Here is a 140,206-nt window from a genome sequence, read left to right as displayed (position 1 = left end):
TCAGAAACAGGAGATAAAGGTGAGCTCTGGCCACCTCCCAGGTCCACTGCTCTTGTGCCTCTTTGTAAAGCTGGAATGGCTGTGTGTGAGCTCAGCAGCTAGCACAGTACCCAAAGTGAGAGCTTTGCATGTCCCCACAGCGCCTCATACACAGTCAAATTCTCAAGCTGCCCTAGACCAATGTGTTATGCTCCATGAGACATGTGGGCTCCAGAGACCATTAAAAAGCAGAAGGACTTCCAGTGGTTTGCATTCAAACCAGTTCTGTTTTTTGGGTGGCCTTCTCTCTCCCCCCTCCCCCTCCCCCCCATGTGTTTTTATTTGTTTTTCATTTATATATTTCCCCCCCTGAATAAAATGCTGAGTTTTCCAGCCTCATGTATTTGCAGCTGAGCACTTCTCCAGCTTCTACAGAAAGGTTTTCTGCCATCTGGTGTGCATTAACCTTTGCACTCCTTAAAAAAGCAGGCTTTTCTAGCCATGTGATCAGGTGCAGCCAGTGAAAAGAGAAAACCAGCAGGCTAAGGTTGTTCCCCCCCCCCCCCCCCCCATTACACTGACAGAGCCTTTTGTTTCTACAGCAAAGCAGAATTAGAATAAACCTTTATTAGAATAAACCAAACCAGGTTGGAAGAGACCTTCAAGATCATCGTGTCCAGCCCATCAACCAATCCAACCCACCCAAACTGCTAACCCATGGCACCAAGCACCCCAGCAAGTCTCCTCCTGAACACCTCCAATGTCGGCGACTCCACCACCTCCCCGGGCAGCCCATTCCAATGGGCAATCACTCTTTCTGTATAGAACTTCTTCCTAACATCCAACCTGAACCTCCCCTGGCACAGCCTGAGGCTGTGTCCTCTTGTTCTGGTGCTGGCTGCCTGGGTGAAGAGACCATCATCCGCCTGTCTACAACCTCCCTTCAGGTAGTTGTAGAAAGTGATAAGGTCACCCCTGAGTCTCCTCTTCTCCAGGCTGAGCAACCCCAGCTCCCTCAGTCTTTCCTCATAGGGCTGTGCTCCAAACCCCTCACCAACTTTGTTGCTCTTCTCTGGACTCGTTCCAGCAAGTCAACCTCCTTCCTAAACTGAGGGGCCCAGAACTGGACACAGGACTCGAGGTGTGGCCTAAGCAGTGCAGTGTACAGGGGCAGAATGACCTCCCTGCTCCTGCTGGCCACACTGTTCCTGATGTCAGGTTTGTAACCCAAATAATACTGCTCTGTCATGGCACAGCTTCATCTTACTGCTGCTGCAGTAACTTCCTGCCTGTGAGCCTGATCTCCCACCAAAATGTTGTACCGTTAACACACAAACCAAATGTTCTAGGAGGAAGCTGCTCTGAAGAGACATCTATAGATCTAGCTCAGAGAAAAACAAAGGACATGCATACTTCTAATTATTTAAGTGATTATTTATTAAATATTAATTTGCATTAATTGCAGAATTCATTTAAGCTTATGGTGACAAAGTGCACTTTTTTTCCCCTCCCCCTCTCCTCCCTGCAGAGAGATGGGTGGAAATCTCCTTCTGCAAATTCCTACCATCAACAAGGCACCTATCCTTACCTGCCAGTGTGAAAGCTGAAACTGGTAAGCAGGATTCTGTGTGCATAGTTTCAGAGTCAAAGATTGCATTGAGTTGGAAAGGACCCTCAAAAAGGTCATCTTGTCCAACCCCTGTGCAGCCATCACGGACACCTTCAACTAGAGCAGGCTGCTCAGGGACACATTGAGTCTGATTTTGAATGTATTGAGTCTGTTTTTGAATGTTCTCCCAGGCAGCCAGTGCCAGAACAAGAGGACACAGTCTCAGGCTGCGCCAGGGGAGGTTCAGGTTGGATGTTAGGAAGAAGTTCTACACAGAGAGAGTGATTGCCCATTGGAATGGGCTGCCCGGGGAGGTGGTGGAGTCGCTGTCATTGGAGGTGTTCAGGAGGAGACTTGCTGGGGTGCTTGGTGCCATGGGTTAGCTGTTTGGGTGGGTTGGATTGGTTGATGGGTTGGACTTGATGATCTTGAAGGTCTCTTCCAACCTGGATTGGTTTATTCTAAATAAAGGTTTATTCTTTTATTCTAAGTATCCAGGGATGGGACCTCAACCACATCTGTGGGCAGCCTATGCCAGTGTCTCACTGCTCTCACTGTGAAGAATTCTTCCTGATCTCCAACCTCAATCTCCCCTGCCCCAATTTCAAACCATTGCCCTCATCCTGTTGCTACAGGCCTAGTTTTAGTCTCAAGTTTTCATTTGGTGATCTTACTGTCTAGCCATACAGGTGTTCAATTCCTATTTCAAGAGAAATCAGCAACTCTCAGCAATTGTTTTATCTCTTTAAGTAAGGCACAAGGACCACGTGCCTGGTCAAGTCCTAGTGCAGAATGAACAGCTGTGACCAGGGAAAGGTTGGATCAAAATGCAGTTGCATTATCACTCACTGAATGTTTGCTGACTGTTTGAGAGTCTTGAGAACTTCACCCCTGATTTATATTCAGTGTTTGTTAGCTTTTATTTGGAAGACACATTTGTGGCAGTAAGACAATTCCACAGAGTTAAATTAATCCAGAAAAAACAATCAAAGTTATGCCCCATTCTGTTCTTTAATTGTCTCTGTCCTCTTAAGCACCATACACCTTGTCAAGAGTCAGGGATGTGTTCTTCACAAGCTGGATCGCAATGTGATTGACTGGGAGCAGTGTTGCATCCGTTATCTGATCAATTACTTTCTTCATCCTTGCCCCCCGTTGCTGCAAGGACTAGTCAGAGCTGGGGGAGGCAGCAGAGTCCACATCTTCTGTGTCGTGGTCGTGTGGGGACACTGCTTGCCCACCTTTAACACGTTTCCACTTCATCCTTCTGTTTTGAAACCATACTTTGACCTGGGTGGCAAAAAGGAAATAGTTACTTACTGCCTCCATCTGAGCTGCACAATCAGACCTATGCATATATGTGTGTGCATTAGCAGACAGATCTTTTGTGGAGGTCTAGAAGAAAAGGTGAAAGGAACCTCACAAGTTTAAGCAGTCCACCTCTCTAACAAAGGCAGAAACAACTCTTTCCAAACTGTTCCAGGCAGGTGTTTCTCTGAGACCCATAATGGTAGTGCAAGTGAGAGTGGTGAGACCCTGGAATGGGTTGTCCAGGGAGGTGGTCGAGGCCCCGTCCCTGGAGGTGTTTAAGAGCAGGCTGGATGAGGCTCTGTCCAGCCTGATCTAGTGTGGGGTGTCCCTGCCCATGGCAGGGGGGCTGGAACTAGCTGATCCTTGTGGTCCCTTCCAACCCTGAATGAAACTATGAAACTATGAAACTAAGTCCTTTGCTTAGAGTCTGGCTTTATGTCATAGAATCATAGAATTGTTAGGGTTGTAAGGCACCTAAAGGATCATCCAGTTCCAACCCCCCCTGCCATGGGCAGAGACAGCTCACACTAGATCAGGTTGCCCAGAGCCACATCCAGCCTGGCCTTAAAAATCTCCAGGGATGTCAGCTAAGCATGCCAATTCGATGGGCACAGTGCCTCGAACGTCTTTTATCAGCTTGTCCATCCAATCTAATGCTTCAGGAACTGTGATTTGCTTCACTTAATTTAACAATTGCTCTGCTGTCCACTAAACTTTGAGAATGAAACCCTGGTAGATCACGAGAGGACAAAAATAGGTATTTTTCTTTGGCAGAACTCTGCATTTTTGCCTTCCCTTATCACCTCGAGATGCTACCTGACCCAGGAGGAATGCGTGCGTCAAGCATGCATAATTCCATTGATTTCCTGATAATTGCAGTCTAAGATGATATCCATGAATCATCTGTAAGCCTTGACATACCAGTATGTAGCAATCAGTGATGGTAAACAAGAGCTCAGTAGATAATCAGTTGTTCTCAAACACAGTTACCTTTATTTTAACAGAAATGTGCAACAAATGTGTGTTAAAAGAGTATGGAGGCGTTGTATTGGCCTCTGTGACTGCAAAAGTGCACCCTCGAGTATCACATTTAGGGAGAAGTTGTGGGGGAGAAAGAAGAAGCTGGGGAGGCAGGGATTCGGGAGGTACTTGTCTCTCAGTGAGATCCAGGTTCACAGCTATCTCGTATCTCCTGAGCCTTGTCAGGTAGTTATGATGGGCAAATTCGGCTTCCAGCTCACGCAGCTGCTCCTTTGTGAAGGCTGTCCTTTCCTTCCGTGATTTGCTGCTTGTTTCTGCCTTGCTGCTTGAGTTGGGGTTTTCTAAGAGGCAAGGAACACATTGTGTAATTTGCAGTTACATTGATCTGTGGGAACTTGCATATTGCAGAGGTCTGATGTAAACTACTCATTGAAGGGGAAATTTGAAGGCTGTGTTATGCCACCTCAAGATCGGCATGGCTTATCAGTGCTGTCAGCCTGGGTTACCACGGAGCCAAAGGTGGGACAGCTTAGAGTCAAGAAGGGGAGTGTGCTGTCAAAACTGCATTAGCACAGGCTGCAAGGTCAGAAAAGGCACCTCTAGGAAGGAAGGTCATTGTGCCCCTGGACTCTGCACTGGTTAGGCCACACCTTGAGTCCTGTGTCCAGTTCTGGGCCCCTCAGTTTAAGAAGGACATCGAAACAATTGAAGGTGTCCAGAGAAGGGCAACAAGGCTGGGGAGAGGCCTTGAACACAAGCCCTATGAGGAGAGGCTGAGGGAGCTGGGATTGTTTAGCCTGGAGAAGAGGAGGCTCAGGGGTGACCTCATTGCCCTCTACAACTACCTGAAAGGTGGTTGTAGCCAGGAAGGGGTTGGCCTCTTCTCCCAGGCAACCAGCACCAGAACAAGAGGACACAGTCTCAAGCTGTGCCAGGGGAGGTTTAGACTGGAGGTGAGGAGGAAGTTCTTCACCGAGCGAGTCATTCGTCATTGGAACGGGTTGCCCAGGGAGGTGGTGGAGTCATCGACCCTGGAGGCGTTCAAGGGGAGATTGGACGTGGCACTTGGTGCCATGGTCTAGGCATGGGGTCTGTGTTGATAGGTTGGACTCGATGATCCTCGAGGTCCTTTCCCACCTAAGCGATACTGTGATACTGTGAAGCTCTCATTCCTTGCTGCCATTGCATTGATCCAGTTTCCTTCCCAACATCTTTACTTCCGTTCCTTGTGTGCATCTTACCACTGTGCCCTGATCTCCCATTCAACAGGCAGCAAAGCTCATGCTTTGTGCACGTGATGATGTGTAATGTGTCACGAGTGCATGGTGATGGGTGCAAGGTAAAGTCACTGAGTGAGCACCCTGAGCTGCATATGGCCTGGAATTGCTGGGGGTGTGTGTGTGTAGGAGCACGGTAGAACAAGCAATGCCAGAGAACCAGAGTGCTTTGCACTGGCACACAATACTCCAGACTTGAGGCTTCTCATAATCCTTGCTAACTGAAAACCACAAGGAGATCTGGTATCTGTGTGCATGCTTGTCCTCTGTACCATCCTGGCTGCTGTGCTGCCTTGGAAAACTTTTTTGCTATTTGTGCACTTGGCTGCAGTATGGTCAAGAGTCATAGATCAAAGCCAAATTCCAAGCCACAGCCCAAGGGATACTGCAACACATGCTAAAATGCAAACACACACTGACTTTTCCTTTCCCCTTTTTTGGTGCCCTTCCCTTTCCTCCTAGGTTTTTAAAGGGGTTGCTTGTGAAGAATCTCCAAACAGTGCAAAGAAAACTTCACTTGTTTCAGTGAACAAAGCCCAAACTCCCAGTCTCTCAGGGAGTCAGCCTTACAAGTACTTTGACTCTTTCTCCCTTCTTGCTCATGGGGCTGGCTAGGTTTCCTGAATTACAGTATCACAGTATCACAGTATCGCTTAGGTTGGAGAGGACCTCGAGGATCATCGAGTCCAACCTATCAACACAGACCCCATGACTAGACCATGGCACCAAGTGCCACGTCCAATCTCCTCTTGAATGCCTCCAGGGTCGATGACTCAACCACCTCCCTGGGCAGCCGGTTCCAATGACGAATGACTCGCTCGCTGAAGAACTTCCTCCTCACCTCCAGTCTAAACCTCCCCTGGCACAGCTTGAGACTGTGTCCCCTTGTTCTGGTGCTGGTTGCCTGGGAGAAGAGGCCAACCTCTTCCTGGCTACAACCACCTTTCAGGTAGTTGTAGAGGGCAATGAGGTCACCCCTGAGCCTCCTCTTCTCCAGGCTAAACAATCCCAGCTCCCTCAGCCTCTCCTCATAGGGCTTGTGTTCAAGGCCTCTCCCCAGCCTTGTTGCCTTTCTCTGGACACGTTCAAGTGTTTTGATGTCCTTCTTAAACTGAGGAGCCCAGAACTGGACACAGGACTCAAGGTGTGGCCTAACCAGAGCAGAGTCCAGGGGCACTATGACCTCCCTGCTCCTGCTGGCCACACTATTCCTAATGCAGGCCAGGATGCTATTGGCCCTCCTGGCCACCTGGGCACACTGTTGGCTCATATTCAGGTGGCTGTCGATCAGCACCCCCAGGTCCCTCTCTGTTTGGGAGCTCTCCAGCCACTCCGACCCCAGCCTGTAGCTCTGCATGGGATTGCTGTAGCCAAAGTGCAGCACTCAGCACTTGGACTTGTTGAATGCCATCCCATTGGCCTCTGCCCATCTGTCCAGTCTGTCGAGGTCCCTCCGCAGAGCCTTTCCACCCTCTAACTGACTAACATCTGCCCCTAACTTGGTGTCATCTGCAAACTTGCTGATGACTGACTCTACCCCCTCATCCAGATCATCAATGAAGGTGCTGGTAGTTTTGTTTGGGTGTTTGTTTGTTTGTTCCACCCCCCCACCCCGAGGATTAATTAACTTGTGTCTGCAACCAGTGTGCAATGAGGTTCCATCTCTCCTAGCACAGTATTTCTACATAGACATTATGTACATAAACGGTAGCAATGAGCACAACACACAGCATCATCTCACAGTATCACAGTATCACAGTATCACTTAGGTGGGAAAGGACCTCGAGGATGTGTCCTTTTGGTTGCCAAAATGATAAAGCTGTAAAAATCTGTCAGATGTGACTGTGGTCTTCATGACTGATCTGATTGTAATGTATGTCCACCGGAAACAGTGTAAGCAAATGTAGCTCCTAGTAGTGATCATGTGGGCAGGGACCAGCAGACCACATGCTGCAACCGTCCTGCTCTCTGTTTCAAGGAAATTAGTCTTATTTCCAGCAACATCATTCCCAAATAAAGTAGGGGAAAGTATAAAAACAATCCCAGAAGTCTCTCCCCACACCTTTGCTCATAGTTGTGCATTCCCTGTTTAAGATTCAGGGAGGCCAAACAGAATTTATATCTAAAGGGAGCCTTTGCATCTTGTGCTTCTTATAAACTGAGAAGTCAAAATCCCAGTACAACCCTTCTAGCTAGCTCAGGCAGCTCAAGATAAGGGAAATTTTCTTTCTGACCCCCATTCTTATAGTTTCATAGTTTCATAGTTTCATTCAGGGTTGGAAGGGACCACAAGGATCAGCTAGTTCCAACACCCCTGCCATGGGCAGGGACACCCTACCCTAGATCAGGCTGGACTGAGCCTCATCCAGCCTGCTCTTAAACACCCCCAGGGACGGGGCCTCGACCACCTCCCTGGACAACACATTCCAGGGTTTCACCACTCTCATGGTGAAAAACCTCCTCCTCACATCTAGCCTGAATCTCCCCACCTCCAGCTTCATTCCATTCCCCCTAGTCCTATCACTACCTGAGATCCTGAGAAGTCTTTCCCCAGCCTTCCTGTAGCCCCCCTTCAGATACTGGAAGGCCACAATGAGGTCACCTCGGAGCCTTCTCTTCTGCAGACTGAACAGCCCCAACTCCTTCAGTCTGTCCTCACAGGAGAGGTGCTCCAGCCCTCTGCTCATCCTTGTGGCCCTTCTCTGGACACCTTCCAGCACCTCCACATCCCTCTTGGAATAGGGGCTCCAGAACTGGACACAGTACTCCAGATGGGGTCTCACCAGGGCTGAGTAGAGGGGGAGGATCACCTCCCTCGACCTGCTAGCCACACTTCTCCTGCTGCAGCCCAGGATCTGATTGGCTTTGCGGGCTGCAAGTGCACACTGAGAGCTCCTGTTGAGCTTTTTGTCCACCAGCACCCCCAAGTCTCTCTCCTCAGGGCTGCTTTCCAGCCAGTCACTGCCCAGCCTGTATTTGTGCCTGGGATTGCCTCGACCCACCCAGATGCAGGACCCTTCTCTTAGGCTTAGACAAACATACAGCTGTGTGCAAAAATATAGCTCAACATTCTAGGGCTTTCAACTCAGTGTGTAGGTGCCATGTGATTCCCTGTTTCGTGTACAGCAAACGTGCATTGTGCCGGTGAGTAAAACGCCTGGTTCAGTAAGTAAGATCAGTGGGGGTGAAATACAAACACCAGAGGTCATCTATTTAGTTTCAGTGTTGTTCTTGTCTAAGTTTCTGCAGTCAAGAGTTACAGAATGCCTGGTTCAGTAAGCAAGATCAGTGGGGGTGAAATACAAACACCAGAGGTCATGGAACAATCATCTATTTAGTTTTCAGTGTTGTTATTGTCTAAGTTTCTGCAGGCAAGAATTACAGAAGGTTCTCCTCATCAGCTTTAGTTCTTAATTCCTAATCTTACAAGCACTCCCATTCTACAAGCCTGTACTGTGCCAAACCCCTGATTTCATGTCACCTACCTGAGTTCTCCTTTTTGCCTTTGGATGACTTTTTCTCAGTCTCAGTTGCGGTATTTACTGGCACCCTCAGCATCTTCATTTACGGCCTGCTGCCGCACTGCCCAGATTTGGGCTGCTGCCTTCTGACTCCCCAGGACCCAAGGCCAGTCCTGGGTTTAGTTGTCTTCCAGCCCTCAGTCGCTGCAAAATGCCAGTCAGAGTGTTGGGAGGAAGGGATGCTGCTCCACAAATTCCTGCTCCTCACGTGGGAAGCTGTGGCAAGCAGTCCCCAGGCAGGAGGTTGAAAAATCCGAATAAGTAGAAAAAATCTGATTTTGGATGGAAGGAGAATGGTGATGGTGTGTAGTGGGTTCAGCCCTGCAGCTGCGGTGACACTCCGCATGAGCGCTCCGCAGACACCCCCAAAGACCGGGCAGGAGGCTGTGGGCTCCGCATGCAGCTGCTGCTGGGTAGGATCCATTTGCTTCCAGTCCTGTCCCGCGCTCCAGTATGCGTGACTGGCTATAGCTCAGAGACTTCAAAAACACAAGAGGAGCAGAGGGGATATCTTCCAAATTTTACAGAGCAGATTTCCTCCCCCTAAACAGCAAGCCTGTGTGTGGGGTTTCAGCTGCTGCAGGTGGTTACTTTGGGAAGTTTCCTAAACATCTTCATGATCCCAATTGGAGAATGATAAGCAGACTAATGCAGATTGCCCTGAGCTGCTTCCCAAGGCCTGAAGCTGCTTCCTTGTGAAGTGCTGGGCACGAGTGAAACACTTTTTTAAATGCTGTGCTGGGGTGAGGTGAGAGTGACAAGGTTTGTGAAGTGAAATGTGAGAGAAGGGAGGGAGAGGTTAACATGCATACCCTCAGTCCCTCCAACCAAAGCAAAGCAGGCAACTATTAATCATCCGAAACCTTATATGCACATCTAATGGGATTTGCAGATGGAGGTCTCTTAAAGAAACAATGTCTGGGGTTTGGTGTTGCTGGTGTGGGGGTTTTAGTTTTTTATTATTTCTTTTTTAAGGGAAGGATCAGCACAGAAAGTGGCTTTAATGCTTCCCTGTAACACCTATGAAGTCTTTCTTCTTTTATTTTCTTTTTTCTTTTCTTTTCTTTTCTTTTCTTTTCTTTTCTTTTCTTTTCTTTTCTTTTCTTTTCTCTTTCTTCTTTTCTTTTCTTTTCTTTTTCTTTTCTTTTCTTTTCTTTTCTTTTCTTTTCTTTTCTTTTCTTTTCTTTTCTTTTCTTTATTCTTTTCTTTTCTTTTCTTTTCTTCTCTTTCTTCTCTTCTCTTCTCTTCTCTTCTCTTCTCTTCTCTTCTCTTCTCTTCTCTTCTCTTCCTCTTCTCTTCTCTTCTCTTCTCTTCTCTTCTCTTTTACTCTTCTCTCTCTTCTCTTCTCTTCTCTTCTCCTCTCTTCTCCTCTCTTCTCCTCTCTTCTCCTCTCCTCTCCTCTCCTCTCCTCTCCTCTCTCCTCTCCTCTCCTCTCCTCTCCTCTCTCCTCTCCTCTCCTCTCCTCTCCTCTCCTCTCCTCTCCTCTCCTCTCCTCTCCTCTCCTCTCCTCTCCTCTCCTCTCACTCTCCCTCTCCTCTCCCTCCTCCTCTCCCTCTCCTCTCCCTCTCCTCTCCCTCTCCTCTCCCTCTCCTCTCCCTCTCCTCCTCCCTCTCCTCTCCCTCTCCTCTCCCTCTCCTCTCCCTCTCCTCTCCCTCTCCTCTCCCTCTCCTCTCCCTCTCCTCTCCCTCTCCTCTCCCTCTCCTCTCCCTCTCCTCTCCCTCTCCTCTCCCTCTCCTCTCCCTCTCCCTCTTCTCTCCCTCTTCTCTCCCTCTTCTCTCCCTCCTCCTCTCCCTCTTCTGAAAAATCCCTAATACAAAATTCAACAGGTGCCAAATTTCAAGAACTAAAGTGGGAAATAGAACTAAAGGGAGGACTCCATAGATTATTATATGTAATCTAAGTCCCAGTCAGAAGTTTAAAAGCATTACTAAACCTGGCACACACAAAATGTGGAGTGCCATTTGTTTTGCTAGCTTTGTAAGGAGAGTTTTTGTGGCGAGCTGGGGTTTGCTGCCAGTGCAGTTGTTCTTTCTGTATTCTGCTTTCCAGGGAATTTTCAGTGTGACAGTCCTTCCTGCAAGGAAGTCTCCTGCTTTAATGCCAATGGAAGACACGGTTTTAATTTTCTGTTGAAAGTTTTTCCTCACAGAAAGCAGATACCTAGACCCTAGAGCAGAATTGAAAGGACATTAACAGGGAACCTGTTCATCAATCCCTTTTTTCATAGAAGTCTGGCAGCTGGGAATACCCAAAGCCCAGTTATGCCAGGATTACTGCAACTCCTCTTGAGGTTGTTCTCCACATGTTTCCTCTTGAGTTTTCTCTCGCAGATTATGTGCCCATAATCTGTTTGCAACTGTTCCAATGCTTACTTCCCTAGGCCCTGCTATCTGCTGTGTGTACAACCACCATTTGTGCTGGGTTTTGTGCTCTCTCATAGACACAGAGATTTATGAGATGAGCACGGACCATTCATTTGTCGCAGAGGCTTCTGTTTAATTCAGAATTGTAACTATATATTGGTTTAGCCTTTTCCAGTGGGTTTAGTACAGATCTTTCTGAGCACAAACATAATATTCTGGTTTATCACATGAATCCTGACTTTCTTGGAAAATGCTAAATATCTGGTGGCTAATTCATTCTCTAGGAAGGACTCTCCTCAGTATTTCTATCTGCTGCTGTGCTGTATTAGAGAATAAATATTACAATAAGTTTCTTACTCATTGGCAGGAGGAAAACCCCTAAAGTGCTCTTTTCCTCAAGTTCCAGGTTATAATGAATTTGTGAACCCTTCAAATGTTCCAGGCACTCCTAGAATCTAAGTCAGAGTCCAGAACGTTTTGCCAACACAAAATGTTTAACTGACGTGCTCTGTGTGTGCTGTCACGTGTGTCACACTCACTCACTCCAGTCACACAGGTCACTAAGGGTTTGTATGAATCCAAGCCTACATCTGTTGTTTTTCAGTCCTGCTTTCTGTCTGCAAAGTGATCTAGCTCATTATGGAAACATTTATGTCTTTGCACATAAAACTGGGGGAGCAGGCCGGAAGGGAGGATCTCTGTAAGTCTAGCATTCACTTCACTGCTTTAGACCCTTGTTCATGAATCCCAGTGAGTCTGTCTGTAGGGCATGACTCCATTTCTGCACATTGCAGTCTGAATTAAACTGCTTGGACCCTGTTTTCCCAGTGGACCTCTTGCTGTTATTCCTCTAGCTTCAGATGTGGGAAAAGGAGCTGGCATACCCTTCCCAAATGTGAGAACACTCGGGTCCCGCATGGCTCCAGCACCCTCTACAGCTGGTGCTGTCACTCAGCTGCCCAGCAGGAGCCTGTTTGGCCTCTACATCTTCCTGACACTTCAGCACTGGAAGAAGAAAGAACAACAACCCTCCCCTCTTGATAAATCCCATTTGTTGGTTAAGGCAGCCACCTTTAACCTTTATAAAGTCAACATCTCTTCGGCAGTGCTTGTGTAGGGTGGAAAAAAAAAAGGGCATGGATGGAAGGCAGTTTTTGTAATGAATGCTCCCATAATGACCTGAAGGCTGGGAAGTGGGGAACTCTCTGATGGTCTCTCTGACCCCCCTCCCCCCAGCTGATCTGCTGTGTTACTCTATGTAAATATTTTTTATAGTGCTTCTATGTTCTGTATCTTCATTTCTCCTTTGGGTATATTTATTCCTGCAACAAAAATGGGTGCTGTATTTTTCAGTGGACTAGTGTGACACCAATGCTTTATTAAATGCCAAAAGTTAGAACAAAGGATGCTGATGTGAAGTTAGTAAGAGGAAGACTTAATAACCAGTAGGACATATGTTCAACCCCGTGTTACAATCAGTTTCTGTGCTCTGGAAAGCCTGATTTTAGCTACCCTAAATGTTAAAGTATGTATGTGCCTTGAGCAAATGGTGGATGGTCACTTGATAGCCTGAGAAAACTGAGCCACTCTGATCCTTGACTCTTTTTCTATCTGTTAATAAACTATTACTTGATCATGAGAATTACAATTACAAAACCCAGACAACAATTTATAGATCAGGCAAATGAACGTGCCAAACAAGAATGTCATTGTAAACTGAGAGCTTACCAGCTAGAGACAATAAAAGGGACAGAGCAGGGGAACAGGATCTGAGTATGTAAGCTTATTCTAAGATAGTCATGAATCCAAGTTAGGGGCAGATGTTAGTCAGTTAGAGGGTAGAAAGGCTCTGCAGAGGGACCTTGACCGACTGGACAGATGGGCAGAGGCCAATGGGATGGCATTCAACAAGTCCAAGTGCCGAGTGCTGCACTTTTGCTACGGCAATCCCATGCAGAGCTACAGGCTGGGGTCGGAGTGGCTGGAGAGCTCCCAAACAGAGAGGGACCTGAGAGTGCTGATCTACAGCCACCTGAATATGAGCCAGCAGTGTGCCCAGGTGGCCAGGAGGGCCAATGGCATCCTGGCCTGCATTAGGATAGTGTGGCCAGCAGGAGCAGGGAGGTCATAGTGCCCCTGGACTCTGCTTTGGTTAGGCCACACCTTGAGTCCTGTGTCCAGTTCTGGGACCCCTCAGTTTAAGAAGGACATCGAAACACTTGAGCGTGTCCAGAGAAGGGCAACAAGGCTGGGGAGAGGCCTTGAGCACAAGCTCTATGAGGAGAGGCTGAGGGAGCTGGGATTGTTTAGCCTGGAGAAGAGGAGGCTCAGGGGTGACCTCATTGCCCTCTACAACTACCTGAAGGGTGGTTGTGGCCGGGAAGGGGTTGGTCTGTTCTCCCAGGCAACCAGCACCAGAACAAGGGGACACAGTCTCAAGTTGTGCCAGAGGAGGTTTAGACTCGAGGTGAGGAGGAAGTTCTTCACCGAGCGAGTCATTCGTCATTGGAACGGGTTGCCCAGGGAGGTGGTGGAGTCATTGTCCCTGGAGGCGTTCAAGAGGAGATTGGACGTGGCACTTGGTGCCATGGTCTAGTCATGGGGTCTGTGTTGATAGGTTGGACTCGATGATCCTCGAGGTCCTTTCCAACCTAAGTGATACTGTGATACTGTGATACTGAGTTGTTCAGCATATGGTTATGAAAAATCATATAATGCCATAATTGCAGAGGGTTATTCAGGCTCTGATTGTAAGTACTTTTTAAAAGCATAAATGCTTAAGTGACTCAAGCTGAGGGTTTGGGCCTTGTTTTCTGTATTACGTTAGAAAGAAGTGTCCTAAACACTTAAAAAAGCCCCAAAAAACAACCACAAAACAAACCCAAAGCCCCAAACAACACACCAACAAAAAAACCTTCCAATCAATGAAACAATTAAAAGACAAGAATCCTTTAAACCTGGCATCAGAAAGCTATTCATGTTGTGCAGGACATGGATCAATGTATAGAGAAAAAAAGAAACAGAGGGTACCATGCTTGTGTTATATGATGCACTGTTGTGTGTACATATAGAATAAACTTTATTTAGAATAAACCAAACCAGGTTGGAAGAGACCTTCAAGATCATCGTGTCCAAACCCATCAACCAATCCAACCCACCCAAACAGCTGACCCATGGCACCAAGCACCCCAGCAAGTCTCCTCCTGAACACCTCCAATGATGGCAACTCCACCACCTCCCTGGGCAGCCGATTCCAATGGGCAATCACTCTCTCTGTATAGAACTTCTTCCTAACATCCAACCTGAACCTCCCCTGGTGCAGCCTGAGACTGTGTCCTCTTGTTCTAGTACTGCTTGCCTGGGAGAAGAGACCACCATCCGCCTGTCTACAACCTCCCTTCAGGTAGTTGGAGAGAGTGATAAGGTCACCCCTGAGTCTCCTCTTCTCCAGGCTGAGCAACCCCAGCTCCCTCAGTCTTTCCTCACAGGGCTGTGTTCCAAACCCCTCACCAACTTTGTTGCTCTTCTCTGGACTCGTTCCAGCAAGTCAACCTCCTTCCTAAACTGAGGAGCCCAGAACTGGACACAGGACTCGAGTTGTGGTCTAACCAGTGCAGTGTACAGGGGCAGAATGACCTCCCTGCTCCTGCTGGCCACACTGTTCCTGATGCAGGCCAGGACATATACATGATCAATTTTCCATAACCCCGTAAGCACTCTGCCGACAATCACAGCTGTCCTTGGAAAATAATTTGCAAAGCTGAGTTTAAAACGCTGCTCTTGTATAAAGCACAGAGCACTGGTTTTGTAAATCAGGGGTCGCGAGTTCGATCCTCGCTGGGGCCTCCATTTTTGTCCAGTTCTGGGCCCCTCAGTTTAGGAAGGAGGTTGACTTGCTGGAACGAGTCCAGAGAAGAGCAACAAAGTTGGTGAGGGGCTTGGAACACAAGCCCTATGAGGAAAGACTGAGGGAGCTGGGGTTGCTCAGCTTGGAGAAGAGGAGACTCAGGGGTGACCTTATCACTTTCTACAACTACCTGAAGGGAGGTTGTAGACAGGCTGATGATGGTCTCTTCTCCCAGGCAGCCAGCACCAGAACAAGAGGACACAGTCTCAGGCTGCGCCAGGGGAGGTTCAGGTTGGATGTTAGGATGAAGTTCTATCCAGAAAGAGTGATTGCCCATTGGAATGGGCTGCCCAGGGAGGTGGTGGAGTCGCTGTCATTGGAGGTGTTCAGGAGGAGACTTGCTGGGGTGCTTGGTGCCATGGGTTAGCTGTTTGGGTGGGTTGGATTGGCTGATGGGTTGGACGCGATGATCTTGAAGGTCTCTTCCAACCTGGTTTGGTTTATTCTAAATAAAGATTTATTGTATTCTAAAACAGCGTTTCGCGATTTTCCTAATGACACTTCAACCTCGGACCACAAGGGGGAGACATCTGCCTGCAGCTCTTGATAGAATCATCGTTAACTGTCAAGTTGTAGCGAAGGTCCAAATAAAATGCTACCTCCCCCCTCTCCCTTCCTTCCATTTAAATAAATAAAATCAAGCATAATTTGAAGTGCAGCTGGCTCATCGAGAAGCTCTATTATTATTCTTCTGTTTTGCATTCTGAAGCATTGAACTGTAGCAACTGTGCAGCACTGCTGGGTGGATGTGAGCACCTTCATGTAACTTTGCAGCGCTCACTCCACAGAGCCGCTGGTAAGATTTGATTCCATAGCCTCCGAGCTGTAATTGAGAACCTGAGAGCATGTTTTCAAGCTGAGTGGTAAGGAAAAATGGTGAGGAGCTCCTTTTGTGTGAAGCAAGCTCACACCTAAGCATATGAGGTAGATAAAAGAATTTCATGTGGGACCAATTCATTCAGGAAAGATCAATGCTGCGACCGTTTGAGGCGGTGCCTTTAACAAAGGGATACTATGGCCAAATGTTTGTAAACGAAAGATGGATCTAAACGAATTTCATTGGTGGAGAGGCAGAAGCACTGCCTTAAATTTGATTCCCAGTGGGACTAGTCTCAGTTGTTCTTCTTCTTCTTCCTTGCAGCAGCTCACAGCTTTCTGGGCTTTCAGCCAAACTGACCTTGAAACTGATAAACTGCAAGGCCTGTATTAACTGCTTTCAACTGCTATTTTTTTTTCCCCTCTCTCTTTCTAACCCTCTCTGGGGAAAAGGGGGAGAAAATTGGCTTGGAGGGGGAGGAACTGGCTTGATGGCCGCACCCAAAGAGTGGCTGTCAATGGCTCCATGTCCCAGGGGAGGCCAGTGACAAGAGGAGTCCCTCAGGGATCAGTCCTGGGACCTGTCTTATTCAACATCTTTGTGGGTGCCATGGACAGTGGCATTGAGTGCACCCTCAGCAAGTTTGCTGATGACACCAAGCTGTGTGGTGCAGCAGACACACTGGAGGGAAGGGAGGCCATCCAGAGGGACCTTGACAGGCTGGAGAGGTGGGCACAAGCCAAACTCATGAAGTTCAATAAGAGCAAGTGCAGGGTCCTGCAGCTGGGTCGAGGCAATCCCAGGCACAAATCCAGGCTGGGCAGTGACTGGCTGGAAAGTAGCCCTGAGGAAAGAGACTTGGGGGTGCTGGTGGACAAAAAGCTCATCAGGAGCTCTCAGTGTGCACTTGCAGCCCGCAAAGCCAATCAGATCCTGGGCTGCATCAGGAGAAGTGTGGCCAGCAGGTCGAGGGAGGTGATCCTCCCCCTCTACGCAGCCCTGGTGAGACCCCACCTGGAGTACTGTGTCCAGTTCTGGAGCCCCTATTGCAAGAGGGATGTGGAGGTGCTGGAACATGTCCAGAGAAGGGCCACAAGGATGAGCAGAGGGCTGGAGCACCTCTCCTATGAGGACAGACTGAAGGAGTTGGGGCTGTTCAGTCTGCAGAAGAGAAGGCTCCCAGGTGACCTCATTGTGGCCTTCCAGGATCTGAAGGGGGCCTACAGGAAGGCTGGGGAAGGACTTCTCAGGCTCTCAGGTAGTGATAGGACTAGGGGGAATGGAATGAAGCTGGAGGTGGGGAGATTCAGGCTAGATGTGAGGAGGAGGTTCTTCCCCATGAGCGTGGTGAAACCCTGGAATGGGTTGTCCAGGGAGGTGGTCGAGGCCCCGTCCCTGGGGGTGTTTAAGAGCAGGCTGGCTGAGGCTCTGTCCAGCCTGATGTAGTGTGGGGTGTCCCTGCCCATGGCAGGGGGGCTGGAACTAGATGATCCTTGTGGTCCCTTCCAACCCTGAATGAAACTATGAAACTATGAAAAGGGCGTACAGGGGTGGGGACCCCCCCCTCAGCAGAGGAGGGAACTCTCATTTCTGTGCTACTGTGTTGTATATGTCTGTATATATTGTAAATACTGTAAATTCTGTACATAAACCTGCATTTCCTAAACTGCTTTGTAAATATAGCACACACTCCTTTGCTAATCTGGCTGTGCATTTTTTTTTTTCCTTTCAATTTTCTTCCCTCTACTCACAGGGATGGGGAAAGGGCCCAGCCTTTCCCCCAGCCCTACGACAAATGCCTTAGTTTTCAGTTAGCAAAAGCAAACAGGTTCAGACACCTGACCCCACAGCTAATGGCAAATTCACTACTTTAGACAGGGCAGTTGTTCTGGATTACTCAAAAGAGAATAGTGGGGTCTTGTTTTTGCAGCAGGAAAACAAGGTCAAGCTCAGGAGCTAGTGTACTTTCAGGCCCCTTGCGTTGTGTGTGATCACTGGGTCCAGGGGTAGGGTTCTCCACGGCTCTGCAGAATTTGTGCTCCCTTCTTCCCAGTTACAACCTTTGCCTTGTGTATTCTCCTTTGGTTTTGTTGTATGTTTGTAACTTACTCCAATGCCTTTCAGCAAACTGTAAGTGTGTTGGCTGGATTGTTGTCTGGCAGTAAAGGGAAGGAGGTATTTTTCCCTCATCGTTGGACTGTTGCTGTTGTGGGATTTATGTGGCTGAGGGACAAAAATCCTTTGCTAGGAGGTGGTCGCAACAATCACTCCTGTGGTTCATTGCTTTAAGCCAGTGAGGCACCACAGTTCCTGCTGTGACTCAGAATGCAAAAGTTTGGGCTTATAGGAAAAAAATGATTTCCCCATTTTCTTGTCTTGCTCTTTTCAGTTCTATGTATGAAAGGAAGGAGAGAAGTTTCTGGTGGATGCCTTGTTTTTTAAAGTGTCAAGCAACTGTCTCCCCCCCTTCCCCCTCAAACATTTTAGGGTCAGGGAAACTGAAATGACATTTGTTAACACATGCACTGACTGCTTACATACACAAGGTGATATGCTGAAGAAGCAGAAGTGCATAGGAGAATGATGCTACAGTCTAGTTGAGAACAGAGAATCTGTGTTACACCAGAGTATGGCTAATCAATTGCAGAAGATGGGCTGGAGCAAAGAATGGCCAAGCAATGGTGTGTGGCAGTCAGCAGCAGCAGGTGCTAAGAAAGGCTTGTCTAAGCAGGAGGGTATCATTTCTGGATGGGTAGGGACTGGATCTTTGTTCAGTCTTTCCTGTTAGTTGCATCTCTCTGCATCCAGGTTTGTCTTTGAGGAAACTCTTATCCTTTGCAGCTGGGGTTGTTTTATATGTTTGGTTTTACTTATAGAAAATTTACCAGCAGTTATCATGCAAAGCTCCCACTTTTTGACTCCTTCCTCACCCTTGCTCTGCAGTCTCCTCCACAGAACCGTAGCTCAGTAGCAGGGATTCCCAGCCGGCACGCTCCCTCCTAATCGCCAAGGCAGTTTGTTGGAATGGCCTCTGTGGTTGCCATGACAGTGGCTAGCAGGATCATAACACAAAGGTGAGGAGCCTGTAACTTGAAGGAGGCCTCATGTAGGGTTTGATTGATAGAAGAAGTGATTTTTAGCTTGGTAAGAAAGAGTGTGAGCAGCTCCTGCACTTGCCCCTCACTGAGTTCCCAGGGCCCTAAGCCCTCTTGCAAATAAGGAGGCATTTGCCCAGAAGCTTATTGGAAAAAAAAAAGACCAAGAAATTCTTCAGTTTCTCTCTGAAGAATTCCAGTTTGCAAAAGAAGAGCTAAAAATGGGGCAGAGAGGAGCTATTGATCCATCCATTCCAAAATACAGATTTACTGTGACTGTTTCTGGCAGGTTTAAACATCCTGATGCTTGCTTTCTCCTGTATAGTTGGATAAGCTTAGAAGTCTGAGAGCTCTCTTATTTTTGTAAAGAGCAGCATGCTCTTATAGTAAATATTTTAGACTATACAGAGGACAAACTTTAGGGACAGGATTTGACAAGGTTTTTTGTCTTTTGGCCAGTCTTGCAGTCAATATTCCTCTTTATGAAGGGCTACAGGATTCCAGGTGGCCACAAAGAGCTGTTTGTTCCAATTCCCACAGTTTCCTCTTGGTCATTTACTCTTTAAGGGACTCATAAGATATAAAGCTACTGCTACGGTACCTGCTGCAAATCACAAACCTTCTGTTCCTCGCTGGTAATCAGTAGACTGCGAAAGAATGATCACAGTCTCACAGTATCACAGTATCACTTAGGTTGGAAAGGGCCTCGAAGATCATTGAGTCCAACTTATCAACACAGACCCCATGGACTAGACCATGGCACCAAGTGCCACGTCCAATCTCCTCTTGAACACCTCCAGGGACGGTGACTCAACAACTTCCTGGGCAACCCGTTCCAATGACGAATGACTCGCTCGGTGAAGAACTTCCTCCTCACCTCCAGTCTAAACCTCCCCTGGCACAGCTTGAGACTGTGTCCTCTTGTTCTGGTGCTGGTTGCCTGGGAGAAGAGACCAACCCCTTCCCAGCTACAACCACCCTTCAGGTAGTTGTAGAGGGCAATGAGGTCACCCCTGAGCCTCCTCTTCTCCAGGCTAAACAATCCCAGCTCCCTCAGCCTCTCCTCATAGGGCTTGTGTTCAAGGCCTCTCCCCAGCCTTGTTGCCCTTCTCTGGACATGCTCAAGTGTTTCAATGTCCTTCTTAAACTGAGGGGCCCAGAACTGGACACAGGACTCAAGGTGCGGCCTAACCAAAGCAGAGTACAGGGCACAATGACCTCCCTGCTTCTGCTGGCCACACTATTCCTAATGCAGGCCAGGATGCCATTGGCCCTCCTGGCCACCTGGGCACACTGCTGGCTCATATTCAGGTGGCAGTCGATCAGCACCCCCAGGTCCCTCTCTGTTTGGCAGCTCTCCAGCCACTCCGACCCCAGCCTGTAGCTCTGCATGGGATTGCCGTAGCCAAAGTGCAGCACTCGGCACTTGGACTTGTTGAATGCCATCCCATTGGCCTCTGCCCATCTGTCCAGTCGGTCGAGGTCCCTCTGCAGAGCCTTTCTACCCTCTGACTAACATCTGCCCCTAACTTGGAATGATGAGTTTCACCAGACATGAAAAATCTTTCACTGTGTTTTCATGGCCTGAATAGTCCAAGTCTCAAATCGGCTCTAACACACCATTCCTGTTATCAACTAGTGAAGTTCCTAGAGAGAAGAAAGGAAGGGAAAATGTCAGAAACACTTTCATAATGCTTTCTTCATTCTTGCTAGTGTTGTTTCAGGCCTGCAAGAGTATGTCAGGTATTTAGGTCAGTAGACTGGGGGGAAAAAACCCGTGGAAAATATGCTTGCACTGTGCCTGTGTTAAATGTTGGATATACAGTTGTGGTTAGCTTATCAGTATGGCATAATGATAATTCTTCTTTTTACTTGGTGCCAGCCATGTTTCTAGCCATCAATTACCCAAGCAGTAAAATACAACATGTTTAAGGAAGGAGTGTGGTTTCATTAGGAAAGGTGAAGAACAGGGGCCTTAAAGCCAAAAGTATGTTTCCATATGGTGATTCAGTTACCACACAGCTGTAGGCAATTCATTTTGAGCCACATGTTCTGTGTGTTGGACCTACAGCTGGAAGCAGATCTTCAAAGGAACACAACATTCAACACACAGCTACAGGTTGCTTTATCAAGTCCTCTATTTCACCAGGGGTCTATGCCACTAGAATCTAATAGCAGTAGAAAACTTGGAGGACTTAGAGACTTCTGTTTAGTTCTGTGCTGCACTGTCAGCCTAATGTGAGTAGGAAATGGCCAACACTGAACACAAATTGACATCAAATTCATACTTTCAAATAGCTCCCATTTCAGAATACTCTGAGATAGGTCGAATTAGCAATTACCCCTTAATTATTGTGAACAACTAGAATTCTAATTAGGCTGATTTGAGCCTCAGCTACCCCCTCAGATTGGATGGGCAATTAAGGTGCTAACTTGTACTAGTAATTATGGTTTACCATGAAATTACCCTCCCTTCTCTCCTCTCCCCCTCCCCAAAGCATCGAATTATCCATGAGTGGAATTATATTTATCACAGGACTCTGTGCAGTAGAGACTTTGCAAACAAGTGCAAGCAATTAGAAAACCACTAAGAAGGCTGTGCCAGCACAGTAATTAGGGTCTGAAGAGACACAAATTTTTGCTGATGACAAATTTGCTGGATTGTCATGCAAGAGGAGCTGCAAGTGCATGACTTCAATCTTTGTATTCTGTGTGCTGATTTTTAGAAGGCAGTAGCAGGTATAGGTAAGAGGTTGTCAAAGAATGATTGTGATCAGTCTATTTTAACTAACATTGATTGGAAAATTAGAACTTACTCAAATTCAGAACATAAAGCTTCAAGAGCTCACGTTAACAAGATTGGAACCATGTTCATTTTCCTGGAGAGATAGGCATGAGAAGAGGGTTTCATAGTTACATAGTTACATTCAGGGTTGGAAGGGACCACAAGGATCATCTAGTTCCAACCCCCCTGCCCACACTAGATCAGCCTGGCCACAGCCTCATCCAGCCTGGCCTTAAACGCCTCCAGGGACGGGGCCTCGACCACCTCCCTGGGCAACCCATTCCAGGGCTTCACCACTCTCATGGTGAAGAACCTCCTCCTCACATCTAGCCTGAATCTCCCCACCTCCAGCTTCATTCCATTCCCCCTAGTCCTATCACTACCTGAGATCCTGAGCAGTCCCTCCCCAGCCTTCCTGGAGCCCCCTTCAGATCCTGGAAGGCCACAATGAGGTCAGCTGGGAGCCTTCTCTTCTGCAGACTGAACAGCCCCAACTCCTTCAGTCTGTCCTCATAGGAGAGGTGCTCCAGCCCTCTGCTCATCCTTGTGGCCCTTCTCTGGACACCTTCCAGCACCTCCACATTACTATAGAATTTTTTATGTCTCCAGAAGTAGCATGTTTAAAAAAAAAGAAGTTGAAAATTGTTTAGTTAGCTTTGAGGTTTTGGGTGCCAGGTTGGACTTGATGATCTCTGAGGTCTTTTCCAACCTTATTAATTCTATGATTCTGATTCTATGATTCTAAGTGCCTCCAGCAAGCATCCCTGAGGATGAACATCCTGTCACTGGCTTCCATGGTGCCTTTGCAGATGCAGCAGAAGGAACAATGCAGAGGGATGGCATTCAACAAGTCCAAGTGCCAAGTGCTGCACTTTGGCTACGGCAATCCCATGCAGAGCTACAGGCTGGGGTCAGAGTGGCTGAGAGCTCCCAAACAGAGAGGGACCTGGGGGTGCTGATTGACAGCCACCTGAATATGAGCCAGCAGTGTGCCCAGGTGGCCAAGAGGGCCAATGGCATCCTGGCCTGCATTAGGAATAGTGTGGCCAGCAGGAGCAGGGAGGTCATTGTGCCCCTGGACTCTGCTTTGGTTAGGCTGCACCTTGAGTCCTGTGTCCAGTTCTGGGCCCCTCAGTTTAAGAAGGACATCGAAACACTTGAAGGTGTCCAGAGAAGGGCAACAAGGCTGGGGAGAGGCCTTGAACACAAGCCCTATGAGGAGAGGCTGAGGGAGCTGGGATTGTTTAGCCTGGAGAAGAGGAGGCTCAGGGGTGACCTCATTGCCCTCTACAACTACATGAAAGGTGGTTGTGGCCGGGAAGGGGTTGGTCTCTTCTCCCAGGCAACCAGCACCAGAACAAGGGGACACAGTCTCAAGCTGCGCCAGGGGAGGTTTAGACTGGAGGTGAGGAGGAAGTTCTTCACCGAGCGAGTCATTCGGCATTGGAACGGGTTGCCCAGGGGGGTGATGGAGTCATCGACCCTGGAGGCGTTCAAGAGGGGATTGGACGTGGCACTTGGTGCCATGGTCTAGTCGTGGGGTCTGTGTTGATAGGTTGGACTCGATGATCCTTGAGGTCCTTTCCAACCTAAGTTATACTGTGATACTGTGAGTAGCACGTTCTCCCACTATGATCCTACAGTAAGGGAGAGAGTTTGTGAATTCACCTGTGTTTTCCAAGATGTTATGGTGACTGCAGGGAATAACAGGCAGAACGCCCAACAGTCAGACCAATGGAAGGCTGATGCAGCGTATTTTGGCAGACAGAATGTGCACAAGAGGATAGCAAGCACAAACTAAACCTGAACTGTTTTCACTTGCCCAGGGAATGAAAACCAAACTTCCTGTGCTAATATTTGAATTCTTGTCCTTATAGTTGCAGTCTGTTCTGTTTCAGAGAGAATTTTGTGTATCATTGGGGGGCAGGGGTGGGGAGTCTTGGACTAAATATTGTTGTGGATACATTTTAAGAGTTTCTTTCATTTTTTAGTTTTCCTTTTAATGAAGTAGCTTTGCCCCACCCAATGTCCAGAAATGTTCAAAATGTTATTTTCCAACTCTTTCAACCATCCAAATAAGCATAAACCTATTGAGTTTCCTGTAGAACACTGAAAGTTTACTCTGGAGTCAGTGCAAAGTTGCTTTTGAGCAAGCAGAGGAAGAAATATTTGATTTACAAACTGTCACATCTTAGTCATCTTTAGAGCAATGTTTGACTTCCTCTCAAAGAAGACCATCTTATCACCAAAGCAGGCCTTCAAATACATGTGGCTTTTCATCAATTAGGATCCATCATGGTATATTTCCCAGTCTCCTCTGTTTCCAACACAGTTAATGCTGCACCAGTTCTTTCCCTTACAAATTTCCCTCAGACTCTCTGGTATTATTTCTGCCTAGGCAATTAGCACATCTGAAAACTTGTCTCCCTTTGGAGGCCAGGCTGTTCTGCATTACTCCAGGGCAGATTTCCCATTTCAGTAGCAATCTAGGATGCAGACAGCACAGAATAGAACATTTGTATCATAGTAATTCAAACTACCTGTTTAAGTCAGACAAATGAAAAAAATAGACTCCAGCCCACACATTGTGGCCTGGCACAGAATGGCATCCAAAGATGAATGCAGCTGATGAGATTAATTTGTTGGGCCCTTACTTATCACCTACAGACTGAGGCTTCATATATTATGAGATCATTTCCTGATGCATGCACAACATGCTATTTCAGCTTGGCTCCATCTAAACAGGGCAATTTACTGTGGCCAGAAGGGGCCAGAATTATCACCAGATTGCATTATTATTATTACATTACTTAGTCCAGCCATTTGACTCCTGAGTAGTAGGTCTACCACGGTCTTCTAAGGATGGCACATGAAAAGTCTCTTTTCGGTCAGCCTGTCCCTTTCTTTTTCTCTGGCATTTTAAGTATGGGAAATTCACAAGCTCTGGTGCAGATTTCTCTTATTTGCACTTATCTGTATGCTGGAGTCTGTTTGATCTTTGCTGCATAAGGTTTTAGTGTAATCTACAGTCTGTCTGTGAGAAAAAGGTGTTCTCCAATGCTGCCCAAACTGTCCTGCGTGTAGGGTCATCCCCACATGAAGGCAGTACAAGGAACACAGCTAGGACACTCAGTATGGTCAAGCTCCCATATGCCACAATTTGCTTAACTATTTTTCTGAGGAAAGTGAAAGTATGGCCTGGATTGTGTCAGTGGCTTTAACAAGTACCTTACTGAGTAGCAGACTCTTTTAAAGGCAGCCAGCATTCTCCTTTTGGAAAGAACATTCTGGCAGTCCTTGCAGGAACCTCCAGCACGTCCTGCTGATAAAAACCTTTATTAGAATAAACCAAACCAGGTTGGAAGAGACCTTCAAGATCATTGTGTCCAACCCATCAACCAATCCAACCCACCCAAACAGCTAACCCATGGCACCAAGCACCCCAGCAAGTCTCCTTCTGAACACCTTCAATGACGGCGACTCCACCACCTCCCCGGGCAACCCATTCCAATGGGCAATCACTCTTTCTGGATAGAACTTCTACCTAACATCCAACCTGAACCTCCCCTGGCGCAGCCTGAGACTGTGTCCTCTTGTTCTGGTACTGGCTGCCTGGGAGAAGAGACCATCATCTGCCTGTCTACAACCTCCCTTCAGGTAGTTGGAGAGAGTGATAAGGTCACCCCTGAGTCTCCTCTTCTCCAGGCTGAGCAAGCCCAGCTCCCTCAGTCTTTCCTCATAGGGCTTGTGTTCCAAACCCCTCACCAACTTTGTTGCTCTTCTCTGGACTCATTCCAGCAAGTCAGCCTCCTTCCTAAACTGAGGGGCCCAGAACTGGACACAGGACTCGAGGTGTGGCCTAAGCAGTGCAGTGTACAGGGGCAGAATGACCTCCCTGCTCCTGCTGGCCACACCGTTCTTGATGCAGGCCAGGTTGCCATTGGCCCTCTTGGCTGCCTGGGCACACTGCAGGCTCATGTTCAGCCTATCATCAACCAGTACCCCCAGGTCCCTCTCTGCCTGGCTGCTCTCCAGCCACTCTGCCCCCAGCCTGTAGCACTGCCTGGGGTTGTTGTGGCCAATGTGCAGAACCTGGCACTTGGATGTGTTCAATCTCATGCCGTTGGATTCTGCCCATCTGTCCAGCCTGTCGAGGTCCCTCTGCAATATCCTCAATAGCCAGAGTCAGTCAGACGTACCTGCAAAGCCTGCTTCATCATTTGCCTACAGCAGGCACAGGAAGCTCTATCTGCATCTATTAATTAGCAGGAAAAATTCTTGCAATTAACAGTTCAGTTTATTGTTTTTGACTTAAAGGGTAAGCTCTGTGGGGCTCCTGGCACACCGTGCCTCTGAAGACAGAGCAGCATCTCTAATGAACAGTTTATTTACCACAAGTGGATTGCGTTTGGAAGTGCATTACTCACAGTACTGCTCTAGCTATGTCCACCTTCTCTTTCCAGGTGCAGTTCATCTTTCCTGTAAAATGCTACGAGGAATCAAGGCATTTGCAGAGAGAAAGTTTTTCTTCATGACTGTTAGGATCAAGATTGTGTCTAGTATCCAGAGAGCCCTTCTGAGTATTCTTAAGGCACATTCGGAATGGTACTCTGATTTCAAAGAAAGATGAGCACTTTGCACTTAAATACTCCTTGGTATTTAGCTATGAATAGAAGATATTGCACTAATTATGGTTGAAGTTGGTGAAAAGTATTGGATTGATGTAATTGTCTGACTGCAGCATATTCCCAATACCCCAAGGACCCATTTCTAGGCATGTCTTTGCTCGTGAAACATTTTTCTCTGATAATACATTTCAAACCTAGCAGCAAATGTTTTCTTGTGAACTCAGTAACTGAACTCTCTGCAACAATATTAACTGAGGCTGATTATCCACCAGTCTTACATGTGCATGTGCTTTTGGTTTACCTTATATAAATAGCTGCCTGGCCCTGAGAGCGAGATAAGATGCAAGTCTTTGAACTGCAGGAAGGACAGCAGGAGTGACTGACAGCAGCAAACCCGTGAGACTGGGTGAGACAACTTTAATTTATTTGCAGAGCATGCATATGGAAGGGTCCTCACCTCCTGTTTTGGTAATGATAAATGACAAGATGTCGACAGTTATTAATTAAAGTGCCCGACACAGCAATGTACGCGATGATAAGACCTAAGAAATGTGTAGCATTCCTTCTACCCCATCATGAGAATGAGGCCCCTCCACTGTTCTCTGGCACCGCAGAGATTACACTAAAACATCAATATTCCAGTGCAAGCTGGCTACCTAGTAACTGCCTGAACACAGGACCCTAAAAATTGAAATCCCCTCACTTGTGATGTGCAGTAATTAAACCTCAGCATTCTTTCTGCTGCAAATGTTTCTCCTGTGTTGTTCCCACAGATTGTGCTACAACAACATTTTTAGCCCCATTGAACGATTAACCAATCATAAAGGGATTTTCTCAGCCTGCTTTAACTATGGGTCAAAGGCAAACGTGTTTCTTTTTCTTGCCAGATATTGTAATTTAGGGCACAAAACACCAAGTGTACCAAGGCAAGTCAGTCAAACAGAATGGGCTTGGGGTAGGGGCGTTACTCATAACCCCTTGCAGCTTTTCTCATTTGACATGCCGGTATTCCAGCTGCCCCACGTTTTCACTTCCCTGCAACTGCAGTGCATTTAATTCTATTCTACTTTAATTTCTGTCTTTCATATTGATATTCTTTATACATGTGCTACTTGGAGCGAATTATTGTCTAGATGCTGCTTAATTACTCGGAATTTAATCTATACCACATTCTCATCAGATTACTTGCCTAATGAAGGCTTAGTTTTCTTTTTAGAGTACCTTTTGAATTTTATGTTGTGTAAGAATAGCCTGCTGAGGTTCTCAGGAGGAGACTGGATGGGGTGCTTGGTGCCATGGGTTAGTTGTTTAGGTGGGTTGGATTGGTTGAAGGGTTGGACGCGATGATCTTGAAGGTCTCTTCCAACCTGGTCTATTCTATTCCTATTCTATTCTATTCTATTCTATTCTATTCTATTCTATTCTATTCTATTCTATTCTATTCTATTCTATTCTATTCTATTCTATTCTATTCTATTCCATTCCATTCCATTCCATTCCATTCCATTCCATTCCATTCCATTCCATTCCATTCCATTCCAGTTGGCTAATACAGATTGTGATTCTTGGTTGTAATTCTGATATGAAGGGGTTGACAATGTAAGCCAGGATGGAGAAGGTTAGACATAAGCTGTAATAGTGTCTCAGTCCGGAGAGGGAAAGAGACTCAAGTTCTTTTAGAACACTCCAGTGTTGTGAAATTAGAGGCACAAATGAGGCCAAAGTATCAACAGCTAGACTATTCATTACATAAATAAAGTGGACATAAGAAGGGGAGAGGGAGAAAATAGAGAGGGAGAGAGAGAAGAGTGAGAGAAGAGGAAAGGAATTATATTACCACACCCCTCATCCCCCCCAAGACAGTTAAAGTCTGTGGAGGAAAGGTGCTGCAGGAGATGTTTGGTTTGTAGAGAAACGGTGCTGAGGCTTTTGCTGGAGAACAGCTGTGGTCCTCTGGGGAGATGTTGGGTTGGTACAGGAATGGTGCTGAGGCTCCTCTGGGCAGCCTGGGTCTGTAGAGAAAGGGTGCTGAGGCGATGGCTGGAGAAGAGCTGTGGTCCTCTGGGCAGCTTCTTTTCTCCGGAGCAGCATTGTTGCAGCTTTCTCTTCTCAGCGGCCTGGCCCGTCTCCTGTGTTTTCCTTCATCTCCGTTTTTCTCCCCATTTTTCTCCTCTGTTTCTCTCTCCAAACCAGTAGTTGCTCAAGTCTTTTATACAGTTTTTAGTCCTTAGGTATGTATTCAAATATTGTCCCTCAGGAATTCCAGGGGCAGGAAATAATCCTTAGGTTCTGTGTATTGCTGTGTGTTTGGGCAAGATTTTGGATGGAGCGGGGGAAATCTCCGTCTCCCCCGTCTCCATCCAGACAAGGCCCCCCACATTCCTTACACATCAGGAAACAGGTGGTAAAAACCACTGTGTCACCCTGCCCAGGGTACTTGATGGGTGGAGATTATCTTGCCCTAAGATGGCTGGGTCCTTGGGTCCATTGGTGTAGTCCCGTGTTATCACGATGCAATCACAAGCTGATTTGCATCCAGGATTGGTAGACAGGATTCTTTCCACCTTCTTTCCAGTGGCTCTGCTATCAGTTTATCTTTGTTGACTCACACCAAGAGAGACAAACTTATTAGTCTCTCACAAATAGGAATCTTTTGTATACCTGCCATTGCCCCAGAACCCCCCCCCCCCTAAACTTCCTGTAATAAATTAGATGGTTTTGCACAAATGCCCTTAGGCTCATGTCATTTTCACTGCTCGTGGGCCTTCTGCTTGCCTTCTACATAGCAGAGCATTCTATATATGTCTAGGATTTAATTTCACTGTTTGCAGAGAAATACAAGTAAATTCAAAATCATGGGTTATAATCTCTGTGTGTAACATGTACTTCAAAATGATAGTGCTGTATTTCAGTAACTAGAGGGTGACTACTACTTCTGTGACTGCTGGCCAATGCAGAATTATATATTTGAGAGCTGTGTAAATGGGATGTGAACTGAGCTTATTGCTCATATGTAGATTGCCCAGCCTGTGCTGTAAATCATTGCATACACATTTGATGGCCACTTTGAGGTTTAAAGCATCCTAAAATAATGAAAAACAAACTAAAATCCTGACATTCTAGCCAGGCAACATTTCCAGCTATAAGCAAGGGACATGTGTGAGCATACAGCCCTTAAATTCTGAAACTGAGCCAATTTTTCAGTAAGGATATCCTAGTCACTAATTCTTGTCACCAAACTATCTGCCATTGAGCGCTGGCATTTGTCAACACTTTTCACTCCCCAAAGTATCATAGTATCATAGTATCATAGTATCATTCAGGGTTGGAAGGGACCACAAGGATCATCGAGTGCCAACCCCCCTGCCATGGGCAGGGACACTCCACACTAGATCAGGCTGGCCAGAGCCTCATCCAGCCTGGGCTTAAACACCCCCAGGGACGGGGCCTCGACCACCTCCCTGGACAACCCATTCCAGGGTTTCACCACTCTCATGGGGAAGAACCTCCTCCTCACATCTAGCCTGAATCTCCCCACCTCCAGCTTCATTCCATTCCCCCTAGTCCTATCACTACCTGAGAGCCTGAGAAGTCCTTCCCCAGCCTTCCTGTAGGCCCCCTTCAGATACTGGAAGGCCACAATGAGGTCACCTTGGAGCCTTCTCTTCTGCAGACTGAACAGCCCCAACTCCTTCAGTCTGTCCTCACAGGAGAGGTGCTCCAGCCCTCTGCTCATCCTTGTGGCCCTTCTCTGGACACGTTCCAGCACCTCCACATCCCTCTTGTAATAGGGGCTCCAGAAATGGACGCAGCACACCAGGTGGGGTCTCACCAAAAGTACCACTGCTCTGTTCTTCTTGAGAGTACAGCTCCAAGGAATAATCCTTATGAGTAACTGTTAGCTCTAGGCTAACAAGGGGATCCCAGACACCTCTGATTTGAAGATTCATTTATTCAGAGACCCATATTAACTGATGACCAGGCTGAAATTCCATATGCGTTTTATCAGTCCACTGGAATTCGGTATCACAGTATCACAGTATCACCCAGGTTGGAAAGGACCTCGAGGATCATCGAGTCCAACCTGACACCGCAGACCCCATGACTAGACCATGGCACCAAGTGCCACGTCCAATCTCCCCTTGAACGCCTCCAGGGTCGATGACTCAACCACCTCCCTGGGCAACCCATTCCAATGCCGAATGACTCGCTCGGTGAAGAACTTCCTCCTCACCTCGAGTCTGAACCTCCCCTGGCGCAGCTTGAGACTGTGTCCCCTTGTTCTGGTGCTGGTTGCCTGGGAGAAGAGGCCAACTCCCTCCTGGCTACAACCACCCTTCAGGTAGTTGTAGAGGGCAATAAGGTCACCCCTGAGCCTCCTCTTCTCCAGGCTAAACAATCCCAGCTCCCTCAGCCTCTCCTCATAGGGCTTGTGTTCAAGGCCTCTCACCAGCCTTGTTGCCCTTCTCTGGACACGCTCAAGTGTCTCAATGTCCTTCTTAAACTGAGGGGCCCAGAACTGGACACAGTACTCAAGGTGCGGCCTAACCAGAGCAGAGTACAGGGGCACTATGACCTCCCTGCTCCTGCTGGCCACACTATTCCTAATGCAGGCCAGAATGCTATTGGCCCTCCTGGCCACCTGAGCACACTGCTGGCTCATATTCAGGTGGCTGTCGATCAGCACACCCAGGTCCCTCTCTGTCTGGGAGCTCTCCAGCCACTCCGACCCCAGCCTATAGCTCTGCATGGGATTGCCATAGCCAAAGTGCAGCACTCGGCACTTGGACTTGTTGAAAGCCATCCCATTGGACTCTGCCCATCTTTCCAGTCGGTCGAGGTCCCTCTGCAGAGCCTTTCTACCCTCTAATTGACTAACATCTGCCCCTAACTTTGTGTCATCTGCAAACTTGCTGATGACTGACTCTACCCCTTCATCCAGATCATCAACGAATATGTTGAAGAGGACAGGGCCCAGCACTGATCCCTGGGGCACACCACTGGTGACTGGCCTCCAGCTGGATGCGGCACCGTTCACGACCACTCTCTGGGCCCGGCCCTCCAGCCAGTTCCTAACCCAGCACAGAGTGTAGTGGTCCAATCCACAGGCTGACAGCTTAGTCAGCAGTTTGCTGTGGGGGACGGTGTCAAAGGCCTTGCTGAAGTCTAGGTAGACCACATCCACAGGCCTCCCCACATCCACCAGGCGGGTCACCTGATCATAGAAAGAGATCAGGTTGGAGAGGCAGGATCTGCCCTTCCTGAATCCATGTTGGCTGGACCTGAGCCCTTGGCCATCCTTCAGGTGCGCAGTTATTGCTGCAGGAATGCTGCAGTGAAGTTGTCTGTCCTCTCTCTCTCTCTCCTAAATAATGACTTCCTGATAATGATACTTTTCTTTCTAGACATGCAGAAATTAATCACAGAATCAAAGAATTGCCAGGCTGGAAAAAAAAATATTAAGATCTTTGAGTCCAACCATGACCCAACACATCCCTTTAAACAACTGCATGGGTGGCAACCCCCCCGTTTCCATGGTCAGCCCCTTCCAGAGCCCAGTGACCCTTTGGGTGAAGAAATGTTTCCTAATAGCCCATCTAAACCCCCCCCCCCGGCATACTTAAGGGCATTTCCTCTCATCCTGTCACTTGTTACCTGGGGAAATGAGTGAAAAGTTTCGGGTTCTTAGCACCACTCTTAATCTGAAGAGCAATTTTAGAAGAAAATGATCACTTTTAAAACTATCTTCTCGTGCTAATTTGACTAGAAGAAAATAAGGTCCTGCAAATAGCAAAACCCTCCAAATGGGACAGCAATTACCTTAAATTAAGCCTTATTTCTGGTTATAAAAAGACCCAACACACAACAGCCACCACCCAATTCTAAAAGCATGTTGTGCAGACTGGAAACATTAGAGTTAAATACTGTCCATATTATAGTGAAAGGGAAGGAAATAGGCAGGAGGAAGGAAGGAAGAAGAGATTAGAGAATCTGGCAGATGTAAATAGCCTCAGAGGAGCCACTGTGTCCCAAGCCCTCTCCTAAGGGGAGTTTTTACACCAAAGAATCTGGTAGCTTGAATGAAGAATGACATAAGTTATTTATCTAGCCAGAACTGAGCTGTTTGCTTAAGACATTGAAATAACTTCATGCCACAAGCATTAAGTTGTTGGTGAAGTGATAAAGATGTCTGTTTAATTTAGGGGCTTGGTAACCACAAAATAAATACACTTTTATTTCTCAGTTTGAGAGTATATTTAAATTGCCTGGAAAGCTGTGAACAAGAAAGGTTGAGTCTGAATGTAGGAGTCTTCAGTAGGAAGATGCAGGACTTTGGGCTTTTAACTCAAGAGTCAGAGCTGCTACCCTTTGAGATGAAATGAACCTATTGCACTTATGAACACCAAGCACAGACCACATCTTGGATGTGTGGGACAATTTACATCTGAAGTACTAATGCTGAAGTACTGCTACAGCCCCACTAATGTTGGTTGGAATCTGAGTGCCAAAAATATGGCAAAAAAGTGATTCACACACACACACTGACCTGCCTGTGATGGCTAAAATGGATCTTCATGGCATGGGCATGAACTAGCCAGCCCTTGGTAGCCCTTCAGAGAGAAGTAGGCCTGAAATATACTACAAGCTTGGATACCAAAGTGTGCAATGACATCAACCTGCATGGTGTAGTTGATGCTCTACGGGGAAGGGATGCCGACCAGCGTGACCTTGACAGGCTAGAGAGGTAAGGCCAAATGCAAGGTCTTGCACCTGGGTTGAGGCAATTCCAAACACTGGTGTATAGGTTAGGCAATGACTGGATTGCCAGCAGCCCTGCAGAGAAAGACTTGAGGGTACTAGTGGACAAAAAGAAAAAAAAGTGCACTAGCAGTCCAGAAAGCCAACCATGTTCTGGGCTGCATCAAAAGAAGTGTGGCCAGCAGGTTGAAGCAGGGAATTCTCCTCCTCTACTCTGCTCTTGTGAGACCCTCACCTGCAGTACTAAGTTATCTCTGAGGACCCCTGTGTAAGACACACATGGACCTGCTTGAATGGGTCCAGAGGAGGGACTCAAAGATGATCAGGGGGCTGGAACACCTCTGCTATGAGGACAAGCTGAGAGAGCTGGGGTTGTTTAGCCTAGAGAAGAAAAGTTGTGGGAAGACCTTACAGCTTGTCAGTACTTACTGGGGGTCCGCAGAAAACATGGGGAGGGTTTCTCAGGGACTGTAGTGATAGGATGAAGGTTGATGGTTTTAAGTGGAAGGAGGGTAGGCTTAGGTTACTTGAACGTGTCCAGAGAAGGGCAACAAGGCTGGGGAGAGGCCTTGAACACAAGCCCTATGAGGAGAGGCTGAGGGAGCTGGGATTGTTTAGCCTGGAGAAGAGGAGGCTCAGGGGAGACCTCATTGCCCTCTACAACTACCTGAGGGGTGGTTGTGGCCGGGAAGGGGTTGGTCTCTTCTCCCAGGTAACCAGCACCAGAACAAGAGGACACAGTCTCAAGCTGTGCCAGGGGAGGTTTAGACTCAAGGTGAGGAGGAAGTTCTTCACTGAGCGAGTCATTCGTCATTGGAACGGGTTGCCCAGGGAGGTGGTGGAGTCCCCATCCCTGGAGGCGTTCAAGAGGGGATTGGATGTGGCACTTGGTGCCATGGTTTAGTCATGGGGTCTGTGTTGACAGGTTGGACTCGATGATCCTCGAGGTCCTTTCCAACCTAAGTTATACTGTGATACTGTGATAGGTTAGATATTAAGAAGAAATTCTTTACTGTGAGAGTGATGAGACAGTAGAACAGGTTGCCCAGAGCAGCTGTGGATGCCCCATCCCTAAAACTGTTCAACTTAGCCATACATTGTGACATGGTAGAGGTGAAATAATGTTTTCAGGGTTGTTTTTGTGTTCCTTATACTTTTATCTCAGAATTGTCAGGGCTTGTGCTGATAAGTTTTACCTCTACTGACATTTTACTGATTAGTTTTATTACCCTGGAAACACTCCTGTGTGGACTCCCCTAGGTGATCCTGCTTTTGGCAGCAGGGTTGGACTCGATGACTCTGGAGGTCCCTTCCAGCTGCTAATATTCTGTGATTCTGTGGTCCTATTTTCACAAGAGTAACTTATCCCCATAATAGAGGGAGTGAGAATATTTAGGGTTTCATGGTCCAGTATCAGGAATGGTTAACAGAGACAGAAGAAAACAACAGTCCTTCACTTCAATCTCCAGGCACAGGAAGAACAAAATTCATTTTGGCATCAGAACAATTCAGAAAAGCACTGTATGCCTAATTCAGTGGAAAGAGAAGATGACATCGTGGCCCTTGTCCATGAAACACTGCAGCCTGACTTTACACCTGTGACTGTTTGAGGCTGTCCCCTTAAGAAAGGGAATATGGTGGTCGGATGTTTGTAAACGAAAAGACGGATCTAAACTAATTTCATTGGTAGATTGGGAGGAAGCACCTTCTGAACTGGGAGTGTAGCAGAGTGTCATGGGCATTCCTGCACTTTTCTGGTCAGTCTTACTTTTCCCCCTCTTTTGGTGGCAGCAGCTCGCTGGCTCTGGGCTTTCGGCCAAGGCTTGACCTTGAAACTGATAAGCTGCAAGGCCTGTATTAACCGCTTTCCAATTAACACGTAACTGCTTCTAACCCTTTTTTCTCTTTCTCTCTCTTTCTAACCCACTCTCTGGGGAAAGGGGGAGAGAAGGGGGAGCAGAGGTGGGGAACCCCCTCAGCAGAGGGGGGGGGAAACTCTCATTTCTGTGCTACTTTATTGTATATTTTTGTATATATTGTAAATATTGTAAATTCTGTAAATTCCCCTGCATAGCCTATATTGCTTTGTAAATATACAGCACCCATTGCTTTGCTAATGCAGCTGTGAGGTTTTTTTTTCCCTTTTCAACTTTCTTTCCCTTTACTTTACAGGGGGGAGGGAGGAGGCTTTTTGGCCTTACCCTTCCAACCCTACGACAACACCTCTCTAACAGCCAGGGTAAAAGCTGTTCTCACAGTTCTGGGAACAGAAATGTCCAGCCCCTTGTATGTGACTGGAAAAAAAACCTTTGTGCAGGATTGTTCTCTGATGGCTTTGAGACCAAAAGTTGCCCTGCTTTGTGTCACTGGGTAACACCAGTTGCATTTGCAGGTGCTGCAGCTTGTACTGCCTTTGTTTTAACCTGTGAGTTATTTTAAAGGTGGGCTTCCATTACTCGCCTATGGAGGAGAGTTTCAATGTGTTCAAATTTCAGGTTACAGCTGCACAGTATGTTCGATCCAAACTCGAGCTGCATATAAACATGTCCTATCTTAAGACCTTTGAGCCTGTTTACTATAGAAAAGTTGTTCTCCATGCCCATATACTGCACTAATTTGAGTGAAGCGAGCTAATTATAAGTTGATGTCATATGGCTAAAAAAATACATGTTTATTCCTTCTGTCTTTCACAATGCTGATTTTCTCAACCACATTTGCAGAGCACATGCATAATGTGTTTTCTGTGCCTAGGACCTCACTGGATGAAGTGAAGCTCTTTATTGTGCAACTTGTAATCAAAAAGTTGGACCTCACGCAAAATCTTTGGGACCTGGTGGATGCCAGCAGACTGTTTGTGCTGCCTGTGAATGTATCTTTCCCTGAGTGATAGCAGAATTGTGTTTTTGCCAGAAAAGGAAATAAAGCAGGCTGACTATTTATAGTAGGTTGTGGAGAGAATACAGTATGGTTTGTCACCTACACGAGTTGGAGGTAAAAAGAGGGGACAAATGAATGTTCAAAGCTGATTTGGGGAAATCGTGAATACTGTCTGAAAAAGCCCAACTTGATTGTTTTTCCTGTGGACTACCCATTATGACAGTTGTTCAGCTGCTGGCAGGCAGCTGTCTCCAGCCATGTGAAGGTAAATTTAGTTCAGCAACACCTAAATTACATACCATTATGGCATTTTATTGCAAAAATTACAATGAGGAAATTCTCTCTTGCCTGAAAAATTCATAGTCCTGAAGAAAAGCTGTTTAATGTGTCTGTAAAAGGATTTTCAGAGCAGGCCTCTGCCCATTACAAAGCCCCACTGGAGAATTTGTCACTCTTAAAAAGCCTGTCCCATGTATGTCTTGTGCCCAGCAATGTTTCATTGATGAAAGGAGCATTGAAGGTCGCTGTGGTTTCAGTGCTTTCCTCTCGGTACTGGATCAAGGGTTTTTTCTCTTGAAAGAATTGCAAGTGTATAGGTTTGGTGTGAAAGAGACTTGAATTTCCTGTGGATGCTCATCCTCAACCCCCCCAGCCAGAGATGGCATCTCCTCTGCACAGCATGTCCCTTAAGTCATGATTAATGCTTTCAGCCAGCACTGCCATAGATCAGCAAGTCGCTCTCTAAACATTTGTTTTGCCCTGGAGCCCTGCTAACAGCTGGAAGCGATGTGTACTAATGTGTACTGAGGCTAAAACCATGTGCACTTTCATGAGAGATTTTTGGTTTTTTAGAAGATAGAGAGCTTAAAGTTAAATGAATAAATAACCTTTATTTATTTAGAATAAACCAAAGCAGGTTGGAAGAGACCTTCAAGATCATCGTGTCCAACCCATCAACCAATCCAACCCACCCAAACAGCTAACCCATGGCACCAAGCACCCCAGCAAGTCTCCTCCTGAACACCTCCAATGATGGTGACTCCACCACCTCCCTGGGCAGCCCATTCCAATGGGCAATCACTCTTTCTGGATAGAACTTCTTCCTAACATCCAACCTGAACCTCCCCTGGCGCAGCCTGAGACTGTGTCCTCTTGTTCTGGTGCTGGCTGCCTGGGAGAAGAGACCATCATCAGCCTGTCTACAACCTCCCTTCAGGTAGTTGTAGAGAGTGATAAGGTCACCCCTGAGTCTCCTCTTCTCCAGGCTGAGCAACCCCAGCTCCCTCAGTCTTTCCTCACAGGGCTGTGTTCCAAACCCCTCACCAACTTTGTTGCTCTTCTCTGGACTTGTTCCAGCAAGTCAACCTCCTTCCTAAACTGAGGGGCCCAGAACTGTGTGGGGAGTGTAGTCATCCACTTCTGTGAAACATCCCACAGTCTGGTTTTCCAGCTGTTTGCAGAACATTATGATTTCCTGTTCCTCTCCTGACAACATACATTGCAAAAGAGGTGATTGGAGGGGACTGCTTCAGGAGTAAGATTACCAAAACCCAAGCGTATCTGCAGGCTGATCCTCTCATCCACTTCTCACCTGTGGTAGGAAAACAGTGTGAAGAAACCATAAACAGGATGGGTGTTGAGAGGAAACCGAGCAGTGTAAGTGCCTCAGGTCTCCATGTATTCTTCTGAAAGCTTTTATAACATGCAAAGAACCAATCACTACATTGTAAGGCAGAAAAGTGAAAGATCCTGAATGGCAGCAGGAAAGTTCTGCACTTTTGGTGCGAGAGAGCTTTGTGGGACCACTGGGTTTGGTTGCTAGGTGTTTGTTTGTTTTGTTTGGTTTTATTTAGAAGGGGACATCTTTAAGGTGAACCACTTGGGAGAAAGATACTACTGGCTCACCAGAGGTCCTATACTTTGCCTGGAACCCAGCATGAAGTCTTAGATAAAGTGAAGTCTCTTTTACTGACTTGTCAGAGTCAACGTTTTAAAAGCAATGGGCCAGTAATTTTAGATGCCAGTGAGACTGAGGAATAGCTTTTGGAGGAACTTTTTGTAAGCAGCACTTGCAGGTGTTCATGCTAATTCCTGAAAATTAAATGCCAGGTTCATGAAGTCAAGGGTAAATCTGGAAAATGTTGCCACAAGTGTGAGACCCCACCTGGAGTACTGTGTCCAGTTCTGGAGCCCCTATTACAAGAGGGATGTGGAGGGGCTGGAACGTGTCCAGAGAAGGGCCACAAGGATGAGCAGAGGGCTGGAGCACCTCTCCTATGAGGACAGACTGAAGGAGTTGGGGCTGTTCAGTCTGCAGAAGAGAAGGCTCCAAGGTGACCTCATTGTGGCCTTCCAGGATCTGAAGGGGGCCTACAGGAAGGCTGGGGAAGGACTTCTGAGGATCTCAGGTAGTGATAGGACTAGGGGGAATGGAATGAAGCTGGAGGTGGGGAGATTCAGGCTGGAGGGGAGGAGGAAGTTCTTCCCCATGAGAGTGGTGAAACCCTGAAATGGGTTGTCCAGGGAGGTGGTCGAGGCCCCGTCCCTGGAGGTGTTTAAGCCCAGGCTGGCTGAGGCTCTGGGCAGGCTGATCTAGTGTGGGGTGTCCCTGCCCATGGCAGGGGGGTTGGAACTAGATGATCCTTGTGGTCCCTTCCAACTCTGAATGATACTATGATACTAAGTATGACAACTCTCTGTATTAGTTTTTATAAGGGGTAGCAAATAATGGTAGTGAAAGGCTGCCTTATCTACTCTGTGTTTTGAAAAAGCTGTCTTTACAGCTGTGTTCAAAGATCTGCATGGTGTGTGCACACTCCAGGCTCTGTTTTCCCTGACTTCCCTGGAAAATGGCTTTGTTTCTTGAATAACACGGCCTTCTAAATCAAAGTGGGCATAGGTCTACACTATCAAATTGTTAGGAAGTTTAAGTGGTGCTTGGCAGCACTTGCAAGCCATCAGAGCTCAATCCAGAAATGTTGACTGACATTCACAGACTGCTTTGGTGGCTTAATCAGTTTGTAAGAACGTGAATCAGGAAATGTCACTGCAGGTAGGAGAGAAAATTAAATCACCTGAGTTTTTCTTCCCCAGGAGAAGTAGGAATGACCATGTAAAAATAGTTCTGAGCTCCACTTCTTCCCAGGAAAAAAATTTTCCATGAGAAAAGTCATGCATTGAAGCAAGAAGTTAAAGGAGTTTCTTTAGATATATGTGGGGCTACTGATTGGGAATTAAGGGCCCTGATGCTGTCACAGAAATGGGAGTCAAGACCCTGACTGATTGGTAATTCATTGTCTTTGCAGCAAATCAGCTTCATACTACAGAATCACAGAATTAACCAAGTTGGAAAAGACCTTCAAGATCATCAAGTCCAACCTATCACCTAACACCACCTAATCAACTAAACCATGGCACTAAGTGCCTCATCTAGTCTTATTCTAAACACTTCCAGGGATGGTGACTCTGCCAACTCCCTGGCAGTTCATTCCAATGGACAGTCTCTCTTTCTGTGAAGAATTTCTTCCTAACATCCAGCCTAAACTGCAAAATTGTTGTAGAATCATAGAATTGTTGGGGTTGGAGGGGACCTCAAGGAGCATCCAGTTCCAACCCCCCTGCCCTGGGCAGGGACACCTCACACTAGATCAGGTTGCCCAGAGCTACAGCCAGCCTGGCCTTAAAAACTTCCAGGGACGAGGCTTCTACCACCTCCTTGGGCAAACTCTTCCAGTGTCTCACCACCCTCATGGGGAAGAAGTTCTTCCTAACATCCAATCTGAATCTACCCATTTCTGATTTTTGTTCCATTCCCCTTAGTCCTATCATTACCTGACACCCTTTAAGTCCCTCACCTGCCCCTTTTTCCCCTCAAATCCCAGAGCACCTGGGCTCTGTTGGAGTCTCCTCCCACTCCAGGTGTGGCCACTTTGTCCTCCCCACCTACTCCCCCTTTTAATCCTCCCCCCAGTAAAGGCAGAAGCCCTAAGCTGAGCCCATCTGGGCTGAGGGATCCTTCTCTCATCACTGGTGAGTCCCCATGGTGCACACTGGGTGGTGGTGACAAAGGCTGGGGGGCCTCGTGGCCCCCCAGTTAGGTAAAAATAGTATTGATGGCTCCTCCGGTATCATCCATGGGTGCTGTCTAGGCCTCCTTACTGGGGCTGTGTGGTGTCTTGGCTGGTGAGGGTCTCGTCCCTGGCTCTGGGATGGGTGCAATAATGGTGGTGGTGGAGCAGGAGCTGTTTAGTCAGATGATAGTATGTTAATAGTATGTGGCTAGCAGGGGCAGGGAGGTCATAGTGCCCCTGGACTCTGCTTTGGTTAGGCCACACCTTGAGTCCTGTGTCCAGTTCTGGGCCCCTCAGTTTAAGAAGGACATCGAAACACTTGAACATATCCAGAGAAGGGCAACAAGGCTGGGGAGAGGCCTTGAACACAAGCCCTGTGAGGAGAGGCTGAGGGAGCTGGGATTGTTTAGCCTGGAGAAGAGGAGGCTCAGGGGTGACCTCATTGCCCTCTACAACTACCTGAAGGGTGGTTGTAGCCGGGAAGGGGTTGGCCTCTTCTCCCAGGCAACCAGCACCAGAACAAGGGGACACAGTCTCAAGCTGTGCCAGAGGAGGTTCAGACTCGAGGTGAGGAGGAAGTTCTTCACCAAGCAAGTCATTCGTCATTGGAACGGGTTGCCCAGGGAGGTGGTGGAGTCATCGTCCCTGGAAGCGTTCAAGAGGAGATTGGACGTGGCACTTAGTGCCATGGTCTAGTCATGGGGTCTGTGTTGGGTTGGCCTCGATGATCCTCGAGGTCCTTTCCAACCTGAGTGATACTGTGAGACTGTGATAATGACACTATCTTTACCTAGAGGCCCCTTGAGTCTGCTCTCATCATCCAATAAATCTCTGCTGTTGTGCCTCGTGACTGAGAAAATCAATGAGTCTTCCTACAGTTAGTCATAGTTTCTACTTTATTCACAATATAGTTAAAAACAACAGGCTAGTGTTTTTAAGCAGTGTCGCTTTCAGTTCTCTATGCAGAAAAACATTGCATAAATAATTTCTGAGGAAATAAATAAATAGGTAATTTGCTCTCCAAAACACCTTTTTTGTGTTTTTTTTTTTTCCTTTAAGATGCTGGTCCCACATAAAATAGCTGCAAAATCTATCAGCAATGCAAATCTCTGTGGTTTATGTGATCTCTGCATGACACAGAAAATAGGAGCGTTAAGGAAGTGTTTTCGTTTCAAACTGTGCTCGTCTGCTAGGAGGCTCAGCGCTTCTACAGGACATACACAGCGTGTGGTGACCCTCTTCCTACTAATATTCTTTAACATAACTACACAAATATTAGTCTGAATGTTGAGAAGCTGCCTAAAGGAAAGTTGCTGTCAAACTAATGACTTAACCAAAGTTGTACATGCCAAAGACTTTTCTAGAGGAATTAATGACTTTGAAATTAGCAGAGGCTCACTTTTAATGCGGGGCCAGCGCTTTGCTCCCAGAGCTTGGCTCGCACAGCCTGTAGTGCTATGAAGTGTGTGGCCAGATAATTCAAACTCTACAGGATAGGAAATGTAAATTCAGACATCTAAACTGATACTGAAGTCAATTATGTTCTAGGAGATAAAGAGTGATCGGTGTCTTTGACGTTAGATTTGCAGGACAAACATCAGTGAGGTTATCTGGTTTGAGAGAAGCATCCCTTTCATAAATCTCCTCCTCTTGGTAGAATGTAAGTGTTCCTAAAGAAAGTCATTGTCCTTAAACATGGCTTCAGCTGGGAAAATCTGCTTTGACTCTGATCTTACAGTCTTTTAATTCAAAATATGAAAAAGGCTTGTCACACTTCTGGTTTGAGGGCACAATTGGCACGTTTGGATTCTTACACTCTAGGGCGTGAGGGCATCTGACAGGCGGTTAGGTTCCCAACCGTTTGGATCTCTAACTGTGAAATCCCTCCTATCACTGTCTTCCTCCAACTCCTTCAGAGAGCAGTAGCTCTCCTGGTGCTTCCCTAATCACATGCTTGTCATGCATCATGGCACTTGTAAAAGTGGGAAAGAGATCTCAGTTTTCTCCTCACCTAAAGTGAGTAGAATGGCTTGTAACAAAGTATGACTGCCACCATAACAGCTTTGCTTTCCTCTGCCTTCCTAATTGTACAAAGCACATGATCTCGAGTGAATATCCAAGTTCTACCTCTCCTCTCATACTGAATTTAGGTGTTGCAACCTCCACCTCAGTCTATCTCATTCTCTTATCAGACCATAACTGCTATAATCTGACAGATTTTTTGACTATGTGAGACTTTGACCCAGTTTAGCAGAAGGAAGTGGAACCTGCTGCGGTCAGAACATCGTGCTGTGGCCTTTGAGTGCCATTTGATGTTTAGTAAAATAGCCAGAGCTGCGAGGCTGTATCTCTCAGAGCTGCCTTCTAGTATGAATTTTCTAACTCGTGCTGGTTAGATTTGCTGCTCCTGGCTCTGGAGAGACGGGGCTTCTTGTTCTTCTGAGGCCTGACAGTTTCCTTTCCAAAGTCCTTCAGCTCAGACTGGTTGTGGTAGCGAGTGTAGCGCTTGCATTTACAGGATGTGACAGCTCGGAATTTGTAAGTCCGAGTCTCTTCCTCGGGACAAGTCATCTGGATGCGCTGCGTGCGAGTGTGAGCCGGAATGCAGCGGAAATCCGGTGCGTTCTGCCGCCACCACTTCCCTCTTCCAATCGAATTCGGAAGGAGGTGTGAGGGGACACACTGACCAGAGCAAACCAGTTCCTTGACAGGCTTGATGCTGCGGCAAGGCCCTTCTGTGATGTAGCGGGTGGTTCGCATCTCTCTGCAGCTGAACTCAGAGGCATCTGCAAACAAGAAACACGTTAATTACTGACTCCTGAATATGAGCCAGCAGTGTGCCCAGGTGGCCAAGAGGGCCAATGGCATCCTGGCCTGCATTAGAAATAGTGTGGCCAGCAGGAGCAGGGAAGTCATTGTGCCCCTGTACTACATTGGTTAGGCTGCACCTTGAGTCCTGTGTCCAGTTCTGGGCCCCTCAGTTTAAGAAGGACATCGAGACACTTGAAGGTGTCCAGAGAAGGGCAACAAGGCTGAGGAGAGGCCCTGAACACAAGCCCTGTGAGGAGAGGCTGAGGGAGCTGGGATTGTTTAGCCTGGAGAAGAGGAGGCTCAGGGGTGACCTCATTGCCCTCTACAACTACCTGAGGGGTGGTTGTGGCCAGGAAGGGGTTGGTCTCTTCTCCCAGGCAACCAGCACCAGAACAAGGGGACACAGTCTCAAGTTGCGCCAGGGGAGGTTTAGACTCGAGGTGAGGAGGAAGTTCTCCACCAAGCGAGTCATTGGAACGGGTTGCCCAGGGAGGTGGTTGAGTCATCGTCCCTGGAGGCATTCAAGAGGAGTTGGATGTGGCACTTGGTGCCATTGTCTAGTCATGGGGTCTGTGTTGATAGGTTGGACTCGATGATCCTCGAGATCGTTTCCAACCTAAGTTATACTGTGACTCTTTTCTTCCTTATCCTTCAAAACACACTTTTTATTTTGGTTTTGCCTTTTTGTAGCTGATACCTAGCTCTGAGCTAGGTAGAATAGAATACGTAGAATAAACCAGGTTGGAAGAGACTTTCAAGATACAAGCCAGATGTCTGGAATGGCAGCCTTTGGGAAAAGTATCTGCAAAGGCTCACTCGTGCAGCTTCTGAATTTGGCTGCTCTAGTTGTGAGGCCCTTGAATAGCAATGTACGCACTGAGGAATAAAATCCTTCTCGTGCTGCTACCTACATTTCCATATAAGGGTTTTGCAGATGGGCAGTAGGGCTTCTGAAGTTTAGAATACCTTTATTTAGAATAAACCAAACCAGGTTGGAAGAGACCTTCAAGATCGTGTCCAACCCATCAACCAATCCAACCCACCCAAACAGCTAACCCATGGCACCAAGCACCCCATCAAGTCTCCTCCTGAACACCTCCAATGACAGTGACTCCACCACCTCCTTGGGCAGCCCATTCCAATGGGCAATCACTCTCTCTGTGTAGAACTTCTTCCTGATATCCAACCTGAACCTCCCCTGGCACAGCCTGAGACTGTGTCCTCTTGTTCTGGTACTGGCTGCCTGGGAGAAGAGGCCATCATCCGCCTGTCTACAACCTCCCTTCAGGTAGTTGTAGAGAGTGATGAGGTCACCCCTGAGTCTCCTCTTCTCCCCAGTGTAACCCCAGAAGTAGTGGTTACTTCAGGGGAAATTTTGATGGGATTTTCCTGCCTTCATTTACTTGTGGGCAAACCCCTCCCCCCATTTTTCATGCCTGGTGCAATGTCATCTGTCCTGGGAAGGTCTAGCCACTTTGGAGGTTCATTTTGATTCCTTGTGTTAAACTTATCAAAAACGAGCATTGCAGATCTTGAGTAACTGTCCAAACTTCTGCACTCTCCTAGGTCCTATGCACTCCAAAACATATGCATGCATCAGTGGGCCTAATTCCCCTTAGTTGATATCAGAGTAGTAAGAGGCTAAAAGAATGAGGTGTTCAGATATAACAACAAAACCAACCTGCCTTGGCCTGGTGATTGGTGAGGCTGCCTGTGAGAAGCAAAGCACTTCCCTTTTAAGGGATTTAAAAGCCTTATAAACTTACACTCTCAGAACCTTCATAGTTTTCTTGTAACATACTGTTAATGCTATGGTTTTAATCAACTTAACCAGTAGCTGCAGCAGAAAAACACAATTCCCTTGCAGTTGTTCCCAGAAAAAGGCTACCTCAGATCTGCAATGTACAATAGAAACTGATTCTAACATTACACACCTCTGCAGAAACAAAATCCCTTCCAATTCATCTGGACACGTATTCCCCTTGGCATTGCTTCAGCTGTTCATACCAGCTCTTTGGGCTGCTGGAATCTGGCTGGAAAGCTGTTTGCTGGCAAAGCACGGTGCAGCACACCTTTCTCACCTAGCTGCATGCACCCTCCATGTCCAACTGTTACAGTAGGACCCTTTCTAAATACTAAGAATTGATATTATCTCCACTGCCAACCCAGTGCTGCATGCTAACATCAAAGAGAGGAAGATGACTTGTGATACTTCCTCACAGTGCTTGTAAGCACAAGACAGAGAAACTGAAGTCGTATCTTCTACAGATTTAATGTCTTGGACTTTGGTCAGCAGAGAGCAGCTGCACAGAATAGGATGCATGTCATAGCACCTCAGGATTACTAAACAGATCACAGTTTTCATCAGTAGACTCTGGTCTATCCCTTCTCACACTTACATTGATACTTTCTTCCACAGCAGATGTAAATCCTTATCTCTTACAGCACTAAGTCCACACCTAAAAGTTTTAATCAACAAACATATACCCTATGTTTTTGGGTTTATATATATATGTACTAAAACAAATGATCTGTTAGGGTCCAAGATAGTGATAATCATGCTGCTTTTCTTACCATTAGGGTCTGGAGCTTGTTGTATGTGTCTTCCTCCATGCTTTGCCTGGTTCATGGTATTGTTGCTGAAGGTCTGCTCCATCGGTGGTTCTGTGTTTTCAGTGACCTCAGGAATGATTTCTGTAGCATCATTTTTAAACATCTGCCACCCTTCCACAGATTGAAAGGCAATTTGTAGTAAGACACAGAGAGAGCACACAGCCCAAGAGACCTGCATGGTGGCAGCTCACAGTTCAGCTTTTCAGCACCCTGACAGTCTCAGATCCCAGGCAAAGGCACATTATTCCCCTTTTTAAAATCCCTTTTAGAACCAAGCCAGCCAATGGCTGTGCAAGGTGGGAAGGGCCAAACAACTCATTCATCTTGGCTTCTGTCAGAGTGAGTGGGGGTGGGATGGTGACGAGATTCTACAGTTTCTGAGTAGAAACTTCTCATATCTGCTTCATTTTTGCCTGGTAACACTGGTGATTGACAAGACCAGGATTAATTGCAACCTGACAAGTCTCTCTGCTTCTGCCTCTCTTGTTGAATCTTTTGCTATTGCCTTTTACAAGGGTTTCTCAGACTTTTTATTTGTAGGGATGTTCTTCCTCTACCCCCTTCTTCCTCCCCCTTCCTCTCAGGTATAAAATAACCAATCTATAAACTGTAGCTCAGTAGTTATGTTTTTCTCAGACTCTGCAGGCAAGTGGTGGGGGGAAGGGGAGGGAGGAGCTGGAGTGGTAGCTTTTTTTTTGCCTTTACAAAACAAGGAGCTCTACATTTTGTTTCACAAGTATACCTGAAGGAACAAGAAAGAGCTTCTCTTCAAAATGAGCAGTCGGTTCACTTAACTTTCACCCCAAAATAGGCTATTTGGAAGGTGTTAAGTTAAACAGCCAGGATGTTGTATGTCCTGCTTTTTTGATGTGCCCTTTCTCAGCCTCGTATCACTCAATAAAAATCCCCCCCCAAAAAATACTGACATGTACTTTAAATCCTCCTGCTGATGTTCTGCACAGCTGTTGGATATAGGGCACATTCTCATTTTCAGCAGAATGTGACCAGACTGATTTCCATTCTTCCAACAAGCAGTGACAATTAATGACCTGTCCCTGGGGGTGTTTAAGCCCAGGCTGGCTGAGGCTCTGGCCAGGCTGATCTAGTGTGGGGTGTCCCTGCCCATGGCAGAGGGGTTGGAACGAGATGATCCTTGTGGTCCCTTCCAACCCTGAATGATACTATGATACTATGACCTCGTGTCTAGGACATTTATGCCCAAAATGTATTCATAGGTTATGTTTTAAAAAGCTCTTCCATGATATTCTTCTGTGTAAAAACAAGATGGTAGTGGTGACAGCTGCTTCATTTTTTTTTTGTCTCAAGACCATGCACTCTTTGAAGTTATTTGTGGATGATGCCAGGCTAAATACATTAACTGGAAAGCATCTCAGCTTTTAGTCAGGTCATATATTACACATCACAGCTAATGAAAGCAAAGCTTAAAGCAAGAGAGGGACACCCACATGTGTAACTGCAAAGTTTTTTCATGTCCATCCTCATGAAAATATTTAATTCAGCAGAGTCTGAACTGGTTTATTGCCTGACTTTTTCCTTGCTACTGTAAGCCTCATTACCTAAAGCTTGCATTCTGTTCTGACAGTTCCCCTGACCTGGCACAGTGCCTGGTGCTTTCTGTGCAACTGCCTCGGTCCACACGTAGGCTGTGAGTGTCCTGTTGGGTATCCAGACCCTAAAGACACATGTGCAGCTCAAGCTTATCTGTGGACAGCAGCTTGTAATTTACAAGCTGCCCAGAGATTCAGTTTCTGATGTGTTCAAGAAGAATTTGTGTGCTTCTCAAATGGTTCTATTCCTAAGATGCTGCTAAGCTCCCCCCGTGCCCAAGCACCTTTCGTCTGTCTCCTAAGAATTTTGCTGATTCACATACTGCCTTGAGGATATATCAGTGTGAATGCTATGATGTAGTCAGGAATAAATGGCATCTTAGTCCTTTCCCACCAGAGAGCAGCAAATGCTCTGATAAAACAGCCTAGTGGCTGCCATTTTCAGTGATGAGAATACATGAGATTCACACAATAGCATTGTTCAGGAACGGAATGACAACTCTCTGGTGAAGAATTATAAGCCTGCAGCTCCATCTGGTGAATCAGCTGGCCAGCAACCTGGGCATACTGGAATTGAAATGTAAGGGAAAAAACCCTCGACAATGGATTTCCAGGGTTTATTTGCAAGATAGACAAATTGAATAGGACACTAATTCTCCCAAACAGACCCTTACAAGACTCAGTGTGTGCCACAAAGGGACCTAACACTGGGGGAAAGGTGATTTAGAATGTGAATAATGTGAGTTGCATGTTGCAGAACTTTGGCTACGGCAATCCCATGCAGAGCTACAGGCTGGGGTCGGAGTGGCTGAGAGCTCCCAAACAGAGAGGGACCTGGGGGTGCTGATCGACAGCCACCTGAATATGAGCCAGCAGTGTGCCCAGGTGGCCAAGAGGGCCAATGGCATCCTGGCCTGCATTAGGAATAGTGTGGCCAGCAGGAGCAGGGAGGTCATTGTGCCCCTGTACTCTGCTTTGGTTAGGCCACACCTTGAGTCCTGTGTCCAGTTCTGGGCCCCTCAGTTTAAGAAGGACATCGAAACACTTGAGCATGTCCAGAGAAGGGCAACAAGGCTGGGGAGAGGCCTTGAGCACAGCCCTATGAGGAGAGGCTGAGGGAGCTGGGATTGTTTAGCCTGGAGAAGAGGAGGCTCAGGGGTGACCTCATTGCCCTCTACAACTACCTGAAGGGTGGTTGTAGCCAGGAAGGGGTTGGCCTCTTCTCCCAGGCAACCAGCACCAGAACAAGGGGACACAGTCTCAAGCTGTGCCAGGGGAGGTTTAGACTCGAGGTGAGGAGGAAGTTCTTCACCGAGCGAGTCATTCGGCATTGGAACGGGTTGCCCAGGGAGGTGGTGGAGTCATCGACCCTGGAGGCGTTCAAGGGGAGATTGGACGTGGCACTTGGTGCCATGGTCTAGTCATGGGGTCTGTGTTGATAGGTTGGACTCGATGATCCTCGAGGTCCTTTCCAACCTAAGTGATACTGTGAAGAACAACACAGACTGATGAAGTTTTGCAAGGATCAAGAACGACACAGTGGTTGAGACCATCTGAAGCTGGTGTCCAAGAACAGAATATCCTGCTTCTCCTGTCTTGAATATTCCCAAATGACATCTGCAGGAGCAGGAAATAAAACAACTTTAAGAGAGGACTGAGACATTGATATAAGTCTCTATATGTTGGAGTATTGAGATAGTTTAAGTATGTAGATCAGGTTGTGAATGTAAGCAAGGAATTTTTTTTGGTGTAAGAATCAAATGAGATAGTTAAATGTATTGAAATGTGTAGAACCTGAGCTTGATGCAAATGGTATGGAATAAGGGGTGGAGATTGTATTGGGCTGAACTGAGGTGGAGTTAATTCTCCTCACAGCATCGTTCTAGTGCTGTGGGTTTTTTTTGCAGCAGCAGTTGATAACACAGCAGTGTTTTGGCTACGGCTGAATTCGGTATCCGAGCTGTGTCCTTTCAACATTTCCCTGCCCCAGGAGTACATTGAGGGGTGGGCAGGATCTTGGGAGGGGACACAACTGAGCCAGCTGACTCAGACTGGCCAAAGAGGTATTCCATACCATATGACGTCAGCTCAGGTATAAGAAGGACATGAAAGAAGGATCTCAGGTAGTGATAGGACTAGGGGTCCTTTCCAACCTAAGTTATACTGTGATACTTTTCAGCAGTAACATCCCGCAGCATTCTGTCTCAAAGTACTTGATGTCAGTACCCATGGGTCAGAGTTAGCATGCTAGATGGAACACTTGTCAACCTTGCAGTTCTAGTTGCAGGGATGAAAATCACTCAGGAGTTGTTATTTTTGCTTTGAAACGTAATTTTGAGTTACAGATGTCTCTCCTCTGCTTATACAGTGGCTGGGAAAGATAGTGCATAAGACCCTTAATGGGAAGGTCGTGAGTTCAAGCCTGCAGTGGGCAGTAGTGTCCTCCCTACTCTAGTCATGAGGTCTGTGGTGACAGGTTGGACTCGACGATCTTTGAGGTCTCTTCCAACCTTAGTGATACTGAATACACGTTCAAGTGTTTTGATGTCCTTCTTAAACTGAGGGGCCTAGAACTGGACACAGGACTCAAGGTGTGGCCTAACCAAAGCAGAGTCCAGGGGCACAATGACCTCCCTGCTCCTGCTGGCCACACTATTCCTAATGCAGGCCAGGATGCCATTGGCCCTCTTGGCCACCTGGGCACACTGCTGGCTCATATTCAGGTGGCTGTCGATCAGCACTCCCAGGTCCCTCTCTGTTTGGGAGCTCTCAGCCACTCCGACCCCAGTCTGTAGCTCTGCATGGGATTGCCATAGCCAAAGTGCAGCACTCGGCACTTGGACTGGTTGAATCCCTCCTCCAGAGTGCTACCTATGCAGGAAGTGCTCCGTCGCTGTTCATGACCAACATACTCACCTGAAATCCAGATCACACTATTTTAGACACAATTAAGAGGCTTCAACTCAAAAAATGTAGTGTTGCTAGTTGCAGTAAGGAATGACTCTAGTCCTGAGGCCTGTGTTTGATAGGTTGGACTCGATGATCCTCGAGGTCACTTCCAACCTTAGTGATACTTCCCCAATTAGCCTGCTTGTAGGCAACACCTCACAGCAAAGGGCAAGCACGCAGTAAATTCAGAACAACAAAGATTTCTTCCACTACCTTCTCAATTTTCTGTTACATGGCAAGAAGCTCTCATTCCTGTTTTTATAAAGCCTTTCCTTCCCCAGCAAAAAAAAGTAGTAATTGAAAGTATACAGCATGTAATTAACAGTGAGAAGCACAGCAGCTCTCCTTGGCCAGTTGAAATAGGCAGAGGAATTTGTAATGTCACTGTACTGAAACAGCAAGGGAAGCCTGAAAGACGAAGGATAGGATCCAGGACTGGAGCTGTGTTCTCACATTCTAACTATTTTTAGCCTGCTCTAAAAGCAGAGCTAAAAATGGTTTCCACCCTGAGTCACCTATCATTGACTGGTAACAGGAGATACCATCCTAAGAGTTCAATTCAAAAACTCCATTGAGAGCGTTGCCCTGTTTAGTCCTCTTCACTTTTCTGTTATAAAGTATTTGTTGAATCACTTTTTTACACTAAGATAAACAGGTCTGAGTGCCACTGAAGCAAGCAGTGTCCTAGGAGTTAAAAGGCTATCTTGAATGCAGGAACAAATTCATGGTATCATAATATCATTCAGGGTTGGAAGGGACCACAAGGATCATCTAGTTCCAACCCCCCTGCCATGGGCAGGGACACTCCACACTAGATCAGCCTGGCAGGAGCCTCATCCTGCCTGGGCTTAAACACCCCCAGGGACGGGGCCTCGACCACCTCCCTGGACAACCCATTCCAGGGCTTCACCACTCTCATGGTGAAGAACCTCCTCCTCACATCTAGCCTGAATCTCCCCACCTCCAGCTTCATTCCATTCCCCCTAGTCCTATCACTACCTGAGATCCTCAGAAGTCCTTTCCCAGCCTTCCTGTAGGCCCCCTTCAGATACTGGAAGGCCACAATGAGGTCACCTGGGAGCCTTCTCTTCTGCAGACTGAACAGCCCCAACTCCTTCAGTCTGTCCTCACAGGAGAGGTGCTCCAGCCCTCTGATCATCCTTGTGGCCCTTCTCTGGACACCTTCCAGCACCTCCACATCCCTCTTGTAATAGGGGCTCCAGAACTGGACACAGTACTCCAGGTGGGGTCTCACCAGGGCTGAGTAGAGGGGGAGGATCACCTCCCTTGACCTGCTGGCCACACTTCTCCTGATGCAGCCCAGGACCTGATTGGCTTTGCGGGCTGCAAGTGCACACTGAGAGCTCCTGTTGAGCTTTTTGTCCACCAGCACCCCCAAGTCTCTCTCCTCAGGGCTGCTTTCCAGCCAGTTACTGCCCAGCCTGTATTTGTCCCTGGGATTGCCTCGACTCAGATGCAGGACCCTGTATCTCTTGACTGCCTACTGTTTCTGGAGACTGACAAATGCAAAACTGTCACTGTCAGGTAATCAGACTCAATGCTAATAAACCCTCCTGGGTTTAGTCTGCCAACTGCTACCCTTCTCACAATCTTGGGAAGAGTAACAGGAAAATCTAATGGTCACTGGTTTCTTAGATCTTTAATGAACTGGAATTTTTTGCTTGCTTTGGCTGTTCCCATCCTGTGCAAGGAAACAGAAGTAAGCCTTGTCCTCACCTGCAATGGTCACCTCTGGAATTTAACTTGAAGAAAGTTCTCTAGCTAGACAGGACTTCCTCGTGCCACTTGCACCCCACTGAATCACAAAATGTACACCCTTTATGATTTCTGGTTAGTGCAGAGAATACAACAAACTAGTTCCAGGCTTACACATTTTCCTAATCCAACAGTGCTTCTGCTGAAAATAATGTTAAGCTTTTCAATCTAGAAGTACATGAAGGAAGAGCTGAAAAGGGAACACACACATCTCAGGTTCTGATAACCAGCCATTTCAAGTTTGCAGGGGAAGATCCTTTGTGTTAATACATTGTTGTAACTCCCAAGTACACATTTAAACACTCAGGCATGCTGTAAGCAAAGCTCCTCCCAACGTTGGCAGTGAGTAATTTAATCTGCATGTCAAACAGAATCAATACATTATTTATTTTAATGGAAAGGAAATGCTTCCTGCTCCGTGTGGTAGGTAACGACGTTCCTTTCTCTTCAATGACACCATGCAAGCAATCCAAGAAGAGCATACTTCTGCAAAATGCATTGTTAAGCATCCCTGTGCTGCCCTTCTGAAGTAACCTCCATGTGCTCATTCCACTCTGCTCACAAACAGGGAGAGTAAAGAAGGGTGAGGCAGTGCAAGTCAGAACAGGCCTCAGAAGTCGCCGTGTTCTGATACTTAGGACTTTATCACCCATCCAGTACAAGCACTCCTAAAACCAGACATTATTTCTTCCCTGATACTATTTTTTTGCCTCAACATTTTTTTTTTTTCCTGGTATGATTTCCAAACAAAGGTAAAAGAGTATTTAATGTCAAGAGTGTTTCATACCAATTACAACAGCCAGGGGTACAAATATTCCTGGAACTAGCGTGCGCTGAGACTGGGAGCTGAGAGGCTTTAGCCACACGCTGCATGGCCTAAATCTGCACTAAACACAACGCTGCAGTGTTATGTGTGAATGCATCTGTGCATTTCTACTGATGTTCCTCTACTCCTTGAAGCTCAAACACTTGGACTTTAGGCACCTGTGTGCATGGAAAAGAAGCTGTAGAAAATACAGTACTTCAGTTACGAGTGATGTGAAGCGGGTCTCAGCAAGTGATGCTCTGGCAGGATACAAGACAAGGCTTAAATGAATCACACTTCATGCCAATGCAAACCACATATGCTGGGGAGTCTGCAGGGAGCGCTGAGACATGTGAAGACAGCTGCTCTCCCTGGAGTTATGCCCCCTAAAAACACCTCTTTATTGCAGCAGCTCTAAACAGCGACACAATTTTGTGCCACCTTGAAAGGAAGCTACAGAGTTTGAGGAAGATAACTTTCACTAGACAAAAGAAGGAACTCTGTCTCAATTACATATGTGATTTAGCTTGGTTGGGGTTCAGGAATCTAAAACCTCCTAAGATGTCCTCTGGTGGTGTGAGCAACTTGAAAAAATAACAGTGGTGCTCTGTTCTAGGGCTTCAGTTTGCCCTCCTTCACTAATTGCTCATTGAGCTGGCAAAGCTGCCTTAGAAAGCCGTCATTGGGGCCGATCTCTCGCTTCTGCCGGACAGCGCTCAGCGCAGTCTTGACGTCCATCTTCTGGCGAAGCATGAGGTAGGCGATGACCAGGGTGGGCGAGCGGCTGTAGCCCTCACGGCAATGCACGAACACTTGTCCTGCAGGGAAGACAGGTCGTACTTTGGGTTACACCGGGGCGTGATGGAAAAGCAACACCCAACAGTCAGTGGGCTGGATTAATTTAGAATAGAATAGAATAAACCAGGTTGGAAGAGACCTTCAAGATCAGCACGTCCAACCTATCATCCAACACCACCTAATCAACTAAGCCATGTAACCAAGCACTCTGTCAAGTCTCCTCCTGAACACCTCCAGCGACGGCGACTCCACCACCTCCCCTGGCAGTCCATTCCAATGGGCAATCACTCTCTCTGTGTAAAACTTCCTCCTGAACTTCCCCTGGCGCAGCCTGAGACTGTGTCCTCTTGTTCTGGTGCTGGCTGCCTGGGAGAAGAGACCAACCTCTGCCTGTTTACAACCCCCCTTCAGGTAGTTGTAGAGAGCAATAAGGTCTCCCCTGAGTCTCCTCCTCTCCAGGCTAAGCAGCCCCAGCTCCCTCAGTCTCTCCTCACAGGGCTTGTGTTACAAGCCCCTCACTAACAGCTGGGATAGGAAGGCTACTTCTGAATGCTACGCAAGGCGTCTAGTACTCAGCAGAGAGCTGCTGCCGCTCTGTGAGCAGCTATGCAGTTTGTCACCAAGGGTAATGCAGGAAAGAAAAGGTTGGGTGTCAAAAATCCACACTGAACCACATTTGCTACTGCATTACAAGCCCTGTGAGGAGAGGCTGAGGGAGCTGGGGCTGCTTAGCCTGGAGAAGAGGAGACTCAGGGGAGACCTTCTTGCTCTCTACAACTACCTGAAGGGAGGTTGTAAACAGGCAGAGGTTGGTCTCTTCTCCCAGGCAGCCAGCACCAGAACAAGAGGACACAGTCTCAGGCTGTGCCAGGGGAAGTTCAGGCTGGAGGTCAGGAGGAAGTTTTACACAGAGGGAGTGATTGCCCATTGGAATGGGCTGCCTGGGGAGGTGGTGGAGTCGCCGTCACTGGAGGTGTTTAGGAGGAGACTTGACAGGGTGCTTGGTGCCATGGGTTAGTTGATTAGGTGGTGTTGGATGATAGGTTGGACGCGATGATCTTGAAGGTCTCTTCCAACCTGGTCTATTCTATTCTATTCTATCCTATCCTATCCTATCCTATCCTATCCTATCCTATCCTATCCTATCCTATCCTATCCTATCCTATCCTATCCTATCCTATCCTATCCTATCCTATCCTATCTTATCTCCAGTCTCTCGTGATTTAGAGTAAGCCTTGCCCCTAAAGGCAACCAGCACCAAAGAGCACAAATAAATGCTGAAAAGTTTAAAATAGAAGACAGAGAAATAGGCTGGATGTCACCCACTGCATCTCTTCAAAGATACCCCATCTTTTTGCTGCACCTTGCTGGCAGTTCCTATGCTGACTCCATGTTGGATCATACCTGCCTACTTCTCTGGCTATTTATGAAGCCATACTACCATCTGACTATGCAATGAGAACCAGAAATGTCTCATCACACCTATGCCAGCACAAATAACATGCTTCCAGCTAACTGATCAGGGAATTCATTCTGTGCTCTCCCTGGGTCATACTGAGTTTGTGTGGCAAAGTACAGCGATGGCTTATGTGAGATGCCAGAAGCTTCCCTAGTGTCTGTTGTTGCCAGTGCCAGATAGCTTCAGGATCATAGTATCATTCAGGGTTGGAAGGGACCACAAGGATCATCTAGTTCCAACCCCCCTGCCATGGGCAGGGACACCCCACACTAGATCAGCCTGGCCAGAGCCTCAGCCAGCCTGGCCTTAAACACCTCCAGGGACAGGGCCTCAACCACCTCCCTGGACAACCCATTCCAGGGTTTCACCACTCTCATGGGGAAGAACCTCCTCCTCACATCTAGCCTGAATCTCCCCACCTCCAGCTTCATTCCATTCCCCCTAGTCCTATCACTACCTGAGATCCTCAGAAGTCCTTCCCCAGCCTTCCTGTAGGCCCCCTTCAGATATTGGAAGGCCACAATGAGGTCACCTTGGAGCCTTCTCTTCTGCAGACTGAACTCCTTCAGTCTGTCCTCATAGGAGAGGTGCTCCAGCCCTCCGCTCATCCTTGTGGCCCTTCTCTGGACACGTTCCAGCCACTGGCCAAACCTGAACCCACCAGCAGCAGTGGTAGCCTCTATGCCAACATAATTTCCCCAAGTTGAGTCTCTCTTGCCTACAACGATAACTAGTGAGTGACCTCATCTTTATCTTGACCCACAAGCCTTTTACTGGTTTTTCCTCCCCATGTCCAGCTGAAGAGGGGGAGTGTTAGAGCAGTTTGGTGGGCGCATGGCAAGCAGCCTGGGTTAACCCACCACATGGGTAAAACCAACAACAGTAAAGCAGGCCACTGCTCCCTGTGAGAAATCTAACTCAATTTTATTGCTTCCTAGTTGCTTCCTCTTTGACCTGCTTCACCAGACACAAAAATTTTCCTCCTCCCAAATGCAGAGGGAGAAATGGCCCCAGGCTACTCTCCCGGGACAAGAGAGCAGATGAACCATGCACACACATTTTCATCATAACCACAACTTGCTTGGAGCCATAGCAACAGAAAGCCCATAACCACATTGCCCTCAGCTGCAGAGGCTTCTCAGTTCAAGGCAAATGTCTTAAAAGAGCTAAAACAATTAGTTTTCAACATCTGGAGAGCCCGTAGCCATAAATTAGCAATATTTAGAGAGTCTTAATCATACATATGGAAGAAAATCGACTTGCCCTCTGCAAATGATCAGAGGCAAAAGGGTCTCTACCCTTCCTCTGTGAAAAGCAATCTGAAGGGCTGTCTTCCAGACCTTTGGCATACTGGACCTGCCTTCCAGAATTTCATGCAACTACAACACTGAAATGGAATTGAAGGAAAACACTGCTGCATCCCTCTTTGCTGTCTTTACTCTGTACTTCGGTGTCCAGCAGAATGATCAAATTAACTGCAAGTTAATCTTAAAACTGGCTCCAGCATCACCCAGCTCCTCTTTGTTTAGAATAGAATAGAATAGAATAGAATAGAATAGAATAGAATAGAATAGAATAGAATAGAATAGAATAGAATAAACCAGGTTGGAGAAGACCTTCAAGATCATGGCATCTAACCTATCATCCAACACCACCTAATCAGCTAACCCATGGCACCAAGCACCCTGTCAAGTCTCCTCCTGAACACCTCCAGTGATGGTGATTCCACCACCTCCCCAGGCAGTCCATTCCAATGGGCAATCACTCTCTCTGTGTAAAACTTCCTCCTGACCTCCAGCCTGAACTTCCGCTGGCGCAGCCTGAGACTGTGTCCTCTTGTTCTGGTGCTGGCTGCCTGGGAGAAGAGACCAACCTCTGCCTGTTTACAACCCCCCTTCAGGTAGTTGTAGAGAGCAATAAGGTCTCCCCTGAGTCTCCTCCTCTCCAGGCTAAGCAGCCCCAGCTCCCTCAGCCTCTCCACACAGGGCTGTGTTCCAAGCCCCTCACCAACTTCGTTGCCCTTCTCTGGACTCGTTCCAGCAAGTCAACCTCCTTCCTAAACTGAGGGGCCCAGAACTGGACACAGTACTCGAGGTGTGGCCTAAGCAGTGCAGTGTACAGGGGCAGAATGACCTCCCTGCTCCTGCTGGCCACACTGTTCTTAATGCAGGCCAGGATGCCATTGGCCCTCCTGGCCACCTGGGCACACTGCAGGCTCACAGTAAGACGACAGTGCCAGGCATAGTAGACAACTGCTGAGGCTGAAAGAAGCAGCAAATAGAGCTGTTACTTTGAACTGAGAATGGCTATGCAGCTGATTAGGGACAGCCATGGCACAGCTGGCACTGTTACCCTCTTCTTTCCTACTGCAAGCAAGTTGTTAAGAAACAGATGCAGTGCACAGTGGGGTCGGAGTGGCTGGAGAGGTCCCAAACAGAGAGGGACCTGGGGGTGCTGATCGACAGCCACCTGAATATGAGCCAGCAGTGTGCCCAGGTGGCCAGGAGGGCCAATAGCATCCTGGCCTGCATTAGGAATAGTGTGGCCAGCAGGAGCAGGGAGGTCATTCTGCCCCTGTACTCTGCTTTGGTTAGGCTGCACCTTGACTCCTGTGTCCAGTTCTGGGCCCCTCAGTTTAAGAAGGACATCGAAACACTTGAAGGTGTCCAGAGAAGGGCAACAAGGCTGGGGAGAGGCCTTGAGCACAGCCCTGTGAGGAGAGGCTGAGGGAGCTGGGATTGTTTAGCCTGGAGAAGAGGAGGCTGAGGGGTGACCTCATTGCCCTCTACAACTACCTGAAAGGTGGTTGTAGCCAGGAAGGGGTTGGCCTCTTCTCCCAGGCAACCAGCACCAGAACAAGGGGACACAGTCTCAGGCTGTGCCAGGGGAGGTTTAGACTCGAGGTGAGGAGGAAGTTCTTCACTGAGCGAGTCGTTCATCATTGGAATGTGCTGCCCAGGGAGGTGGTTGAGTCACCGTCCCTGGAGGCGTTCAAGAGGAGATTGGACGTGGCACTTGGTGCCATGGTCTAGGCATGGGGTCTGTGTTGATAGGTTGGACTCGATGATCCTCGAGGTCCTTTCCAACCTAAGTTATACTGTGAGACTGTGAAAATATGCTAGCAGGATATTTCGGTTGGCCTTACCATCCTTCTGCGCAAGAGCTTTCTCAATAAAGTCAGCTGCCTCCTCAAAGTAGCGACTGAGGTTAAATTCTGGTGTGTCATTAGCCTTAATGCCATGGTATCTGATGCCTGTGCCTTCGTAGAACTCTGCATTAGTGTTCACGTGCATGAATGACTTGCCCTCTGCTGCATTCAGAACATGGGTTATCCCCAGCCGCTGCAGCCGCATAATGTTCTTGGCTATGAACCTGCATGGTAGAAAAGAGTCAAGAAAGCAATCAGAACTTGGTGAATCATCTAGGTATCTATGATGTCCACAGTAAACCAAACCCTTTGATTCTTCCTTTAAGAGATGCTAAGATACTGCACCCACGAGTGAATAAACTATAGGTCAAAAACTCACAGAACTATTTAAGAGCCGTGGCTGCTATGTGGGCATGACAGCACGCTACTCTCTGGGCTGACAACTGAACAGAGCACACATGAAACTTCATCTGCTGGACCCTGTTATGGCAGAAAACTGTAACTCTTTCTGAATATAAAATACTGGAGATAACAACAAGCCCAGTTGCTTCTAAGGTTAACTGTTAACAAGTCCAAGTGCCGAGTGCTGCACTTCGGCTACGGCAATCCCATGCAGAGCTACAGGCTGGGGTTGGAGTGGCTGGAGAGCTCCCAAACAGAGAGGGACCTGGGGGTGCTGATTGACAGCTGCCTGAATATGAGCCAGCAGTGTGCCCAGGTGGCCAAGAGGGCCAATGGCATCCTGGCCTGCATTAGGAATAGTGTGGCCAGCAGGAGCAGGGAGGTCATTGTGCCCTGTGCTCTGCATTGGTTAGGCTGCACCTTGAGTCCTGTGTCCAGTTCTGGGCCCCTCAGTTTAAGAAGGACATCGAAACACTTGAAGGTGTCCAGAGAAGGGCAACAAGGCTGGGGAGAGGCCTCGAACACAAGCCCTATGAGGAGAGGCTGAGGGAGCTGGGATTGTTTAGCCTGGAGAAGAGGAGGCTCAGGGGTGACCTCATTGCCCTCTACAACTACCTGAAGGGTGGTTGTAGCCAGGAAGGGGTTGGCCTCTTCTCCCAGGCAACCAGCACCAGAACAAGGGGACACAGTCTGAAGCTGCGCCAGGGGAGGTTTAGACTTGAGGTGAGGAGGAAGTTCTTCACCGAGCGAGTCGTTCGTCATTGGAACGGGTTGCCCAGGGAGGTGGTGGAGTCATCGACCCTGGAGGGGTTCAAGGGGAGATTGGACGTGGCACCTGGTGCCATGGTCTAGTCATGGGGTCTGTGTTGATAGGTTGGACTCGATGATCCTCGAGGTCTCTTCCAACCTTAATTATACTGTGAGACTGTGATACTGTGTTATCTACATAGGATGATTTAAACCCCAGTTATAAAAAGTCTCTACCTCAGCCACCAGTGTGGCAAGGCTATGTAAGCAGCACTCGTGACTTGAGTGGACAGTTCAGAGCAATAGGTATTTCAGGGGGCAAATTTAACCACTCTGAAACAGCACTGTTTAAGAGCAGGCTGGCTGAGGCTCTGGCCAGGCTGATCTAGTGTGGGGTGTCCCTGCCCATGGCAGGGGGGTTGGAACTAGATGATCCTTGTGGTCCCTTCCAACCCTGACTGATACTATGATACTATGATTCTCACGCCACAGGAAGATGGGAAGTAACTGTGAGTAAATGTTCCTGCATCTTCAAAGGTCTCATGTGAAAACTCCTCTGTGTCTCTGTGTTATTTGACATCTGTGAAGTCACAGAAGGATCTGGCAAGGCTATCTAAAGGCCAGCAATGCAGTGATACAATTCAGCCTTTGCTATTCACTGCTTCCATCTCAAGAGTTGTAACTTTTACTGTCTTAGTTGAAATCAGGATCCGAATGGAAAAGACTCCAGATGAGAGGTGTTTAGGATGCTTAAGGAAGCATTTAAGAAAGCATTTAGTTCTTTTAGGGCAGCTCCATCCTTTCCAGTTCCTCAGTTGTTATCAAATAACTGCAGCTCACAATTTCCACATCATTCAAGACTATATGAACATCTAGAGCATTCCTTTTCTCCTAATGGCTATTCACCCCTCAAACTGTAGTGTAAGCTGATGAATCCTTACGAAGCCTCCACATTTGCTGATGTCTGTGCCAAGCCACTATGTCAATGAGCCAAATATTTGTAAAGACTTCATTACCCAAACAAATGTTGACAGATTTTCCATTTGGCAGGACATCATCTGTGCCAGGGGACAAGTAGCAGTGCCTGGGGAATTCTGCTTGCAACACAGAAGTAAATCCTACAGTGCAAGGCCAAAACAAAACAAATGTCAATTCAGCTGTGAGTTCCTGTGCTTAGTGGGGTGAGGGTATGGTTTATGTAATAGTATATAGACAAGTGTGCATCTGATAGTGGTCAGGATCAACCTGGTTGCCTTCTATGAGCAGGTGACAAAATTAATAGATGAGGGGAGAGCAACTGATGTCGTTTACCTGGACCTGAGCAAAGCCTTCGACACTGTCCTGCACCACATCCTGGTCTCCAAACTGGTGACACATGGGTGTGATGGGTGGACCACTAGATGGATAAGGAACTGGCTTGATGGCCACACCCAAAGAGTGGCTGTCAATGGCTCCATGTCCCAGGGGAGGCCAGTGACAAGCGGAGTCCCTCAGGGATCAGTCCTGGGACCTGTCTTGTTCAACATCTTTGTGGGTGACATGGACAGTGGCATTGAGTGCACCCTCAGCAAGTTTGCTGCTGACACCAAGCTGTGTGGTGCAGCAGACATGCTGGAGGGAAGGGAGGCCATCCAGAGGGACCTTGACAGGCTGGAGAGGTGGGCACAAGCCAACCTCAGGAAGTTCAATAAGAGCAAGGGCAGGGTCCTGCAGCTGGGTCGAGGCAATCCCAGGCACAAATACAGGCTGGGCAGTGACTGGCTGGAAAGTAGCCCTGAGGTGAGAGACTTGGGGGTGCTGGTGGACAAAAAGCTCAACAGGAGCTCTCAATGTGCACTTGCAGCCTGCAAAGCCAATCAGATCCTGGGCTGCATCAGGAGAAGTGTGGCCAGCAGGTCGAGGGAGGTGATCCTCCCCCTCTACTCAGCCCTGGGGAGACCCCACCTGGAGTACTGTGTCCAGTTCTGGAGCCCCTATTACAAGAGGGATGTGGAGGTGCTGGAACATGTCCAGAGAAGGGCCACAAGGATGATCAGAGGGCTGGAGCACCTCTCCTGTGAGGACAGACTGAAGGAGTTGGGGCTGTTCAGTCTGCAGAAGAGAAGGCTCCCAGGTGACCTCATTGTGGCCTTCCAGTATCTGAAGGGGGCCTACAGGAAGGCTGGGGAGGGACTGCTCAGGATCTCAGGTAGTGACAGGACTAGGGGGAATGGAATGAAGCTGGAGGTGGGGAGATTCAGGCTAGATGTGGGGAGGAGGTTCTTCCCCATGAGAGTGGTGAAACCCTGGAATGGGTTGTCCAGGGAGGTGGTTGAGGCCCCGCCCCTGGGGGTGTTTAAGCCCAGGCTGGCTGAGGCTCTGTCCAGCCTGATCTAGTGTGGGGTGTCCCTGCCCATGGCAGGGGGGTTGGAACTAGATGATCCTTGTGGTCCCTTCCAACCCTGAATGAAACTATGAAACTATGAAACAGCAACTTGTGTTCTGGAACTGTGTTTGAATCTGGCAACACAGACTGCCCCCCCTTGGAAGCACACTCATTCCAGTGGAGGATTTTTGCAGATTTTACAGATGGATTTCTTATATAGCTAGAGGTGAGAGAGAGAGTAGTTGTATGCCATTTTTTATCCCTCTCCAAACAGCCCTTGGATCTCTCCCATTCATAACATTTCATTGCAGCTGTATCACATTTAGCATTGAAATGCTAGCTCCTGCTCCACTTCCTTCATAGACTTCCCTGTAGCCCAGTGCAAAGCGCTTAACAATGTTTCATAGTTTCATAGTTTCATTCAGGGTTGGAAGGGACCACAAGGATCATCTAGTTCCAACCCCCCTGCCATGGGCAGGGACACCCCACATTAGATCAGGCTGGACAGAGCCTCATCCAGCCTGCTCTTAAACACCCCCAGGGACGGGGCCTCGACCACCTCCCTGGAAAACCCATTCCAGGGTTTCACCACTCTCATGGGGAAGAACCTCCTCCTCACATCCAGCCTGAATCTCCCCACCCACTGAGTTATGAAGTGAGAGCCAGCCAAGTGCACTGCACCAAGACAGCTTCAAATATGAGACATATTCCACCATCTGCATAGATGCTAGAACAAGACAGGTTTAGACTCGAGGTGAGGAGGAAGTTCTTCACCGAGCGAGTCATTCGTCATTGGAACGGGTTGCCCAGGGAGGTGGTGGAGTCATCGACCCTGGAGGTGTTCAAGAGGAGATTGGACGTGGCACTTGGTGCCATGGTCTAGTCATGGGGTCTGTGTTGATAGGTTGGACTCGATGATCCTCGAGGTCCTTTCCAACCTAAGTTATACTGTGATACTGTGAAATACAGGTCCTAAGCAAGGCTTTGGCTTATTTCCTGCACATGGTAGTAAAAGCTTTACTGAGGCCTTGCATACTGTCAGACCCGCTTATGCATAAAGCCAGACAGGCTGAGTGCAAAAGAGGTTCACTTACTTACACAGTTTGTAGGAGAAGGAGTCAAGTCAGAAAAAGGTATTTCCTTTCAGCCTTATCTTTACACAAGGGAAGTACAAAAGAGGGACTTGCAGCTGGAAATGGCATGGGACAAGATCTGCAAAATTCCCCATTCTTCCAGAATGGTAACTGACACAGCAAACGCTACTTACAGTGCAGCATCACCACAACCCCACTTGATAAACAGCATGACCAAAAGAGAAATCCACCTAAGAATTAGTATTATTTCATAGTATCATAGTATCATTCAGGGTTGGAAGGGACCACAAGGATCATCTAGTTCCAACCCCCCTGCCATGGGCAGGGACACCCCACACTAGATCAGCCTGGCCAGAGCCTCATCCAGCCTGGCCTTAAACACCAGTTTGTGAATATCAAAGATATTATTGCCTACTAAGTCTTGACAAATTAAGTTTTCTGTTCCCACTCGGAAAGGTGCTTTTTCAGCACACAAAGTTGTTTCTTAGCTCTACAGCTGTCCTTCACAGATTTTCAGTCACCTCTTGGCAACACTGGCAGTAGAACTGCACTTTGTCTGTTAGTACAGCTAAGGTAAACTGTTCTTATGCTACAAACAGGGTTTCACCACTCTCAAGGAGGTTCTTCACCATGAGAGTGGTGAAGCCCTGGAATGGGTTGTCCAGGGAGGTGGTCGAGGCCCCGTCCCTGGGGGTGTTTAAGAGCAGGCTGGCTGCGGCTCTGTCCAGGCTGATCTAGTGTGGGGTGTCCCTGCCCATGGCAGGGGGGTTGGAACTAGATGATCCTTGTGGTCCCTTCCAACCCTGAATGAAACTATGAAACTGCACTGGTGCTCCAGATATTGCCAGTTGTCCATTATCATATAAAAGGCACTTCTCAGTGGCAAAGCTCTCCCACAAGACAGGTATTTTCCATCCTGCAGTCCCTACATGCACTCTCTGTTCCTAGACAACCCTGCATGTGAAGTCCATATTGTATAATTAAAGTCAACTACTGAACAATGAAAGCTGTTCTGTGCCAGTTGTCTTCACATAACTATTGACTGCACAAATCACTTCTCAGGCTATCATGTAATTTCTTCCAGGTAACTGATAAAACTATGAAGGAAGAAGTAGCTGTTAGATGTCAGACTGGCCACTGAGATAACTTCAGTGTTATCTCTAGATGGGAATGCCTTGCATCCACTGGCAGTGACACCCATCATTTGGCCTGGGTTAGGGGAAAGGTAATGAAAAACCTGTGGGCTTGACTTACATTGCTTTAGAACAACAAGCTTCAGCTAAGAACAGCACACTCCATATGTATCAAAAAGTCCTGGATTTCACAGATAAAAAGTGCACAAAGGTCGATAAAAAAGGGGATAGGAATCAGAAGGGATTGGAATGGGTAATGTAGCTCATAATCTTGGTGCAAGGAATAAATGTCATGCATCTGAGAGCACAAGTCCTATTGGTGAACCCTGAACCCTCTACCCCATTTAAGGGCTTTTATCCTAGCCATATGCCTACCACCCTGCCTCCCATCATGTGTATAAATACTTAGGATGAATAATTTGGATGAGGTCTTTCAGTGCAAGCAGGAGTGGTGACTTCTGTTTAAGCCTTGCTGTCCTTAGGTCATTTTGCACGTGATTAAACTGAGATTTAATACCTGGATTGCTACTTCTTCATGCTCCAGCTCATTCCACCCATCTGACACACAGTTATTACAGCAGTGCTGTGATCAGGCTCCTGCAGGTGATATTGTACATACGCTTCATGGCATCTTGTCTCTCCTCCCTCTTCTGTGTGGATGACCTTAACTTGTCAGCAAGAAATAGCAGGAGAAAGAAAAACCCCCAGCGCTGACACAGTAACTGAGAGCAGGCGAGTTTCATTCTTAAGCAACTTAGTTTCAACCTTGTTTCTACTCTGTTTTAGCTTAGGTTTGGGACTCGCACAAGCTGCTGGATATTTGAGCTGTCGTTTATGTCGTCATTTGCCGTGTTAGGCACCAGCAGAGGCCGCAGGCTGCCTGTTTGCCAGGCCCGGGCGCCACAGGCCGCCCGGCTGACAGCTCGAGGCCTTCGGGCAGCACAGCCCGGGCCGCGCTCCGCGCAGGGCCTCCCGGGGCCCACACGGCTCCAGCCTGACTTCCTCCGGCTCAAACTCCCGCTCGAGCGGACTGCCCAGTGAACGCCCTGCGCTGACGGCCTGCTCGAGCCTTTGCGATCGAGCGCCCGCAGGCTGCCGAGAAGAGACCCTCCTCCCCCGCGGCCGCACCGCTCGGCCCCGCGGCCGCACCTCTCGGCCCCGCCGCGGCGCACTCACGCGTTCCCCACGTGGATGCGCGGCACCACCTCGTTGCTGTGCGCGCTCGGCAGGCTGTAGCAGCCGCTCCCGTTAGCCAGGAGGTCGTTCAGCTCCTCCACCGAGATCTCGTACTCGGACATGGCCGGGCGCTCGCCAATCCCCGCCGGCCAGCCAGAAGCCCCTTGGCACAGCAGCTCGGTCCTGCCCCGCTCCCGCTCCCGCCCCGCCCCGTCCGGCACCGGCCGCCGCCTGCTGGGCGGAGCAGCGTCAGCTGGTGCTGGCGGCGGCGGCCGGCAGCCTCGGGGTGGCGGCGGCGGGGAAAGGAGCTTGCGGTTATTTTCGGGCTGCCTCTGCCGCGCTCTGTTTCCGCGGCGCAGGGGATGGACGCTGCAGGCCTCACCCTGAAGCTGCTTTTAGTCGGGGACAGCGCCGTGGGGAAGTCCAGGTGCGGGCTGCGCGGGCCGGGCCGGGCGGGCCGGGCGCTCTCGACACTCAGCTGAGGTTTCGGTTTCTTTCCCCCACAGCCTGCTGCTGAGATTCACTGACGGTGCCTTTGAGCCGTGTCTGAAACCCACCATCGGTGAGCCCGGAATCCGTCCGTCCCCGAGCCGGGAACATTTTCGCTTGTTTTCGTCTGGGTCCCGTCGGCGAGAGGCAGCGGCGGGGAACGGGACCGGGACCGAGCCGTCGCTTGGTGGGAGGGGGAGGGGGGGGGGGGGCGGCTGCCAATCCCTTCTGACGAGCTTCCTCTTTTTCTGACTTCTTAGGTGTTGATTTTAAAGTGAAGAAAATGGTGGTAGGAGGTCACGCAGTGCAGCTTGCAATATGGGTAGGTTTTATTTCGGGCAGATAGGGGTAGCGTTGTTGCCGACAGATGCGAAGCCTTGCAGGAAAGGCATTTCATTCCCCTATCACCCAAAAGCACTCCCAGGACAGCACTCCAGCAACCTGCAGAAAAGTGAAGCTCTGTGTGAGGAGCTGCACGATTTCTTTTAGGGGTTATGTGTATAGGCTACCAGAAACAGCCCATGTCCTTTATTCTGGCTAAAACCATGGGGAGAAAAAAATAATAGACTTGATCCACAACAACTGAAAAGTTGCTTTAGATTTACTGGCAGACTAGAGTGTTTGTCCTGAACTTCTTGATGTTCTATTTCCACCGCTTGCACCCCGGGGAATCACATTGCAACTGTCTGATCAGGATTATTTGCAATATTAAATCACCACGTGTATCATTCTAAATAGAATGAAAGAGCCCTAGAAGGCAGAGAGTTTTCATCTGTAGTAACAGGTATTGAGAAAGAACATGCCATTGCTGTTTAAGTAATTGGGAATGTTGGAAGGAGAGCACATATGTAATATATGTAATATAAATGCTGAAACTTGAATTGTTTTCTTGGTTTTGTTTACACTTTGTGTACAGAACGTAGAGCAAGAGGCTCTAGGCAGCACTGCCCTAGCCAGCGAGGAGTATTTATTGGCTGTATTGTGAGCATGCCGGGCTCCAGCAGAAGCTGTGCTCACAATAACCAAGATACCTTTGTCTTAATAATTGCGTGGGGTGTGTCTCCTTGCTGTGAAATCAAAAGCAAGGCCAGAGCTTAGACAAGTTGTGTGTCTGGAAAAGGCACCAGGGCAGCACTCTGTAAAATACCGCCAGGAGAAACTGCTGATTGTGATGGGAGAAACAGCGCAGTCGTACAACGCTAAGCACGAACTTTAATGCCCGTAAGGTGCATCGGGGTCAAAAAGAGGCTTCTCCTGCAGTGTCAATGTGTGCATAGATGCCTAGGAGTACACTTGCCTCGGCAATGATGACCTGAATGAAGGAAATAGTGTCGATTTTAGCTGCTTGTAACACAGAAGAAATAAATCACAATGTAGCTGTTGCTCTCTCGAGTGTAGCCTGTACATAAATGTAAGTATATTTTATTGGTGCAATTCGTTTGCTTCTTCAGTGTCTGTTCTGAGGGGTTTTGAATTTCATGTTGCTCTCAGGAGAAGACTCTTGAGAATGTGTGACACATACTGCTGAAATGTTAAATGCCTTATCTGCTTGGAGTCCTAGCAAACTTAAAGTAGTTCTTTGTAACTGGATTCTCCTTTCCTGCCATGGAGGAGCAAATGAACATTTTGGGGAGCACTGTGTCTCATTTCCTGCAGAGTCTCTCACTGGAAAACCAGTTAATTTTCTCCCTCTGATTATTAAGCCTAGCTGGTTGGATTGCAGCCCTTCATGTGTTTCTCTTGAGTCTGGTTGACTTTCTTGCAGTCTCACTTAGGTTACAACTATCTGCACATATCACTTGGACCTTCAGTCAAGTCTTCTCCGTGCTTTCCTGCCCCTTCTTACGTTGTTTGCTGCTGCTAGTGTTTTCTGTCTGTTCTGCTGTTGGTTTCACATATCTTTCCTGGCCCTGTGTAGTTTAGAATACCTTGTTTTGTTCTGAACATATTTGATTTTGGGGTGGGGGGGTGGGGGGTGGGGTGTGGTTTGTTTTTGTTTGTTTGTCTTGTTTTGTTTTCTCCTCTGTAGGACACAGCAGGACAGGAGCGCTTTAGAACGCTGACTCCCAGTTATTACCGAGGAGCACAGGGGGTTGTTTTAGGTAGGAGGTATATGGTGGAAAAAATGTTACAAAAAAGTGTGGTTTTCATTACTACTGAATGCACATGTCATTACAAAAGGAGGTTGCCTGAGAAAAATCACAGGTGCAAGTATAGTTTTTCCAACATTACTCATCATTAGCTCAAATGCTGAGCACACAAAACCAGTGGCAGGACATAATGCTTCTTCCAGTTACTTTAAATTAAAGATGCAAGTTGTCACACTGCAAGCTGTTGAGTGGCTGAATTGTTAGCTTTGTAGTTATTCATGTGGTGAGCTGTTGGTAATAAGGCAGATCAGGGTCTTTTTTCCTCCCCAGAAACTCTTGCTGTAGGATTTCAGCCCCTTCTACTTGCTCCACCTCCTTTCTGCAAGCATGCCACTAAAGACAAGCCAGAGTTTGGGAGCCTAATCCAAAACTTGCTTTTCCACTGCCTTTCAGGAGTCTGAGTTTGCAGTCTAGAGGAGAGTAACACAAGCTGAGGTGCAAATCCCCCATGACTGACCTAATTGTGGCCTTCCAATATCTGAAGGGGGCCTACAGGAAGGCTGGGGAAGGACTTCTCAGGATCTCAGGTAGTGATAGGACTAGGGGGAATGGAATGAAGCTGGAGGTGGGGAGATTCAGGCTGGATGTGAGGAGGAGGTTCTTCACCATGAGAGTGGTGAAGCCCTGGAATGGGTTGTCCAGGGAGGTGGTTGAGGCCCCAGCCCTGGGGGTGTTTAAGCCCAGGCTGGATGAGGCTCTGGCCAGGCTGATCTAGTGTAGGGTGTCCCTGCCCATGGCAGGGGGGTTGGAACTAGATGATCCTTGTGGTCCCTTCCAACCCTGAATGAAACTATGAAACTACTGTAAGACATGAAGTTTGTATCCCAGGTAGTGGGTGGCTGTTCACTTTCTGCCTGACAGCTCCAGTTAGAAGAAGGGATTCTTACTCTTAGGGGTTGCAAAGGCTAAACGCCTTGCTGTACACAATGTTCTTTCTGTGATGTGAGCTTTTTAACCTTAGCAATTAAGTGAATGCAGTTACAAAGTTATCAGTCACCCAGTCGCATTTTGCTCGGAACAGGTGTTTGCAGCAGCAGCTCCTGTGCCTACTTACATATTCAGTGAGGTGACAAACATTTTTTGTCATCCAATTCCAAACTAGTAACAGGTGTAAGACAGGTAAGTATGATTTTTCTCTCGCAGATCTATTGCAGAGATGTTTGTGTTGCATTGTCCTTAGTGACTCTAGGTGAGCACAGCCAATGTGTTCCAGCTCTGGGAAGAGGATATGGTTGATTCATCTCTCTGAAATGCCCTAATACTGCTCTTTACTTTTGGGGGTGGGAGTGTGCATGTGTGTCAGCTAGTGAGGACCAAGTTCTGCCATAATGAAGTAACCATTGTTCAAGACTCTACAGCAGTGTGCCCAGGTGGCCAGGAGGGCCAATAGCATCCTGGCCTGCATTAGGAATAGTGTGGCCAGCAGGAGCAGGGAGGTCATTGTGCCCCTGTACTCTGCTTTGGTTAGGCTGCACCTTGAGTCCTGTGTTCAGTTCTGGGCCCCTCAGTTTAAGAAGGACATCGAAACACTTGAGCGTGTCCAGAGAAGGGCAACAAGGCTGGGGAGAGGCCTTGAACACAGCCCTGTGAGGAGAGGCTGAGGGAGCTGGGATTGTTTAGCCTGGAGAAGAGGAGGCTCAGGGGTGACCTCATTGCCCTCTACAACTACCTGAAAGGTGGTTGTAGCCAGGAAGGGGTTGGCCTCTTCTGCCAGGCAACCAGCACCAGAACAAGGGGACACAGTCTCAAGCTGCACCAGGGGAGGTTTAGACTCGAGGTGAGGAGGAAGTTCTTCACCAAGCGAGTCATTCGTCATTGGAACGGGTTGCCCAGGGAGGTGGTGGAGTCATCGACCCTGGAGGCATTCAAGGGGAGATTGGACGTGGCACTTGGTGCCATGGTCTAGTCGTGGGGTCTGTGTTGATAGGTTGGACTTGATGATCCTCGAGGTCCTTTCCAACCTAAGTGATACTGTGAGACTGTGATACAGATGTTAAGCACCTTTTCCTCTGTTACCAGTGTATGATGTTACAAGGAAAGACACGTTCGCTGGACTAGAGAGCTGGCTAAACGAGCTGGAAATGTATACCACCAAAAGCAACACTGTGAAGATGTTAGTTGGCAATAAAACTGACAAGGTCAGTTTGAAAAATGCATTCTTTGGTACTCTTTGACAGGTAGGTTGGTCATGATAGAGTATAAATGTGAAGTAAGTGCTGAAACAAACACAACTGTAGTGTGGGGAGGCATTATGTTCCGTCCCTGAGCAACCTAGGCTGGGCAGCTGCTGCTCCCTAGGTCATTTTAGCAGCAGATCTTGTTAAAGATTTTAATGGAAGTTTTCTGGAGAGATGCAACTGCTTGGACATTCTCTTTAGGTAGTGTGAAGTTCTGCCTAAAAACTGCTATGTACAATTGAAGCTCGGTGCAGTGCAACAGCACAGCTTGCTTTTTGGCCAGACTGTGGCCAGTCTGTGTGGCTGCTAGATGCAGTCATGGATATGTATGTTTCTGGGATGTTTTGACATATCTTAGATGTATGTTGCAGAGTGAGATACTTCACTCTTGCTCTGCTACAAGATGTTTGCCACGTGGGGCTATTCTGAACTAGGTTCTCTTCTGCCCTTTTCCCATTCTGTCAATTTTCAGATCCTTTGATGACTGTATACTGCCCCTGTACACTGCACTGGTTAGGCCACACCTCGAGTACTGTGTCCAGTTCTGGGCCCCTCAGTTTAGGAAGGAGGTTGACTTGCTGGAACGAGTCCAGAGAAGAGCAACAAAGTTGGTGAGGGGTTTGGAACACAGCCCTGTGAGGAAAGACTGAGGGAGCTGGGGTTGCTCAGCCTGGAGAAGAGGAGACTCAGGGGTGACCTTATCACTCTCTCCAACTACCTGAAGGGAGGTTGTAGACAGGTGGATGATGGTCTCTTCTCCCAGGCAGCCAGTACCAGAACAAGAGGACACAGTCTCAGGCTGTGCCAGGGGAAGTTCAGGTTGGATGTTAGGAAGAAGTTCTATACAGAAAGAGTGATTGCCCATTGGAATGGGCTGCCCAGGGAGGTGGTGGAGTCGCCATCATTGGAGGTGTTCAGGAGGAGACTTGCTGGGGTGCTTGGTGCCATGGGTTAGCTGTTTGGGTGGGTTGGATTGGTTGATGGGTTGGACATGATGATCTTGAAGGTCTCTTCCAACCTGGTTTGGTTTATTCTAATAAAGGTTTATTCTAATAAAGGTTTTCAGCTTATTGACTACCAGAACTGCCCTTCTGGCATGCATCTTGGTCCTAGTTGATTCAGAAGATAGCAACACATTAATTTCCTACTGATTTGATGTTGCTGCTGTTCAGTTTGGCCCCCTAACAACCTGCCTAGCAGGGACCTATCTGTAGAGCTGGAAGATCCAGTTGCTGATGACTACATAGTTTGATAGACTTTCTTTCAGCAGGATGCCAGTGCTTTTCCAGGGACTTCCTTAAAGTGGAAAGTGTAACTTATTTTAGTCATGTTCTTCACGTTCTACAACTATCTGAAGGGAGGTTGTAGCCAGGTGGGGGTTGGTCTCTTCTCCCAGGCAAGCAGCAGCAGAACAAGAGGACACAGTCTCAAGCTGTGCCAGGGGAGGTTTAGGCTGGAGGTGAGGAGAAAGTTCTTCACAGAAGGAGTAATTGGCCAGTGGAATGTGCTGCCCAGGGAGGTGGTGTAGTCCCTGTTGGTGTTCAGAAAAGGACTGGATGTGGCACTTGGAGCCATGGTTTAGTTGTCAGGAGGTGCTAGAGATTAGGAATAGGTTGGACTTGATGATCTTGGGGCTGCTCAGTCTGCAGAAGAGAAGGCTCCAAGGTGACCTAATTGTGGCCTTCCAGTATCTGAAGGGGGCCTACAGGAAGGCTGGGGAAGGACTTCTCAGGATCTCAGGACTAGGGGGAATGGAATGAAGCTGGAGGTGGGGAGATTCAGGCTGGATGTGAGGAGGAGGTTCTTCACCATGAGAGTGGTGAAGCCCTGGAATGGGTTGTCCAGGGAGGTGGTCGAGGCCCTGTCCCTGGAGGTGTTTAAGGCCAGGCTGGCTGAGGCTCTGTCCAGGCTGATCTAGTGTGGGGTGTCCCTGCCCATGGCAGGGGGGTTGGAACTAGATGATCCTTGTGGTCCCTTCCAACCCTGAATGATACTATGATACTATGATCTCTCGGTTCTTTTTCCAGCCTGGTTGATTCTATTCTATGATTCATTCATCTCTGCAGCCCGATCGTGAGGTGGAGAGAACAGAAGGACTCCAGTTTGCTAGGAAACGCTCTCTGCTTTTCATAGGTATGTCACCCTTGTGCCAAAAGCTCCCAGCTCATTAGCACCAGCTCCTTTGGCTGCATTAGTTCATCAGCATGGCTGTAGGTTTTGTTTTTCAGAGCTGCTCTGCACTGGCTGCAATTGGAGGTACCTTTCTCTGAAACCCAGCCATTTACTTCCTATGATGTGTAGGCATGGATTTTATATTCTTTTGAAACTAGCAGGATGGTTTTTCAATTCAGAGCCCCTAAGATTGGCATTTTTTTTCTCCTGACTGATGTCAGCAAGGACCTTGGGGCATCTTGTTTCATTTCCAAGCTGCTGCTGCAGCCACACGAGACAGTATTGTCAGACCAATCGGGTGTGCAGTACGAAGGTACAAAGATGGTGCACAAATGGTGTGGGAGCTTTGTTTGGTTGGATTTTTTTTCTTCAATAGGAAGTGGAGCTCCCTGAGGAGATTTTCAGAAGGAACCAAGAGAAATACATAGTGAAAACCACGCAATTCCCTCTGCATTCTTTGCTTCCCAGCTGAGTTGTCGTTGTAGTGTAAATTTGTTGTCATTGTAGTGTAAATTTGTTGTCGTTGTAGTGTAAATTTGCTGTCACAACCTGGGAACCATTTCTGTTTCTCCCTTACAGGGAGAAGGGGCAGTTGTGGAAATTTCTGAGGTGGAAAAATTAGGTGCTTCAGACTGGGGCACATTTCTGTTTGTCAGAGTTAACTTAAGTATGCCTTTAAGGGAGAATGGAGAAGGAGGTGGATTCATTCAAAACAATGAAAAGCATCTTCTCTCTGGTCCCAAAGAATGTATTACAAAGTGGGATAGTCCCTGCAAATCAGATAAAATTCTTCCCTTCCCTTTCTTCCCCCTCCACCAGAGACCAGTGCCAAGACCCAGGATGGAGTGCAACATGCCTTTGAGGAGCTAGTCCTGAAGATCTTACAGACACCAGGTCTTTGGGAGCAAAGCGCAGAGAAGCGCAGAGTCCAGCTGATGACATCTTCGGCACAGCAGGATGGAAGCTCATGTGGTGCATACTGTCCACTTTCTTAAATCTACAGGTGGCTGTTCTGCAGGAACTTTTAAAAAGGGGGGTGGGCTTCCCAGGAACCAGTCTGTGCCTTGCAGTGTGTTATCATTGCTTGCACTTACTTAATCACGGCAGCTGTTCTGTCGCTACTTTCTGTCCTCAGAGTTACACTTTTACATCTTGAGCCAAGAGATGGCTTTACCTAGGTGGTAGTGCCTGTTAGTGCTGTGAAAGAATCATCGAGGTAGGCACAAGTTTGACTCAAGACAGGACTACCTTAAGTCATACTTAAGGGAAAGGGTGTGGCCAGAAGCTCTGATAAAGGTACATCCCTTAACGTGCTCTTAGGGAAACGCTGACCAAAGCCAATGTCTGCTTGCAGTATTCACCAAAAGGCGGTGGAGGGGATCTGTGTGTATGGGGAAGGGGGAAGACAGCACAAATTTATGTAGCTCAGGCATTTGCAAGTATATATGTACCTGTGCCTTACACATACAAAATGTCAGTAGCCACAAAAGGTGTTCATTCTGTTCATAGAGCAGAGGCAAGCAGAACAGCAAAAACGATGTTGGGAAACCAAGGTATGTCTGAGGAGGCTTGTGGACTGAAAACCTACCTAAGAGCCAAAGAATTCTGAGAGTGGTTGGAAAGAGTGGAAAAAACACAACTATTAGGAAGTTGTAAAAGGGAGCATGGGAAGCATTTTCTAGAAGAAAATGAAGTTAGAAGTCTGGGTTGAAGGGCTAACCCTGTGGCCTTAATGCTGGTGGCTGCTTTGCTGAACTTGCATTTTGTTGCTGCTCTGTTCTGATGTTCTCACTAAATATTGCCAACATTTTAGCCTAAAGAAAATCCAAGACAATCTAAGCAGAAACACTCATTTCAGTTAGGGCACAACAATAAACCTCAATGTTCTGTTTCTCAGTAAGACTACCAGGAGAACCAGCTTGCTTTTACATTACGGAAGTGGAACCTGATTTCAGGAGGTCTCTACCAACTTTTCACTGCACGTTTTGGAAGCCACTGAAATCCTAGGCAGGCTTTTCTGCTGTCTAGGAATTTAAGATGTTCACAGGCTTTACTGTTTGTAATTGTACCCTTTTTTCCCCCCCTCTGAGACATAGCTTCTTGTGGGTTGTACTTAGCAGAAACAGCTGAACGAGGAAAGCATCTTTGTATGTCTGCTCCTCCTTAAGCTCTCAATACTGTCTGAAAGGGCAAAATAAAGTAGTGTTTGTCGTAGTTTGGGCTGGGTGCCCTCTGCTACAGGGGTGTTTCCTGTGTCCAGAAGTCCAGCCCAGTGGGTGGACACAGGAAATTAGGTTATTTCCTACCATAATCCCTTGCACCACTATAAGTTTCACGGCGGGGTCTGGCACTTCCTCTTTCCTTCCTCTCCGCCACCTGGTAACTGGGGGAGAGATCTCCCCCACGGGGGGATGGGCAGTCTCAGATCTGGCCAGCTGAGACTAGCGGGAAGGAGGAGCCCTGGGGGTTTTGGGTGCACCCTCAGGTGGGGATGGGATCTCTCTGGGTCTGTTTTGGGATTTCTTCTTGTCACTGTGTCTCTAGGTCTCTGCACGCACTCACTGTTCTCTATGTAAACTTTCCATCACTTTTGCAATCTGTTTTGTCTGAGTCATTATTCCTGCCCGTGGTGGGGAGGGGGTTTGCCCCAACCCATTACAGGGTTTTAGCACACTCTTAAAACATGGCTATCTGTTTGGAGGAAGCAGCCAACAATGGGCATGTTTTAAACTTGACACACTTTCTATCCCATTCCAGAGAAATTAAGGTGTTTATTACAACACAACCCAAACACACAACCCCTGACTGATCATGCACGTACTATATAGATTAAAAACACCTAAGTACCACCAAGCTAACCCAGAGAAAGGTGATGCAGGTAACTGTCCTACACAACTGTTTGTGCTTCAGTTAATGTAGACTCAGTGACACTTGTATATAAGAAATGTGCTTTCACTATGCAGTATTGTTACTTTTGCTAAATGCCTTGCAAAAAGAGTAATATCCTCCTCTTAACACCATGAAGACTGGTGCCCCAAAAGGGAGAGTTTAACAGGCAGAGTACATAGGAAAGATTTGATCTCAGCAGGCAGTGGCAGACAAAATGCTGTAAGCTAACCTGCACCTGTACACTACAACTTTTTTTTCCATAGGCACTTCCAGAATCATCCCTCTGCACTTTCTTACTGACACCCAACTGAAAACATCCTCTATATTCAACCCCTGAAATACACACACATTGTTCTGATAGTCAAGATTCCTGCAGGACAATGTGGCCCTAGCAGATGCCCTGGAAACTTTCACCTGATTTGGAAAAAGTAGTCATAGCTGCTGGCAGGATGATGATAAGGGCCACAAGGATGAGCAGAGGGCTGGAGCACCTCTCCTATGAGGACAGACTGAAGGAGTTGGGGCTGTTCAGTCTGCAGAAGAGAAGGCTCTGAGGTCACCTAATTGTGGTCTTCCAGGATCTGAAGGGGGCCTACAGGAAGGCTGGGGAAGGACTTCTCAGGATCTCAGGGAGTGATAGGACTAGGGGGAATGGAATGAAGCTGGAGGTGGGGAGATTCAGGCTGGAGGTGAGGAGGAGGTTCTTCCCCATGAGAGTGGTGAAACCCTGGAATGGGTTGTCCAGGGAGGTGGTCGAGGCCCTGTCCCTGGAGGTGTTTAAGGCCAGGCTGGCTGAGGCTCTGGCCAGGCTGATGTAGTGTGGGGTGTCCCTGCCCATGGCAGGGGGGCCGGAACTAGATGATCCTTGTGGTCCCTTCCAACCCTGAATGATACTATGACACTATGATATGACCTTTGGGCTCAGCTACTTAGTACTTCAGCCTCCTTTCAGCAGGAGGAGTTATTGTCAGGCAGACTAAAAAAGTCTCCTGCTCACAGGGTAACATTTGTCCTGCATCAGGAGGAAGAGATTAGGAAAGTGAGCGCAAGCTCTGGCTGATTAGCATGATAGCTGCGCAAGACATCTTGGCAGTGTTGGGAAGTGTGGGGACAAACAAGAAGAGAACTGTATCTCAGCCACCAAGAGACCTACAGCTTACACTGGCCTAGTTTTAGGGTCTAACTGTAAAGGATTTGCAACTGAAGATCCTGAGTGAAGGGATCTGTTCTGCTGGCCTGACAGCCAGTTGAACTTTTGAGGAACTGAGGTGGAGTAAGCACCCTTCCAAGGTCATCCTTCCCACCTAGCTGAAGCAGCTTATTCTGCAGGCATACTGGTTTCTAAAAAGTACCTTTTTTGGCTGCCTCAACTCTCTAGCTACGAAAGTTGGGGTGAAAGGATGAAAATCCCAGCTGGTTAGTGCTCTAGCACTACTTCAAACGCTTTGGAATGTAGGCCCTCTGTGACCCTTCCCTGTGCAACATGCACTACTTACAGTCTAAAAGTTACTCCAGTATTTTACTGGTCTGTTTATTCTGAGTGTTCACTTTGAAGTGACAGCTGCTCATTTAAGATTTTCATTCAGGAAGGTCAGGTCACATTTTGACTGTGTTGTTTTCCTTTTCAGTCTTTATTACCTTCTAGATAGACCAGCAATTTGGAAGAGAATTTGTCATATATATACACACACACACACACAAGATATTTTTATACACTCTTTCCCTTAAACAGATAGGCTATGACCTCACCCAGTTGACTGGCACCCAAAATGCATCCTTGTTTAGTTTCTCTAACACAGATTTCAGCTGATTGCATGCACTCTGAAGATCTTCTTTCACCAGCACAGTGTCAATTAAATGACCGTATTGCTCTTCAATGAAAGCTGCTGAATGAATAATTTCCTGCTGTTCTTCATCCTGCTGATCAATGCAAGAAGATGGCATGAAATTTACAGCATCTGTTTTAAAGTTACTAGCACTTTATTAGCACAGTAAGGAATTAACTTTGAAAGGAGAGCTGATACCCCTAAGAAAAGGTAGGGAAGAGATTACAACTGGTGACGCTGCATGCTGCCTAAGCTAACACTTGGAAGTCACTCCAAAATTGACAATGAATGCTGGAACCACTGTCCTCAAGCTCACTAATTTTAAGGGCCTGCATGAAAACTTACCAAATGAACAAAGCTCTGTTAAATACACATTTCAGTTCAGCTTAATGACATGATGCACTCCTGCTATTTCTCTTTGCACTTACACAGCGCCAGTTTGCAGCTGGTCTAGGTTTGGGCCTCATAAGACATCCACGTGCTGTCTGTTGTATGTACCTGAGCGGGTGTTAACTCTGAAGGCATCAGGAAAAGGTGGCCATAAAATGGCCTTACCATTTGGTGGGGTTGCTCATCAGAAATGTAAAACAATTAAGTTTGTCTGAGCTCAGCAGCAGCTTCCTCAGGCTGCGCCAAGGGAAGTTCAGGCTGGAGGTCAGGAGGAAGTTTTACACAGAGAGAGTGATTGCCCATTGGAATGGGCTGCCTGGGGAGGTGGTGGAGTCACCATCGCTGGAGGTGTTCAGGAGGAGACTTGATGGGGTGCTTGGTGCCATGGTTTAGTTGGTTGGGTGGTGTTGGATGATAGGTTGGACTTGATGATCTTGAAGGTCTCTTCCAACCTGGTCCTGTCCTGTCCTGTCCTGTCCTGTCCTGTCCTGTCCTGTCCTATTCTTCTCTTCTCTTCTCTTCTCTTCTCTTCTCTTCTCTTCTCTTCTCTTCTCTTCTCTTCTCTTCTCTTCTCTTCTCTTCTCTTCTCTTCTCTTCTCTTCTCTTCTCTTCTCTTCTCTTCTCTTCTCTTCTCTTCTCTTCTCTTCTCTTCTCTTCTCTTCTCTTCTCTTCTCTTCTCTTCTCTTCTCTTCTCTTCTCTTCTCTCCTATCCTATCCTATCCTATCCTATCCTATCCTATCCTATCCTATCCTATCCTATCCTATCCTATCCTATCCTATCCTATCCTATCCTATCCCTCTGCTGCAGCCTCTGAATGATGTACAGCGAGGAGACACGCACTTTGCTTTGTATTACAGAGTGGTGTTTTAGGAGTCAGAGAGCCTTAATCTGCAGTTCCAGCTAAAGTTCCTTTCACTCTATGTGCACAGGACCCGCTTAGAGCCACACACTGACCCTTGCTAGCATGGGAAAAGAGCTCTTCCATATTGCAGAAATGCCACTCCAAACACTTCCTTCATATCTAAACAGACATTAAGGTTAGAATACTTACAAGGGGGGCTGAGATTTCTTCTGACACGGGAGACTTTAAGACCTGTTTTTTCTTTTCTGGAATGAGAGGCTTCACAAAGATAACATAAGGCTTAAACTCAGGAGTCCTCAAGTGCTTCACTGCCTGTGAACAGATGATTATTTTGCTTTTTTTCCTGGTTATACATCAATGATCTACTCAAGCTGGGTTCAACAGTTTCACTAGTGTGCACTCTGGTGTAAAGTCCTGTGCAATAATATACATCTGACCACGTCAACTTTTTGCTTTCAAAAGGAAATCTTTTTTCCTAGTCCACCCACAAAATAGGAAGGAAAAAATTCAAAGATAAACTCACAGTATGGAGAGATTAAGAGTGGATATACTGGCACGAGTTACAACACTTCCTTTTGCTTCAGAAGCAATAGGAAGAAATAAGAATGAAACCCTGGGGGTGTTTAAGGCCAGGCTGGCTGAGGCTCTGGCCAGGCTGATCTAGTGTGGGGTGTCCCTGCCCATGGCAGGGGGGTTGGAACTAGATAATCCTTGTGCTCTCTTCCAACCCTGAATGATACTATGATACTCTGATACTATACTATGCTTTAGGCACCCAGGAACTGCAAACACTGCTGTGCTTCCTGAAGATGCCATTCCACTTAGCCAGCAATAAAACTGTCTGCTAGAAACAGTGGAGGCCAGTGACAAGTGGAGTCCCTCAGGGATCAGTCCTGGGACCTGTCTTGTTCAACATCTTTGTGGGTGACATGGACAGTGGCACTGAGTGCACCCTCAGCAAGTTTGCTGATGACACCAAGCTGTGTGGTGCAGCAGACACGCTGGAGGGAAGGGAGGCCATTCAGAGGGACCTTGACAGGCTGGAGAGGTGGGCACAAGCCAACCTCATGAAGTTCAATAAGAGCAAGGGCAGGGTCCTGCATCTGGGTCGAGGCAATCCCAGGCACAAATCCAGGCTGGGCAGTAACTGGCTGGAAAGCAGCCCTGAGGAGAGAGACTTGGGGGTGCTGGGGGACAAAAAGCTCAACAGGAGCTCTCAGTGTGCACTTGCAGCCCAGAAAGCCAATCAGATCCTGGGCTGCATCAGGAGAAGTGTGGCCAGCAGGTCGAGGGAGGTGATCCTCCCCCTCTACTCAGCCCTGGTGAGACCCCACCTGGAGTACTGTGTCCAGTTCTGGAGCCCCTATTACAAGAGGGATGTGGAGGTGCTGGAAGGTGTCCAGAGAAGGGCCACAAGGATGATCAGAGGGCTGGAGCACCTCTCCTGTGAGGACAGACTGAAGGAGTTGGGGTAGTTCAGTCTGCAGAAGAGAAGGCTCCGAGGTGACCTCATTGTGGCCTTCCAGTATCTGAAGGGGGCCTACAGGAAGGCTGGGGAAGGACTTCTGAGGATCTCAGGTAGTGGTAGGACTAGGGGGAATGGAATGAAGCTGGAGGTGGGGAGATTCAGGCTAGATGTGAGGAGGAGGTTCTTCACCATGAGAGTGGTGAGACCCTGGAATGTGTTGTCCAGGGAGGTGGTCGAGGCCCCATCCCTGGGGGTGTTTAAGAGCAGGCTGGCTGAGGCTCTGGCCAGGCTGATCTAATGTGGGGTTTCCCTGCCCATGGCAGGGGGGTTGGAACTAGATGATCCTTGTGGTCCCTTCCAACCCTGAATGAAACTATGATACTATGAAACACAGGTTCTGAGAGCATCACTGTTCTTTGCAAGGCAAGTGACCACAAACAGTGAACAACATCAGCTACTTAGGCTGGTAACCTGGTGAAGAAATATTTGCTTGCTTTAAAAGCGGCAGAACTTACTTCAGGTACCACATCCACCAAACAAACCTTCTTTTTAGCCATCACAGACCGGATTGCCTCAAGGCTTGTACCATATAGGTTTTCTTTGTATTCTCCATGTTCCACAAATCTAAAAAGTCAATATAAACACCATCCATAAAGAACATAGAACTAAAAAGTCTTCCTGCAATCACAGTAGTCAAATGGAGGGAAGGGGAGGGAAGAGGAGGGAAGAGGGCATTCTTTTTCCTGCTTATTTCCCCCCCCTCCCCTTCTTGGTTATTTAGTGGCAATGCCACTAACAGCCCTTCAGCACTACTGACCAAGAGGGGAAGAAGCTGCATTGATTCAGCTGAGTGATGTTTAAGCCTAATAGAAGACATAGGAGGTTTTTCTCTGAGACTAGAACAAAGCTGGCAAGGAGATGGATGCAAATGCTTTCTTCTTCTGGGAAACTAGCCAAAAAAAACCCATCAATCTATGCTTTCAGGAAACACATTCAATATTAAAGCCCTTCAGATCCATTGATTCAGTCTCCAACCCACTGAGAGTGGACTTATGAATAAAACTGGTTACTCATCATATTAAATGATGATTAAATAGGCCCAGCTAGATATGTTGCTTTCACTAGGTTCAATTCTGACTAATCACACTGCTAAATTTTAGCTTGTGATCCTACCAGTTCTGTGTTGTTTCTAAACTGTTTGTTACTAAATTTGAGTGAATGCTAACAGCCCAAAGAGGTTTTTAACCTAAAAAGTCAAACCCTTCTGACACAGCTAGCATTGAGTGCACCCTCAGCAAGTTTGCTGATGACACCAAGCTGTGTGGTGCAGCAGACAGGCTGGAGGGAAGGGAGGCCATCCAGAGGGACCTTGACAGGCTGGAGAGGTGGGCACAGGCCAACCTCATGAAGTTCAATAGGAGCAAGTGCAGGGTCCTGCATCTGGGTCGAGGCAATCCCAGGCACAAATCCAGGCTGGGCAGTGACTGGCTGGAAAGCAGCCCTGAGGAGAGAGACTTGGGGGTGCTGGTGGACAAAAAGCTCAACAGGAGCTCTCAGTGTGCACTTGCAGCCCGCAAAGCCAATCAGATCCTGGGCTGCATCAGGAGAAGTGTGGCCAGCAGGTCAAGGGAGGTGATCCTCCCCCTCTACTCAGCCCTGGTGAGGCCCCACCTAGAGTACTGTGTCCAGTTCTGGAGCCCCTATTACAAGAGGGATGTGGAGGTGCTGGAAGGTGTCCAGAGAAGGGCCACAAGGATGATCAGAGGGCTGGAGCACCTCTCCTATGAGGACAGACTGAAGGAGTTGGGGCTGTTCAGTCTGCAGAAGAGAAGGCTCCAAGGTGACCTCATTGTGGCCTTCCAGTATCTGAAGGGGACCTACAGGAAGGCTGGGGAAGGACTTCTCAGGATCTCAGGTAGTGATAGGACTAGGGGGAATGGAATGAAGCTGGAGGTGGGGAGATTCAGGCTAGATGTGAGGAGGAGGTTCTTCACCATGAGAGTGGTGAAACCCTGGAATGGAATGGGTTATCCAGGGAGGTGGTCAAGGCCCTGTCCCTGGAGGTGTTTAAGCCCAGGCTGGCTGAGGCTCTGTCCAGGCTGATCTAGTGTGGGGTGTCCCTGCCCATGGCAGGGGGGTTGGAACTAGATGACCCTTGTGGTCCCTTCCAACCCTGACTGATACTATGATACTATGATACACCATAACTAGCAGTATTTTTGAAATACAGTCAAGCATGCCAGGAGTTTAAAATCAACTCACTTGTTTTGCTGCACATCTGTCTCAAATGACTGCTTAGAGACAAAGTTGTATTCTACTCCCTCTTTCTCATGACTTTTCTTTGACCTGGTTGTATCTAGAAAAAAGTGCACATGTGCCAAGTTATGTGGTGATCTATTCTGCTACTAAGGGCAAATACAGGGTAGGAAAACAAAAACCAATCTCAAGTACTTCTGAGATGTGCATATAAACAATAACCAGATGACCATCCATCAGTGCAGCTAGCAACACACTCAGCATTTATGGAATACATTTGCAGCATGCAGAAGTCAGTAAATTTTACTCACGTGGAACGGCAACACCATACTCCTGTGGGTTCTCTGACACAACCTTCTGCTTGAGCTCACTTAATTTGGCCCCCAAACAACCTGATGAAACAAAACTGACTGACAGATTTCTCTGTGGAATGAAATACTGCACAGGGAATTTCACACAAGCATCCGTTTCACACAAACTATGGCACAGAAGTGTGCTTAAAGACACTTGCACATAAAGAGACCTTATAACCTGCCAGGTGCTTGAGCAACACCATCAGAGAAGAAGCCTGAGTCCCTGAGCAGCCTACAAACCTGTGTCAGCACCAAGCCAGAAAGTCTGTGATGGTAGCAGGCAGTTTTATGAGCTATCCTTGAGACATCCTGGGACACTGCCTTAACACAAACCTGCTAAGCATACTGAGTTGAAGTTGCATGCAAAACTTTGTTAGGTATTTCTAACTACCTTTTCACTACTTACTCTGACAGTGTAAGCATGCATGTGCGTGAGAACCAATGGGAAACAGAACACTGAGGAGTCCTACATGACCTGGCTCACCGGTGAGGTCCCAGGTGACTGGGAACTGACCAAGGTGGTCCCCATCCATAAGAAAGGTCAGATGGAGGAACCTGGAAACTCCAGGCCAGACAGCCTGACCTCAGTGCCAGGGAAAGTGACGGAGCAGATTATCCTGGCGGCAATCACTGCGCACCTGAAGGATGGCCAAGGGCTCAGGTCCAGCCAGCATGGATTTAGGAAGGGCAGGTCCTGCCTGTCCAACCTGATCTCCTTCTATGATCAGGTGACCCGTCTGGTGGACGTGGGGAGGCTGTGGATGTGGTCTGCCTGGACTTCAGCAAGGCCTTTGACACCGTCCCCCACAGCAAACTGCTGGCTAAGCTGTCAGCTCGTGGATGGGACCACTACACTCTGTGCTGGGTTAGGAACTGGCTGGAGGGCTGGGCCCAGAGAGTGGTGGTGAATGGTGCCACATCCAGCTGGCGGCCAGTGACCAGTGGTGTCCCCCAGGGATCAGTTCTTGGCCCTGTCCTCTTCAACATATTCATTGATGATCTGGATGAGGGGGTCGAGTCAGTCATCAGCAAGTTTGCAGATGACACCAAGTTAGGAGCAGATGTTAGTCAGTTAGAGGGTAGAAAGGCTCTGCAGAGGGACCTCGACCGACTGGGCAGATGGGCAGAGGCCAATGGGATGGCATTCAACAAGTCCCAGTGCCGAGTGCTGCACTTTGGCTACGGCAATCCCATGCAGAGCTACAGGCTGGGGTCGGAGTGGCTGAGAGCTCCCAAACAGAGAGGGACCTGGGGATGCTGATCGACAGCCACCTGAATATGAGCCAGCAGTGTGCCCAGGTGGCCAGGAGGGCCAATAGCATCCTGGCCTGCATTAGGAATAGTGTGGCCAGCAGGAGCAGGGAAGTCATAGTGCCCCTGTACTCCGCTTTGTTTAGGCTGCACCTTGAGTCCTGTGTCCAGTTCTGGGCCCCTCAGTTTAAGAAGGACATTGAAACACTTGAACATGTCCAGAGAAGGGCGACAAGGCTGGGGAGAGGCCTTGAACACAGCCCTGTGAGGAGAGGCTGAGGGAGCTGGGATTGTTTAGCCTGGAGGAGGCTCAGGGGTGACCTCATTGCCCTCTACAACTACCTGAAAGGTGGTTGTAGCCAGGAAGGGGTTGGTCTCTTCTCCCAGGCAACCAGCACCAGAACAAGGGGACACAGTCTCAAGCTGCGCCAGGGGAGGTTTAGACTCGAGGTGAGGAGGAAGTTCTTCACCGAGCGAGTCATTCGTCATTGGAACGGGTTGCCCAGGGAGGTGGTGGAGTCATCGACCCTGGAGGCGTTCAAGGGGAGATTGGACGTGGCACTTGGTGCCATGGTCTAGTCATGGGGTCTGTGTTGATAGGCTGGACTCGATGATCCTCGAGGTCCTTTCCAACCTAAGTTACACTGTGATACTGTGATATGACTAGTTTTACAAGGATTTGGTCAGTTAGTTTGGTTTGGTTTTGTTGTTGTTAATCAAATGGAAAACCGGGTTTGTTTTTTTTTTTTAAACAAGCAAACAAAACCAATCAAACAAAACAACCAAACATGAACAAAAAACCCCCCAAAGGCACCAGAAGGAGAAAAACAACTCCAAACTAAACATCAGTGGAACACCTCCCAGAGTGCGAGCGATGAGGGAAAAGTGAGAGATGTGAAACGTACTGAACCTATCGCGTAGCTTACCGATCAAAACCACCAGCCTCTGCTGTTCACCAGGCTGTTGCTGGTATTTTGTGACTTCTTCATACGTTAGGAACTCTGCTGCATCTGCCTGCTCGGCTTGCTTTCCTTCATTCAGATTGTTCTTCTCTTTACGGCTTAATCTAAAGCTCCTTCGTAAGCCAGCTGCAGATTGAAACCAAAAGATGCTAAACCCTCTTCCCTTGTCTGAAGTTTTCAAGCTTGTTCAGTTTTTAGTCACTGTGGTTTTGAATAGGATTTACATGCAGTTTTTCCAAATAATCAAATCAGTGCCCACATGCTGAGGGGAGCACAGTTAGCTCAGTTGGTAGAGCATGGGACCCTTAGTCTCAGGGTCATGGGTTCAAGTCTGCAGTGTGCAGCAGTGTCCTTTATAGGTGGGTTGGATTAGTTGATAGGTTGGACGTGTGATGATCTTGTTGAAGGTCTCTTCCAACCTGGTTTATTCTATTTATTCTATCTTAGAGATGAAAACTTTGCATCTCACATAGAAAGCCAAGCACCCTTCCTGCCACCCTGACCTGCCAAGCGTTGGCCATGCCAAAGTCCGGTTGCACTTCAGCATAGAGGTAATGTAGTTAACATTCATCTAATTAATGTAAACAAGCTGTTTTGGTTTTTAAACTGAGAGTGCTTTTTTTTAAGTGTGTGAGGTTTTGGTTTTGTTTTCTCCACCCACCCCCACCCAGGGAGGTATTAGGGAATAAGACAGGGATTTTTGTTTCTCACCTATGTACTGTCCATTGAAGTATCCTTCACAGTCACAATCTTCTGTAAATGAGAAGCAGAGTTGGGGGGGAAGGTGAGGCAGGAAGGAAGGGCACAGGGGAAAGGGCAAGGAGAGGAGAGGAAGGAGGTATCTTAAACTCTGCCTGCACTACCAGTCTGGCTCACCAGGGGGAAAAGGGGAAAATTTATATCCTGTATTAATGACACACAACTTATGTGCCTTGCTAGCAGTGTTTTTAATGACTTCTGAGTGGGTATGATCGTGTAAGCATCTCTTCTGAGATTTCAATACCATTCAGTCTTGAAAGAAGGGGATCAGACATGACTGAAATAGGATTTCTAAATACTATCATTTTGACTAACTTATTGCTTATTAATCCTTTATTAGAAAGGTAAGGATCTGGTGCTTCTGTTGTATGCATGTTTAGAAAATAACACACAAATCTATGTTAAACAAAGGAACCCACCTCCTCAATCTGCCTGTTAAAATGTAGGCACCTGTGCCATGCCCTGCAATAACCAAAGAACTCTACTCATTTTAAGAAGTGGATGGCTCTGGGACAAGCCTAACCCCAGACAAAAATACATAATGCAGCTTAAATCTTTCAACAAAATGTAGCAATCCAGAGAAAGAGCTTTGTTTAATGAACAGTTTCATGAAGGTATGTAATCAAGCAATGTTAATGTATACTCATCAAACATTGTGCCTACATTAACAGAAGATACTAGCAGCAATACACACCTATCCATAGCTAAGGTCAGAGCTGTTCTCTGTGGTTGAAAGGTAGGCTTTAGTTTCACACTTGTACTTGGATAGGGCATACCAGCCACAGTCAGCTAATTACAGAGTAGGATGAGTACTTTCACTGAAGCTGATGGAACACTGGGACTTGGAATATTATTCCCAAGAATTATGTCTAATGTGGAAAAAAAAAGTTAACAGCATGCAGAATGGAAGAGAAAATACATGATATGTGCAAAGGCTTGTGGTACCAGTCACAAGCTGCAGGAGCTCACCCTTGCTCATAATGCAAGTCACACATGAATCGATCCAAGTAACAGTGAAGGAAAATAAACTTGGATCGATACAGGTGCCCTGAAATGTTAAGCCCCCATATTTCTGTATTGAAAGCAAGCAGAAGAACAAAGAAAACACAAAGACTACATTTAACTTGCAACTTTTTAAATGTATAGAAGATGTCCATGCATATCAGAAGCCAATCTTTTCTCTTGAACCGGGAGTAAATTTGCCATGTATTACCTCTGTCAACAGTTCAAATTAGATTAGATTAAATAATAAGTGGGGAAGAAACTGCTGCAGGAGCAAGCTACATCTGCTATTCCTTTGGCTTGTGGGCTTAGCAAGGAAATGCATTGTTTGTTTATATTCAGAGAGAAAATTTGTTAGGAGGGTACCTACCTTTATCAGAAGACTGATCATCTGTAGTTAGCATGAAAGGCAGAGTTGGTGTGATGTTAAAAGACTGGCAAATGATACAGTACAATTAGAGGGAATGGAAAGAAACGTTCTACCGGGCTGATTGGCTTAACAGGCTTTTCTGGCTTAAGACAATATACAGTAACGTACCCTTATCAATCAAATAAAGACTTTCTTGCTGAAGTTCAGTATTTTAACCAGTTATCAGCCCAACTGTCTTCAGAACATCTGAGAAAATGCCTCAGTAGCAATCCTAATTATCTGCCTCCTAACACTGAATGTAATGGAACCTACTTAGGAAAAGCTTCGTTCGCATTAGCAATGCTGTCTTCCCCCCTCTTTGCAGCAGCGTAAGAACACCTGAACCTTTTCATGAGATGTGGAATGCACTACAGGTCAGAAGCTCACTGATAGCAGGACAGAATGTCTTCCAGACAGCTGGCCTCCAGAGCTGGCAGATGGAGCCAGGGAGTAGCATAGTTCCCTGTGTTCCAGGAGGAGGTAGTTAGAGATCACCTCAGCCGCTTGGATCCCCACAAGTCCATGGGACCAGATGGGATCTATCCTAGGGTGCTGAGAGAGCTGGCAGATAAACTGGCCAAGCCACTCTCCATTTTTCAGCAGTCCTGGCTCACCAGAGAGGCCCCAGATGACTGAAAGCTGCCAACATGGTGCCCATCCACAAGAAGGGCCGGTTGGATGAACCAGGGAATTCCAGGCCTGTCAGCCTGACCTCAGTGCCAGGCAAAATTATGGAACAGGTCATATTGAGTGCAATCACACAGCACTTACAGGATGGCCAAGGGATCAGGCCCAGCCAGCATAGATTTAGGAAGGGCAGGTCCTGCCTGACCAACCTGATCTCCTTCTATGCCCAGGTGACTGCCTGGTGGATGTGGGGAAGCCTGTGGATGTAGTCTACCTGGACTTCAGCAAGGCCTTTGACACTGTCCCCCACAGCAAACTGCTGGCCAAGCTGTCAGCCCATGGCTTGGATGGGAGCACACTGCAATGGGTTAGGAACTGGCTGGAGGGCCGAGCCCAGAGAGTGGTGGTGAATGGTGCCACAGCCAGCTGGCAGCCAGTCACTAGTGGTGTGCCCCAAGGATCAGTGCTAGGCCCTGTGCCCTTTAACATCTTTACTGATGATCTGGATGAGGGCATTGAGTCCATCAGCAGTAAATTTGCAGTGACATCAAGCTGGGGGCAGGAGTTGATCTCCTGGAGGGTAGAGAGGCTCTGCAGAGGGACCTTGACAGGCTGGACAGATGGGCAGAATCCAACGGTACAAGATTGAACACATCCAAGTGCCAGGTTCTGCACATTGGCCACAGCAACCCCAGGCAGTGCTACAGGCTGGGTGCAGAGTGGCTGGAGAGCGGCCAGGCAGAGAGGGAACTGGGGGTGCTGGCTGATGGTAGGCTGAACATGAGCCTGCAGTGTGCCCAGGCAGCCAAGAGGGCCAGTGGCATCCTGGCCTGCATCAGGAACAGTGTGGCCAGCAGGAACAGTAAAGTAAGGAGAGGGACAGTCATGTTTTTTTAAAGAGCATTAAGCACTAGCATCACTTGATAAAGTTCCAAACCAAATCCTCTCATGCGGCAGCTTGCATCCACACAAATCAATCAGTGGCACACGACACACAAGCATATTCAAGCACATTATTGAAGTAACAGAAAGATACTGAGAGAGTGGCATCAACTAAGACATCACACCAAGACAGCACTGGAGGAACAGAGCAGACTTACACAACGGCTTTGTCACAGTCCTGGGCTGCGGCAGAGTGCCCACTGTCCTTCTGTAGGTCAATCGTCTACACAGAAAGTAATTACATGTTAGCCACATAAACTCTGAGCTTTGAAGAATTTGGAGCATGTAACAGCATTGAAAATGCTCTCCCTTAAACTACAGAATAGAATAAACTTTATTTAGAATAGAATAGAATAAACCAAACCAGGTTGGAAGAGACCTTCAAGATCATCGCGTCCAACCCATCAACCAATCCAACCCACCCAAACAGCTAATCCATGGCACCAAGCACCCCAGCAAGTCTCCTCCTGAACACCTCCAATGACTCCAATGAATCTCTGATGCAGCATTTCAAAATACGTTCTTTGAAGCTATGACCATCCCAGATTGTTCCTGATAAGCCACTAAGATGGCTTTGATCCATCACAGCACAGAAGTCAGTAACACGTTACTTTTATCAGTCTCTTCCCCCCCCCCCTCCAATTTCCTTTTCCTCATCCTACCTTTTTTCTCCCCACAAAATTAAGAAAGCAACAACCATTCCACTCTACTCTGTTCTAAGTCTGCTGAGAATCCAGTTTTTATTTGCCATTTTTACAAAAGACAGGCAAAATTCCTGTCTGCCACAATCCTAAAACTAATCTCAATAAGAACTCAGAAGTAGATAACCTTTGTCCAAAATGATCATTGCAACTATGCAGATTGAAAAATTATCCACTGAATTCCAGATCATTCTGAAGTTCTCTGTTGCTTACTGCTAAACAAATGAATTGACACGGCTTCTGAAGTGCTAAAATCACGGACCAGAGCTCAAATCTTAACCTCCTGGGTGGCTTACATTTGCTCAAAACCCCTCCCTGGCTCTGCCTGAAGAACACACCACCAAAAAAAGCCCCAACCACCCAGCACAAAATCCAGACACCAAACACACCTCACTGCTGGCAAAGGAAACTACATTTTCTTCCCAGGTGCGTTTACCACCCGCCCCCTCCTACCCCGCTTTTTTCATCCTCCAACGTTTGTAACAGAATAAAAGAGATGCTCAGCCATTTACACAGTCACTCAGGGGAAACAAGACACTGAAACAATTTCTGTATTCTTGCCTACATTGAAATATAGTTTGCAAACTGAAAAAGGAACAAAAGATAAACAGGCCTGCAGTACAGAAGGATCTGTTGGTACGCACATGATGCGTGCGCAGGAGGAAGGATACAGCTGTTCAGGCAGGGTTTTCCAAGTATTGCAAAGAAACACTCATTTAGTGGAGTAAGTCCATGCAATCCCATGCAGAGCTACAGGCTGGGGTCGGAGTGGCTGCAGAGCTCCCAAACAGAGAGGGACCTGGGGGTGCTGATCGACAGCCACCTGAATATGAGCCAACAGTGTGCCCAGGTGGCCAGGAGGGCCAATAGCATCCTGGCCTGCATTAGGAATAGTGTGGCCAGCAGGAGCAGGGAGGTCATAGTGCCCCTGGACTCTGCTTTGGTTAGGCCGCACCTTGAGTCCTGTGTCCAGTTCTGGGCCCCTCAGTTTAAGAAGGACATCAAAACACTTGAACGTGTCCAGAGAAGGGCAACAAGGCTGGGGAGAGGCCTTGAACACAAGCCCTATGAGGAGAGGCTGAGGGAGCTGGGATTGTTTAGCCTGGAGAAGAGGAGGCTCAGGGGTGACCTCATTGCCCTCTACAACTACCTGAAAGGTGGTTGTAGCCAGGAAGGGGTTGGCCTCTTCTCCCAGGCAACCAGCACCAGAACAAGGGGACACAGTCTCAAGCTGCACCAGGGGAGGTTTAGACTCGAGGTGAGGAGGAAGTTCTTCACTGAGCGAGTCATTCGTCATTGGAACGGGTTGCCCAGGGAGGTGGTGGAGTCATCGACCCTGGAGGCGTTCAAGGGGAGATTGGACGTGGCACTTGGTGCCATGGTCTAGTCATGGGGTCTGTGTTGATAGGTTGGACTTGATGATCCTCGAGGTCCTTTCCAACCTAAGCGATACTGTGATACTGTGATACACATATTGGAGGTGAGCAACAGAATCAGAGCTGTATAATTCTTAGGTACCCCACCTTCAACACCTACAATCCTATAAAGGCACATCCAGTAATCTGGAGGGAGAAGCGCATGAGACTGCTTGCCTAATTTAGATTCCTTCTTAAAGTTTCTCTACTGTCAGTATAAGAATACTTGAGAGATACTTTTGCTTTATAATATACACTTAGGAAAAAACAGAGGAACTTCAGGCTCCAGAGGGTATCCAGGCCCAAGGTAACTACTCTCAGGAGCCATAAGCAAGATCCGATACGCTTTTTCACTACTACTACTACATGTATCAATTGAAAGTTGTTCACATAAAGCAGCATTCCCTCTCATACAATGGAAGTACAAGCCTGCAAAATACAGTGTCTCCACAAACCAGGAGGGTCAAGAGACTGACATTTCACTTCATATGTGTTTGTTTAAGCCATGGCTTCTGTCCTCATTCTACAAGGTATTAATTCAGTGGCAATCTATCCAAGGAAAGCTACGAGGTTTATTATCTAGTTTGAGAAGATGCAGCTTTTTAGCACCCTCCCCTAAGCACCTGGTTTTCACCCTGGCATGATCCTGCCCTTCATTTCCCGTGGGGGAAAAAAAAAAGCAGCATAAAATCATTGTGACACTGTGTGTGAAAAACACCCCAAAATCTGTAATCTCCATTGACAAACCTCTCTTGGAACTGTTTTGAGGGGATGAGTCCTGCTCTGAGGTTGGTATCTCCGACACGCTTCGCTTGCCACCACGTGGGATCGTCTTGGCTTACAACTTCTAGGACGTGTCGTCTCTTAAATGGCAGCCCAGCCTCCTGGCAAGGAATGGCTCTGTCTTCTTTGGGATTATAGCAGAAAAGCGCCCTCATGAACACCTTAAAGGAGAGCAACACATCCTTTCTTGTCCCATTTGGCATTCCAAACTATCCTTAAAAGTCTTCTTCCCAGTGCTTACACTGTTACCAATGTACACTCTTAATCTCATTTTTTAATGCTTTATGGCACTCCAAAAATACCAAAACCTAGCAATATGCATCTATATTTTGACAGAAACATGCACTTAAGCAGAAAAAGAAACTAACTTCCAAGCTGTCATTGTGTACTGACATGGTGGAATATGGGCCTCAAAGATCCAAGCCCCAAGAAACAAACTTCACTGCATGTAACTTCAAAATGCAACAAAGGGAGAAAGGAAAAAAACAAAAGGAGGGAGAAAACAATAAAAGGACTTCGGGCAAAGTTGCTTAATTATAAAGACTGTCCTCAAAATGTTCCTTTGATGTATCAAAATGTACTATTCAGCTTTGGATTTGTGTCTTACCACTGTTTAACACACCACAGTAGGGCTACTTTTCAAAGTGGTTTATGTTGCTTCAAGGAAAAGTTCAGCAACTGAGGACAGAGGAGCAGAGAGAGGTTGACAGAGGGATCCTGGAAGGAACCAGTTGAATGGTAGGTCACTGCTGATCAAGGAGGACAAATGAAGGACTCAGAGAAGGGTGTTGGTATTTGCAGTGGGCTAGTGGGGATCAAATGATGGATGCATCTGCTTTCAAATAGGTCTGCTCTGCCTCGAGTGAGTGGCAAAATGCCCAGTGTGACCGTTTGAGGCCGTCCCCTTCAGAAAGGGAATATTGTGGTCGGATGTTTGTAAACAAAAGATGGATCTAAACTAATTCCATTGGTAGATTGGGAGGAAGCACCATCTGAACTGGGAGTGCAGCAGAGTATCCTGGGCATTCCTGCACTTTTCTGGTCAGTCTGTCTTCCCCCTCCTTCAGTGGCTTGCAGCCCACAGCTTCTGGGCTTTCGGCCAGGCTTGACCTTGAAACTGATAAGCTGCAAGGCCTGTATTAACTGCTTTCCAATCAACACATAACTGCTTTTAATTTTTTTCTCTTTTCTCTCTTTCTAACCCTCTCTGGGGAAAGGGGGAGAGAAGGGGGAGCAGAGGTGGGGAACCCCCTCAGCAGAGGGGGGGAACTCTCATTTCTGTGCTACTTTGTTGTATATTTCTGTATAAATTCTGTATATATTTCCCTGCGTTTCCCTGCTTTGTAAATATACAGCACTCACTGCTTTGCTAATTCAGCTGTGAGGTATTTACTCTTCACTCTCCGGGGGGGAGGAGAAGGCATGGCCTTTCCCTTCCAACCCTACGACACCCAGCAATAAGGGAGAGACAGCAGATGCTGCAGTAAGATGGTAACGCCAGGTTTTAGTTGTGTGAGCAGCAATAAGAAGCTGGATTTCAGAAGTGGTGTGAAAGAACATGCGCCAGGATGACGGAGAAGTCATCTAAGTAATTTCACTGAGTAAGGGGGCACTGCATTCTGCAAGAAACCATTCTACTATTCACTCATGAGTCTGTGACACTCCTCACTCAAACAGGGGGAACTTCACATGTCCAGAGATGCCAGAATTGTGTAACTATCACAATGTGTGCTTCAGTGTTTCAGTAAGTTGCATACCTTGCTGTCTTTCAGACGACCTTCTTCTTTGACAGCTGGAATTATTTTTAATGTTATTGATCCCTGAGACTGAGCCTGAGAAAGAGAGAAAGATCTTTTACTTTGAGAGCAGAACAAAGACACAACACAGAACATTCAAATTCCAGATTAGAGGCTAGTATCTGTTTCTTCTTCTCAGAAGACACTGAGTAAATCCACTATTAACTTCCCAGCAGGAACAGTTCTGCTGTTCCATGAATCATCCACCACATTGTTCTCCCCACAGAGACATCCACAGTATGTTCCACAGACTCGAACATATGCAGAGCTGCATTAAAATTCCTTCATTTGCTTTTAGCAACTGCTTTTATTTCTGGATTACAGTTCACAGGGCACTAAATATTTCTGTGGCCTTTAGACCAACAGGCTTGCAGACCAAGCATTTTAAAGTGCTCCTTTGAAAAAGACTGTTGCATTTTTTCCACAGGGTGGCTAACTGGCTAGGCTGAAATGTAAGCATCTGCTTTCATTCTACAAATCTGCCCTAGTAACTTTCAATTATAGAACATTAGGTGCTTTGGTAATCTGCAAGAGGTTTATCTGATACATTCATAGTATCATAGCATCATTCAGGGTTGGAAGGGACCACAAGGATCATCTAGTTCCAACCCCCCTGCCATGGGCAGGGACACCCTACACTAGATCAGCCTGGCCAGAGCCTCAGCCAGCCTGGCCTTAAACACCTCCAGGGACGGGGCCTCAACCACCTCCCTGGACAACCCATTCCAGGGCTTCACCACTCTCATGGGGAAGAACCTCCTCCTCACATCTAGCCTGAATCTCCCCACCTCCAGCTTCATTCCATTCCCCCTAGTCCTATCACTACCTGAGAGCCTGAGAAGTCCTTTCCCAGCCTTCCTGTAGGCCCCCTTCAGATCCTGGAAGGCCACAATGAGGTCACCTTGGAGCCTTCTCTTCTGCAGACTGAACAGCCCCAACTCCTTCAGTCTGTCCTCGTAGGAGAGGTGCTCCAGCACCCTGATCATCCTGTGGCCCTTCTCTGGACACGTTCCAGCCCCTCCACATCCCTCTTGTAATAGGGGCTCCAGAACTGGACACAGTACTCCAGGTGGGGTCTCACCAGGGCTGAGTAGAGGGGGAGGATCACCTCCCTCGACCTGCTGACCACACTTCTCCTGATGCAGCCCAGGATCTGATTGGCTTTGCGGGCTGCAAGTGCACACTGAGAGCTCCTGGTGAGCTTTTTGTCCACCAGCACCCCCAAGTCTCTCTCCTCAGGGCTGCTTTCCAGCCAGTTACTGCCCAGCCTGTGTTTGTGCCTGGGATTGCCTTGACCCAGATGCAGGACCCTGCACTTGCTCTTATTGAACTTCATGAGGTTGGCTTGTGCCCACCTCTCCAGCCTGTCAAGGTCCCTCTGGATGGCTTCCCTTCCCTCCAGCATGTCTGCTGCACCACACAGCTTGGTGTCATCAGCAAACTTGCTGAGGGTGCACTCAATGCCACTGTCCATTTTAGATGCTTTACTTTGGATCAGATGAACCAAGCCCCAGGAGAGCCTGCTATTCTGCACAAACTGAAAAATACAGGTGTGTAGCTCTTGCTCCAAAAAACCCAAACCATTAAAAGGAAATCCTTATGTCGCAGGCATTTACAATGGGACAGATGAATAGCACCCCCAAGGCCCCCACAGAGAAAACTGTACACAGTATTTCAAAAGATGCTTTTTATCCGCCCCCACCCCCCACCTGCCAGACCAAAGCAGTTATTCTCCTCATTAAAGATTATTTTCATCTACAATTAAATTAGGTGATGCCAGATACTTCAGTTTCCTAGTGCTGCCACTCTTATTGTGTTCCTACCTGCACTCCACACCAAGGCATGGGAAAACCAAGGCACAAGATGGGACTCAGAGAGAAATAAGCCTTAAGAGCTACACTACTTTCAATCAAAATTTGTAGGCATTGATGCCTCTTCAAATCTTCAACATCAACAACTACATCGATGATCTGGATGAGGGGGTCGAGTCAGTCATCAGCAAGTTTGCAGATGACACCAAGTTAGGAGCAGACATTAGTCAGTTAGAGGGTAGAAAGCCTCTGCAGAGGGACCTCGACCGACTGGACAGATGGGCAGAGTCCAATGGGATGGCATTCAACAAGTCCAAGTGCCGGGTGCTGCACTTTGGCTACGGCAATCCCATGCAGAGCTACAGGCTGGGGTCGGAGTGGCTGAGAGCTGCCAAACAGAGAGGGACCTGGGGGTGCTGATTGACAGCCATCTGAATATGAGCCAGCAGTGTGCCCAGGTGGCCAAGAGGGCCAATGGCATCCTGGCCTGCATTAGGAATAGTGTGGCCAGCAGGAGCAGGGAGGTCATTGTGCCCCTGTACTCTGCTTTGGTTAGGCCACACCTTGAGTACTGTGTCCAGTTCTGGGCCCCTCAGTTTAAGAAGGACATTGAAACACTTGAAGGTGTCCAGAGAAGGGCAACAAGGCTGGGGAGAGGCCTTGAATACAAGCCCTATAAGGAGAGGCTGAGGGAGCTGGGATTGTTTAGCCTGGAGAAGAGAAGGCTCAGGGGTGACCTCATTGCCCTCTACAACTACCTGAAAGGTGGTTGTGGCCAGGAAGGGGTTGGGCTCTTCTCCCAGGCAACCAGCACCAGAACAAGGGGACACAGTCTCAAGCTGCGCCAGGGGAGGTTTAGACTCGAGGTGAGGAGGAAGTTCTTCACCGAGCGAGTCATTCGGCATTGGAACGGGTTGCCCAGGGAGGTGGTGGAGTCACTGTCCCTGGAGGCGTTCAAGAGGAGATTGGACGTGGCACTTGGTGCCATGGTCTAGTCATGGGGTCTGTGTTGCTAGGTTGGACTCGATGATCCTCGAGGTCCTTTCCAACCTAAGTTACACTGTGATACTGTGAAGAATGTTGAAGCAAGAATTTGCTTACGTTGCAATGAATCTGCTGGTAAAGAACAGGCTGACAGCTCTATTGAACACAGGGCTGAGACTTTCTTCAGGTGGCTAACACATGATATGAACAAACTGCTTATCTTCTAGGAATGCACTCTTCATTTGCAATTTGTTTGTCAAACAAAGCATGAAAGGGAAATTCTTGACAGAGCAACATATAACTTTGTATTTGTATCTTCCTTGGTACCAATTCAATTCACAGATGTTTCTGAAGTCAAAAGCAGAAGGCTAATGCACAGGGAGAAGGAAAGCTATCAAAATGTAAAGACAAGAGGGATGACATCTTTTAGTTCTAACCATATTTTAAGATCATGGTTAAGCATCATCATCTATTGTAATTACTCCATCACCCAACAAACATGATCTTGAAAAGAAAATGAGTGCAGACCAAAATCTGACTTATCTCTTCTGGTCGTTTGTGAAGCACAGCAATGCCGTTGACTTCTCTTAGTTCATCTCCAACATGGACAAGACCTGAAAAGATGGTAAGTAAATCAAAACAAGTCTACAAACTGGAAAGCGCCCTCTACAACTACCTGAAAGGTGGCTGTAGCCACGAAGGGGTTGGTCTCTTCTCCCAGGCAACCAGCACCAGAACAAGGGGACACAGTCTCAAGCTGTGCCAGGGGAAGTTTAGGTTGGAGGTGAGGAGAAAGTTCTTCACTGAGAGAGTCATTAGTCATTGGAATGTGCTGCCCAGGGAGGTGGTGGAGTCACCGTCCCTGGAGATTGGATGTGGCACTTGGTGCCATGGTCTAGTCATGAGGTCTGTGGTGCCAGGTTGGACTCAATGATCCCCGAGGTCTCTTCCAACCTTAGTGATACTGTAAATCATTAGCATGTACCTTATCTCCTTGCTCCCCTAGCTTAATGAACTTCCTGCTAGAGCCTAATGCCTTCTCCTGCCCTTTTTCCACAAGGCTTTTTCTTGTGCGTGCAGCACAATTTCCTGAAAGACCACTGTGGAGATAAAGAGCACGTGGCAAGATGCTCTGGAAAATCACTGCCTCTGTGTTTGCATCAGCACCAAGAACACGAAACTGGAATAGCTTCGTGAGGGTGGTCAGATCATCAGGAGACATGCTACTGACTATACCGGCAGGGACGACGCGGCCATCAACTGATGTATCAACGCTCACACAGCCCCTTTTAACAAGGCACAAAGAGGCCCTTTCAAGTTGTTAGGTTTGTTTGTCCAGTTCAGTAAGAAATGTTGTACTCATGCTGTTTAACTACTGTTAACTGACAAATTCTCAGCAAAGCAAACAGAAAACAACACCTGATACATGGAATAAATCAAAACACTCTATTACAGTATCACAGTATCACAGTATAACTTAGGTTGGAAAGGACCTCGAGGATCATCAAGTCCAACCTATCAACACAGACCCCATGACTAGACCATGGCACCAAGTGCCACGTCCAATCTCCTCTTGAACACCTCCAGGGTTGATGACTCCACCACCTCCCTGGGCAACCCGTTCCAATGACTTGCTCGGTGAAGAACTTCCTCCTCACCTCGAGTCTAAACCTCCCCTGGCGCAGCTTGAGACTGTGTCCCCTTGTTCTGGTGCTGGTTGCCTGGGAGAAGAGGCCAAGCCCTTCCTGGCTACAATCACCCTTCAGGTAGTTGTAGAGGGCAATGAGGTCACCCCTGAGCCTCCACTTCTCCAGGCTAAACAATCCCAGCTCCCTCAGCCTCTCCTATTAAAAGTTAAGCTCTCTATTAAAAGTTAAGCTCTGTATTTTCTTCCTTCTAAAGCTTAGACTGCATCCATCTCTGTTGGCATTTTTTGCCTATCAGCTATTTTACCTAATTAAATTAACAGATGAATGATGAAATAGAAAAATGCTAAATGCACACTAGTCATTTCATACTACATTTATCAGGTTACACCAAGTTTAAAATGATAATGAGCAAGAAGCAAGCTGTAATTAGAAAATTACTTTTCTTCCTTACAGTAATTCATTCATCTGGGGACTGAATTACTTGTGTACTCAAAAAACTAAAAAGGGTGCATGTGGCCTGCAGTCCAGATCTCATATAAGGTCAGTTCACCTTGTTTAGTAAAATCTGGATAATCATGTTCTAGAAAATGGAAAGGTCAAATAATGTGTGAATTAACCCTGTGGATCCTGAAAGCATGCTGACTGACAATCATAGTATCATAGCATCAGTCAGGGTTGGAAGGGACCACAAGGATCATCTAGTTCCAACCCCCCTGCCATGGGCAGGGACACCCCACACTAGATCAGCCTGGCCAGAGCCTCAGCCAGCCTGGGCTTAAACACCTCCAGGGACGGGGCCTCGACCACCTCCCTGGACAACCCATTCCAGGGTTTCACCACTCTCATGGGGAAGAACCTCCTCCTCACATCCAGCCTGAATCTCCCCACCTCCAGCTTCATCCCATTCCCCCTAGTCCTATCACTACCTGAGATCCTGAGAACTCCCTCCCCAACCTTCCTGTATGCCCCCTTCAGATATTGGAAGGCCACAATTAGGTCACCTCGGAGCCTTCTCTTCTGCAGACTGAACAGCCCCAACTCCTTTAGTCTGTCCTCATAGGAGAGGTGCTCCAGCCCTCTGATCATCCTCCTGGCCCTTCTCTGGACATATATACACACAGACAATATTCACAATATTCTGGACAATATACACACAGAAGTCTCTCCCACCACTAGACACCAGAAATTCAGTTGTCAAATGAATGTATCGTGCAGGCTCCCCTTTATAGCCAAGACTGGCAATTCCAGCATTGATCTACCCCATTCTAAAGTTTGTTGGTGTGATTTTTCTCCAGCAATGTTCATCTCCCTCCACTGACTACACAGGAAGCCTGCATTCTGGTTCAGAGTTGATATGTAACAGCTGTCTGTTAAGATTTCAGTAGGCTGCTACCTTCCTTTCTTTAAAATCAAAGCTGAGTATACATATATAAACACCTGTGCCAAAAGGGCTGGTTTGGGAACAAACAGCCACCAGATTTAGTTTGAGAGTATTGCTCTAGGTATGTGCATACAGTCTGTGTGTGCTTGCACAGGTCTGGAAGTTTAAGAAGTTTACAAATGCAACTTTAAATCCTCTTCAGAGATTTACCACTGCGATCAGCTGCGCCACCTCTCATGATCCTTGCTACAATCACAGCTCCTGTGTGTTCATCTCTTCTGATGGTAGCTCCCTGAAACAAAAGAAGTAAAACATCCTTGTGGTCCCTTCCAACCCTGAATGAAACTATGAAACTATAACCCCCAAACATACACCACTGTGCACTCCACCTCCATGAGAAATGACCAGAAAAAATTGGGTGAGAGGGCAGCGAGTTGTGCAATAACATGCAAGGTGGAACGTGTCTGTCAAACTGGAAATGATTTGTTCTATCCATTTTGTCTTCCTCGTTGACAATTGTCACCATTACCAAACCTTTCCCTTTCATGTGTCTGTGAAAGATGCACACACCTTCCTTTCTGCCAGCTCTGCCCAGTGCTTACACTGCCTGCGTGAACAGAATGGAATGGAATGGAATGGAATGGAATGGAATGGAATGGAATGGAATGGAATGGAATGGAATGGAATGGAATAGAATAGAATGGAATAGAATAGAATAGAATAGAATAGAATAGAATAGAATAGAATAGAATAGAATCGTATCATAGTATCATTCAGGGTTGGAAGGGACCACAAGGATCATCTAGTTCCAACCCCCCTGCCATGGGCAGGGACACCCCACACTACATCAGCCTGGCCAGAGCCTCAGCCAGCCTGGCCTTAAACACCTCCAGGGACAGGGCCTCAACCACCTCCCTGGACAACCCATTCCAGGGTTTCACCACTCTCATGGGGAAGAACCTCCTCCTCACATCTAGCCCGAATCTCCCCACCTCCAGCTTCATTCCATTCCCCCTAGTCCTATCACTACCTGAGATCCTCAGAAGTCCTTCCCCAGCCTTCCTGTAGGCCCCCTTCAGATACTGGAAGGCCACAATTAGGTGACCTCGGAGCCTTCTCTTCTGCAGACTGAACAGCCCCAACTCCTTCAGTCTGTCCTCATAGGAGAGGTGCTCCAGCCCTCTGCTCATCCTTGTGGCCCTTCTCTGGACACACTCCAGCACCTCCACATCCCTCTTGTAATAGAATAGAATAGACCAGGTTGGAAGAGACCTTCAAGATCGTCGCGTCCAACCTATCATCCAACACCACCTAATCAACTAACCCATGCAACCAAGCACCCTGTCAAGTCTCCTCCTGAACACCTCCAGTGATGGCGAATGCAGTGATCAGAAATCCCTCAGGTGTGCACAAGAGAATTTCTTACAAGACACTTTCTCTGACCGTGTTTGGACTCTTGATACACTAGACTAACAAAGCACTTTGGCAGATTTCTTCCCTGACACAGTTATTCTCCTTAGGAAATCAACACCTCCACTCATATCAAACGTGCATGCTGTCAATACGTTTACCTACAGCTATCAAACACACTCTAACCATCTATCACTGACTTCTGTGCCAATAAAGGCATTGATTAATGTACTGTTAGCTACGATTTAGCTGTAGAAGCAGCATACACACTCCCCACGTCAGCTGGCCTTAGCAAACCCATGCCTATAAAGCGTCTCACCCAAAACTGTGAAGGTGTATTTACCAAAGTTTTCTTTTTATGGAACTTTATTAGCTTCAGAGCACTCCTAGGTTTTTTTTCCAGGCTATTTGATGACCCCATCATGCATCTCCTCCATACTTACAGTAACCATTTGGTACTAGCTTTACAACAGGGATGGTTTATCTTATATGTACCAGAGGTTCTTTATTTTTCACTAGCCGAACAATTTTCACCGACTCCTCGTCGAAATCATCGTCAAAGTTATCAGGCAGAGGTGGAAGGGCCGGGTCAAAGTTCTTCTGGGCTACAGTGTCATGTACCACAAGCATTGCCTGCACAAAGGAAGTTAAAACCAGTAATGTATCACTGTAATATTACAGTTTCCAGCTCTCACATTTCCAACATTACAGCAAACTTAAACCTCTCCCTTCCCACTGTGACCATTTGAGGCTGTCCCCTTAGGAAAGGGAATATGGTAGTCGGATGTTTGTAAACAAAAAGAAGGATCTAAACTAATTTCATTGGTAGATTGGGAGGAAGCACCTTCTGAACTGGGAGTGCAGCAAAGTATCTTGGGCATTCCTGCACTTTTCTGGTCAGCTCAGTCTGTCTTTCCCCTCCTTCGGTAGCAGCAGCTCGCTGTTCTGGGCTTTCGGCCAAGGCTTGACCTTGAAACTGATAAGCTGCAAGGCCTGTATTAACTGCTTTCCAATTAACACATAACTGCTTCTAACTTTTTCCTCTTTTCTAACCCTCTCTGGGGAAAGGGGGAGAGAGAAGGGGGAGCAGAGGTGGGGAACCCCCTCAGCAGAGGGGGGAACTCTCATTTCTGCGCTACTTTGTTATATATTTCTGTATATACTGAAAATATTGTAAATTTGTATATATTTCCCTGCGTTTCCCTGCTTTGTAAATATACAGCACCCATTGCTTTGCTAATTCAGCTGTGAGTTTATTTTTTCCTTTCCCTTCAATTTTCTTTCCCTTTACTTTACAGGGGGGAGGGAGGAGGCTTTTTGGCCTTACCCTTCCAAGCCTACGACACCCACCCTCACCATACCCTGCTCATCATGTAAAATGTGTACCGGTCTACATCAAGGTTTAAAGTCAACGCAGGCAATAGCAAAAGCTTGAACTAAATACACCTAAGAGATAGAATAGAATAATAGACTAATACAATAAACCAGGTTGGAAGAGACCGTCAAGATCATCATGTCTGACCTATTATCCAACCCGCCTAATCAACCCAACCATGCAACCAAGCACCCTATCAAGCTTCCTCCTAAACACCTCCAGTGATGGTGACTCCACCACCTCCCCGGGCAGCCCATTCCAATGGGCAATCACTCACCCTGTGTAGAATTTCTTCCTAGGACTATGGAAAGCAAAAAGTTCAGAAGTTATATCCTTTTCTGTTCCCTCAGAAAATATTAAGGAGGGGAGAGAAGACACCTTTGTGTAATATGCATGAAAAGTCCACACTGTCTCTGTTCCTCTTGTATCCTAAAGCCTGTACAAGAATATCGTAGTGAAACGTAACTACAGCTTGGGGGAGGTTTTTCCTTCTTTCCAGGGATTCTGATGTAACTTTTCCACTACAAGACACACTGCTGGAATTTTGCAAAGGAATTTCTCTAAGGTCTCTGTTGTGCTTTTTTTTTACCCTGAGATGTGGTGTTGACAACAGCTGAAGTAGCTCTTTCTCTTCATTATTTACTGGAGCAGTCTGCAATTCTTCTATCACCTTTAAAATAAAAATGAACAACCTCAAAAATTATGACCTTCATTGGTGGACTCCTTTTACTTGCAAGTGAGTGATCCTGGTAACTGTTTGCTAACATCTTTCATCCTTCAGAGTACTGTGTGCAGACCAAACCCAATCCAAATCGATAGCACACAAATACTAATAGAAAGGAAAGCTGCTTCATCTATTCTATTTTTCAGAGAGTGCAGGAAGACATCATTGGGAATCAGGACCCTAGCCTCTAAGCATTTCATTTAAAAGCAATTGCACCAATATAATTTCAGGAACGAGATATTTTTAGGCTCTCATTTCCTTTATCAATCGTGAGTGAAACTAGCCAAGGGATTCCACAGTATCACAGTATAACTTAGGTTGGAAAGGACCTCGAGGATCATCGAGTCCAACCTATCGACACAGACCCCATGACTAGACCATGGCACCAAGTGCCACGTCCAATCTTCTCTTGAACGCCTCCAGGGTCGATGACTCCACCACCTCCCTGGGCAACCCGTTCCAATGACGAATGACTCGCTCAGTGAAGAACTGCCTCCTCACCTTGAGTCTAAACCTCCCCTGGCACAGCTTGAGACTGTGTCCTCTTGTTCTGGTGCTGGTTGCCTGGGAGAAGAGACCAACCCTTTCCTGGCTACAACCACCTTTCAGGTAGTTGTAGAGGGCAATGAGGTCACCCCTGAGCCTCCTCTTCTCCAGGCTAAACAATCCCAGCTCCCTCAGCCTCTCCTCATAGCGCTTGTGCTCAAGGCCTCTCCCCAGCCTTGTTGCCCTTCATTGGACACATTCAGTGTTTCGATGTCCTTAAACTGAGGGGCCCAGAACTGGACACAGGACTCAAGGTGCAGCCTAACCAAGGCAGAGTACAGGGGCACAATGCAGGCCAGGATGCCATTGGCCCTCTTGGCCACCTGGGCACACTGCTGGCTCATATTCAGGTGGCTGTCGATCAGCACCCCCAGGTCCCTCTCTGTTTGGGAGCTCTCAGCCACTCCGACCCCAGCCTGTAGCTCTGCATGGGATTGCCGTAGCCAAAGTGCAGCCCCTGGCACTTGGACTTGTTGAATGCCATCCCATTGGACTCTGCCCATCTGTCCAGTCGGTCAAGGTCCCTCTGCAGAGCCTTTCCACCCTCTAACTGACCAACATCTGCCCCTAACTTGGTGTCATCTGCAAACTTGCTGATGATCATCTGCAAACTTGCAGATGATCCAGTGACGGCTGGGGAAGACAAGAACACATACAGTACAATTGCAATGTTTGGAGTTGTTAGAAAAGCCAACTATTATAGGACAATAAGGAGACAAGAGGTTGAACTCACATCTTCAACTAATCCTGCTGCACTATGTAAAACAGGAGTCGGACTCTGTCTTTCGTAATGATGGAGTTTTTCATGAATCTGGAAAAAAGATCAGATACATTACTACAAGGAGATAGACAGCTTCATAAATACACTCACTCTGGAATGTGTCTGAGGGAAGTGTCATGTGCCTGGAATGTGTCCAGAGAAGGGCAACAAGGCTGGGGAGAGGCCTTGAACGCAAGCCCTATGAGGAGAGGCTGAGGGAGCTGGGATTGTTTAGCCTGGAGAAGAGGAGGCTCAGGGGTGACCTCATTGCCCTCTACAACTACCTGAAAGGTGGTTGTAGCCAGGAAGGGGTTGGCCTCTTCTCCTAGGCAACCAGCACCAGAACAAGGGGACAGTCTCAAGCTGCACCTGGGGAGGTTTAGACTCGAGGTGAGGAGGAAGTTCTTCACCGAGCGAGTCATTCGTCATTGGAATGTGCTGCCCAGGGAGGTGGTGGAGTCATCGACCCTGGAGGCGTTCAAGAGGAGATTGGACGTGGCACTTGGTGCCATGGTCTAGGCATGGGGTCTGTGTTGATAGGTTGGACTCGATGATCCTCGAGGTCCTTTCCAACCTAAGTTATACTGTGATACTGTGATTCTGTGATCTGTTAAGACTTTAGCAGCATAAGGGAAAAAGTGAAGGCATTTCACACTGCCTGCTGGTTATGGGGCATTTTATCTGGATTTTGGCAGTCAAGGCAGAAATGCTTTCCCTAAACACAATGTTAATTCCCAGTGAAAGTCCCTAATGTTTTTGTTTAACTAAATGGATGCTTTGGTGAACATAAAATTGAAATAAAAAAAAAGACATGAAAAAGATTTAACAAATTAAACAGAGTAAGTAACCTGCAAGGAAAATACATGCTCCCAAAAGAACTTTTACCTTCATCAGGTAGCTGAGACTTCTCTCACTGAAGACATCCCTAAGGAATCCGATTTCCTCTTTGTGATTTGAATCAGGCCTCAGCTGGGATGTCAAAAGGGCCAAAGTTTCATGCAATCCTAAAGGGAAATTCAAGTCAGAACAGCAGCTTTGTGGACAGCACGCCTCACTTCTACCGCACACTTATCGACTACATTTACGTGGGTGCCCTGCTGATGCCATCTTGCAGATCACTAAGTTCACAAAGATTTGTGCTTATCTTCCACTCTTCCATATGCTAAGTCAAAAACTACCACAGCAATATATTATTTGATGGCATTGCTTTCAAAGTTTTCCCCTTCATGTAAGTTACTCGATGTTTCAAGAAGAGCTAGCATCAGAGTCACCAGAGCGCCACAGCAGACTGGACTTCAGCAAGGCCTTTGACACCGTCCCCCACAGCAAACTGCTGGCTAAGCTGTCAGCTCGTGGCTTGGACCACTACACTTTGTGCTGGGTTAGGAATTGGCTGGAGGGCTAAGCCCAGAGAGTAGTGGTGAATGGTGCCACATCCAGCTGGCGGCCGGTCACCAGTGGCATCCCCCAGGGATCAGTGCTTGGCCCTGTCCTCTTCAACATCTTCATTGATGATCTGGATGAATCAGTCATCAGCAAGTTTACAGATGACAGCAAGTTAGGAGCAGATGTTAGTCAGTTAGAGGGTGGAAAGGCTCTGCAGAGGGACCTCAACAGACTGGACAGATGGGCAGAGTCCAATGGGATGGCATTCACCAAGTCCAAGTGCCGAGTGCTGCACTTTGGCTACGGCAATCCCATGCAGAGCTACAGGCTGGGGTCGGAGTGGCTGAGCTCCCAAACAGAGAGGGACCTGGGGGTGCTGATCGACAGCCACCTGAATATGAGCCAGCAGTGTGCCCAGGTGGCCAAGAGGGCCAATGGCATTAGGAATAGTGTGGCCAGCAGGAGCAGGGAGGTCATTGTGCCCCTGTACTCTGCTTTGGTTAGGCCGCACCTTGAGTCCTGTGTCCAGTTCTGGGCCCCTCAGTTTAAGAAGGACATCGAAACACTTGAAGGTGTCCAGAGAAGGGCAACAAGGCTGGGGAGAGGCCTTGAACACAGCCCTGTGAGGAGAGGCTGAGGGAGCTGGGATTGTTTAGCCTGGAGAAGAGGAGGCTCAGGGGTGACCTCATTGCCCTCTACAACTACCTGAAAGGTGGTTGTAGCCAGGAAGGGGTTGGCCTCTTCTCCCAGACAACCAGCACCAGAACAAGAGGACACAGTCTCAAGCTGTGCCAGGGGAGGTTTAGACTCGAGGTGAGGAGGAAGTTCTTCACCGAGCGAGTCGTTCGTCATTGGAATGTGCTGCCCAGGGAGGTGGTTGAGTCATCGACCCTGGAGGCGTTCAAGGGGAGATTGGACGTGGCACTTGGTGCCATGGTCTAGCCATGGGGTCTGTGTTGATAGGTTGGACTCGATGATCCTCGAGGTCCTTTCCAACCTAAGCTATACTGTGATACTGTGAAAAATGACACAACTACTACTTTTGTTGCACAGCTACCAGCTCTATTTCCCTAGCAACTTTGCTTACAAGCACTATCCTGCCCTTGTCTCCTCCAAGACACCTCTTAGAAGTCAGGTTTGACCAGAGAAGAAAAGGAATGGTGTAGACTTCCACTTCAGTGGAAGCAGACCTTGTGGCTAGTTATCGACACCCCAGTTTCGCAACGTTAAGTTTTTTTTGATGGACCAAAACTGGGAAAGCAGTACCAAACCCAGTCATAATTACAAAACCCACACCACAAAACCAAACCAAACAACCCAGCAATGAACAAAACCAAACAAAAAAAAAGTGGGGAGAGTTGCAAAAATCTGCTCCACTGACTATTGTCTCTGTGATTTTTAATGCACATCTGGCTTCAAAGCTCAGCATCATGGATGTATACAGTTTCATAGTATCATAGTATCATTCAGGGTTGGAAGGAACCACAAGGATCATCTAGTTCCAACCCCCCTGCCATGGGCAGGGACACCCCACACTACATCAGCCTGGCCAAAGCCTCAGCCAGCCTGGCCTTAAACACCTCCAGGGACGGGGCCTCGACCACCTCCCTGGACAACCCATTCCAGGGCTTCACCACTCTCATGGGGAAGAACCTCCTCCTCACATCTAGCCTGAATCTCCCCACCTCCAGCTTCATTCCATTCCCCCTAGTCCTATCACTACCTGAGATCCTGAGAAGTCCTTCCCCAGCCTTCCTGTAGGCCCCTGTCAGATCCTGGAAGGCCACAATGAGGTCACCTGGGAGCCTTCTCTTCTGCAGACTGAACAGCCCCAACTCCTTCAGTCTGTCCTCACAGGAGAGGTGCTCCAGCCCTCTGCTCATCCTTGTGGCCCTTCTCTGGACACGTTCCAGCACCTCCACATCCCTCTTGGAATAGGGGCTCCAGAACTGGATGCAGTACTCCAGGTGGGGTCTCACCAGGGCTGAGTAGAGGGGGAGGATCACCTCCCTCGACCTGCTGGCCACACTTCTCCTGATGCAGCCCAGGATCTGAGTGGCTTCGCGGGCTGCAAGTGCACACTGAGAGCTCCTGTTGAGCTTCTTGTCCACCAGCACCCCCAAGTCTCTCTCCTCAGGGCTGCTTTCCAGCCAGCCACTGCCCAGCCAGTATTCATGCCTGGGATTGCCTTGACCCAGATGCAGGACCCTGTCCTTGCTCTTATTGAACTTCATGAGGTTGGCTTGTGCCCACCTCTCCAGCCTGTCAAGGTCCCTCTGGATGGCCTCCCTTCCCTCCAGCGTGTCTGCTGCACCACACAGCTTGGTGTCATCAGCAAACTTGCTGAGGCTGCACTCAATGCCACTGTCCATGGCACCCACAAAGATGTTGAACAAGGCAGGTCCCAGGACTGATCCCTGAGGGACTCCGCTTGTCCCTGGCCTCCCCTGGGACATGGAGCCATTGACAGCCACTCTTTGGGTGCAGCCATCAAGCCAATTCCTTATCCATCTAGTGGTCCACCCATCAAACCCCTGTGTCACCAGTTTGGAGACCAGGATGTGGTGCAGGACAGTGTCAAAGGCTTTGCTCAGGTCCAGGTAAATGACATCAGTTGCTCTCCCCTCATCTATTAATTTTGTCACCTGCTCATAGAAGGCAACCAGGTTGGTCAGGCAGGATTTGCCCTGGGCAGATTTAAGTTCAGTTTGAATGAGTTTCCTGCATGAAACACAAACACCAAGGTTTCAGTCACTGGACTGCAGAAAACATGCAGTTAGTTACCTGAGTCTTCTGAGAGCACTGGCATGGCTTTGCTGTTAATCTTACAGACCAACTTAACACAATTGTTCCGTCCCTCTGGACTGTGAAGCAGAGGCAGCCCTGAAATAAGCAAAGGCAACACCTAAGCTCAAGCATGCAAGGAAAATGGCAATCATGTCAACACAGTAAATTCTCAGCACACATTTCTTTCAAGTGTTCAGTTTAACCTCAACCAGGCAAACTTCTGCAAGTGACTACGTGAAAAATACTGTACTATACGATAACCATATGGTGTCTGGGGTGAAGCTGAAGAGAGCTGGTGATTCCCTACTCTGTTCTCCAGTTATACAGGCCTTTCAGATCGGTCTGAAAGCAGCACCACCACACACACGGCAGTAGCACGCAGAACGATGCTTCTGCCTAGAAAACCGCTTCACTTTTGTGTACAAAACCTGTCCAAATCTTACTAAAGCGGTATCTTGCTAGGTGCTACACCTGCTTCAGCACTAGAAACGCCACTGCGCTTACGAATGAACGAAACACGGAGCGAACCGCACACCGGCGGCACGGGGACAGCCTCTCGGTCCGCGCTACCGCAGCTGGCGCACAACCCCGCGGCCCCGCGCCGGCGCCCTGGGCTCACGGGGAGGGGGGGAACGAGAACGGGGCCAGGTTATGCCCCACACCCAACTTTCCGCCGGTCGGCTGCGAGACATCTTTTTTTCCCCAGCCGCAAGCCCGGACCCTGCGAGCACTTCTGCGGCCCCCTATCCATCACCCCGCAGGACTCTGTAGGGCTTTCGCCAAGCACGGCCCAGAGTCCTCGGCCAGAACCCCCACTAAGCAAAGCCCCAGGGATCCACGGGCTCCCGCCACGCCGAGGCCCGCACCTCCAAGGGAGCATCAGAACCCGACCCGCCCCGGCCCCGCCCGGCTACCTAAAATGGCGTCGCCCTGGCCGCCACTGCCGGTATCCTGAAGGTACCTGCAGCGATCCTGCCGCCGGGCGACCGCTCCCTGCGGGTCCGTGCCTAAGCCCGGGCCCGTGCGGCGCCGACTGGCTGCCCAGATAGACTGCAGAACAGCTCCTCAGCGCTCACGTCGCTGTAGCCCGCTGCGCTCATGCCTCTTTGAGAGCCGTTCTACGCACTACCTCTCTCCATCTGCTACTACGCCTAAGGCTGGGCGGGCGCCCAGGTCCGTACCGGGCGCGACGGCATCCCGCCCCTAATCCTAGACCGGCTCCGTAACTAGAGCCTTACACCTAAGCCCCTTTCCCGTACCGGGGCACGCTGGGAAGCTTGCAGACGTTATCGGGTCCCGGATTCTGCGCATGCGCCGTAGATCATCGCGTTGCTATGGCAGTGGAGCCTCCCGTTGCTACGGCAGTGGCGCCTCCCGTTGCTAAGGCAGTGGAGCCTCCCATTGCTATGGCAGTGGCGCCTCCCGTTGCTATGGCAGTGGAGCCTCCCGTTGCTAAGGCAGTGGAGCCTCCCGTTGCTATGGCAGTGGAGCCTCCCGTTGCTATGGCAGTGGAGCCTCCCGTTGCTATGGCAGTGGCGCCTCCCGTTGCTATGGCAGTGGCGCCTCCCGTTGCTATGGCAGTGGAGCCTCCCGTTGCTATGGCAGTGGCGCCTCCCATTGCTATGGCAGTGGCGCCTCCCGTTGCTAAGGCAGTGGAGCCTCCCGTTGCTATGGCAGTGGAGCCTCCCATTGCTATGGCAGTGGCGCCTCCCGTTGCTAAGGCAGTGGAGCCTCCCATTGCTATGGCAGTGGAGCCTCCCCTTGCTAAGGCAGTGGAGCCTCCCATTGCTATGGCAGTGGAGCCTCCCGTTGCTACGGCAGTGGAGCCTCCCGTTGCTATGGCAGTGGCGCCTCCCGTTGCTATGGCAGTGGAGCCTCCCATTGCTAAGGCAGTGGAGCCTCCCGTTGCTATGGCAGTGGAGCCTCCCATTGCTATGGCAGTGGAGCCTCCCGTTGCTACGGCAGTGGAGCCTCCCGTTGCTATGGCAGTGGCGCCTCCCGTTGCTATGGCAGTGGAGCCTCCCATTGCTAAGGCAGTGGCGCCTCCCGTTGCTACGGCAGTGGCACCTCCCGTTGCTACGGCAGTGGAGCCTCCCATTGCTGTGGCAGTGGCGCCTCCCGTTGCTACGGCAGTGGAGCCTCCCGTTGCTATGGCAGTGGAGCCTCCCGTTGCTATGGCAGTGGCGCCTCCCGTTGCTATGGCAGTGGAGCCTCCCATTGCTATGGCAGTGGCGCCTCCCCTTGCTAAGGCAGTGGAGCCTCCCGTTGCTATGGCAGTGGAGCCTCCCGTTGCTATGACAGTGGCGCCTCCCATTGCTATGGCAGTGGCGCCTCCTGTTGCTATGGCAGTGGCGCCTCCTGTTGCTATGGCAGTGGCGCCTCCCCTTGCTAAGGCAGTAGAGCCTCCCGTTGCTATGGCAGTGGAGCCTCCCATTGCTATGGCAGTGGAGCCTCCCGTTGCTATGGCAGTGGCGCCTCCCGTTGCTATGGCAGTGGCGCCTCCCGTTGCTATGGCAGTGGAGCCTCCCATTGCTATGGCAGTGGAGCCTCCCGTTGCTATGGCAGTGGCGCCTCCCGTTGCTACGGCAGTGGAGCCTCCCGTTGCTATGGCAGTGGCGCCTCCTGTTGCTATGGCAGTGGAGCCTCCCGTTGCTATGGATGAGGCACAGTCATTACAGTTTTGAGGTGTGGGGAGCAGCCACTGCCCCGCCAAGACCGATCGGTGTTGTGTAGCTAAGATCTCTGCCAGGGAATTCTTTCTGTTATGAATACACTGGTGATGTGTGTTAAAATTATAAGACTTAGAGTGCACTGGGATTAAGGGTCAGGATCTTGTGAGGCCTGTTTAGAGGGTAAAGGGAAAGAAACCTATCTTGCAGACTTGCAAGGATACTGTCTGGTTAATTGGAGACAACACATGGATGTGGCTCAGTTGGTAGTGCTTAAGACCCTTAATGGGAAGGTTGTGAGTTCAAGCCTGCAGTGGGCAGTAGTATCCTCCCTACACTAGTCATGAGGTCTTGGGTGACAGGTTGGACTCGATGATCTTTGAGGTCTCTTCCAACCTTAGTAATACTGAATACATCACGGCTGAGAAGGAGCTGTCTTAAAGATAAACATTCAGAACTAGGAATTTGTTTTCTTCAGATAACAAGCCTGCACAATTGGGCATGCGTGAAAGTGGATGCTTTGACCCTTACCACACTGAATGTAGGGAGAAGGGATTTGATCACCTATTCTAAGACTCATTATCATATGCCTGCCTTCTATTTAGCATAAGTTTGCTTATGTAGATGATGTAACTATACAAGACGAAGAAAACTATTGTAAGGTTGCTTTTTGGGTGAAGTTTTGTACCCTCACATGCCCAACCGGTTGCTTTGCTTGCTTTTATTGCTTTTATTGCCCTTTTACGATCTTTTAGTGCCAATAAATCTGTTACCAAAAACTTTTACCTGGAGTCATCTTGTTTGTCCCCTGACCCCAGGACATTGTGACAGAGGCTGTGTTCCTCTCAGGCAGGCTGAGGATGAGGCTCGCTCAGCACCAGGCATGCCGCAAGCGGAGCAGCAAAGCTGTGTTCCTGGCAGTTCTCTCTCCACCTGGATCAGGACAAAGGTGCAGGCCGACAGGCACTTGTACTGACACAGGGTCAGAGAGCTGGAACCCCCAAAGGTTTAATTTATTAGAGGTTTTCTTTGGCATCTGAAGGAGTTTTGTGGGCATCTAGAAGGGGTCTGGAGCCCCCTGAAAGGGTCTGGCGCAGTGTTAGGGGGATCTGGGGTCTCCTCATGGCTGCCACCCCAATGCTATCTGCTTAAGAGTTCCAGGACTCTCCCTGGAACCACTGGACAGAAGGAAGGTTTGTCTCTCTCTGTTTGTGGTGCCCCAACAAGGACTTGCACTGACACAGGGTCAGAGAGCTAAAACCACCAAAGGGTTTAACTGGTGAGAGCAACAGACTTGGTTGCTGGCACCCACTGCTAGGGGGTCTGAGTGTCCTCCAAATGGGGTTTGGAGGCAGGTAAAGTTTTTTTTTGGTGTCTAAAGGGGTTTTGTGGGCATCTAGAAAGGGTCTGGAGCCCTCTGAAAGGGTCTGAGGCAGTGTTAGGGGGATCTGGGCTGGTCTACCAGTGGGTCTGGGGACATTAGAAGCGTCTGGGGGTACCTAAAATGGACCTGGGTGTATCAGATGGGGGGTTTGGGTGCATCAAAAGGGGTTTTGTGGCACCTAAATTGGGGAATCTGTGGGGGCCCTGAAGGAGTTGGGGGGTTCTCAGTGAGGTTTTGGGGTCTCTATGGAGTCCCTGATGTGTCTTGGGTCTGCTGTGGGATTGGTAGTGAGTCAGTGCTCTGGTTTTGGTGGCTACAGGGCAGCACATTCCAATGGCCAATAACTCTTTCTGGGAAGAACTTTCTCCTCACCTCAAGCCTAAACTTCCCCTAGTGCAGCTTGAGAGTGTCCTCTTGTTCTGTGGCTGGTTGCCTGGGAGAAGAAACCAACCCCCACCTGTCTACAACCTCCTTTCAGGTAGTTGTAGAGAGCAATAAGATCTCCCCTGAACCTCCTCCAGGGTAGACAACCCCAGCTCCCTCAGCTTCTCTTCATAGGGCTTGTGCCCCAGATCCCTCCCCAGCCTCATTGCCCTTTTCTGGACACATTCAACTATCTTAATATCCTTCTTAAATTGAGGGGCACAGAGCTTGACACATGCTCTTGATTTCCCTGTCAAAAGTTTGTTCTCATTCTCACTCGCTCAAGGACTCAGCAAATCAGTTGATGAGGTGAAACAGATCTGAAGCACATATTAGAGCAACTTGTGTAAGTATCTTGAGTATTGCTGAGAGGTTGGTGCTTGTTACTGCAGAGACAGGAGTGCTGGGTGTGTTGTGTTGCATCCTCTGTCCAGCTGTACTCTAAAATCTCCCTGGGACACTTGGAGACTCACGTTCCTAGAGAGAAAACTCAGCTGTCTTTCTGCTCTTTTAAACATCTAGAAAGCAGCTTTCGGGGTAGGCTGTAGGGCACTGGAGCACCACAGTAGGCTGCATTGCTTCAAGAGGATCAAAGGGTGCACGTGTCTGAGAGGCAGAGACAACAAATTAAAAATAGAGGCTTTTACATCTTTGTGTGCTGTGTTTTTTCATTTAAATGGGAAAAAAATCTGAACAGGGTGAAGCTGAGCTGCTCCCCCTGCCAGGGAAGTACTCAGCGCTACCCGGCGTGTGTAATGGTCGGCACTGGCGTTGTGCAATGTCGTGTGCCACCCCGTCGGTGCTCAGTGCTGCAGCCTAACTACGCTGAAGGCTTGAAATGCCTGAAAATTCTTAGTGGAGAGAGGGAAAGAGGGGGAGAGAGGGAGATTGACTCAAGCGTTGCCATAAATTCAGTGCCTGCGCTCTAGCCTGTTGGCACACGCGCCAGCGTCGCGAGCGTTGCTATGGATTCAGCGCCTGTGCAGCAGCGTGGGTGTGTTGGCATGTATGCGCCAGCCTCATGAGCGTTGCTATGGATTCAGCGCCTGTGCAGCAGTGCGGGTGTGTTGGCATGCATGCGCCAGCGTCGTGAGCATTGCTATGGATTTAACACCTGCACCGAGCCCGGGCCTGTTGGCATGCATGCGCCAGCGTCCTGGGAGTTGCTATGGATTCAGCGCCTGTGCAGCAGCGTGGGTGTGTTGGCACGCATGCGCCAGCCTCATGAGCGTTGCTATGGATTCAGCGCCTGTGCAGCAGTGCGGGTGTGTTGTCACGCATGTTCCAGCCTTGCGAGCGTTGCTATGGATTTAACGTCTGCACTGCAGCACGGGTCTGTTGGCACGCATGCACCAGCGTCCTGGGAGTTGCTCTGGATTCAGTGCCTGCGCTGCAGCACGGGTCTGTTGGCACACATGCGCCAGCGTCGCGAGCGTTGCTATGGATTCAGTGCCTGCACTGCAGCCTGGGCATGTTGGCATGCATGCGCCAGCGTCGCGAGCGTTGCTATGGATTCAGTGCCTGCACTGCAGCCTGGGCATGTTGGCATGCATGCGCCAGCGTCGCGAGCGTTGCTATGGATTCAGCGCCTGTGCAGCAGCGTGGGCCTGTTGGCGGGCATGCGCCAGTGTCCTGGGAGTTGCTATGGATTCAGCGCCTGTGCAGCAGCGCGGGTGTGTTGGCACGCATGCGCCAGCGTCGCGAGTGTTGCTATGGATTCAGCGCCTGCACCACAGCCCGGGCCTGTTGGCATGCATGCGCCAGTGTCCCAGGAGTTGCTATGGATTCAGTGCCTGTGCAGCAGTGCGGGTGTGTTGGCATGCATGCACCAGCGTCCCGGGAGTTGCTATGGATTCAGCGCCTGTGCAGCAGTGCGGGTGTGTTGGCACGTATGCGCCAGCATCGCAAGCGTTGCTATGGATTTAACGTCTGGACCGCAGCACGGGTCTGTTGGCATGCATGCGCCAGTGTCCCAGGAGTTGCTATGGATTCAGCGCCTGTGCAGCAGCGTGGGTGTGTTGGCACACATGCGCCAGCATCGCGAGCGTTGCTATGGATTCAGTGCCTGCACTGCAACCTGGGCATGTTGGCATGCATGCGCCAGCGTCGCGAGCATTGCTATGGATTCAGCACCTGTGCCACAGTGCGGGTGTGTTGGCATGCATGCGCCAGCGTCCCGGGAGTTGCTATGGATTCAGCGCCTGTGCAGCAGCGTGGGTGTGTTGGCACGCATGCACCAGCGTCGCGAGTGTTACTATGGATTCAGCGCCTGCACCACAGCCCGGGCCTGTTGGCACGCATGCGCCAGCGTCCTGGGAGTTGCTATGGATTCAGTGCCTGCGCTGCAGCGTGAGTCTGTTTGCATGCATGCGCCAGCGTCCCGGGAGTTGCTATGGATTCAGCACCTGCACCGCAGTGCAGGTGTGTTGGCACGCATGTGCCAGCGTCCTGGGAGTTGCTATGGATTCAGCGCCTGTGCCGCAGCCCTGACACCCCAATATGAGCCCCTACCAAATCATAAGGACCCTTCTGAACACCTTCAAATCCTTTAGAAGCTGCCAGGACCCCGCCAAGCCTCCCAGAGCCTCCCAAATTCATGCACCACCCCCAGGGCACACCCCCAGATGAACTGCTAAGAATTTCTAGGGACCCTTCCAGACATCCTCAAACCCTTTTGACTCTGCCTGGACTCCACAATCAGCCCCCAGAGCCCCCCGCATCCGTGCCCCCCACCCCGCACCCAGGATGAGCTGGGTAATGGGTTGGGGGGAGGGTGGCAGTGATTTGGGGGGCTCTGGGGGATGATTTGGGGAGTCCAGGGAGGCTAAAATGGGTTTGAGGGTGTGCAAAAGGGTCCTTAGAGTTCTTTAGGGGTTCGTATGGGGGTGTCAGGGTTTTGGGGGGAGCCCGGGGGGGCCTGAATCGGATCACAGCGGATTAAACGTGTCGGGATTGGAACTGGGCTTGGCTGGGGGGGTGATGGATTTGGGGGCCTCTGGGGGGTGATTTGGGGGTCCATTTTGGGTCAAAAGGGTTTGAGGGTGTGCAGAAGGGGCTCTGCCATTTGGGAGGGCTTTGTCTGGGGGTGTCAGGGTTTGGGGGGGGGTGTCTCTGCTGGGACCTGAATGGGATGGTTGCAGGATAAAAAGGAGGAGCTGGGAACTGGGTTGGGGGAGTGGCAATGATTTGGGGGGCTCTGGGGGATGATTTGGGGGGTCCAGACAGGCTAAAAAGGGTTTGAGGGTGTGCAGAAAGGTCCTTAGAATTCCGAAGGGGTTCATCTGGGGGTGTCAGGGTTTTGGGGGGGCTCTGGGGGGACCTGAATGGGAGCAAAGTGATGCTAGAAGAATAGTCTTGGAAGTGGGCTGGGGGGGGGTGGGTGATGGATTTGGGTGCCCTTGCTCTGAGGATGCTGCTTCTATGTCAAGAAGAGCAGCCTCCTTCTCCTGCTTCTCTGATCCAGAGCCTGCTTTGCTAAAAATCACAGAATCACAGGGTGCTAGAGGTTGGAAGGGACCTCTGGAGATCCTCGAGTCTCCTGGGATCACCTGGGGGAAGTCACACAGGAATGCATCCAGAATGGTCTTGAAAGTCCCCAGAGAAGGAGGCTCCACCTCTCTGGGCAGCCTGCTCCAGGGCTCCAGCAGCCTCACACCAAAGAATTTTCTCCTCCTGTTCAGATGGAACCTCCTGGGTTCCAGTTTGTGCCCATTGCCCCTTGTGCTGTCCCTGGGCACCATTCAGCAGAGCCTGGCCCCAGCCTCTTGCCCCCCAGCCTTTATCTCCTCTCTGGGGCTGCTCTTCTCCATGCTCTCAGCCCCAGAGGTCTTAGCCTTTGCTCTTCACAGAGCTGCTCCAGGCCTCTCAGCAGCTTCAGAGCCTCCACTGGACTCCCTCCAGCAGTTCCCTGCGCCCCTGGAACTGCGGAGCGCAGGACTGGACCCAGTACTCCAGGTGTAGCCTCCGAGCGGCAGGAGAAGAGAATCCTCCGCGGGCTGCCCAGGCGGCGCCGCCGGAGCCTCTCGCACGGCGCTGCTGCCCTCTCCTGGGCTCGCCGCAGCCGCTGGGCTCGGAGGAGCCTCAGCCCCAGATGCTGATCGCTTCTTCGAGACCATGAAGGTCAGAATCCTTCCCGAAGCCTCCTTGCACCTCGCATGGCAAAGCTCTGAAAATTAAGAGACTGAAGCAGTTGAGGGAACTGCTGGCGTTGAGTCTGGAGGCTGAGGGGAGACCTTCTGGCTCTCTATGGGTCCCTGACAGGAGGTGGGAGCCAGGTGGGGGTTGGTCTCTTCTCCCAAAGAACAGGCAACAGGACAAGAAGAGACAGCCTCAAGTTGCACCAGGGGAGGTTTAGGTTGGACATTAGAAGAAACTTCTTTGCTGAAAGGTTTCTCAACCACTGGCACAGGCTGCCCAGGGAGGGATTGAGTCCTCATCCCTGGAGGTGTTGAGAAGACACAGAGATGTGGTGCTGAGGGGCATGGCTTAGCACCAGCCTTGGTTTGGTTAGAGGATGGTTGGACTCCATGATTTTAAAGGGCTTTTCTGAGAGTCACAGACCTGAGAGTCTATGAGATTTGAGGCTGAGCTTTCTTCTACCCTGTCCTGTAGAGCCTTGACACCAGTGAATGGAATGGAATGGAATGGAATGGAATGGAATAGAATAGAATAGAATAGAATAGAATAGAATAGAATAGAATAGAATAGAATAGAATAGAATAGAATTAACCAGGTTGGAAAAGACCTCAGGGATCATAAAGTCCAACCTAGCACCCAGCACCATCTGATCAACTAAACCATGGCACCAAGTGCCTCATCCAGGCTCTACCTAAACACCTCCAGGGATGGGGACTCCACCACCTCCCTGGGCAGCACATTCCAGTGGCCAATCTCTCTCTCTATGAAGAACTTCTTCCTAACATCCAGCCTGAACCTCCCTCGACACAGCTTGAGACTGTGTCCTCTTGTTCTGGTGCTGGTTGCCTGGGAGAAGAGACCAACCCCCACCTGGCTACAACCTCCCTTCAGGGAGTTGTAGACAGCAATGAGGTCTCCCCTGAGCCTCCTCTTCTCCACGCTAAGCAACCCCAGCTCCCAGTACCTGATGGGGCTGTAGTAGACCTGGGGAAGGAATTCTTATAAGGGCTTGGAGTGATAGGATGAGGGAAAATGATTTGAAATTAGAGCAGGGGGAAATTAGATTGGAAATTAGGAAGAAACTCTTGAGAGTGAGGCTGGGGAGACACTGGCACAGGTTGCCCAGGGAGGCTGTGGATGCCTCTTCCCTGGAGGTGTTCAAGGCCAGGTTGGATGAGGCCTTGAGCAAGCTGGGCTGGTGGAGGTGTCCCTGCCCATGGCAAGGGGGATGGAACCAGATGACCTTCAAGGTCCCTTTGAAGCCATTCTCTGACTCCATGAGGCACCCCAGGCAGGAACTGAAGGAAACCTTCCCTTGTCCTGCTCACAGGAGTCTGTGCTGCTGTCCCAAGCGGTTCCAGGCCAGGCTGGGTTTATTTCTGCTCAAACTCTCAGAGAAACTTGAGAGCTGGAGTGTAGGGGAGGGAGAGGCTTGGGTGCTTGGCTGGGTGTTGTTTTTCCTTTTGAAAGAAACACCTCAGGATTTCTTCACCACATTGTTCCCCAGGCTGAAGCTTTCTCCACAGGCACAGCCTGGAAACAACCAGCCAGCCTCCAAGAGGGGCTGGCTCTGCCCTGCCCTTTCCTTTCTGGACAGAGGGCTGAGGCTGTCCTCAGCAGATCTGGCCCCCACCCCTCCTGGCTGTGGCTTTGGGGTGAGGTTTTTTTCAGGCTTTCCACTGATTTCCTCCTGATTTCATCATTCTGGGAGGAGAGGGAAGGAGCACTGCCCTCACTTTGCCCAAGAATAATCAATGCTTTCTTGCTGTCACCAAGTTGTTGCTTGCTTTGTGTTTCTGTGGTAGCTTAGATGAAGTACTGGGTGGGTTTCTGCTTTCTCTTGTTGCTGAGCTGTTTATTTTTTCCACTGTGGGCTGATTTTTCATGTAGACCTTTCCCCCCCCAAGCCACTAGGATGACTTGACCACATTTACCCTCAAAGCCTTCCTCCCTCCCCCCTCCACCTTGCCTCCAGAAAGCCTGGGACAAGCCAGGAGGAGTTTTTAGCTCTGCTCTACCCTGCTCAAGCTGCTGGCTGCCCCTGTATCTTAACTGCTCACTTCTGGTTCTCAATGGACAATCAGAGGAACCTCACTCTCATTTCCAGGACAAACAGGAACATGGAGAAACCACACCCCGTGAAAGAGATCCCAATCTGAAGCAAGTGATTGCCTCAAGCTTCCCAGGCTTCAAGCCACACTTCCTGCTGGGAGCTGTGGGCTGAGCTCTGCACCCAAGCTGGCAGAGAGGAGGTCTGCCCTGGTACATGGCCACATCTTGCTCTCCTCTGCTCAGCAGCCTCTGAGAAGTTTGCTTTGTGTGATTTCCCCTCAAGCCCACCATCTTCTGCAGCATATTTCTTTAGAAAGGGACCTGGGGGTACTGGTGGACAGCAGCTGAACAGGAGCCAGCAGTGTGCCCAGGGGGCCAAGAAGGCCAAGGGCATCCTGGCCTGCAGCAGGAAGAGTGTGGCCAGCAGGAGCAGGGAAGTCCTTGTGCCCTGTGCTCAGCACTGCTGAGGCCACACCTTGAGTCCTGTGTCTAGTTCTGGGCTCCTCAGGTTAGGAAAGAGGTTGAGCTGCTGGAAGGTGTCCAGAGAAGGGCAAGAAAGCTGGGGAGGGGTCTGGAGCACAGCCCTGGGAGGAGAGGCTGAGGGAGCTGGGGTTGCTTAGCCTGGAGAAGAGGAGGCTCAGGGGAGACCTTCTTGCTCTCTGCAACTCCCTGCAGGGAGGTTGTAGCCAGGTGGGGGTTGGTCTCTTCTGCCAGGCAAGCAGCACCAGAACAAGAGGACACAGTCTCAAGCTGTGCCAGGGGAGTTTTAGGCTGGATGTTAGGAAGACATTCTTCCCAGCAAGAGAGATTGGCCACTGGGATGTGCTGCCCAGGGAGGTGGTGGAGTCCCCATCCCTGGAGGTGTTCAAGAGGGGATTGGATGTGGCACTTGGAGCCATGGTTTAGTTGTCAGGAGGTGTTGGTTGCCAGGTTGGACTTGATGATCTCTGAGGTCTTTTCCAACCTGGTTGATTCTATGATTCTATATTGTTATTTTTTTTTCAGCTATCCTCCACAGCCTCTTCTGGGCATCCTCCACAGCTGGACACCCTGGAGTCTCCCTTTTGAGTCATGGGGCAAACTCACCCCTTTCTCACCACCTTCTCTAGATGGCCCTGCTCTGGCAGGGGGGGTTGGGCTTAGATGATCTTTTGAGGTCCCTTCCAGCCCCTCACATTCTGTGATTCTGTGTGATTCAATCTAGGTTTTCATTATAGGATTCACTTCAGCCTGTCTGGGTTTCCCCTGCCTCTTGGTCTGAGAAGATTCACACCAAAAAAGAAACCCCTCATACATCCCTCCCCATTAGCTATCTCCTCCTCCTTCCCTCTGATCATCTCTCTGACCATGTCCTTTCTACTAGGTTGTCCCCAGCATCCAGCCTAGGTGGTCCCCATCTTTCTCACAAAGCCCAGACCTGCTGAGTGTGGCCAAGGTGGGCAGGAGCCAGGAGGCTGCCCAGCCTGTGAGCCATCACTAAGGTGACAGGGAGAAGCAGCAGCTACCTCATCACCATGGTAACGAGATGCTCCACGCTGCACAACGGGGCAGGATGCTCTGTGCTCCACGCCTCCGGCCAGAGCCTGGGGGACCCAGGGTGTTGGTGACCATGGGCATCCTGACTGTGATGCTTTGGAGCTGCTCAGGTAAAGATCAGTGTGGAGGTGGACATATTCTGCCCTGACTCCTTGGAGGGCCAAGAGGAGCTTTGGAGAGGAGAGCAGAGTGAGGTGAGCACCTCCCAGCTGAGCCTGAGCGCTGCCTCTCTGCTTGCCTCCTAGGGCAGCGAGTGTCCCCGCCTTGGGACTCGCCAACCATCTCCAACCAGGAACACCAGAGGGGTGAGATCTGCAAAGCTCTCCTGCTGGACCTCCCTGACCCCTGCACTCCTCTTTCCTGGGTGAAGCAGTCCCCCTTCTGCCATCCAGGCAGTGTCTGGGCGCCGGTGAGAGGATCTCCTCCTTGCTGCCCGCTCTGCCAACGACCTGAGCAGAGCAGGTGGCTTCCCGGTCACAGCCAACACAAGCAGGGCTGGCCCCCTCTGACTGTGGTGCCCACCAGCTCTGCCCACCACAGCCTCACTTCTTGCCACCTATCCCTACAGCTTCTGGCATTTTTTTCTCCTCTGGCCCCAGGTCTCCCTGTAGGACGGTCCCAGCAGGGCTGGCTCCATCCACATGCCACACAGGTTCCCAGCCTGCTCCAGTGGCTTCCCAACCTGCTCCAGTGGCTTCCCAACCTGCTCCAGTGGCTTCCCCACCCTCCTCTTTCCACAGCTCCAGGGCTGGGTGTTTTTTCCAATGCCCTGACATTCCTCAAACATGTCTCCCCAGCTTTTGTCTCTCTTTCCCTGGCCTAGGCCTTGTCTTCATCCACACTGGGAGCAGCCTGTACTCACTGCCCTGCAGCCCTGCTGAGATGGAGGTGGCTAATGTCACCTACCACTGGGTGCAGGACAAGGCAGGTAAGGTCCCAGCTCTTCTCAGCTGCACAGCCAGGAGCAAGCAGCTGTGATGGGCTCTGCTATGGAAGGCAAGAGAGGGTTAGGAGGGGGAAAGAGCCACCCAGGGAGGGAGCAGGTGTGTGGAGCAGGTGGGGGATGAAGACTGGGATCTCGTGATGTTGGGGGGTTGCTGAACTGCAAACAGGACATGAGGTTGTGGGGTTATACTGCACAGGGTAGCCCTTGTCCCCTTTCCAGGCCTAATAAGGTCTGAGGGATGTTGCTGAGAAAGTGTTCAGGCATTTGGACAGCTCTGCTGCACAGTGATGTCTCTGGCAGAGGAGAGGGCACTGGGTTTCTTCATTTCTTCTTCCCTCTCCCTCAGTCAGAGAAGGGAGAGGAAGAGCAGCTCTGAGAGTCCTTGTAGAGCCTCAGCAGTGGTTTCAGGAGACCAAATCTGGGGCAGTCCAGAAGAGCATGACTCAGCCACCCAGGAATTGGGCCAGCTCCTGGTGATAATCCTCAACCTCTGTGTCTCCTGCACTAGTCCCCAAGCTGTTCTCAGTCACCAAAGAGGGACACCTCCTCTTCAGGGACTTCCAAGCAAGCTACAGTGGGGTGTACTCCTGCACCATCTCCTACATGAAGCAAGGGGTCCCTGTGTCCCAGACATTCCACTACAGCATCTTTGGTGAGCTCAGTGCCATGATAGCAAGCAGTGGGGACAGCCCAACAAGGGCAGGAAGGGTGGGGAGGTGCCGGGGTGAGAGGAGGGGTGGTGCCATGCTCAGCCCTCTGGAGGAGGGAGCTCTCTCTTGGCACAGAGCAAGGACCAGGCACCTTTCAGGGTTTTCTCCCACAGGCTACCATGTGCTGGGAGGCCTGGACATTCTGCTGCTCTTCCACAGCAAGCTCTGTGAGGATAAGTTGACCAGATGGTTCATAAGGAGTCTGCACAATAAGCTGATGCTGCTGAAGATTGAGCAACACTTCAAGCTCCAGACCATTAACACCTTTTGTTTCCCCCCACCCCACACCAGTTCAGATGAGTTCATCTTCCAAGTGCAGCTGGAAGGTAAAGCTCCAGGCAGCATCAGCCCAGCACAGTCCCCAGCAGGAAGGGAGAGGAGATCAGGCACTGCAGTTTGTGCTTGCAGGGGGAAGAGGGAGGCAGCACAGGGCTGGGGGGGTGTGGTGAAATGACAGGATACAGAATCAAGCAGGTTGGAAAAGACCTTTGAGACCATCAAGTCCAACCTATCACCCAACACCAGCTGATCAACTCAACCATGGCACCAAGGGCCTCACCCAGGCTCTTCCTAAACACCTCCAGGGATGGGGACTCCACCACCTCCCTGGGCAGCACATTCCCATGGCCAATCTCTCTTGCTGAGAAGAACTTCTTCCTAGCATCCAGCCTGAACCTTAGGGGCTCTTGGGAGCCAGTGGTGTCTAATGGCTAGATTTGTTCAAGGCTTTGCCCATCTCCTGCTAGAACTGGGGCTGCCTGAGCTGCACCATGACTCTCCCTACTCTAGTGTCCCTCTTTGGGCCCCACTGGGATGAGGACTGCAACCCCCAGGACACAGCAACGCTCACAGACTGCTACCACATGACTGTGCAGCACAACATCGAGCAGGTAAGCCCTGGGGGGGTCAGGGTACCAGCAAAGGAGGGGGCATGGCACAGGGAGAATGTGCAACCAGGACACTCCCTGGGGCATCTCCAGCAGTGCAGGAGCACTCCCAAGGTTCTCCTCAGTCTCCCTGGGGCCCAGTTACAGCTTCCACTCAGGCTGGTGCCTGTACCAACTCCCACCCTGTGCCACTGGGAGAGCATCTGCTGTGCAAATAGGTCTTAGCTTCCCTCTTGGACCCCAAGCCTGTCCTCAGCTCTGCCTGCTCTGCTTTCTCCAGGTCAAGGTCACCCTTACCAGGTTCTTCAAGGAGCACAAGTCCTTCCACCTCGCTGGAGCTGATGTCCCCAGCATCAGCCTCACCAACGAGTTTGTTGGCATCATAAAGACCCAGCAGTGCAGCAGGGGCTATGGGCAGACCAAGCAGCTGCAAAGTTGTCTTGACTGTTGTGGTGAGCCAAGAGCCCACAGCCCTTTGTTTGCTTCCCTCCTATCTTTCCCCCCCCAGTTTGTCTCTTCCCCTCCCCATGCACAGCTCTGTGGGTCTGGGTCCTTGCTGCTCTCCCCATGTGCACCCAGGCCAGGGAATGCAGCAGGCAGGGTCATTCTGAGACCTTAAACATCAAGGCTCAGTTGCCCTGCCCCTTCATTGAGTGCAGCTTCAGCCAGCAGCCAGTGCTCTTGCTTAGCAAAGCCTTTCTGCATGTCCTCTCCTCAGTGGTGTGCCCACCAGGGACGTTCAGCCCTCCCAAGGACAGTCGGTGCCTCCCCTGCCCTCTTGGGACCTTCAGCCTGATCTATGGGGTGACATCCTGCACCCCCTGCAGGAGTGGCATGATCACCAGGGCCCCAGGGGCCAGCTCCTCCAGGGACTGTGTCAAGGAGGAAAGGCCCATGCATGGTACACAGACCACCTGCTACTGAAGGGCAGGGAGGGGACTGGGGGACTCTGAACTGAGGGCAAGGCCTACAGTGGGACCCTAGAGCAGCTGTCCCAGGTATGTTGGCCATGGGAGCATCCTCCACCCTTGGGCATCCCTTTGGGGACAGGCAGCTCTCATCTCTCCCATCAAACATCTCTGAAGAGGTCACAGCTGCCTGGCTGCTCCTCACACCAGGCCAGCACTGCACAAGCTGATGTCTCTCTCTCCCCTCTTGGTGTCCTCAGCTTGCTCTCACAACCTCACTGCTCAGAGCAGTGCAGGGAACCACATCCTGACCTGTCTCTGGGGCTGGGGAGAATCAGCATCAGGATTATCTCTGGGGTCTTTAGGAGTGGGGCTTCTCCCTTTGAGTCAGTGTGTGTGTCCCCCCTTCCCCTCATTTCTCTCTCCTCAGTTGTCTCCATCACACACAGGATCCCAAGCCTGTTTGTTATCATCTTGCCAACGTTACTGGTCATCAACCTGCTCTCCATCCTGTGAGTCTGGGCTCCTTCTCCCACCAGGGGACACTGGGAGGGCACTTTGGTGATGCTGACTTGCCCACCTCCACGTTCCTGCTTGGAACAGGAGATGAAGCCCATCAAGGTGACACCAGCAGGAGCTGGCATGCCAGAGTGAGGGTGCAGGGCACCAGCAGCTGGGATGATGATCTTGGTCAATAGCTTACATGGCCGTAGAGGGAGTGGCTGGGGATGGGGCTGGGGAATCCTGGCCCTGAGGGCTGGTGCTGGGTGGCTGCAGGGCTCCTGCTGGTTCCTAAGCTCCTGTTTTTCACTGGGGGCTTCTTCCTGCCTGTAGCATCTCCTGCTACTGGTTCTGTCGGGAGTACCGGAGGTCGCCAGCAGAGGGTTTCCAAGGTGACAGGAGGCACCCCAGGGGTGGGGGCAGTGAACAGTTGCTTCAAGATCCCCAGGAAGAGACCTCAGCCTGGCCCTGATGCTGGACCTGCCAGTGCCAGCCATCACCTGGACACCAGCACATCTCAGGGGGATGATGAGGAGTACCTGCACAGAGCACCATCCCTTGCTGTAACCCTGAACCTTGGACTGAGGAGACTGTTCTTGTGGAGGCCAGAAAGATCTGAGACTCCCTCCAGGTGCACAATGACACTGAAGGACAGCATCCCACCAGCCACCTCTGTCCACTTCCTTTGTGTCCCCAGCCAGCTCACATTGGCTGAAACATCCTCCTCTCTGAGCTGCTCTTCCCAAATAGCCCTGACTACAACCACTCCTTGTGCTAATAAAGGTTGGCTTCTACCTTCTTGCTCTCTCCAACTCCCTGAAAGGAGGTTGTAGCCAGCTGGGGGTTGATCTCTTCTCCCAGGCTAGCAGCACCAGAACAAGAGGACACAGTCTCAAGCTGTGCCAGGGGAGGGTTAGGCTGGAGGTGAGGAAGAAGTTCTTCATAGAAAGAGAGATTGGCCACTGGAATGTGCTGCCCAGGGAGGTGGTGGAGTCCCCAACCGTGGAGGTGTTCAGGAAGAGCCTGGATGAGGCACTTGGAGCCATGGTTTAGTAGTCATGAGGTGTTGGGTGACAGGTTGGACTTGATCTTTGAGGTCTCTTCCAACCTTATTGATTCTATGATTCCATATGATTCTACTTGCATCCATCTGCAGCATGGGATGCTCCAGACACAGCAGGACTTGGGGGTTACAAGGAGAGGACCTGTCACAAAGGTTGAACCAAGATTCTGGTGGGAAACATCACTCCCAGCAGTCTTGCACTAAGGAATGACTCACTCCCCTTCCTACACCACTTGTCAATACACCCAGGGAAAAGCAGCCCCTGGGAAGAGCTTGAGCCAGAGCATTTGCCAAGAAGGCCAAGGGCATCCTGGCCTGCAGCAGGAAGAGTGTGGCCAGCAGGAGCAGGGAAGTCCTTGTGCCCTGTGCTCAGCACTGCTGAGGCCACACCTTGAGTCCTGTGTCCAGTTCTGGGCTCCTCAGGTTAGGAAAGAGGTTGAGCTGCTGGAAGGTGTCCAGAGAAGGGCAAGAAAGCTGGGGAGGGGTCTGGGGCACAGCCCTGTGAGGAGAGGCTGAGGGAGCTGGGGTTGCTTAGCCTGGAGAAGAGGAGGCTCAGGGGAGACCTTCTTGCTCTCTGCAACTCCCTGCAGGGAGGCTGTAGCCAGGTGGGGGTTGGTCTCTTCTGCCAGGCAAGCAGGATGCCCTTGGCCTTCTTGGCCACCTGGGCACACTGCTGGCTCTTGTTCAGCTGCTGTCCACCACTACCCCCAGGTCCCTCTCTGCCTGCCTGCTCTCAGCCGCTCTGCCCCCAGCCTGTAGCACTGCCTGGGGTGGTTGTGACCAATGTGCAGCACGGGAAGGACGCTGCTGGCTCTGTGGCAGGGGACACAGGGGCCTGGAAGAGAGGCAGGCAGCAGTGGCCTCTTCCAGAGGGCAGTGAAATAGCAGGCGGCGGACAGCAGAGGGCAGCAAAGGCCTGGAGTCCTCAGCTGGCTTCGCTCGGCCGGGGCCAGCCGCAGGCAGGGCTGGGCGCTGCAGCCTGGTTATGGATTCACAGAGCACCTCTGGGCAGGTTTTGTTGGAAAGTAAACCAGGCCAAGGCATGTTTGATAAGACGGAGGCGTTCTTGCCACAAAGGCTTCCATTGGAAGCCTTTTCCTTTCGAACTTTCCTCCTGAGATCTCCCCAGCTCCCCCCCCCCCCCCCCTCCCCCCAGCAGCAGCAGGGGAGGAGGTGAGGCAGAGTCTGAGCCTTTGATTGTAATCAGAGTGGAAGGTTTGGAGCAGATGAAAAGAAACTTCTCTGCGGGGAGGTTTCATTTCCCCAAGAACAGCAGCAGCAGCCTCACATTTTGCTTGCTCTTTGGGCAGATTCCTCCTGACTTTCCAAGGCTGAGCTTTGCCCAGCTCTGCTGTGCCTGTGGATCATCCATTCCTCCCCCCCCCTTCCATTCCCTTCCCTGGATATCCTCCAGAGGTCACATCTGGTGGTGATGTGGCTCAGAGGGAGGCAGATTTCCTTCGTGCTGATGAGCACAGCCAGCCAAGTAAAGAAAACCCAATGCAGAGCAGCGATTTGCACTCCAATTGGCAGTCCCAAAGCCATCCCCTGTGTCTAAACCCTGCTCACAGCTCTGCCACTGCAAACCAGCCCAGCTGGTCCTGCTGAGGATTCACCTCTGGCATCTCAAGGTCTCCTGGTGGCCTTTTGCATGCTGTGGCTTCCCTGCTCCGTGCAGGAAATTGAGCAGGGGGGTGGTTGTAAGTGCTCTAAGTGTCCTGCAGATGCAGACCGTGCCTTCTTCTCCCTCTCAGTGCTTTGCTTTGCCCTTCAAGCACTGGGAGATGGCCCCAGCTACTGGCTCATGTCATCACAGCAGACAGGATCATCCATCTTCATGAGAGAGCTGGCTGAGCAGGGCCATGTGTGCTGGGCCTGACTGAGGGGAGGGAGGATTTGGAGGTGGGGGAGAAGGGCACAGAACCCTGGGGGCTAAGGAGCACAGCTGCAGCAGCTGGGCCTGCTGTGGTGGTGCCTGGGGTATGCCAGGGCAGAGTTAAGGCTGCTCCCTGCTCTGCACAGAGCATCATTTCAGTCCTCACTGAGCTGTTTTTGTGATGACTGCTGATGGCTCTGCCAAGCATGATGGAGTGGAGCTTTCTGCTGGCAGCTGATTTAGTTTGGTGAAGCCCATCTCTGGGCTGGGGTCATCTGCCAAAGAGGCTCTTGCAGAGATACAAGAGCAGGAACTTTGGTGCTGATAGATGGCACTTAATGAGATCCCCACTGCTCACCCTGGCCTGCAGCAGGAAGAGTGTGGCCAGCAGGAGCAGGGAGGTCATTCTGCCCTGTGCTCAGCACTGCTGAGGCCACACCTTGAGTCCTGTGTCCAGTTCTGGGCTCCTCAGGTTAGGAAAGAGGTTGAGCTGCTGGAAGGTGTCCAGAGAAGGGCAAGAAAGCTGGGGAGGGGTCTGGAGCACAGCCCTGGGAGGAGAGGCTGAGGGAGCTGGGGTTGCTTAGCCTGGAGAAGAGGAGGCTCAGGGGAGACCTTCTTGCTCTCTGCAACTCCCTGAAGGGAGGCTGTATCCAGGTGGAGGTTGGTCTCTTCTGCCAGGCAAGCAGCAGCAGAACAAGAGGACACAGTCTCAAGCTGTGCCAGGGGAGGTTTAGGCTGGAGGTGAGGAAGAAGTTCTTCATTGAGAGAGAAATTGGCCACTGGAATGTGCTGCCCAGGGAGGTGGTGGAGTCCCCATCATTGGAGGAGTTCAAGAGGGGATTGGACGTGGTACCTGGGGCCATGGTTTAGTCATGAGGTCTGTGGTGCCAGGTTGGACTTGATCTTGGTGATCTTTGAGGCCCCTCCAACCTTTGGGATTCCTGTGATTCTGTGATCTGAAGCAGAGCACAGATGGAAAACCACTGAACAAATAACCCAGTCCAGAGAGCCAACATCCCTCCCTGTTTGCCAACCACTGTCTATTTGTTTGCCCTGGCTTTTCAGAGAGAGGCTAAATTGCCCCTAATTGCAATCCAAATTAGAGCAATCCTTCAGCCATCAGCAGGGGGGAAAGAGCTGGGAAACAAAAGGTGCTAGGAGCTGTGTCAGGGATTCAGATGAGTGGGGTTTTTTTTCCCCCCCTCCCTGTGTTCCAGGGTATTTTAACACCTGAGTGAGACCAAGTGAGGAGAAATTTTCCTCTGCAATTGGTTGCTTGCAAACACAAAGGCAGAGAGCTGTTGGAAAAGGGGCTCCAATTCGCAGGGACCGTCGAGCCCCAGCTGCAGCTTTGCCAGCGATTTGCTTTAATGTGAAATTAGGCAGGAACACGAAGCCAAGGGGAAAGCCTCTGCCTCTGGGTGAGAGGGGAAAGAGAGGTCTCCTTCCTCAACAGCACTGAAAGCTCTGAGCTGCTGGGTTGAATTCAGAGCAAAAAGTGCAGAGAGAAGGAAAGCTGCTGTGTACCTGGGCCCAGGCACAGTGCTCACAGCAACCCCAGGCAGTGCTGCAGGCTGGGGGCAGAGTGGCTGAGAGCAGCCAGGCAGAGAGGGACCTGGGGAGAGTGGTGGACAGCAGCTGAACAGGAGCCAGCAGTGTGCCCAGGGGGCCAAGAAGGCCAAGGGCATCCTGGCCTGCAGCAGGAAGAGTGTGGCCAGCAGGAGCAGGGAAGTCCTTGTGCCCTGTGCTCAGCACTGCTGAGGCCACACCTGGAGTCCTGTGTCCAGTTCTGGGCTCCTCAGCTTAGGAAAGAGGTTGAGCTGCTGGAAGGTGTCCAGAGAAGGGCAAGAAAGCTGGGGAGGGGTCTGGAGCACAGCCCTGGGAGGAGAGGCTGAGGGAGCTGGGGTTGCTTAGCCTGGAGAAGAGGAGGCTCAGGGGAGACCTTCTTGCTCTCTGCAACTCCCTGCAGGGAGGTTGGAGCCAGTGCAAGCAAAGGGCATCTTCTCCTCTGCTGCTCACTGCAGCCCCATCAGGGGAGGGCTGAGGCTCTTATTTCCCTCCCTTTGGACGCTGAGGCTGTTCCTCTGCAAAGGTTTTTCACACCAGGTGGTGTCCAGCCTCTGCCAGCCTCCATGCTGCCTGCCCCAGGGCAGATGTTCTAATCCTTGAGGCCTCCAGGGTTTATTTTCTGCCTGGATGTATTTTCTGCCTCCTGACAGGCATCTCACCAAGCTCCCCTGGGAACCTCCAGCTCTCCCTTCCCTTTCCTCCTCTGGTTTTTTTCAGCCATTTCCCTGATGACACAGTGCAGAGGTGGTGGTGCTGGGGCAGGGGTGGTGCCAAACTGCTCCCCTTCTCCTCAGCCAGCTGGGGCTGGAGCTGCTTGCAGTCAGTATCAGCAGGGGGGTGACCGTGCCCCAGGGACAGGGGGAGCCTGGCAAGGGATGCCAAGGCTGGGAATTCAATTTCACTTCTTGCAGAGATCAAACAGCCCTGGGGAAATCTCAGCAGCCTGGTGGGGCCCTGTCAGTGCCTGCTGGCAGGAGGCTGTAGGAACTTGTAGCTCTGATGGAGGGAAGGCTTCACAGGACCACTGGGGACGTGGATCTAATAATTTCCTTTACTGACACCTGCAGTTCTATGATCAAATGTAGTGGAGCAGCAGTGAGGAGGCAGGAGAGATCTGTCTCAGCTGGTGCAGGATTGCTCCCTGGAGGGAACTCCCTCAGATCTTGTTCAGTGTAATTTTGAGCATCCCAAATGATGGAGTTGCTACCTCTTCCACACTCAGGAGATTAATTTCACAGGCTAATAGTTTTCCTCACTGCTCAGCCTGGCTCAGCCCACCTCTGTTTTCACTCCAGCAGCTCAGCCACGCTGCCTTTGAACTCTCTTCCACCATAAATATTTCCTCTCCTTCCTTGGCAGCACCATGCCTTGATATTTGGAGATGGCAATTATCTCTCTTAAGCCTGAGTCATCACAGAGCCAGCTGGATCTGCCTGGCTTGCCTCTCGAGGTGGCTCCCTCCTGGAGAGTTCCCCTTCTCCCACTTTCAAGCTTTAAGCTGCCTCCCCTGTGGCAGTAAGTGAGACTGAAACCCTCACAGCCCTGCAGCAGCACTGCTGGTGGCCATTCACTGCCCCCCAAATTCAGTCATGGAATCACAGAATCAACCAGGTTGGAAAAGACCTCAGAGATCATCAAGTCCAACCTATCACCCAACACCTCCTGACAAGCAGACCATGGCTCCAAGTGCCACATCCAAGCCACTTTGGAGCACCTCCAGGGATGGGGACTCCACCACCTCCCTGGGCAGCACATCCCATGGCCAATCTCTCTCTCTCTGTGAAGAACTTCTTCCTAACATTCAGCCTGAACACCCCTTGGGGCAGCTTGAGACTGTGTCCTCTTGTTCTGGGGCTGCTTGCCTGGAAGAAGAGACCAACCCCCACCTGGCTCCAACCTCCCTGCAGGGAGTTGCAGAGAGCAAGAAGGTCTCCCCTGAGCCTCCTCTTCTCCAGGCTAAGCAACCTCAGCTTTGCCTATTTTAGAACAGAATAGAATAGAATAGAATAGGATGGAATAGACCAGGTTGGAAGAGACCTTCAAGATCATCATGTCCAACCCATCAACCAATCCAACCCACCCAAACAGCTAACCCATGGCACCAAGCACCCCAGCAAGTCTCCTGAACACCTCCAGGGATGGGGACTCCACCACCTCCTTGGGCAGCACATCCCATGGCCAATCTCTCTCTCTGTATAGAACTTCTTCCTAACATCCAGCCTGAACTTCCCCTGGCGCAGCTTGAGACTGTGTCCTCTTGTTCTGCTGCTGCTTGCCTGGCAGAAGAGACCAACCCCCACCTGGCTACAACCTCCCTGCAGGTAGCTGTAGGGGGCAAGATGATCTCCCCTGAGCCTCCTCTTCTGCAGGCTAAGCAACCCCAGCTCCCTCAGCCTCTCCTCCCAGGGCTGTGCTCCAGACCCCTCCCCAGCTTTCTTGCCCTTCTCTGGACACCTTCCAGCAGCTCAGCAGCAATGAAGCTGAGTGAATCTCCTCACACTGGTTCCTCCTCTGTGTGAAGCTTGAGCAAGGCACAGCAGCAGTAGTAGAAGCCTTGGTGCATTGCTGCAAGGGACTCATTCCAAGTCTGGATGGAAACCAGTCAACCCATTTGGATGCTAATGCTCCAAACCAGAGTGAGAAGGCAGAGCTTTACCCAAACTGGGAAGCAAAAAAGAGTCATCCAATGAAGCCAAACAGCTCAGCAGTTCCTGATGTCTCCTTTCTGCCTCTCACACTTTGTTCTGTTTTATCCTCATTAGCCCTGAGTGCCAAAGCATCTCTTGGAGCAGAACACCAACTCTTCACCTCCAAGCAGCTGAAAGCAAAGACTTGGAGGCTTTGAAGGCTTTGCCAAATGTCTCCTTGAGGTGAGAAATTCGTGGAGGAGCTATCTGCCTCCCTCCTGAAAAGCTTCAATTTAGAGGGAGAAACCTCATTGACTGGAAGAAGAGGAAACAACAAAGGCTCTGGAGAGCCACTGGTCTGAAATGAATCACACCCAGGGCTGGAGACACAGAGTGCTGCTGCTGGGTGAGAGGAGAGGAGGAGGAGAGGAGAGGAGAGGAGAGGAGAGGAGAGGAGAGGAGAGGAGAGGAGAGGAGAGGAGAGGAGAGGAGAGGAGAGGAGAGGAGAGGAGAGGAGAGGAGAGGAGAGGAGAGGAGAGGAGAGGAGAGGAGAGGAGAGGAGAGGAGAGGAGAGGAGAGGAGAGGAGAGGAGAGGAGAGGAGAGAGAGAGGGAGAGGAAGGAGAGGAGAGGAGAGGAGAGGAGAGGAGAGGAGAGGAGAGGAGAGGAGAGGAGAGGAGAGGAGAGGAGAGGAGTAGGAGAGGAGAGGGAAGGAGAGGAGAGGAGAGGAGAGGAGAGGAGAGGAGAGGAGAGGAGGTGAGGAGAGGAGAGGAGAGGAGAGGAGAGGAGAGGAGAGGAGCGAGGAGGAGAGGAGAGGAGAGGGAGTGAGAGGAGAGCATTCGCGAGTTGAGAGAATGTCGAGGATAGTGTGGACGAAAGACTAAGCTAGAATAGAATAGAATAGAATAGAATAGAATAGAATAGAATAGAATAGAATAGAATAGAATAGAATAGAATAGAATAGAATAGAATTAACCAGGTTGGAAAAGACCTTAGAGATCACTGAGTCCAACCTCTCCCCCAGCACCATCTGATCAACTAAACCCTGGCACCAAGCACCCCATCCAGGCTCTTCCTGAACACTTCCAGGGGTGGTGGCTCCACCACCTCCCTGGGCAGCACACTCCAGCTGGCCAGGGTCTTCTTGAGCTTCTCTTCCCTTCCCCACCTGGGAGAGAAAGGGTAATGGGCAGGCCAGCTGTGGGGGCCAGGGACTTGAATTATGGCAAATCTCTCTTTCTGTGAAGAACTTCTTCCTAACAGCCAGCCTAAACCTCCCCTGGCACAGCCTGAGGCTGTGTCCTCTTGTTGTTGGGAAGGCTTTGCCTGTGGCTCTGGTATTACAGCAGGGACATCCTTCAGCATCAGGGGAAGAGTAGCTAGAGGTATAAAGAGCTAAAGATGAAGAAGGGAGGTGGGGGAATCAGTCCCAGCAGGTGTCTGGAGCCTGCTCTGTGGTGCCTCTCTGGCTTTGCTGGCTCTGAGCTGGTGGCAGGAGTGCTGCTCATTTTCCTTGCCGTGTCGTTATGGCCCAGGGGACCTTAGTTACTGATCCCCAGGAAGGCATCAGGTGGCAGGTGAGGGAGGCTGCTGCTCAGAAAAGCCAGCTGGGACTGCTCCCTGAGTCAAAACAAGGCAGAGAGGACAAACAAGCCCTGGTAACCAGGCCAGACCGGCTTGGTTTGCAGCCTCTCCCTGCTCACCTCAGTGTCTGGCAAATCCATCCCAAGGGAGGGGGGCTGAGAACTGGACAAGCAGCTGATGGTGGCAGGCCAGACCTTGGAGCTTTTCCTACATCCCCTGCTCTGGTGAAATCATGGGGTGGTTTGGGTGGGAAAAGACCTTTAAGTCATTGAGTCCAACCATTCTGTAGCTCTACCAAGGCTGGGGCTAAACCATATCCCCCAGCACCACATCTCTGCCTCTTTTTGACACCTCCAGGGATGGGGATTCAAGCACCTCCCTGGGCAGCCTGAGCCAGGCTTTGAGAAGCCTTTCTGTGAAGAAGTTTCTTCTGCTGTCCAACCTAAGCCTCCCCTGGTACAACTTCAGGCTATTTCCTCTCAGCCTGTCACTTATTAGTAGGGAGGAGAGACTTGGTCACCCATAGATGACCCCACCTCAATCCAAAGTCCTTTCAGGGAGCTGCAGAGAGCCAGGAGGCCTCTCCACAGCCTCCTTTTCCACAAGGACCTCAGCTGCTCCTCAGCAGACCTGTGCCAGTGCTTGAGAACCCTTTCAGTGAAGACAGGCTTGCCAGGCTGGGCAGATGGGCAGAGGCCAAGGGCAGGAGATTGAACACAGCCAAGTGCCAGGTTCTACACATCGGCCACAACAACCCCAGGCAGTGCTGCAGGCTGGGGACAGAGTGGCTGAGAGCAGCCAAGCAGAAAGGGACCTGGGGGTGCTGGTGGACAGCAGCTGAACAGGAGCCAGCAGTGTGCCCAGGGGGCCAAGAAGGCCAAGGGCATCCTGGCCTGCAGCAGGAAGAGTGTGGCCAGCAGGTGCAGGGAAGTCCTTGTGCCCTGTGCTCAGCACTGCTGAGGCCACACCTGGAGTCCTGTGTCCAGTTCTGGGCTCCTCAGGTTAGGAAAGAGGTTGAGCTGCTGGAAGGTGTCCAGAGAAGGGCAAGAAAGCTGGGGAGGGGTCTGGAGCACAGCCCTGTGAGGAGAGGCTGAGGGAGCTGGGGTTGCTTAGCCTGCAGAAGAGGAGGCTCAGGGGAGACCTTCTTGCTCTCTGCAACTCTCTGCAGGGAGGTTGTAGCCAGGTGGGGGTTGGTCTCTTCTGCCAGGCAAGCAGCAGCAGAACAAGAGGACACAGTCTCAAGCTGTGCCAGGGGAGGTTTAAGCTGAAGGTGAGGAGAAAGTTCTTCCCAGCAAGAGAGATTGGCCACTGGGATGTGCTGCCCAGGGAGGTGGTGGAGTCCCCATCCCTGGAGGTGTTTAGGAAGAGCCTGGATGAGGCACTTGGTGCCATGGTTGAGTTGATCAGATGGTGCTGGGTGATAGCTTGGACTTGGTGATCTCAAAGGTCTTTTCCAACCTGATCTGATCTATTCTATTCTATTCTATCCCATTCCATTCCATTCCATTCCATTCCATTCCATTCCATTCCATTCCATTCCATTCCATTCCATTCCATTCCATTCCATTCCCCAGCCTAACCCTCCCCTGGTGTAACCTGGTGTTTGGAAGCAGGTAAGCTCCCAGCAGCTGCCAGACTTGTTGCTTCTGCTGCAGCTTCTCTCTGGCAGAGCTTTCAGATGGTCAACTCCAAAGCTGTTCAGCCCCCAGAGGTACTGCTAGAAGTTGCACCTGAGAAGGGAGCACTGATTCTTTTAATTGATCCTGTGCTGAACACCCAGCAGAACAGGTCAGCCCTTGGTGAGCTGCCTGAATGCATCACTGCCAGGAGCACTGCTGGCTTCCATCTGATGACAGCAAAAAGGGAGGAATTCATCACTGCTCTAATTAACAAGTCCCTGGGGGGCTTTGGGGCTCTGCTTGGACTCTTGCAGACCCCAGCCAAGCCCCTGGGGCTCTCTGGATGATGGAAACTCTCTTTACAGGTCGCTGCCAAGCCTGGCAAAGCTCCTGATGACAACTTCTTCAAGCCTGGTTGCTACTGCCAGGCTGTCTGCCCACCTTCCAGCCACCTGACATCTTGCTGTGCCTCCTCTCTACTGCATCAAAAAGCTTCTCAGAACCTGCTCTTTTCACCTTGGAAGGCACTCATCCACTGCCTGCATGTCACCTCTGTATCCTCTGTGACAACCACATTGTCTAACTCACAATGCCTGGAGCTCAGGCACTGCACAACCACAACATCTGCAGCCCCGTTGCTCTCCTGTACCCAAGGAGCTCTCACAGGCACAGCTGAGTGACAACAGCTCCATGGTGTGCTGGGTTCCAGCTGCAGCTGCTTCCACGGTCCTGGTCTGATGATGTGCTCTGATCAGCTCCTCACTGGAGTCTGGGAGGTTGGCCAGGTCAGGCAGAGCCTAAACCTCCCCTGGCACAGCTTGAGACTGTGTCCTCTTGTTCTGGTGCTGGGTGGCTGGGAGAAGAGACCAACCCCCACCTGGCTCCAACCTCCCTGCAGGGAGTTGGAGAGAGCAAGAAGGTCTCCCTGGGAGAAGAGACCAACCCCCACCTGGCTCCAACCTCCCTGCAGGGAGTTGGAGAGAGCAAGAAGGTCTCCCCTGAGCCTCCTCTTCTGCAGGCTAAGCAACCCCAGCTCCCTCAGCCTCTCCTCCCAGGGCTGTGCTCCAACCAGCATTGCTCAGCTCCCCTCTGGGGCTGCTCTTCTCCAGGCTCTCAGCCCCAGGGCTCTCAGCCTTGGCTCCTCACAGAGCTTCTCCAGGCCCTTCAGCAGCTTTGTAGCCTCCCCTGGACTCTCTTCCAGCAGACCTCTGTTTCTCTGGAACCATGGAGCCCAGAACTGGACCCAGCACTGCAGCTGTGGCTTCCTTGGAGCAGAGTTGGAGGGGAAGGGCAATGCCTCTTGACCTGCTGGCCACACTTTCCTGCAGGCACCCTGGGGCTGAAGTTTCTTAGAAACTTGAGGGAAAAAAAAAACAACCAACCCAAAAGCCAACCAAAGAAACCCAAAGCAAGCAGGGAGAAAGTTCTGGTAACTTTTGTGTTGATTTTTGTTGACTGCAGGATCGATAGAGGCAGAGAAAGGCAGCTCCTGCTGCTGTGAGAAAGCCTCACCCTTCCTCCAGTCATCCTCAGCCCTGTTTTGTGCTCTCTTCCTGTAAGTACTTGAGTCATCCTGAGCTCTGGAAGTGGGGGGGAAGGTTATCCACAGGCAGCCTGCTCACACTGCTGAAACCCTGGCTGCACCCTGGCTGCCATTAGCAGTGCTGGGGAGGAGGGATGTGTGTTCCCACTCTGCTGCTGCAGAAAACACTGACTCCAGGAGTGCACCCATTTGGTACCAGCATAGCAGGAGCAGGGTCTGCCTTAAAAGCTCTGCTGGAGGTGGGTGATGGATAACAACAAGGGGAATTACAAGGGTGGCTGGCTGAGACCAGTGGCTGCTCATTGCAAGGCTCTGAGTCACCTCAGAGAGGGATGGGAGGCCTTTGACCTTCCTGTTGGTGGCAATTTCTGTCTTCAGGTCCAAGCTGTGGCATGAGGAACGAGCTGGGGAAGCCCAGACTGAACTCCATCCAGGCCAACAGTGGCAGAAGATTATTGCCACCTGGAAGTGCCTTCTAACCTGCATGAAATGCACAGATGGGCAGAGAAAAGGGCAGGAGATTGAACACAGCCAAGTGCCAGGGGCTGCACTTTGGCCACAACAACCCCAGGTAGTGCTACAGGCTGGGGGCAGAGTGGCTGAGAGAAGCCAGGCAGGAACAGATCTGGGGGTGCTGGTTGATGGTAGGCTGAACATGAGCCAGCAGTGTGCCCAGGCAGCCAAGAGGACCAAGGGCATCCTGGCCTGCAGCAGGAAGAGTGTGGCCAGCAGGAGCAGGGAAGTCCTTGTGCCCTGTGCTCAGCACTGCTGAGGCCACAGCTTGAGTGCTGTGTCCAGTTCTGGGCTCCTCAGGTTAGGAAAGAGGTTGAGCTGCTGGAAGGTGTCCAGAGAAGGGCAAGAAAGCTGGGGAGGGGTCTGGAGCACAGCCCTGGGAGGAGAGGCTGAGGGAGCTGGGGTTGCTTAGCCTGGAGAAGGTTCAGTGGGTGTGGAGTGGTGGTGTTGGGTTGAGTGGTGGTGTTGGGTTGCTGCTTGGACTTGATGACCTTAGGGGTCTTCTCCAAGCTCAACCCTTCCATGGTTCCATGATTCCAGGACTCTGTGCCAACCTTCTCCTTCCCACTGCAGCAGCTGTGGCAGGTGCTGGTCTGCAGGTGCTGTGTGTGAGCCTCAGGTGCTTGAGAGCTCTAAGCCACGATGGCTCTTGGCACTGGGGGCTGTTTGACCTCTCCTGATGGTTGTCTGCTGCTGCTGCAGGAGCAGTGGCACCGAGCTGAGGGCTGAGGATCACAACTGTACTTCGGAGGAGCTGAGTGCAGCAGCAGGTTTGCTACCTGGAGAGGTCCTTCAGGCTCTCTGTGTGGTTCTCCTTCAGGAGAAGAGATGAACTGAAATGTTCCCATTAGCTGCACACCTCCTTGCTGCATGCAGCTGCAGAGACCTCTGGCACCAAGCAGGAGGAGGAGAGGGCCCTGGGGGGGCTTTGATTTGCCGGCCCTGGCAGCGTCCTTGTGCTGAGGGAGTCGGAGAGGTCATTCTGCATCTGCATCACAAAGGTCCCCCCCGGTCTGTGCCAATTTCTGCCTGCAGGACTCCCAGGTCTCACTGCTCTCTGCCACGGGGCAGGACAGAGCTGTAGCTGAGTCAGCTCTGCACCACTGCCATCACCTGGGAAATACTGATGTATTGCCTGGTGGCTTGCCAGGAGCTTGGGGAGGAAAGCACAGGCACACACTCACACTGAAACCAAAGGCTACCCAAAAGGAACCTTTTCCCTCTGCCTTAGCAAGAGGAAAAGGTCCACAGGGATTGTATGGATGCAAGCAGCCACTTGGATGGGAGCAGCCTCCCCTGCACCCAGAGCTGCTCACAGCAGAGGGGTGATGGGGGCTGGGCTCTGGCTGCCATAAGGCTCTGGTTTCTTCACCTGCCTCAGCAGCAGAGCCTGGAGCTTGTTCAGCAGCAGTTTCTTGTTGAGATCCTGGGCTGCAGCAGGAGAAGTGTGGCCAGCAGGGCAAGGGAGGTGATTCTCCCCCTCTGCTCAGCTCTGGGGAGACCCCACCTGGAGTATTGCATCCAGTTCTGGAGCCCCTATTGCAAGAGGGATCTGGAGGGGCTGGAAGGTGTCCAGAGAAGGGGCAGGAGGATGATCAGAGGGCTGGAGCACCTCTCCTATGAGGACAGACTGAAGGAGTTGGGGCTGTTCAGTGTGGAGAAGAAAAGGCTCTGAGGTGACCTCATTGTGGCCTTCCAGTATCTGAAGGGGGCCTACAGGAAGGCTGGGGAAGGACTTCTGAGGATCTCAGGTAGTGATAGGACTAGGGGGAATGGAATGAAGCTGGAGGTGGGGAGATTCAGGCTGGATGTGAGGAAGAAATTCTTCCCAGCAAGAGAGACTGGCCATTGGAATGTGCTGCCCAGGGAGGTGGTGGAGTCCCCATCCCTGGAGGTGTTATGGAAGAGCCTGGATGAGGCACTTGGTGGCATGGTTGAGTTGATCAGATGGTGTTGGGTTGGACTTGATGATCTCTGAGGTCTTTTCCAACCTGGTTAATGCTATTCTATTCTATTCTACTCTATTCTATTCTACTCTACTCTACTCTACTCTACTCCACTCTACTCTACTCTACTCCATTCCATTCCATTCCATTCCATTCCATTCCATTCCATTCCATTCCATTCCATCCCATCCTGCTCATTGCTGCCCATTAGCATGGTGCCTACCACCAGGCATCTCACCCTGCTTGGGCAGTGCTCAGGTTCAGGCTGGCAGGGCAGGATGCATGGACTGCCTGGGTCACCAAGAGCACAACCTCCTGCATGGCTCCAGGGCTGGCTGGGGAGTGGGTTTCAGGCTGCTGCTTTCAGCCTCACAGCCAAACATCTCCTCTCCACACTGCCTGGGTCACCAAGAGCACAACCTCCTGCATGGCTCCAGGGCTGGCTGGGGAGTGGGTTTCAGGCTGCTGCTTTCAGCCTCACAGCCAAACATCTCCTCTCCACACATGGCTTCTGATTCAGGAGCACCTCCCTGCTGCTTTGGTACCAAACCAAACCATTTCCTTGCAAATCTGATTGATGCCAGATGCAGGCTCCAGACCTTTCCATTTGTGCTCCTCTCCATTTCCAGCAAGGGAAGAAAGATTGATCCTGTCTGTTTGAGTTATGGCCCTGATGCCTGAAGGCCTATTAACACTGAGAGGGGAATGCTGCTGTCCTCTGTGAGTCTCTGTGATGCCATCAGAGATGCTCCTGCAGCACCTTCCCCCAGCAAACACAGCCTATGGCATCTCCTGCAGCCACAGGGCAGCTTAAGCTGCACCCTGTCATTGAGCAGGTGGAGCTCAGGTCCCCAGGTCACAAGTCCTGCTCCTGCCCAGTGTGAGATGGGTCACAGCAGAGGTGCTTCTCACCACATAGCACATCATCAGTGGCCAAAAGCAAGTGGTAGGGGCAGACCAGAAGAACACAGAGATGAGTTCCTAGCCTCCAGCTACTTGTGAGCTAGGGACTTGGGGAGACAGAGATGGATTCTCTGTGGGAAAACTCCCTGAATGACCCTTAGAATCATAGAATCATAGCATCAATAAGGTTGGAAAGGATCTCAGAGATCATCAAGTCCAACCTGGCACCCAACACCTCCTGACAACTAAACCATGGCTCCGAGTGCCACATCCAATCCCCTCTTGAACCCCTCCAGGGATGGGGACTCCACCACCTCCCTGGGCAGCACATTCCAATGGCCAATTCCTCTTTCTGGGAAGAATTTCTTCCTAACACCCAGCCTAAACCTCCCCTGGCAGAGCTTGAGACTGTGTCCTCTTGTTCTGCTGCTGCTTGCCTGGGAGAAGAGACCAACCCCCACCTGGCTACAACCTCCCTGCAGGGAGTTGGAGAGAGCAAGAAGGTCTCCCCTGAGCCTCCTCTTCTGCAGGCTAAGCAACCCCAGCTCCCTCAGCCTCTCCTCCCAGGGCTGTGCTCCAGACCCCTCCCCAGCCTTGTTGCCCTTCTCTGGACACCTCCAAGTCTCTCCATGTCCTTCTTAAACTGAGGGGCCCAAAACTGGACACAAGGTCACCTGGACCCTTTGCACTCCTGCAGGTGTAGCTGAATCTCCATGCCATAAGATTTTTGGGGACATCAGGCATCTTCCTGAGCTCCCTGGCTTGCTGCTCCAGCTCCTATGTATCACCCCTCTCAAAGGTGTTGTGATGCTGTGTCACACCCACCCCTGTCTCTGTGCAGGCCAAGAGGTTTTAGAGCACAAATTCCCAGATGGATTTGGAGGTGGTACTTGGAGGAGGCCTCAAAGGACGCTAGGGAGGGACTTTTGACAAGGGCTCATGGTGATAGGATGAGTGGCAATGGATTTGAGCTGCAAGAGGGGAGATTGAGACTGGAGGTGAGGAAGAAATCCTTTAGAGTGAGGGTGGTGAGACCCTGGCACAGGGAGGTTGTAGATGTCCCCTCCCTGGGGGTGTTCAAGGCCAGGTTGGCTGTGGCCTTGAGCATCCTGAGCTGGTGAGAGGTGTCTCTGAACTTTGAGATCCCTTCTAACCCAAACCATTCTATGATTTCCAGTGGTTCTGGTTTGGAGGGATGGCTTGAGTGGGAGATCTCAGAGATCTGTCAGATGTAAGCAGCTATCACAGACTCTGCAGTGTGTCCTGCCTGAAGGAAGGGGAGAAGCCAGCAAGCCCCAGCCTGATGATAAACAGGATGCTGCCCCTGTGCAAACAGCACAACCACCAACTGCAGCAGCAATTTTTCTCAGCTGCCAGCAAAGTTGTCACAGGTTCTGCTGCCAAAGCTTTTCATGCCAGAGCAGCAAGGTCATTTCTCTCCCCTTCTCCCTAGAATCATAGAACTGTCAAGGCTGGAAGAGACAGGATCCCAGGAT

At 49.5% G+C, this 140,206-nt stretch overlaps 5 protein-coding genes and 1 long non-coding RNA gene across 12 annotated transcripts; 2 read left to right on the top strand and 4 right to left on the bottom strand.

The window, feature by feature from the left end:
* Positions 1-2,361: 2,361 nt before the first annotated feature.
* MEOX1 (mesenchyme homeobox 1) lies at positions 2,362-9,063 on the bottom strand. Its single transcript, XM_068167055.1, has 3 exons — positions 8,643-9,063; positions 4,049-4,221; positions 2,362-2,878 (listed from the first exon to the last, which is right to left on the bottom strand). Exons 1-3 carry the CDS (start codon positions 8,719-8,721, stop codon positions 2,756-2,758), a joined length of 375 nt encoding a protein of 124 aa, XP_068023156.1. The 5' UTR covers positions 8,722-9,063; the 3' UTR covers positions 2,362-2,755.
* A 31,845-nt stretch (positions 9,064-40,908) lies between these two features.
* On the bottom strand, positions 40,909-46,153 carry SOST (sclerostin). Its single transcript, XM_068167036.1, has 2 exons — positions 45,365-46,153; positions 40,909-42,765 (listed from the first exon to the last, which is right to left on the bottom strand). The coding sequence occupies exons 1-2, from the start codon at positions 45,579-45,581 to the stop codon at positions 42,344-42,346; spliced, it is 639 nt and encodes a 212-aa protein (XP_068023137.1). The 5' UTR covers positions 45,582-46,153; the 3' UTR covers positions 40,909-42,343.
* Positions 46,154-52,009: 5,856 nt separating this feature from the next.
* Positions 52,010-65,017, bottom strand: DUSP3 (dual specificity phosphatase 3). Its single transcript, XM_068166987.1, has 3 exons — positions 64,824-65,017; positions 57,904-58,130; positions 52,010-53,319 (listed from the first exon to the last, which is right to left on the bottom strand). Exons 1-3 carry the CDS (start codon positions 64,943-64,945, stop codon positions 53,114-53,116), a joined length of 555 nt encoding a protein of 184 aa, XP_068023088.1. The 5' UTR covers positions 64,946-65,017; the 3' UTR covers positions 52,010-53,113.
* A 57-nt stretch (positions 65,018-65,074) lies between these two features.
* LOC137455863 (ras-related protein Rab-18-B-like) lies at positions 65,075-74,407 on the top strand. The gene is made up of 7 exons (XM_068166997.1): positions 65,075-65,250; positions 65,330-65,385; positions 65,573-65,634; positions 67,342-67,414; positions 69,482-69,600; positions 71,706-71,772; positions 72,631-74,407. Exons 1-7 carry the CDS (start codon positions 65,186-65,188, stop codon positions 72,804-72,806), a joined length of 618 nt encoding a protein of 205 aa, XP_068023098.1. The 5' UTR covers positions 65,075-65,185; the 3' UTR covers positions 72,807-74,407.
* A 159-nt stretch (positions 74,408-74,566) lies between these two features.
* Positions 74,567-108,572, bottom strand: MPP3 (MAGUK p55 scaffold protein 3). 7 transcript variants are annotated; one of them, XM_068166991.1, is made up of 19 exons: positions 108,278-108,572; positions 107,314-107,412; positions 104,029-104,147; positions 103,117-103,194; positions 101,703-101,783; positions 100,234-100,371; positions 98,539-98,620; positions 95,827-95,912; positions 92,465-92,539; positions 90,672-90,868; positions 87,967-88,031; positions 86,201-86,221; positions 84,781-84,822; positions 84,034-84,195; positions 81,815-81,895; positions 81,510-81,603; positions 79,763-79,871; positions 77,969-78,091; positions 74,568-76,617 (listed from the first exon to the last, which is right to left on the bottom strand). In XM_068166991.1, the coding sequence occupies exons 2-19, from the start codon at positions 107,336-107,338 to the stop codon at positions 76,438-76,440; spliced, it is 1,758 nt and encodes a 585-aa protein (XP_068023092.1). In that variant the 5' UTR covers positions 107,339-107,412; positions 108,278-108,572; the 3' UTR covers positions 74,568-76,437. The 7 variants fall into 7 exon arrangements, with proteins under 7 accessions (XP_068023095.1, XP_068023092.1, XP_068023097.1 ...); XM_068166996.1 differs by having other exon boundaries at positions 108,231-108,324; XM_068166992.1 differs by having other exon boundaries at positions 74,569-76,620; positions 92,465-92,541; positions 95,844-95,912.
* On the top strand, positions 95,255-101,796 carry LOC137455864 (uncharacterized). Its single transcript, XR_010990931.1, has 3 exons — positions 95,255-95,923; positions 97,401-97,487; positions 101,037-101,796. It is a non-coding gene; the product is annotated as an uncharacterized lncRNA (long non-coding RNA).
* Positions 108,573-140,206: the final 31,634 nt, after the last annotated feature.

This window comes from Melanerpes formicivorus, unplaced genomic scaffold (assembly GCF_026170545.1).
Source record: "Melanerpes formicivorus ecotype bairdi unplaced genomic scaffold, bMelFor1.0.p_v2 SCAF_112, whole genome shotgun sequence".
NCBI classification, from domain to species: domain Eukaryota; kingdom Metazoa; phylum Chordata; class Aves; order Piciformes; family Picidae; genus Melanerpes; species Melanerpes formicivorus.
This window is presented reverse-complemented; position numbering and strand designations above follow the sequence as displayed.

Coding starts and splice junctions, on each gene's coding strand:
- MEOX1 (XM_068167055.1), bottom strand. CDS start 8,721: ATGAAGATGCTGAGGGTGCCAGTAAATACCGCAACTGAGACTGAGAAA. Junction 4,222..8,642: donor AGGCAAAAAGGAGAACTCAG/GTAGGTGACATG, acceptor CTTGCCTCTTAG/AAAACCCCAACTCAAGCAGC. Junction 2,879..4,048: donor TGGATCTCACTGAGAGACAA/GTACCTCCCGAA, acceptor TTTGCCACCCAG/GTCAAAGTATGGTTTCAAAA.
- SOST (XM_068167036.1), bottom strand. CDS start 45,581: ATGCAGGTCTCTTGGGCTGTGTGCTCTCTCTGTGTCTTACTACAAATT. Junction 42,766..45,364: donor ACAAGCTCCAGACCCTAATG/GTAAGAAAAGCA, acceptor TCTTGTTTGCAG/ATGCCTCTGAGTTCAGCTGC.
- DUSP3 (XM_068166987.1), bottom strand. CDS start 64,945: ATGTCCGAGTACGAGATCTCGGTGGAGGAGCTGAACGACCTCCTGGCT. Junction 58,131..64,823: donor CGCATCCACGTGGGGAACGC/GTGAGTGCGCCG, acceptor TCTACCATGCAG/GTTCATAGCCAAGAACATTA. Junction 53,320..57,903: donor AGCTCTTGCGCAGAAGGATG/GTAAGGCCAACC, acceptor TCTTCCCTGCAG/GACAAGTGTTCGTGCATTGC.
- LOC137455863 (XM_068166997.1), top strand. CDS start 65,186: ATGGACGCTGCAGGCCTCACCCTGAAGCTGCTTTTAGTCGGGGACAGC. Junction 65,251..65,329: donor AGCGCCGTGGGGAAGTCCAG/GTGCGGGCTGCG, acceptor TTTCCCCCACAG/CCTGCTGCTGAGATTCACTG. Junction 65,635..67,341: donor CAGTGCAGCTTGCAATATGG/GTAGGTTTTATT, acceptor TCTCCTCTGTAG/GACACAGCAGGACAGGAGCG.
- MPP3 (XM_068166989.1), bottom strand. CDS start 107,338: ATGCCAGTGCTCTCAGAAGACTCAG. Junction 103,195..104,028: donor GTCTCAGCTACCTGATGAAG/GTAAAAGTTCTT, acceptor TCTTTTTTCCAG/ATTCATGAAAAACTCCATCA. Junction 101,784..103,116: donor CAGCAGGATTAGTTGAAGAT/GTGAGTTCAACC, acceptor TTTATTTTAAAG/GTGATAGAAGAATTGCAGAC.